Here is a 144,179-nt window from a genome sequence, read left to right as displayed (position 1 = left end):
TGGCCCACTCCAGCTACCACACAGTCCCCAGCTGCAAACCCTTACTAGCAAGCTGCAGAGTAAAACAGTACAGCAAAGCTAGCAAGCCAAAGGTAGGTAAGAAGGCACTCTTGCTAGCAGGTAACAGCAAATGAGGCAGAGGGCTTGGTGTATCTTGTGGCCCTGTCAGCCCCTCTCTGCCTTGTTAATACTGCGAACACTCAAAATAAGGCAGTTCTATATTAATACTAATCCATGGCACACTATTAAGGATGGTGAAAAGGAATATAAAACATTGCAAGGAGATATTTCAGGGTGTGACTTTCACACAAGCATTTATTTGTTGTTGTTGTTCAGTCGTTCAGTCGTGTCTGACTCTTCATGACCCCATGGACTATAGCATGCCAGGCCTTCCTGTCCTGCGCTCTCTCCCGGAGCGTGCTCAAGTCCATATTCATTGCATCAGTGATGCTATCTAGCCATCTCATCCTCTGCCATCCCCTTCTCCTTTTGCCTTCAGTCTTTCCCAGCATCAGGGTCTTTTCCAGCGAGTTTTCTCTTCACATTAGGTGGCCAAAATATTTGAGCTTCAGCTTCAGTACCTGTCCTTCCAATGAGCACTCAGGGTTGATTTCCTTTAGTATGGACTGATTTGACCTCCTTCCATACTAAAGGAAATCAACCCTGAGTGCTCATTGGAAGGACAGATACTGAAGCTGAAGCTCAAATATTTTGGCCACCTAATGCGAAGAGAAAACTCTCTGGAAAAGACCCTGATGCTGGGAAAGACTGAAGGCAAAAGGAGAAGGGGACGGCAGAGGATGAGATGGCTAGATAGCATCACTGATGCAATGAATATGGACTTGAGCACACTCCGGGAGAGAGTGCAGGACAGGAAGGCCTGGCGTGCTATAGTCCATGGGGTCACAAAGAGTCAGACACAACTGAATGACTGAACAACAACAACAACAACAACAACAACAACAACAACAACAAATAAATGCTTGTGTGAAAGTCACACCCTGAAATATCTCCTTGCAATGTTTTATATTCCTTTTCACCATCCTTAATAGTGTGCCATGGATTGGTATTAATATAGAACTAAGGTTCACTAAAAGGAAATTACTTGAAGTTCCCCTGCCCTGCCACCATCCAGTCCACCAGGATGGTCCACCTGTCTCTGGTGATGCCACCAGGCTGAATCTCCATATAGTCTGAGAGCAAGAATTTCTCTTCACGTTCCCGCATGTAGGTAAAAATATCCTTGGCATATTTGGCATTTGAGTAAGGCCTGTCTAGCTGGCCCTTGCCACATGATCTAGTATAATAGGTTGGGTTCAAAGATTTACTTCCTCCAATGAATGGAGTCCTTTGGCTGGAGGAAGGACACCTTTCATCACAGGTAGACCTTTTCTGTCAGAGGAAGCAAACCTTTGGATCCAACCAAATACATACAATATAATAACATATACCTATTCGTTAAATGTCTGGGAACGTGGCTTAGTGGTTAAGACGCTGAACTGCAGACTGGAAGGTCGGCAGGACAGCAGTTCGAGACCCGAGTGCCGCGTGACGGAGTGAGCTCCCGTCTTCAGTCCCAGCTCCTGCCAACCTAGCAGCTCGAAAGCAAGAAATTGCAAGTAGATAAATAGGTACCGCCTCAGCGGGAAACGTAACAGCGTTCCGTGCACCTCGGTGTTCAGTCATGCCGGCCACATGACCACGGAAGCGTCTTCGGACAGTGCTGGCTCTTCGGCTTAGAAATGGAGATGAGCACCACACCCTAGAGTCGGACACGACTGGTTGGGGACACCTTTACCTTTTTATTCGTTAAACATCCACCCTTTCTCTTCAGAAAACAAGAATGTATTCGACTTGTATTTCCTCATAAGAGGTCTACCAGATATTTTGCAATTGCTTTTCCAAAACTCTGGACAAAAGGTTTTAGCTCATATTTGAGATTGGGGATGATGGTGTCAAAGAACCTAATCATATTACCATGGCAGTAGAGTTGCCATCAGAATTTCCCCTAAAATGAAATTGGAAGTGATTAGAACTTTCCTCCTCAGGGCTCAGGCAAAGCATCTGAGATAAGCCAAAAGAGTTTTGATTAGACCAGTGAAAGTTCTAGAGGATGTAAAAGGAGGTCATGTAATTGTAGGTTGTCACCAGATTTCATCTAAAGCAGAATTTGAAGTAACTCAGTGTAGGTCTTCAGTCAGAGGCTGGATTTATGCTTTGCATTCCAGCTTTGTCTATGCTTCTGCTCTTCTGAATTTCAGTTTCTTGGACGACCTTAAAGAAAGAAGGCAGACCATGCTGTGTTGAGTTATTGGCATGAGCTCTAAGGTGCAATAAAGGCAAAAATCATATACATGTTTAGATATTAGGCGGGGGACATTAGGGGGCATCCAGATATCACTCTGAGAAACAATGGTAGATAGCACAAAACAGAAACATGTGGCAGGCAGTTCCTGTGCAAGGATCCTCTAGTCCCATTGGTAGACCCTGTGGACTGACTGCTAGGGATCTGCATGGGGATTGGCAGTCTGAAATTGTAGATTGCATTCTGCTCTGGTCCAGAATGCTGACCCCACATGCTAAACATTATGGCTTGATCCTAACTTCCTGTGAGTGGAATTACACACTGGCAGAAGGGAGGGGAGGCAGTTTTTGCTGATTCTCCTTTCCCCCTGCAGCCTCCCACTGCCACTTCTGCAAGTGGGAGCCTCTGTTGGATCAGAATCTGGGATTTTTCTGGCAAATTATCTCCTATTCACAAATGTGGATTACCTTTTGCTCCAGTATATTCATGTTCATCAAAACCACTCACATTGTCAATGAAAGCTTCCCAAGGCAATATTGAGTGTTGTGGATGTTTGTATCATGGAAGCTTTTGTGCATGAATAACCTTTGAACTGCAGGACGTCTACTGTAGTAATAGCATGATTATTAAATGATGGATTTTCTAGGAGGCTACTAAAGGGGCAAAAATGAAAAGTGACCCCCAGGGAAAAGATGAGACAAAGAGCTACAGCATCTGTCATTGTGCTATCAACTTAGTTTTGCATTAATAGAGATGGACAGGAACCTTTCCACCTCTGAATTATTAAAGGGGGAAAAACCAAGGCATACATCAGTGCTTCAGCTGTGGAACAAATGTGAAATCAGATTGTTTTCAGTAACTGAGTGATTGCCCTATTTTTTCTCTCTTCATGTTGTTAGAGAAAGATCAACTGCAGGTTATTGCTTCCTGGAAAGCTTTGTCAACCAAACTTAAATTTTTCTAATAATTGAAGTGTGTGTGTGTGTATAATATACAGTGGTGAGAAAAAGTTTGTGAACCCTAATGTTAATAACAGGAATTCCATAGTTTTACCATGATAGTCTTCATGAATCAAAACCAGTCCTTTTCTAAATATCTGATAGAGTTTATACTAAGAAATTCCGTGTCTTGTGAAATAAAACAATGTATAAAATAGGCAAACCATGAGTACTTAAGAGTCAGGGTATGCACAAAAGTAAGTGAAACCCTGGTTTCATTGGCTCAATTAAAGGGAATAATTAGAATCAGGTGTTTAAGTAATTAGGTACATCTTGAGGGGTGAGTTTGGGAGGCCCCACCGTATAAAAGGATCAGAAACCTTGTGCGTTTGATTTTTACCATATGGTTGTGTGGAAACCATCAAAAGACATCTTGGTAGACCTCAGAAAAGCAGTTATTGCTGCTCATCAGTCTAGAAAAGGTTACAAAATCATTTCTAAGGCTTTGGGGCTCCACTAATCTACTTCTACAAATGCAGAAGGTTCAAGACCACAGTCACTCTACCCAGGAGCAGTTGTCCTACCAACATCTCTCCAAGAACAAATAGATGCATCATCCAGGAAGTCAAAAAGAACCTCAGAGTAACATCCAAAGATCTGCAGGCCACTCTTGCCTTGGCTAATGTGAGTGTTCATGACTCAATGATCAGAAAAAGACTGAAGAAGAATGGTGTTCATGGAGGATAGCCAGGAGGAAACCACTGCTCTCTACAAAGACCATTGCTGCCTGTCTGAAGTTTGCCAAAGATCAGATAGATGACCCCCAAGACTTCTGGAACAGCTTGTCATCATTGACACAACCATTGATTCCGTAGTATCAGAAGATTCTAGAGGAGAATGTCAGGCCATCTGTCTGAGAGCTGAAGCTAAACCAAAAGTGGGTCATGCAACAAAACAATTATCTTAAACATACAAGCAGATCTATAAAAGAACGACTGCGGAAGAAGAAATTCCATTTTTAGAATGGCCTAGTCCAAGTCTGGACCTAAACCTAGGGAAGGGCGAACTTACCGCAGTCCAGGTCATGTGCCACTTGCTGGACCCCAGACTGGTTGCTTGCCTGCCCCTGCTCGCCACGCATGCTGAGTTATCGGGCAGTCCACAAGTACCCAGCAAGAGGTGCACAGCAGCCCAATCCCCTGCCAAGCCACCATTTTGTGTGAAAATGGTGGCTCGGCCTTTTTCATAAAGGTTGATTTTATGCCTGTAATCTTGCATAAATTGTCACTTTATCGCCACCATTTGTGTAAAATCAGCCTTTATGCAAAAGGTTGGGCCACCATTTTGTGGCTCGCTGAGAGATTGGGGAACCCCAGGCTTGCCCTACTCGAACACGCCAAGTCTGGCAAGCATGGGGATCCATGGTCTGTCCCTCCCCAGAATTCTGGCAAAGACTACAATGTGCTAGATATGCCTTGAATAGACTACATTCATCTAAAGCAGAATTTGCATTTAGTTGTCTGCATCAGAGGTAGGGATGTGCGAACCCCATGACGTCTGGTCCAGTGGGGGTCTGCCATGGGGAAAACTGGGCTGCTTGGAAGATACTGGACTTTTGCCTTGGTGCTTCTGCCCTGGTGCATCTGCTGGATTTTGTGGGGCATCTTTCTGGCTTTATAAAAGGCAAGATATGCTAATGGTGGCTGCCATTAGCCCATGGTATGAAAATTATGGCTGTAATTTGTGTATTTTATGCCATTTGCAGCCATAAAGCACTTTCCCCTATGTAAATTGCATCTGTAAAGCTGGAGGATGCACAGATAAGGGGGCGGGGTGGTCCTCTGCTTGTATTCTTGGGAATCTGGCCTCACTGGAGCCCACATGGCACATAGAGAAAGACCTGGCAAGATCCTAGCAAACAACAAAAAAGATGGAATTATATTCCATTGATCAATGATAATTGTAATAATATATATACAGCCTCAAAGGATACAAATTTAGAGTCTGAATTTTTTAATTCTGAGTTACATAAGGAAGACAGGGAGCCTACAAAGCAGGAATTTGAACATTTATTTTTGGAGTTGTCCTTCCACAACTGGGTTCGCAGCTAAAGGAGCTGCTTACAGAGCCTTTGCAGAGGGAAGTGGTTAAGGGTGCAATCCTATGAATGTTTAGACAGCAAAAAGTCCTATAGCTCCCAGCATGCCTAGGCCAGCTATGCTGGGGCATGCAACCAGCCATGCTGGCTGTAGCATGTTGGGAGTTGTAGGAATTTTTCCTGTCTAAACATGCATAGGATTGCACCCTAAGTGTGTAATTGAGAGTATGAGGAATGGGGAAGCTCTGGAGCCCAATGGTTTTCCGATAGAATAGTACAAGGCACAGTTAAATTTCTTGACTCCTAAACTTTTCTGTCTTTATCATAAGGCTTTTGAATCAGGAACTTTACCCATTTCTTTATGTGATACTTATATATCAGTTATCCCTAAACAAGGCAAAGACTTGTTGTGCAAATTATAGGCCAATTTCCTTAATTAATGTGGATGTTAAAATCTTAAAAGTAATTTTGGCTAATAAACTTCAGCAGTTGATACACACATTAGTCCATTAGTCAGGTGGGATTTATTCACCAGAGCCAGGGAACAGGTAATTTAAGGCATGTGGTAAATCTGATTGCTTTGCATTATATGGATTCAGGTGTGATTACTTCATTTAACACTGAGAAAGCATTTGACAGATAATATTGGCAATTTATATTTGTGACCCTGGAAAAATGTGGGTTTCCAGAGGTATTTTTAAAATGGATCAGAATTTCACATCTTTTTCCTGTGTCACAAGTGTTGACAAATGGAATTCTTGCAAGTTGTTTTTAGTTTGGAGTGGGGTACAAAACAGGGCTGTCCTCTGTCTCCTTTGATATTTGATTTGTGCTTGAAGCCCCTGGTGTGTGCAGTTAGGCAGAATAGAGATATTTTTGGCTTTGTGCATGAATAAAGCCATTTGCATATAAAATGGCTTTAAATGCAGATGATTGTTGTTATTTATTAGTAGGTTAGAGTCTTCTATACTGTAAGTAATAATATTAATGGATACCTTTGGTACAGTTTCAGGTTATACTATTAATTGGTCAAAATCTGAATGAATGCCTGTAGGTAGTAGGGCTGTGCACCGCTTCAGTCCGAAGCCTGAATAATGAGCTGAAGCGCGTTGCTTCAGAGGTGCTTCAGCATGATACAGGGTGGAGCAGAACAGCAACAAGGCACCCCTAAGCGAAGCAGCTTGTATACGAGGCTCCTCGTCCGACTTGGTGATTTGTTCTGAGCAGCCCAGACAGCCTGGCACCAAAAGTATTAACCTGGGAAAGTGCAGCGAAGGGTTGAGGAGGAGGGAGCGGGAAAGGGAGGAGGAGGAGGGAGAGATCTTTGGTGAATGGAAACTCTAGTTGCCCAATCAGGGCTGAATGTAACCCAGCAATCTCCAATCAGTGACAGTGGTGGTGGTGGGGGGGGGGGAGACCGAATAACTGGAAAAAAAGTATGTGTTTCAGAAATCTGGTGTTTCACCAGATAATTCTGGTGGTGTTAATTAGGGATGTGAGAACCCACCCCCTTCTGGGTTCTCTGGATGCCCACCCAGCCAGCCTCTGCTCTGCACAACGGGCCCTCTGCCTCTGCCTCAATCGCCGTGTTAAAAAACATGGTGATTGGAAGTCTGTGTGCACATAGACATATGCAAAAAGTGCCATGAATCTTGAGTATATGGGCAATTCACAGCACTTTTTGCGTATAAGTTATGTGTGCACATAGACTTATATGCAAAAAGCGCTGCGAATAGAGATGCACGGACTGTGTAAAATCCGCTCCATCTGTGTTTCATGGATTGTCAGGTGCCTTTTGTTCCATCATCCACCCACAGATGGATGCAAATATTTTTTTCATCATGCAGAAAAATACAGAAATAATTACGTAAATATTGACATAGGTATTTATGTAAGTATTTATATAATATACTTCAGTACATAACGTATTGTCCCCCGTTCCATTCAATGTTTTCTTAGCAGAAACATACATATTTTTCTACGGATTTATATGCGTACATTTTGAGAAAGTAAAAAAAATCGTCTGGAAGTCCACGGACTCCGCATGGCCTGAGGGGGGCGCTCTGCAGTAGATTCCTCAGGTTGGATTCTTAGAAATCTGAGCTCCTTTTAATCCATCTCAGATTTCTCCAGCATCCCTAGCCATCTCCTCCTCAGGAGCAGGAGATGGCTAGCAGTCCTTGACAGCTGAACAGGCAGGAGGCGGTGGTGGCACGGGGCTGAGAGGTGTAGCTCTTTGCTTTGAGAGTTTTTGTGGAAAAAAGATCAAAGTTCAGCTGTACCTAGCACAAAATGTACTGAGCCAAACTATCTGAAATATGGCAGGCGGGATCCCCTCCATGGCAGCAGAGAAGACCCCAGGTTTCATGTATTTATTATGAAAACTGGAAAAGTTATGGTCATTTGTGTTTTCCCATGCAAGTCAATAGTAGGAACACACCCAAACCGTGTTATCCAGATACCCAAATCTCGCTTTGGATCCGGATCTGAGTCAAAGCAGAAGGGATCCAAATTGGTCTGAGTCGAAGCAGGGCTGATTCAGAGGGTCTGAAGTGGCATCTGAAGTGTAGCGGGGGTGGGGGTTGGGGGCTCCATACCCAGTAGTATCAGTAGTAGGTAGTATCAAGATACCCAAATTAGTTGTTGTTGTTCAGTTGTTAAGTCGTGTCCGACTCCTCGTGACCCCATGGACCATAGCACTCCAGGCCTTCCTGTCCTGCGCTCTCTCCCGGAGTGTGCTCAAGTTCATATTCATTGCATCGGTGATGCTATCTAGCCATCTCATCCTCTGCTGTCCCCTTCTCCTTTTGCCTTCAATCTTTCCCAGCATCAGGGTCTTTCCCAGTGACTTTTCTCTTCACATTAGGTGGCCAAAATATTTGAGCTTGAGCTTCAGTATCTGTCCTTCCAATGAGCAGACAGGGTTGATTTCCTTTAGAATTGACTGATTTGACCTCCCTGCAGTCCAGGGGACTCGTCATAAGAGTCGACCAGCACCAGAGTTTGAAATAGGGATGTACGAAAGTCACTTACCTTTTAACAAAATTGATTCGCAGTGGGGGGGAGGCACTCCGTCCCTCCCCCCCCCGAATCCTGGCCAGCCGGGTCCGCAAATGGCGGTGGCCGTAGCCGCCGCCGTTTGCGTCCCTGCAGTCAGCCGTGATAGGCTACGTAAGTGTTTACGTAGCCTATCACGGCTGATTTAAAAGAAAAAACAACAACGTGCGTACGCAAATGGCGGCGCCCATGGGCGCCGCCATTTGCGTTCCTTATTTTGACACATCGTAGAGTACGTAAACATGTACGTAGACTAAGACGGCGAAAATAAGTGGAACGCAAATAGCGTAGACACGCGTGTTTTTTTTTCTTTTAAATCAGCTGTGATAGGCTACGTAAACATTTACGTAGCCTATTTACGTAGCCTATCACGGTATTTTTTAAAAATCTAGCCATGATAGGCTACGTAAATCTTTACGTAGCCTATCATGTTTTTTGGGTTTTTTTACTGGAAATGGCGGCGGCGGCAGCTGGTCGGAAGACCGGCTGCCGCCGAACCGCCGCCGAACCGCCGCCGAACCGCCGCCGAACCGCCGCCGGATCCGCCGGCGCCAGGAGGATTCACCCAAGGTAACTCCCGTCCCGGGGGTGGGGCGGGGGGATGGCAGACCGTTTCGCCACTGATTTCGGGGGGCCGAATGCGCTGGCATTCTGCCTCCCCGAGATTCGTGGCGAAATTCTCTGACATCCCTAGTTTGAAAGCATCAGTTCTTCGGCGCTCAGCCTTCCTTATAGTCCAGCTCTCACAGCCATACATTACTACTGGGAAAACCATAGCTTTGATTAGACGGACCTTTGTTGGCAAGGTGATATCTCTGCTTCTTACTATGCTGTCTAGGTGTGCCATAGCTTTCCTCCCAAGGAGCAAGCATCTTTTAATTTCATGGCTACAGTCACTGTCTGCGGTGATCTTGGAGCCCAAGAAAGTAAAATCTGTCACTGCTTCCATTTCTTCCCCTTCTATATGCCAGGAAGTGATGGGGCCAGATGCCATGATCTTAGTTTTTTTAATGTTGAGTTTCAAACCACCTTTTGCACTCTCCACTTTCACTCTCAACAAGAGGCTCTTTAGATCCTCTTCGCTTTCTGCCATTAGGGTGGTATCATCTGTGTATCTGAGGTTGTTGATAATTCTCCCAGCAATCTTAATTCCGACCTGTGATTCATCCAACCTGGCATTTCTCATGATGTACTCTGCATATAAGTTAAATAAGCAGGGCAACAATATGCAGCCTTGTCATACTCTTTTCCCAATTTTGAACCACTCGGTTGTTCCATGTCTGGTTCTTACTGTTGCTTCTTGACCCTCATCCTCATACCTCAGGAGACAGGTAAGGTGGTCTGGTACTCCCATCTCTTTCAGAATTTGCCAGAGTTTGTTGTCTGTCAACAAACAACAATCAAAGGCTTTAGTGTAGTCAATGAAGCAGAAATAGACGTTTTTCTGGAATTCTCTTGTTTCTCCATGATCCAGCGAATGTTGGCGATTTGATCTCTAGTTCCTCTGCCTCTTTGGAACCCAGCTTGTGCTTCTGGTAGTTTCTCGGTTCACATACTGCTGAAGCCTAGCTTGTAGGATTTTGAGCATAACCTTGCTGGCATGTGAAACAGTGAAATGAGCACAATTGTACGGTAGTTTGAACACTCTTTGGCATTGCCCTTCTTTGGAATTGGAAAGTAAACTGACCTTTTCCAATCTTGTGGCCACTGTTGAGTGTTCCAAATGTGTTGGCATATTGAGTGCAGCACTTTAACAGCATCATCTTTTAGGATTTTAAATAGCTCAGCTGGAAGACTGTCATCTCCGCTAGCTTTGTTGTTACTAATGCTTCCTAAGGCCCACTTGACTTCACTCTCTTGGATGTCCGGCTCAAGTTCCATGACTGCACTATCATGGCTATCAGGGACATTCAGATCTTTCCTGTATAGTTCTTCTGTGTATTCTTTCCACCTCTTCTTTATCTCATCTGCTTCTGTTAGGTCCCTGCCTTCTTTGTCCTTTATCATGCCCGGCTTTGCACAAAATGTTCCCTTGATATCTCCGATTTTCTTGAAAAGATCTCTAGTCTTTCCCATTCTATTGTTTTCCTCGATTTCTTTGCATTGTTCATTTAAAAAGGCCTTCTTGTCTCTCCTTGCTATTCTCTGGAACTCTGCATTCAGTTGTCTATATCTTCCCCTTTCTCCCTTGCTTTTCACTTCCCTTCTTTCCTCAGCTACTTGTAAAGCCTCATCAGACAGCCACTTGGCTTTCTTGCTTTTCTTTTTCTTTGGGATGGATTGAGTTGCTGCCTCCTGAACAATGTTACGGACCTCTGCCCATAGTTCCTCAGGCACTCTGTCTATCAGGTCCCTAAAATCTATTCCTCACCTCCACTGTATATTCATAAGGGATATGATGTAGGTCATACCAGAATGGTTTAGTGGTTTTCCCTACATTCTTCACCTTAAGCCAAAATTTTGCAACAAGCAGCTCATGATCTGAGCCACAGTCAGCTCCAGGTCTTGTTTTGACTGACTGTATAGAGCTTCTCCATCTTTGGCTGCAAACTACATAATCAATCTGATTTCGATACTGACCATCTGGTGATGTCCATGTGTAGAGTCGCCTCTTGTGCTGTTGGAAAAGCGTGTTTGCTATGATCAGTGTGTTCTCTTTGCAAAACTCTATTAGCCTTTGTCCTGCTTCATTTTGTACACCAAGGCCATGCTTGCCTGTTATCCCGGTGATTTCTTGACTTCCTACTTTAGCATTCCAATCCCCTATGATGAAGAGGACATCTTTTTTTGGTGTTAGTTCTAGAAGGTGTTGTAGGTCTTCATAGAACCGATCAACCTCAGCTTCTTCGGCCTCAGTGGTTGGGGCATAGCCTTGAATTACTGTGATGTTGAATGGTTTGCCTTGGATTCATACTGAGATCATTCTATCATTTTTAAGATTGTACCCCAGTACTGCTTTTCCCACCCTTTTATGGAATATGAGTGCTACTCCATTTCTTCTAAGGGATTCTTGCCCACAGTAGTAGATATAATGGTCACCTGAATTAAATTCGCCCATGCTTGTCCATTTTAGTTCACTGCTTCCGAAGATGTTGATGTTCAATCTTGCCATCTCATGTTTGACTACCTCTAGCTTACCTTGATTCATTGATCTGACATTCCAGGTTCCTAATCAATATTGTTCTTTACAGCATCGGATTTTCTTTTCACCACCAGACGCATCCACAGCTGGGTGTCCTTTCGGCTTTGGCCCAGCCACTTCACTCTTTCTGGTGCTACTTGGAAATACCCTCTGCTCTTCCTCAGTAGTATATTGGACACCTTCCGACCTGAGGGGCTCACCTTCCAGCGTCATCTCTTTTAGCCTTGTGATACATTCCATGGGATTTTCTTGGCAAGAATACTGGAGTGGGTTGCCATTTCCTTCTCCAGTGGACCACATTTTGTCAGAACTCTCCGCCATGACCTGTCCGTCTTGGGTGGCCCTGCATGGCATAGCTTATGGCTTCACTGAGTTATGCAAGCCCCTTCACTTCACCCTTCAATTACTTGATCTAATTGGCAATTTTGCTCGTGCCTAGAAGTGATAAAGTATCTTGGTACATTGGTGTCTAGAGATATTTTGCAAATGGTTAAACAGAATATAAGTGCATTACTGGTGGAAATATCTCTTCGCTTGGAAAGATAGGGATCACTTAATTTAAGTACTTGGGATAAGGTTAACATATTTAAGATGAATGTATTGTCATGGGTAATTTATGTATCATGTAGTATTTCTTTATATATTCCCCAAACATATTTTCAAAAACTTCAGGCAGCATTTTGAAAGTTTTGTTTAGGGGTGTGTGTGTCTCTTCCCTGTTTTTCATCGAAGAAGATGCAGTTGTCAATTAAAGAGGACAGATTTAATTTTCCAGATCTTAGCTTATATCATAACGCTTATTTGTTAACCCACACTAATGAGTGGAAAACAACTTTTCCTTTTAATACTCCTCCATGGGTTATTTTGGAGTCAGGCTTTTTGATACCCCTTTCTGGAATGGCTTCACTAACAATTTTAGCAACAAGAGAGACATTGAATGCAATGGCTTGTCAGCTGCAGTTTGATCCATATTTTCATGCTAAATTAACTTTATGGGAGAATCCAGTTTTGGAAATACAGAGATGTCCTTTCATGTGGAGAAGTTGGGCTGATAATGGAATTTATATTTTAGATCAGTTAATAGGTTTGGATAATGATTTTTAAACCATTTTCAGTATTAGAGATTAGATATTATTTACCATCTAGTGTTAGTTGGCAGAACTAGTTGGCTTCAGCATTTAGTTGGAGTCTATATATGGGCCATCAGTGATGAGTGCTTCAGTGCTTTCTGCACTGTTGGAGAAATTCATTGGTTCCTTACAGGGAGCTAAACCTATGATATCTGTTTATAAAAGTCTTTTGGAATGTAATAAAGTAGATGGTCAGAAGGTAAAAAATGAATGGAATAAGGCATTGGAATGCTCTATACAGTCAAATCGATGGAAGGCTGCTTAAGCTTCCATATGTACTATTCCTGTAGATTTAAAACTGAGACCGATTCAACATAAAATTACGTTTCGTGTATATTGGACGCCATGGAGGCTTGTTAAGAAGAAGCTGACTAGCTCAGCTAGATGCTGACGATGTTATAATGATAATGCCTCATTGAGGCAAATGATGAACGAGCAAAGGGCTGGATGCACCCAATCTCATCTGATCTTGGAAACTAAGTAGGGTCAGCCAGCCCTGGTTAGTACTTGGATGGGAGACCGCCTGGGAATCAGGCTTCCTGCATTGTGCAGGGGGTTGGACTGGATGGCCTTGGCTTCTTTTTTGTTGGAAGTTATTGCTTGTATAAATTTTGTTCTTGAAAAATCTGTGATAATAGTGGATGTACATGTGCTTTTAAATTACATCCCTGTGATGTGGGATTAATAGATGGACAGCAAAAATGGATACTCGGAGCACTTACAGTTGCAAAGAGACTTATATTTCAAGCTTGAAAAGAAAAAAACCAACCACCAACACTCAATGCACTAAATACCTCACTGCTCTTGCTACATTTGAGGATATCTCCTACAACTGCCAAAGCTGTATGGATGCTTATTTAGATATATGGACTACTTATATTAATGTATATATTTGAAATGGAAGTGTTCAATCCTTGTCCTCTCCTCTTTGTGTTCTATTCCCCCACCCCCCTGCCACCATATCAAAGGAGATGTTAATGATTACTGTGTTTTGGTATGTTTTATGATATTAATTAAAAAGATTAAATAAAACATAAAAATACAAAAATTGTAATAGCAGCAAGATTTCATATCTTGGCTAGTGTACCAATGGTATCTTGTCAAAAAATAGTCCATTGAACACCTCTTTCTTAAGTTTGTATATATTATAGCTGCTATGTAATTTATCAAACTACTTTTTCTCCACATAGGAATGATTAGCTCATTTGTACTCTGCAGGGGATGGAGTTCCAACAGTGACCAAGTCAACTGAGACATTAAAGACATGGGGAGTTCTGCACATCTACATGGTATTTTAATTGACAAAATAGAACCATTCTCAGTTGAAAATGAGGACCAATTAAGAGAATTAAGACATTGTTACCACAGGCACCATGGCAGTAGGGGCATAAAGCTTATAATGTTGACCAGCTTTATTAAAGAAATGGGTAATTTATACTTGCTCTTTGCAAAACATAATACTAATAGTAACATAATAATAATAACAACAACAATATACATTTGAGCCCTTAATCTTGCCAGAGTTTTCTTGGGCTGAGGGCAGATTCACACTCTTCACCTCCTTTTTTCTTGGGTCGTGCATATGCCAAACATGTGGGAAAACATGAGTGTAAAGATGATGAAGAAGTTCTTGTCATAAGTTGGAAATACATAAAGATGGAGAAAGTATGCTTAAAATTTTTTGTTCTCTATATCAAGCATGAAAAAAAAATCTCTTAAATCTTCTGCCTTCTATGAGCTAAATCTACTTTGATTTTATGTTTCTTTAGATTTTGTACACAAGGACTGTTTTCTTTTAAGCTTAACATTTTGTGTGTGCGCTTTGAATGCTGCATGGCGTCTGAAATAAGTAATATCCCCAGAGTCCTAATGCCACCAGTGGTTTTTGTATTCCTATGAAAGACCTCTAAATGGATTGCCCCTTTTGCTTCTTTCAGCTCCATGATTTTGTGATTTTATGATATGTCCTATAGTATAATATTATTCTCAAAGTATTGTTTATTACCAGTTATTGATAGAGTTTTATGGGTGTTTTCTCCATGCCTGCTCTGTTCATTTTGGAGGAGGTCTTGTGGAGACACAGGCTATAGCGAATGGGAATTCCGTCTGTCTGTCTGTCTGTCTATCTAGTCATCCATCTAAAAGTATTTCTAGGCCACCTTTAAGGGTGGAACCCTCTCAAGGTGGCATATGAGATAAAAACTACATGAAGTGGATAAAAACATATTTGATAAAATTAATAAAACCAGGGACTGCCAATTGAAATCAACAAAAACAACATTTACCGATAAAAAGCAACAGCCCAGACGGAAGGGAAGGCCAGGGAAAACAGGTGGGTCTTCAGAGCTTTCGTGAAGTACTACAAAGGACTTGATGGACTCCTGATGGAAGTTGATTCTAGTAGGGATGTACGAAAGTGACTTACCTTTCCGCGGATTATGTTGATGGTGGGGGGAGGCATTCCATCCCTCCCCCCGGAATCCTGGCCGGGGGGGGGAGGCGCTCTGTTCCTCCCCTCGGAATCCTTGAATGGCCGGCTGTGCTCCGCAGCAGCTCCACGGAGCAGCCGGCCAGGCCCGGCCTGGCCAGGCAAGAGCCATCCGCAGCCGGATTTCCAGCCACGGAGGGCTCTGGGTAAAAACAAAAAACAAAAAACAACCAACCGCGTACGCAAATGGCGGCGGCTACGGCCACCGCCATTAGCGTTCCTTCTTTTTACCATCTTAATCTACGTAAATATTTACGTAGACTATGACGGCGAAAAGACAGGGGAAAACAAATAGCGTAGTGGGCACTATTTGCGTCCCTTTTGCATTCACCGTTTAAGCCTACGTAAATCTTTTTACGTAAAGATTTACGTAGGCTAAAACGGTGAATGAAAAAGGGACGCAAATAGTGCCCACTACGCTATTTGTGTTCCCCTTTCTTTTCGCCATCATAGTCTACGTAAATATTTACATAGATTAAGACGGTAAAAAGAAGGAACGCAAATGGCGGTGGCCGTAGCTGTTGCCATTTGTGTATGAGGTTTTTTTTTAAACCCACCCAACCATGATAGGCTACATAAATCTTTACATAGCCTATCACGTCTTTTTTTTTTTTTTATACACAAGCCTGGAAATGGTGGTGGCGGCAGCTGGTCAGAAGACCGGCTGCTGCTGGAGCCGCTGCCGGAGCCGCTGCCGCCCGGAAGATCTGCCCCAGGTAAGTCTCGTCCTGGGGGGGATCCGCGGGGGGGTGGCAGGCCGTTCTGCCACAGAGTTCAGGGGGCTGAATGCACTGGCATTTGGCCTCACCGAGATCTGTGGCCCGGTTCTCTGACATCCCTAGATTCTAGAGGTGCAGGGCCACCAGTGAAAAAGCTCTCTCTCTTGTATTCACCAGCCTAACCACTCTTGGGGGCAGGCAGGTAAGAAGGGCCTCTGTCAGGAGTGGACCTAATTGTGGAGCTAGGGGTGTGCCACCGTGCCCCCACAACCCTGACCTCGTGCCTGCATTATTTTTTTTAGAAATTGCCATACTACAGGCACCTTCCTATTGCACCATGGGCTGTTGCTGCTGCTGCACTTCCATACTGGGTCCAAGAACTCTTGGCACTGTCTTTTGCAGGATTGTACACTGACAGACATGCATGGAGCCTTTCCACACAGGGGACAGGCTTCTCAAAGCTGCCTGGGGGCGGGGCATGCACCACTGCCTCAGGGCAACTTTAAAGAAATGTAGGACATTCACTCAGCTTAGGCTAAGAGTCTGAGCTAGCCAATCAGAGAAGACCCCTGCCCTCCACAAGGGAGGGTGTCTTTTATGTGACCGAGTGGTCTCCCATTGCTGGCTGGTTCATTGGCTGAGCCAAGCTAGCCAATTTAATTTGGGAAAAAAGAGGTGGAAAAGAAGGAGGGAGAGAGAGAGAGAGAGAGAGAGAGTCCATCTACACAACAATGGAAGGATGCATTTTTAGGAAATTAGCTTAGGTTCATCAGGGTCACACGAAGCAAGAATGGCAGAACATACCATACCTAACCCTACTTTTCACCAGACAAACAGTGCTTGAAATCAACACACTTCCAGGTTGGGTGGGCGGAATAGAACTGAACGTCATCAACCCAGCAGAGGCTGCTCAACCAATGACAGAGGCTTGTTTCCCCCCACTGTCCAGGCTCCCCCCGATACAATATTGTGCTACTGCATTGTTATGAATGGGAAGTAACTAATTCACAATTCTGAAGGCTAGAAATAGCACTGTAGTGCTTTTATGAATGACAAAAGGCAGGCTAGATACTCGCTCCCCATGAGAGCCCCCCAGCAGCGTAAATAAGCCCCATTCCAGCAAACAGTCAGGGAGTTATACCTCTACCCCTCCTTCTCCTTCTCTGGCCACTTCTCCCTGCTCACAATGACAGGCTCCTCTGCTGTTGTGATCCTGATACCATGATAGATCACTACTTTGATAAAGCATCAATGTGTACTTGTTTAATGCCAAAAGAAAAAGTATAAGCTTCACTGCAATGTTGCCCCATTCCAGCAAACTGTCATGGAGTAATAGCTCCCACCCCCTTTCTCCCATCCTGCACACTTTTTCCATGAAGAAGCAAAAACCTCAAATCCAGTACCCCATCTGAAGGCTCCCCATGAGCACACCCCAGCACTCCAATCTCACCCCATCCCAGCAAACTATCACAGAGTTAGAGCTTCCAACCCATTTTTACTGCAAGCATCAGAGAAGAAAAGTAACACAACATCAGAGAAGCACATAATCAAGGCTGTCAATGGGGAAATGGAGGCTAGTTACTCCCACCGGCGAAAAGGAAGCATAGCGCCATTCTGAAGGCTTGAAAGAGCACAATAGTGCTTTGATGAGTCAGAAAGGCAGGGTAGCTTATAATTGTTTTGTGAGACTGCAAAAATAATAAATTGGCTTTTAGTTCATGTGTGAGTGGAGAAATAAAAAAAAACTAGCTTATAGTTCATTTATGAGTCTGGAGAAATCACAAATTGGTGTATAATGCTGTTGTCAGGTTGGAGAAATCACAGGCTGGTTTGTAATGCTTTTGTCAGATTGGAGAAATCAAAAACTGGCTTATAATGGATTTATACAGTGTTATGTTTTAAAAACCCCTGTGCTGGATAGATGGATGGCCAACTTTATTTTTAAAAGCTCCTCTGCACAACGATGGCTCTGCCTACAGTGAAACTTTGGCTCCATCTCTGCTGTCCTGCTTTCTGTCCCACCAGTCAGACTGGCCATAAGCCACCACTGGCCTCTGTTGATGACATCAGAGTGTGGGCAGACTGGCGTGGGTTTCTCAGCTGACACTTACCTGGAGCACAACCAGAAGCCTGCCAGCCTGACTAATGCCTTGACCTTGTAGGGCACATGGCCTTGTCCTTCCCTGCCTGCACCTGGCATAGAAATACAAGCTGAGATAGCCAGTGGAAGGGACACTGTGGTTGTTGTGTCCTGTAACTACACTGAACATTTTGGGGCTCACTAGGGATGTTATGGGTGTCCGGTTGGGGCTGGAAGCGCAGCAATTTCTTGCCAGCTTGGCCCCCCAGACACCAGTCCTCAGATCCCCATGTTTGCCTGACTTGGTGCATGCGGCGATCCCTGATCCCTTGCCAAGCCACCATTTTGCATAAAAATGGCAGCTTGGCCTTTTACGGAAAGGCTAATTTTGTGCAAATGGTGGCCATAAAGAGCCCATGTATGCAAAATTACATGTCTGTGGTCTATTCTTTACAATGTTCCTAACATATCATAGGGTTGCACCTTATCCTATACAATAGTATTCCAAAATATACCAAAAACTTTTCAACAAATCTTTTGTTTCCCTGTCTACCCTCTCTGACTGTAAGAATAGTAGGTTTCAGCATAAATATTAGCTCCCACACCCTCATCATCCATTATCTTATTGACAGGATAGCTATTTGCTTCCATTTATAATTGATTGCAATTCTAGCAGCTGTTAGTAAATTAATTATCATTTCCCATATCTAGCTCCTGCTCTGTGGCTGGCCACAAGTTCCCAGGAAGACCACATGCTGGGCATGAAGCCCTTCTCCACTGTTTGCCTCCAATGTCTGGTGTACAGATTGATGTATATTCCCTCTAAACCCATATGTTCCATTTATCTATCATGACTAGAGCTGTGCACAAATGACCTCTCAAAATTCTCCAGCCTGTCTGTGGGCAGAGAAATGGGGGTGGGGGGGGGACAATTTCACTGAATTTCTCCTAGTGGAGGAGAAATTCTCCAATAGTTTCTCACAGATAGGGCTCCCTATTGGCAGGGGTTGCAGCACAGCTTCTTCCTTTTTTTCCTAAGGGTTTTTGGTTTATTGCACTGCTTCTGTAGGTGGCAACAGCATCAACTGTATTGAGGCTTCCACTCTTCTGAGGCAGAATTCTGGATTTATTTTGGTGATATTTTCGAGCTTGCCTAATCACTGTGAAGTGGCTGAGGGTGCTGTGTGTGCTTTCCCTCTCTATAACACATCTTTCCATTGCTCTGCAGCCTCCCAGGCCACCTGTACTTTTTAAACTGAAAAAGCTCCATGAAAGGAATTCCCTCATGATGTCTTCCTCATGATGACTTTAACTGAAGTGCGGGAAGCCAAGGAGGCTACAGGCTGCCACAGAGATTACTGTACTGTTCTATTTTCTATCAAACTGAATGAGAATGGTCAAAAAAAATGTGGGAGAAATTTTTGGCACAGCACTAATCATGACCTGTTCTCCATGAATTTGCCTAACCCCTTTAAAATATCTAAGCCAGTAGTCAGTATCATATGTTGTGGCAGGAAACTGTCCACATTATGTCTTGTGTGAAGAATGACTTTCTTTTGATTGTACTGAACCTATTGAAAATCCGCTTCTTTGGGTGACCCCAAATTCTAATACTATGCTTGTCTATCCATAGCAAAAACCTTTCAGGTGCTTTTAAAAACACTTCTGGATTAAGCCACATATTCTAATATGCCTGTTAAGAGCAGCCTTCACCAACCTGCTGCTGCCCTCCAAATGTTTTGAATTTCATTACCAGCATATTGTATCTTAAAGCAGTTTCTGCAAGTAACTAAGCCTTAGAAGAGGCATTTCAACCTTTTAGAGTGGGGGAAAACTACACAAAAGCCAGGAAACCACCAAACGATTGGTGGTTGGGGAAAAGGGGGTGAGGCCAGCCGAAGGGGAGTGTCCATCTGGTGAACCCTGGGCCTGAAGTTTGACTGGAGGTGTGTGTGTGTATACACATATACTATGCAAGGTATAGTGTTGTGGTTTTTTTTTTTTTTTAAAGAATAAAATTGGAGTGTTATTAACAATTTAAATCAAATTGATTAGTGTTGGGATGTATAATCAGTTACAAATCTGAAGTCTTCCCTAATCAGGTAATGATTTCATTATCACTGGCTACATGCCACACCAACCCTTTGGTGTACAGTTATTTTTTTCAACCCTTGGCTTAATTATTCAGATGATAGCAATTAAAATATTCAAGTTGCAGGCTCAATTCATTTGAAAAACAAAATAATTATGCATGCTCGCCACAGGTCTATGGCTCTATAAATAGGAGCCAGTGTCTGTTCTGCATAGCTAATGGAATGTGTCTTAATTGCTCTGTGACGTTAGCCAGGTAGGCTAAGCACAGTGTTCTGCATGCCAAAGAGGCATCCTAAATAGGCTTATGGGAACCTGCATGCAAAACAGGCATCATAAATAGACTTATGGGAATCACCTTTTTATCATTAGAAAGACTAGCTTCAGAAGTGTGACTGTCTCCATATTCGCAATGGTTCTTTTAAAAACCTGAACAGAGCCTTAGGAAGAATTCACTGCACCCATTTGCCTTTGAAAGTCTATTTACTTCCCATTGCCCTGACTTGAGAAAAGTAAAAGAAAAGGAAAAAAACTGCGAGGAAGATGTATCTCTTGGAATCTTTTCACACTGTGGCAGTTCCAAGAAAAATAACTGAAGGGTACCTCTGCATTGTCACTGGGAGAGACCATTAGTTAGGCAGCCTGTTTGATTGAAGTTCATGTAGTACTGATGCCACCTGGGAGCTGAGGTGCAGCAATATCCTAAAGCTTAACATTTCCATCTAGAATAATGGACAAATGGAATAGGTTGTGCTCTTGCATTTCCCCCCTGTGTGATGGAGTAATTCTTATCTGCATCTCAAGAACAGCTGAATGAAGGTGTGGGGGAATGTTTCCAAATGCCATGGTTCTTTTTATTATTACTGCCTTGTTCCAGAAAGACAATAACAGTACTTCTATTAGGCCTCCTTTTCACTTATTCTGCTAATGTATTGCCTGGACCACGATACACTCAGGAGGGAAAGCCTCAGTGAATGACAATTCAAGAGCAGAGAGACGGCTTGGTATTACAAATATTATGATTACAAGAGAGCCAAATCCCACACTGTTTTTCTTGGAGTTAGTTTGTGGAAGACTTCTTTGCAAGTGTACTGTTTAGATAGAAAGCAAACAGGGCATGTACCTAAAAAGGTACTATGAATGCTTTTGGGGGAAGTGGACTCACCCCTTGATCTGGAAGCCCCAAATCCTTGGTGTTTGGGAGACTCCTGTAGTCACTCAGTGCTGAGAGAAGAGCATCCTACAGCTTCTCAGGGGCGTCTTCATTTATTCTGATATGATCTTGTTATATAAGAATATGGTAGTGTAAGGCTTATTACTCAAGATCTACCAGACCAATTTTGCTCATTTTTTATTTAAACTGAAGCTTCAGCAGTGTAAATATGCAGACAATTTTGAAACGTCAAAGAAGTTCAAAGCCCAAGCTTTGGGCAGCTCAGGAAGGGAGAAGGGAGAGGGATGAGGCAACTTTTTTTGTTGTTGTTTTCACCTTTGCTGGTTTATTTGTAGTACATTTATTTTAAAAGTGTAACGTTGTTCCAATTGAAAGGGAAATGGGGAAACATATTTTAATTCAATCATTCTCCAATTTCTAGCCCCTGTGGCAACACGGGATTTGCACTGGTAATAAAAGAGGATGTGTATCTGTCCGTCAGTGCCATAGTGCCAAGACCATGAAACCTAGACACCTGAAACTTGACATGTGTACAAGGGGACCCTAGGGCTGTGCACCTCTGGGTTATTTTGTTTTTAAAATACATAATTAATCTAAAAGTGTTAATGTGGTTGAAGCATGCAGTAACATCTTCAGCTACTAGGGGCAGACTTCCCCAACAGCACACAGCTTTGCAGTTCATGCAGTTTGAAGCCAAGAAAGATTAGTAGGCTGAGGCTCAGAGTTATATGCCTTCCCCCTCCCCTCTATGGAGGCACAGCCCCCCACTCAGTGGTATGGAGTGGACAGACCCCCCCTCAGGGGGCTATAGGGTGCATCATGGCAGGGGCCATGCCTAGCGGTGCCAACAGGCATGGTTTTACTGTGATGGGGCAGGCACAATGTGTCCAACTCTGATAGCTGTGTACGTTTGCTTGAAGGTTTCACTGTATCAGCTAAGGGCCATTCCAATCCTTGCAAAGCCGGGTCCATTCGCTAGTACATCACATGTTCCAAGGGTGAGCATGAAAAATAGAGACTAGTTCTGAACACTGGCACAAATTAAGCCCTACCCCCTTTTCTAGCAGGATTCTTAACACCCACACCAAACTACAATTTCCAGGATTCTTTGGGTGGGGGAGGTAAACCTATGACATTTTGAAGTGGTAGAAAACAGATGTAAGGGTTTTTGTATGTGTGGATAGATATCCCTTGGGTAAGCCCCAAGATAAATGACTGTGTAGAGAAAACTGGTAAAACAGCTCATAGATTAAAATCATGCACAAAACATAAGGGCAAGAGTTTTCTTGTATGTTCTTTCACTAGTATGAGCATAGTGGCAACCTGACATTGTGAATCGCTACCAAACATGTTAGTCGTTCCCATGAAGCTTTGTCAATGATATGAGAGATTCCATTTCCTTCCTTCCTTAAATTGGAGAGGAGGAGGAGGCTGTAGACATTTGGATTCTCTCCTATACATCACTTGTCATTGCACATTATCTCCCAGTAACAGTTGGTGACAGAGACATTTTGCCTCTAGGAAAGTTCTTTCTCCCTTCTTTCATCTGTTTCAGTTCATTTACCTCCAAGGTGAAAGACTGCTTTGGTTGCTCTGTTTGCAACATCTTCTCCAGATCATAATTTTAATCCATTCTGCTGTGGATACAGATCATACCTCCACTCTCCTATTTCTCTCCCTCTTTTTAAAAAAACAAAACAAAAACTCCTTTAAAAGCAGCTGATAATGATGGACCCTCACTATAACCACACTGCCCTTGATTGCTGCAGAAAGACTCCCAGTATACCTTTATCAGGGGAAGGCGACCTGGTGCCTTCTAGATGTGTTAGACTACAGTTCCCATAATCCCTGACCATTGGTCATGCAGGTTGGGGCTTATGGGAGCTACAGTCCCCAAAAATGGAGGGACTAGGTTGCCTACCTCTGATCTATAGATATTAAAATTTTGAAAAGCTGTGCTATCCTTTGATAGCATAATTTGGTCTGATTTTAAAATTGGGATTTTAAAAATAAGAATTGTATTTTATTTTTGCCTGGCTCTTTAATTTTGATGCTATGCCCTTTGCTAAACCTATCTGCCTAGCTATACAGCAAATATGACTTTTTAAATAAATCCTCATAGAACATTTGAAAGATTATCCATTCCTAATAAGACTAGTATAAAGCTCATGATGCCATGGGCACTAGTAGTCCTGCCCCTTTCCTGCATTTTTGCCCTTCAGTCCCCTCACCACAGAGGGGCTCATGAATAATACAAATGTGGCTCATGCATAGTGAGCCCTCCCCCAAATTTGCATGCAGTGAGCCCTCCCCACCAGCTTCCTCATGCACCCCAATTGGCTGCCTCCATCCCCTTCCCTCTCTCCACTGGTGATGACTGCCTAATTGCATGGCTGTGCCCATGGCCTACCTTCATGCCATACTGATAGGCCAAGCAGGGCTGCCCATCATCCCACTGGTGGAGGGGCTGTCCTGCCTGTTTGGCACAAAAAAAATTATTTGCTATTAAAGCTCAAGCTTTGCACATTTTTGAACACTCAACATTTTCTGCATGTCTGCACTGCTCAAGCTTCAGTGTAAAACAAAAATAAGCAAAATTGGTCTGGTAGATCTCAAGTTATAAGCCTTACACTGTCGTATTCATGTATAGATCATTGGATAGTATCACTAAAAAAATCATGAATTATTTAAAGTAAATAAATATTTTACATACTCTTCCTATTCCCCATTTTTATTCATCGGGCTGTCCAGATTTGGGCTGCATTCCTGATCCCAGTGATACATATGCATACTCGTTTGAAGTTGAAAGGACTAGGGAACTTTTAACATAGCACGATAACACCCTTTAGGGTGCAATCCTATACATGTTTAGACAGAAATAAATCCTACAACTCCCAGCATGCCCCAGCCAGCATAACTGGCTAGGGCATGCTGGGAGTTGTAGGACTTATTTCTGTCTAAGTGTGCATAGGACTGTGGCCTTACTTGCAATGTTTTAGCTATTAGCAAAGGTTCTCATTAACATAAAAGACTGAACTTTCTGATCATCTTGTATGTCCTCTCAATTCAAACACTATGCTTATTTGGCTGAATTCAACACATTCAGCTTTCAATAATGAAACAGGCAGTTCAAGTTGTGTTTTTGTTCAAGTTGTATTTTCAATAAAGTTGAAGATAGATATACATGAAAATGTGGTTTGAATGTGTGTTTAACTGTCTGGATAGATGCACAGCCCAATGTGTGTTGAAGCCAGAACAGATGAGCTGGCACATGCAAACAGTTTGCATGTGCCAGCTCATATCAGTCCTTTTTCTCATCTGACACTTTTGCTGACACTGACTTTTAGGATATACCACAGGATATGTCCTGTAACCTACCTGATTCAGTTCTTAGTATTAGAAGTAGGAACATGAGAAATTTTATATCAAACTGAAAGAGCACTGGAGAGCTCCATACTGACATGACCGATTGAATGAATGAACTATTATTTATATCCCATCTTTCCTTCAAGGAGCTCCAGGTTCTGTACATGGTTCCCCCCCCCCAATTTTATCTTCACAACATTCCTGTGAGGTAGGCTAAGATGAATGGGGATCTGAACCTGGGCCTTCCTAGTACTGCTCTAACCATTTAGAGTGCCATCCAATGCATGTTCAGATGGGAAAAAAAGTCCTACAACTCCCAGCATTCCCCAGCCAGCCATGAAGACAGTTGAGGGATCAGTACAGGTGCATAGTGGATGCACGTTTTTGGATGCCCATCCAACTCTCAACAATTTGGCACCTTTAGATACAACCACCAAGAGTTTAAAACTTCATATTTTGCAAGACAATATAACTCCTGACATTTTCTAACAGTGTGATCCTATGCCTGTGTACTAGAAAGTAAGTGAGTTCAGTGGGAGTTACTCCCAGTAGGTGTTAATAAGATGGCAGCTTATACTGTATCTGTTACAGGATTGCTTGAACAACATAGGAGCATAAAATCAATACTTATGGAGACATTGAAGACTTTTGGAAGGGGATTTATCTGAGTGACTGTGGTCTATGGGCAGGATACAAAATGTTGTGCATGGTGTTTTGTGTACACACCAGAGCTTTTTTGGCCCACCCATCCCATTGCAGTCCTGTGTCGCCCCTGAAAAGATGCTCCTGAACCCCAGATTGGGAGCCAATGTAGCACAAAGGGCTGAAGTGAGAAAGTAAAATCAGTTAGCTTTCCTCCTATGAGAAGAATTGCTTTCCAATTGTACAAAAGGCTGTTTTGATTCTGGCTTCTGTTTTCCTTTCTCAGTTACTTACACAGCTAAATGTACCTATAGCTTCTGCCTTTTAGAAGGAGAGAAAGAGAAAAACCTCTCCCTATCGATTTTCTCCACACCATGCATAATTTTATACAACTCTATCGTTGTCTCCTCACTGCCATTTTTCTAAGTTAAAGAGCCCCAAACATTGAAATCTTTCCTCATAGGCGAGTTGCTCCATCCCATTCATCTTTTTGGTTGCCCTTTTTTGCACCTTTTCCAGCTCTACAGGTGTGGTGACCAGAACTGTATACAGTATTCCAAGTATGGCCACACCACAGGTTTGTATAATGGCATTATGACACTGGCAGCTTTATTTTCAGTCCCCTTACTAATTATCCTCAACATGGAATTTGCCCTTTTCACAGCCACTACACCTTGGGTTGATGTTTTCATTTAGCTGTTCACCACAACTCCAAGTTCCCTTTCTCTCCTGGTCATTCATTGCCAGCTCAGACCCCAGCAGTTAGCATTTTTTGCCCCAATATGCATCACTTTACCCTTGCTTACATGGAACCGCATTTGTCATTTTGTTGTGCAGTTACTCCATTTCAAGAGGTCCTTGTGGAGCTCTTCACTGCCCCTTTTTGTTTTAAATTATCCTAAATAATTTGGTGTCATCAACCGATTTGACCACCTCATTGAATTCTAGTTTCTTTGTTAGAGACCACATTGAAACAGAACAGTGTTTTTATTTATTATTTATTATTACATGTATATCCCACCTTTCTTCCATTGTGGAACTCAAGGGATTCCACTCCCCTCCAAGCACTGACCAGACCCAGGCCTGTTTAGCTTCAGCAAGGTGGCTGCCTCATGTGCCTTTAGACCATGCTCTGGGGAGAAAGAGGAAGAAGAAAGAGCATGGCAGAGAATCCAGTCATTTGGAACTAACATCAGAGAAAACAGAGGTATAGTACCAGCGAAGGAAGTTAATAGGATGTAAATTGTATGTAGTACAGCGAAGGGAGGGTTGCAGGGTGACCAGGTGTCCTTTTTGTTGTTGTTACAGAGGACAGTCCTCTCTTTGAAAGGTTGCCCTGTCCAATTCCAGCTTTAAAGATAATGAACCATAAGGACTGATACCCATCACTAGTTAGCACCTGGAGGGCAGACAGAACGGGCAGGCTCACAGTCTTCTGCATTAGGGTGAGATTTGCTGTATTTCTATTTAAATTATAATAATTATTTCTAAATTTGCATCTATACGTATAAGTCAGCATGTGCAAATTTTATGCAAATTCATACCCTCCTTTGTCCTCTTTCTTAGGTGGCTACCCTAGAGGGCTGACAAGATGTAAAGGAGTAAAACGTTCACATGAGAATAAAGGATTAGTGGGCCTTGGTGTGATTCGAACACATTGATTTTAATGCAGGTGGCATGGGTCTTTTTCAAAGAAGCCTTTTAGAATAACTGGTAAGGATGGATTGTATTCAAACAAGCCTTTGGAATGGCTGGTTAGGGCAATATGAAAGGCAGAGATAGAGGAAATGTAATTAAAAAGCCCCTATGATGCTCTAGGGCCTAATCTTTTTGGAAGGGTGTAAATGGAGAATACATTACAGTGAAAACAAAGAGAAAAACAAAAAAAACAGAAGGATTCGGGTGTGTGTGTGTGAGGGGGAGAATGAGCAAACTGTAATCAACTATGGGCCTGTGCCTTTTGCCAGACTTAACACACTCAAGCTTTTTCTGATGCTATGTACTGCCAGTGGTTATAGCAGATCTTCAATTTTCCAGTGCACTTCCTTTTTATGACAGATCTCTACTCTCCAGTGTGCAGTATTTTCTGCATGATGATCCCCCTTTATAGACAAATCAGGAGCTGAATAGAAAAACACACTCCTTCTTTAACGACATGAACAAAACTGCTACCACTAATATATGCCTTTGTTCCTGAAACAGCACTATAATTGTTTCATATGTCACTCTTATAAGGAGTCGGCATTTAGTGGCATATAGAAATGGCCCAGCATGAAACAAACGTTTCTAATAACATTATAGATTCCATATGAATGGATGATACAATAGTAAAATATTGATTTCAAAAATGAGAAGTGCTAGTATAGCTGGCAAAAGTGGTTTATTGATCACTAACAGCCAGGGGAGCATAAGTTGTGATGAAATTTACACATGAAACTGTCCGGATAAGTACCGGTGGAATACTCCAAGAATACTGGGTTTGACCACCAAGACAAAGGTGTGTCAGGCTGCAGTCCTGTCCTCACTTATCTGAACTCAGTGGGGATGACTTCTGGGTAGGCATGCACAGGGTCGCACTGCAAAAAGAGCTGAGGATTGTCTTGGCTGTGATTTGTACCTGTAATAGGGGCGTGGGGGTCATTTATAGAAAAACAGCCTCCCTCAGCAAGTTCATCCAAAGGAAAGCAGTAATATAATTGGCCGAAATGTGCAACAGCTCATGCAGAATTGCCATTTAAATTATACCAGGCTAGTCCACAGCCAAAGAGCAAATGGATCCCTTTTGACACTTTGATTACCAGAATTTTGAAAGGGTGCTGCTGGTTGCATTAATAAATAGGCCCCCTTTGTTGACATCTGTCTCCCTAGCTTTGTCACAGACATGTGAAGTGCATTATTTTTTGCAAAGAGAACTTCCCGTATGAGAGCAGGCGAGTTCTGTCCAGGCAGGGTTCTGGCCGAGGTCTTCCCCATCACTCGCTATCTCATCCTTTCAGGTGAAGGTGCTGAGGATTGTACCAGGGACCTTCTGGATGCCAAGCATGTGCTCCGCCCCTGAGCTAGGATCTCTCTCTGATTCAGAAACTTTCTTCCGGAGGAAGGTTCTGGTTTTCCATAGGAAAACGAAGGAAGAAAAGGACTAAAATCTGGAAACAACTGGTGGGTTTCGAACTGTACCTTGGTCCTCTCTGCTTTTCTAATCTGAATAGTGTTCTGAAAATGAACTGATCAGATGTGATACAGTCCTATCAATGAAGCTAAGCAGGTCTGGACCTGTTAGTTGCCTGGGTGGGAGGTCACTGGGGAGCCATATGTAAGTTTCCAGTTTGCACGTAATGAGAAGCCACCATGGGTGAATTTCCCCACGGGGCTTCTCCTTGTGGTGCCGGCGCCGGCCAGCAATTTGAAAATCCAAGCTGTGGCAGGGAGTGCTCCATGGCTTCTCCTTACTTATGAACCTGGCAAGGGTGAGTTGAAGGGGTGGTTAACAAGCCACTCACATCCCTAAAACAGACCATAGGTTCTGGGTGGCTTGTTAATCACTCCAGCAACCTACCCCTGCTGGATCTGCATGTCATGAGAAGCAGCCCCCCTCCCTCCGCTGTGGCGCGAATTTTCAAAATGCAAAACGGCAAGCCCTGATGGGAAATTCATGCACAGTGGCTTGCTGTTAGGTGTGAACCAGGTCACTTGAGTTACTGAGAGCTATCACGCTATGCAACTGTAGTCAACCTGGGGATCAAACAGAGGTGTGGGTACACTGTCAGAAATCTCAGCACTGCCTCTGTCTAGGTAGGTTAGAAAAATGTTCTTGTATCTCTCCCTTCTACCCCTCTATGTATTCTCGGTGTATTCTGGGCAGCAGAAAGACAAATCCAAAAAAGGCTGAACTCTTGAGTTTCTGGGCAAACCAAAATGCTTTATCAAAACTGACTTAATTAGAAAATAGTTCACCGCACACAAATCACTCATGCCTAGAAAGAAACAGAAGATACATGCACTTGCTCAGTCACGCCTAGCTTCGTGTTAGTTGCTGAGAGTTGGCAGAAGATGCTCGCTTAGAATTTAATTATAAATAGTAATCAGGTAGAACATATACTTATGAAATCACAAGTCAACTTTTATCCCAAGGTCAGATACTCCAATGCTACAAATGTATGCATGCTAACCTGGGAGTAAGTCCCATTGAACTCAGTGAGACTTATTTCTCAGTAGAGATGGATATGATTGTGCTGTAAGGAAAACTTCCTTTAAAAAAAGAAAGAAAAGAAGCATATGCATTGGGATGTGCTATTTACATTATCACATCAGGATCCATAAGATGTCAGGTAGAAAATGATTTTAGCTTTTCTTTTGGGTCATTGAGTTAAACAACACTTCTTAGGGCACAATTCTAGGCATCTTTAGACAGAAGAAAGCCCTACAACTCCTGGCATTCCCCAGCCAGCCATGCTGGCTGGGGAATGCTGGAAGTTGTAGAACTTTTTACTGTCTAAATGAGCATAGGATTGCATCCTTAGTTAATTTTCCTTGATTGAAATATAGTTTGCTACTTGCTATACCAGCAATATTGTTTGTCAGTATCTATCTATCCATCCACTCACCCAACCAACTATAGCAATATAGTTTGCTAATGCTTATATTAGTTACAGAATTTGAACTCAGTGGTTTTAATATTTAATGACAGAAGTGCCTCTTGGGAGTCAAAGTGGTACATGAAAAAGGATTCTTTTGCTGTGCTGGGGTTTGTTTGTTGGAAGCACTGCAGCCAGTGACTGAATGTGAAGTCGCCCTTGGGTCTTTGAGGAACCAAAAGGAAGTTATTTTTGTGGTAAATCTAGCTTCTGCTAGAGAAGGAAAGAGATGAATGGGACAGGGGTGGGGGTGGGGAATCTAGGTGGCTTAACAGCAGTCTGGTTTATGTTTTGGAGACATTGTATTATAGACTATGTCATGGGGGCATATTCTCCCAAATTGGTATAATTATGAACCTTGAGTGCCTATAGTTCATATATGCTCTATGGATGGAAACAGAATTGAACATTAAAGTGGCATCATGGGCATAAAGTGGCACCTTTAGTTAAGGTGGGCCACAAAGAAAGGTTCCGCCATTATAAGCTTTTCAAAAATGACACCTGTTGTACAAACGGCATGAAATGTGGGCATGCTGCATGCATGACTGCCATTTGCATAATTTCCCACACTGCAGGGTTGGCATGTCATCTGAACCCAGCACATGGTGTGGCATAGGTGGCTTTGTACCCACCGTACAACTTCTACAGCACATTGTGGGTTGTACAGTGGGTACAAAGCCAGCTCTTCTGTGCCACACATCAGGTTGGGACAAGAAGCCAACCTGTGCTGCAGCATGGGGAATTATGCAAATGGCGGTCACATGCATGGGGGCAGGGGGAGAAGCCCTGATGGTATCTTTCCCTTTCACGATTGTCTGAACCCAGACATTGTCTGAGCAGGGGTAGGCAACCTGGTGCCCTATTCAAGACTACAACACCCATATTTGCTTACCATTGGTCATGCTGACCGAGGTGATGGGAGTTGGAGTCTAAAACATCTGGAGATTGCCTACCCGTGGCCTAGGGAGTTCCTGCAGCAGCAAGGCAAGGAGTCAATTGGGTGGGTGAAATGATGTTCTTCTCTAGCACAGATTAAAATCTAAAGCACAGAAGAATTTATTTGAGGATTGTGAGACTCGCCTCAGATTTGCGCTGAGTGTGATGGTTTATTGACATTTGTATTCTGGGCCAAGGACTTACAAAGTTCAGCAACATGTCTACCTCAAGTCTGACATTGCTGCAAGCCTGCCTGTCCTCCCTGCTTCCTCACCACCTGTCTTCTCCGAAACCTACCTTGCACTAGGCTGTAACAAGTGGTGGCAGCAAGTTCTCTTTGCTTCTCTTTCTCCCTCCAGTACATCCACCAAAGCATCACCTCAGGCACCCAGAACATGGAGAACTACATTTCCCAGGGCTTCTTGCACCTGGGACAATGCTACTGCAGCATACCAGGTGTTAGAAATAGGGAGGGGAGGTGGGCCCTTTCCTCCCCACCAGAGAAGGGGAGGAAGGGGCATGGAGGCAATAGGTAACCTTCTTGCCCCTGCCACCCCCTCCCCACACCAAATAAATGTGGGGGAGATAAGGTGATGGAGGGGTCCTAGAGTTAAGGGGGCGGGTTGCAGGATGGAATGAGGGAGAGGGATTGCCTAATCTGCTTGCTTTTTGTGACCCCTCGTGAGCACTTGAAATAGTTTTTCCCCTAAGTGCTTCCAAAGAAAGACTGAAAAAAGTGAGTGGAAAATCCAGGCAAGCCATGGGGAGTTCACCCATCATCACTAATATTTATGTTTAAATGAGATTTCATACATTGTCAGAGGAAACAAGAGAGTGAAGGGGGAGGCAGTTGTACTGAATTTACAACCAGACGCTTGTGTTTACAGCCCTCGTTATTTTCTCTGCAACGTTGCCTAATTAAGGACAACAAAATATGGTTTATGATGGTGATGAGGCATAGGTATTCAAATCTGCTCAACAAAACATAATATGTGTTTGCTGAAAATGGAGATGAGGCATTGAATCACAAATGGTCTGATGTAATACATGCATCTGAATGAATTAGAAGTAAATACGGGCATATCCCCACCCCTGCCCAGCTTCTGATGAAGCTTTATGCTTGGGATGATACCATGTTGCTCCCAAATGTGAACGCACAAGAAGATGGTTACATTGGTTTTTTTATGCAGAATGAACCATTTGTTTCAAAGAGTGGTGCAGTTAGGTAATTTTAAACCCTGGACTTAATGGTCTTATGGGAACTCCCTCTTTAAATGGTAATGTGTATTTGCTCACTTACTTTACAATACGGGAAGCCAGCCCTGTTGCATTTGGGGCCCCTCCCATTCATTCTGTTGAATGACTGTTGGGGCTCAGACCCACAGTCTTGTCCTAACGGCACCATGGGTTTCAAAATGTGTTGAAAAGCAGCATACTTATATGAAAAGCTTTACAACTTGATTCTGCTAAATGTTCAAACTGGGTCCTAGTTAGACTGGCAAAGGTTGTTAAATCCTTAGGTCAGTCCCAGGAATTAAGCCATTTCACATATTGGCGGGGTTCACACAATACACTAACCCATACTCAGTGGCTGAGTGCGGATTGTTGTTGAACTGTGAGTTATCATGTTGTCTGAATGCAGTGCGTTTTCCACAGGGTGGCTTGTTAACCATGCAGTGCAGCTTATTTTTCTTGAACAAGCCACTTTGAGAACCCACGGTTTGTTGTTGGGTTGTTCAGGGTGGTTAACAAGCCACTTTGTGGAAAACTCACTGCGTTCAGACAACAAGTCATGGTTCAATGACAACCCACACTCAGTGGTTGAGTGTTGGTTAGCGCATTGTGTGAACCCAGCCACTGGCCTTGTTTGCACGATCACAGAGGGAAATAAGTCATGGGGATTAAGCATAATCACCCCTGGGACTGTGGCTTGTCATGCCATGTGAACCCAGACAGAGTGGCTTGTTGCTGTGGTTAACAAGCCACCCCGCCAGAACCTTAGAGCAGGTGGCTTATTTCTCCTCAGTGATCATGTGGACCCAGCTGTTATGTGGTGTCAAACCTGAGTTTACAACCCATGTACACTCAACAGTACAACCAGTCAGGGCTCCTTGATAAATGTACCTTTAGAACACATACGTTTTGCAACCATGACACATGGTGGGAAATTTTCCATTGCTATATTTTCCCATAGAAAATTTTCAATATCTGAAAATGCATTGTTTCATAAAACTAATTAGGAACACAGTGAATAAATGAAATAGCAGTCAAACTGTGCAGCTTCCAAGGTGTAAACAACTTTTTTCAGGTGACTATACCTAGGAAATACTCATGCACCTAATGCACAGCTCTGTGGGTATGCTAAAATTAGTATATTAACAGTTTTCAGTACCTTCATTTTTTGTGTGCGTGCTATTGATTTGTCCTGTCTTAAAAATACTTACAAGTATTGCAGTAAAAATAATTTCCAAGTAAAGTCTGGATTTGTTTCAATATAGACTTTAAGAAAGCAACCCTATGGCCACAAGACACTGTCTAGAGGGCCACAGGAGTTTTCGGTTTATGGGAACCAAGGTTGGAGCCAGGGCTCTGAACACATTTCCCAGAAACCATGCTCTCTTCTCCCTCCCCTGTCACCTCATAGTCGGTTCTGCAGGATAGGTAAGGGTTCCTCAGAGTTCCACAGCTTGCCATCTCATGTGAATCTGGTGAGGGTGGCTGCTTGCCATGTGTAATAAGCCACACAGAGCCCATAGGTTGTTTTAGGGCTCTGAGGTGGTTTGTTAACCATGGCAACAAGCCACCTGGTCCAGCGGAGATAATTATGCCAATTTCCCTGGCATGTGACCGGCATACGTGGTGGGGAAAGTAAGCCACCATGGCTTATTTTTCCCTCCACAATTGTATGAAAAGGTCCAGTGGGTGTGTCAAATGTTGCTACTTCATTCATTGTCCCAAAACACTGAAAGGTGGTAGCAGACTAGTTTCTCACAAAATGAATGGCCAGAATAGTGGCTGTGCATTTTGCCTCAACCCTTGGGTTCTACAAGGGCTAGAGACTTGCTTTTTTTTGTCACCCGCCCCCTTGCCCCTTCTTATGGACACCTGTGCAGAAAGGCCCATGCAGTTCCTTTTTTCACAGAAGCTTTTAATAAAAACAGCTATAACATTTACCTTTTTAGAAAACACTTAGCCTCACCTCAAGTCAACTTTGATTATACAGGAAATAGGGCCTTGTCTTCATGACTTGAACTTCAGCATCCCGTAAGTCTTTTCTGATAGGCTTGTGCTATCTTGTGCTAGAACGGACTGAGGCAATCCAAGTCACAAAGCACTGGCCTTTACTATCAAGTACAATATGCATGTATGGCAAAGGGATATAAATCCAGATCCATACTCAATCTCTTCTGCTGTGGAATTTATAACATAAGAAGTTGCCCTCCAATAAGGCAAAAATATACAAGCCAGAAGCTATGGACAGAAAATGGAAATCCTCTAATAATGTTCCATTTGTAGGAGTCTGTCCTTCTGTCTATCTGTCCTCCTCCTCCACCACTGCTCGCTGGCACATCGGAAGAGGTACCATCTAAAAGAGGGACAGGGCTTTGCAGTGGATGAATTTCCTCCAGTTCAATGTGCAAATTGAGCTTTTTAAAAACAAAATACAACTCCTAAACAAAATTTAAAAAGAAAATAACTAGGTTTTCCAAGCTCAAATTTGAATCCCATTATACTCTTCATGTGTGCAATGATGAGATAACCCCCAAACCACACCAGCAAACCCACCAACCTGCTGAACACTCTAGTTCCTCATGAGACCCCTTTTCTTCCCATCCCTTACCTTGCAGATGTACTGAGTACTTATTTTTTTATTCTCATTCTTTCACAGTTTAATATATTTAAATGCAAGCTGAAGGATCCTCCTGTGGGGTAGAAGAACATCTTCTCCTTTGTGCTGATGTTTGCATATGTTCCACTCATAATTCCGTATGACTCTTGAATTTCGTCAGCAGCTGTTTTACAGCTGGAGCTGCCTATGTGTGAGGTTTTTCTGAAAAAGAAAAGAAAAAAGCATGACCTGCCAATGTGGATTTTAATGCATCTCCAAAAACCTCTAAGCAGCTACCAGTATTTTTTTTCTTGAAAATAACTGTCACACACAAATGCCTAAGTATGCAATTCCTCCTTGAATTATTCATTGAGCAGACACAATTTAAATAATTTATTTATGTTTTTTTTTTCATAAATTGTAAGGATCATCTTTAACGTACATCATGTCAGGCGTATCTCATTTCCTGACTGTATTCAAAGAATTATTATTAATATTTCAGAACATTGAAGCATTAAACTGCTAGACCGTGGAACTTCAAAACAGTATGCAGGATATGGAGTATGTAATCAGCAAAGACACTTTCCTCACCATGTTAGATGACTAATGTACAAGGGCTGAGGTGAATTAGGGGGCACATTTTGCAAAAAATGTCACCTTACACATGCCCCCCCCCCATTTGGTGAGTTTTCATGGGGGGCCTCCAAGATGGATTTCTGGTGAGGACAGGACATTGGCCTTACTCTGATTTTGGATTCATGATATTGCAATGCATCCAAATATGATTGGCTACGTGATGCTGTGACATCACCCACATGATTCCTGATTTTCTGGCTCATATAGCAAGCAAGAAGAACCACACTGTTCCATTAAAAATATTACTCTGTTATCATTATATGACACAAAAGCAGCTTCTGAGAGGGGCAGAGACCAAGTGCAAACTGTCCCAAAGAAGATATGTTCTGGGGAATCTCTCAGATAACCTTTTTTGGACTCTTTTAAGCTCCTTTTTCATGCAGAAAAGATTTATTCATGAGAATTTGGTACATCCGTATTACTCATTTAAATTGTCTAATCAGAAGCATGTAGAAGTGGCTGAAGGGGCTTACTTTTTTAATAAAAGAAACAAGCAAGAGAATAAAAGCCAATACTGCCCAAGAAAGGAAGACAAAAGTTGACATTTACTCTGTAAACCAGTGATTACCAAACTATGGAGATAAAGCCAGGAGATAATTTATTTCTCAGGGCCTTCTAGCAGTAATTCCAAAATTAAAGTCTCCTTAAATTAATGTTGAGAAATAAAATATCCTGTGAGCAACCACAGCATTTTTGCCTGCTTCTCTACTCTGGTGCAGCCTTGCCAGGGCTGACCCTACATTAGGCGGGTGTGGAAGACACCTCAGGCAGCTAATTCTCCATGTTATGCAAGGAAAGCAAATTGTTAGTTATTGAAATTATTATTCCTGTATTTTCACTGCCAGGCAGAGGAAGAGGTGCTTGTGGGATCACTTCCAGTGCTGCAGTGAGCTGAATTAGCTGCCCTCATAGCAGCTAAGCCCAGGATAGGGACACACACAGAAACATGATGGAGTGAAGGACTCCTTTGAGGATGGAAAGTCTTAAAAAAAATTACACTTTTGAGGTGTAAACAGTGAAATGTGCTGCAGTTTGAATTGAGAAAAAAAAAGTGTCTTGGCTGTCAGAAGTTTCACAAACTGTGTTGTACAAAGTATGACAAAAAGGTATCAAAATCTCCTCAGCGCTTCAATTGGGGAACCTGCTCCTTTGTGGCCAGACATTCCCCGGCCATGAAAAGCCTGGATGGAGCAAAGCGGAGACTCACCAGCTTCATTCCACCCTCACATTCCCCGTGTGGGGACTGCAGAGGAGGAATGAATTCCAATCCAGCTCAGTCCCCTTTGCTCCTCCACTCACTCACTCTCCCACCTGCTCTCCCTTCTGAGGGGGAAAGGGGCTTCGGGGAAGGGGAGGGGTCTCACCTCTGAGGCCGTGCAAGCCATAGGCTCCCCATCCCTGTTATAAAGAACTGTAAATGCTAGGAAGCCGAATGGTCACTCATGGAGCAGCTGGTAGGTTGCAAGTTATATCCAGCTGCTTACAAAACCTGATGAGAGGGGGAAGGAATTTTCCTGACCTGTGGAGAGAGTTGTAACACAACTGCATTGAAGTGTTTCCTGCAAAGAAGTGCCCGTGGAAGAGGTCTCTCAGAGGAGAGTGGACAAACCCAGAGAGAGTGAGGAAGCAACCACAGTAATGGCATCGCACCTTGTTTTCGCTCTCTGCTGCAGCTTTGGAAACACCACTAGGGTAAACATCATACAAGATGCCACAGCCCTGCTCCTCATGCCACTGAATGTGAGAAGGCCTGGCCAGCTGACCAGACAGACTCAGATGCATACGGTTGCTCTGACAGTTGGGACTTGAGACATAATTCAAAGTAGAGATGTAAGACTTGGGAATGGGGATGGGGAAACCAGCAGGAAAAAATGGGAAAAAACCCAGTGAATTTCAGAAGAAATCTCCCTCCCCCCATATTTTCCAAAATCCCTTTGAAAAAAAGGGGGACTTCTTTGTTTTATTTCTCTCTCTCTCCCACTCCCATTTTTTTCTGCCCCGCCCTGGCCTTCACATCTCTAATTCAGACCCAGCATCCCTACACAGCATCCTGGGGCAGCCCCAATACCTGCCCTGGGCCTCCCTTCGATTTTTTTTTCTTCCTGACATTTTGCACCAGGCAAACTGCCACCATTATAATTTCCTACAATGGTAGCCGATCAGCATGAATCAGAGGAACACTGGCATAGGCCCATCTATAGTAAGCGGCCCCTCAAGTCTGGAGCTGGCCATTCTAAGTATCTACACTAATCCAAAGCAACTTAAGGGACCAACCACAGCTCCCTTAGTACGGAGTTCCAAAGAGGACATGACCACGACTACAACTGTTAAAGCCCTCATAGTTCTTGGTTTAGTGTAAGGCAGAATGAAAACACAGGAACATTGATCACAAGGGATTAGGAGCACATATATGGAAGAAGATAGGCCTGTCATGTACCTTCGTAACTTGTAACTGACAGCTCTGACCATGGGATTTTTTAGGCACGAGGACAGTTGCTCAGTGCCTTGATATACATTGTTGCATTATGGAATGCCAATTGTGTACGTTGGACCAGATAACAGATGTGCCTTCATCTGGTATACTCCTATAGATTTTGTCAGATCACCACTACCAATCAAATCCTTACAGGACATGAAATATAATCACCCCCACACCAGGAAACCTCTCTTCCACAGCCAACTAGCCCATCGTAATAAAATGAAAAACAATTCTTAAGTTAATAAAGATAATTTGGTACCATTTCATCACCCACAGTAAGGTAGCTAAAGAAAGACGGGCAGCCAAAAGCACGTAGGTTCAAAGACAACAACTTAAATATTCATAGCATCGTCACTGCTTAAATCTTCTAGTTGTTATTCACTTCCAACTAAAATACATCCTGAGCCCTTTTTCAAGCAAGAGAACATAAATACAGATACATTAATATTGTTTCCTGATGAAAATGGATAATGACTTGTGTGTGACGCATTCTTTGAGAATTAGGGCAATTTGAATTAGCTACAGACAGTTCATTTCCACTCCAAAAAAAAAAAAAAAAAGGAGAGGAGAGGAGAGGGAAAAAATAGCTTGTCTTCCCATCTCATTTTCTATTCTCACTTCAGTTGGAATGAAATAAAGAATTTACTTTTTCCAGGTTTGGGGACTGACAAGCTGTGTACATTGGAATGTAAGAAATTCAGTTCATTAGCATAGATGTTTACTTTCTGATGTTTGTGTGAGAGAGAGCTGTCAAAAACCCCAATCCCTGTTTTTTTTAAAGATGCACTCATATTTTCAAATATTTACAACAATTCACTCAAAGCACCGTGAAAATAAATTGTATACTTTTAATTCCAATTACCTAACATCCCAGTTGTATAAGCCATTGTGTAAGCATACGGATGAGACATAATGGCTATTGCGAGGGGCATGTGCTAGTGTGGCAAGTCATCTTCAAACTCTGCACCACCCACATCCACCTCTGGTGGCCACAACAGCAATTACTGTCAGATGCAGCGTAGCAGTGGTATCTAAAGCAGAGAGGTGTGTATGATTGGAGGTGGGTAGGATGGTGACACTACTGGGGACAAGTGGTCACACATCCTCAGACATGGATAGCTCAAAACATTTTGGTTTGTTTTAGATGTTCAGTAAATAACTTGTATCCAAGACTGAACATTACCCACCCCCACCCGCAAACGGAATGCTTTTATACTTCAAGCACAAGGGACCACTCAATATTTTAACATTATTTAGGCAGGCAGGCACCAACGTTTCTTTGTTTTTGGAGTCTGCGAAATACATTTTGTATTTAAACAAGCTTTTCCGAAATGACCAGCTCTGGTTTTATTTGAATAAGTTGCTTTTAAAAGTTTTTATTGTTTTGTATTTTGATTCCCCCCCCCCCCCGCATTTACTATTCACCGCTTGGGAATCTTGTTTAGATGTAGTGTGGTTTATACATTTTGCAAATTAAAAAAGATACAGTTAAAATATGGGGATTTGTAACAAAACAGCACACACGCTCCCACTTTCACTGCCTTCATAAATCATCAGGAACTGCCACAACCTCCTTTTATTCTCCTTTGCTCTCCAAGCAGAAGGGATTTGAGAGTTACATGTATTAATCTAAGCAGAGGGAAGTACTTTGAGTAAGCCCTTTGTTCTCTGTTCTTTCCCTCTTACCTCTCTTAAAAACTTGGAGCATGGATGAATGGTTAGGCAGGGACAAAGATGATGAGAAGGCCTGGAAAAAAACTGGAAAAATTCAGAAAAAAATGTGTTTTTTTCTGTTTTTTTTCCAAGGAGGGTTTTTGTTTTTTTTCTAAAAAATTGGAAAGATTGAGTAGCATTGGATTATGAAACATTTTCTTTTCGAATGTAAGACAAGATGTTTATATATTGTTACCCAGCGTTTACACCCCTCAAATCATTTCTAAAAACTATGTAATAAGAAGACTTTTGTAGAAAGACTAGAGATGTAAAATGTATGGAAATAAGGAAGCCATGGGGAAAAATGTTTTTTAATCTCTGTAAGATTCTCAGCATGGTGATGTCTTCCATTTCCTTTTAAAATTATTGATCCAATGTGTCTTTAATGATAGACATTTTGGGATGCTCGAAGTCATGCTCAGTTTCCCAACATGTGAACAGAGTAACCATATCATAATATGGAAGAAAATGTACTTTCTTGACAGCTTGGGTTTTGTTCTAAAGAGTCCTGTGTTTCTCGACTTGTCTTCCTCTGCGTCCAGTTCTTCCTGCTTCCTCTGGCTTCTAGGATGATTCAGATATTTCAGGGACTACTTGCTGAAGTTTCCTCTGGTCAGATGTAAACTAGGACTCTAAAATATGTTATGTAAAACTTGGTTTGCTCATAAAATTAATCATGCTTGGTATATTAAGTGTTAAAAGTATAGTTTATTCAGACAATAATTACAAATTTACTGAGTTCACGTTTTAAAGTTTTCAAATATAACGATAATTTTACGAGCAAACCATGTTATACGTAAAATAACTTTAGGAACATAAAGGTTGCTTTACATTCCTAAAGCAGCCTTCCTCAACCTGGTCCCCCCCCCCCCGATATTTTGGACTACAATGCCCAGCATTCCTGACCATTGGCCATTCTGCCTGAGGCTGATAGGAGCTGAAGTCCAAAATATCTGGAGGGCACCAGGCTAGGGAAAGCTGTCCTAAAGCAACAAAGTGGCTTTAGTTTGGTAAAGAGTACTAAAAAATAAGTATTGCTTATTTTTCCATTTTTCTCAAAATGTGAGTTTTTTTTCTGAAAAAACCGGAAAATAATGGTTTTTTCCCTATGGCTTCCAAATTTCCAGAAATTTTACATCTCTAGGCAGTGGGTGTGACAGATCTTGAATTAGCAAACTTCTTAGTCACCCTCAGAGTTCTAGTGCAGCCTTTGATTAATGCAGGGGTGGGAAATTTGGGGGATCCAGGGCCTACTATTCTCAATCTAAATTTGACATTTACAGTTTGCCATCGAAATGCCACCATTTTTTTTTTTTTTTTGCTGCCACTGTGGATTTCTGGGGTGTGTTGTGTGTGTGTGGGGAGCTGGGGCTGAATGTATGTATTTTTGTGCACATTTTTAAAAGTATGCATCTCCCCGCCCCCCAGTACTTTACATTGCTGAAATGCACTTTTGCATGCACTTCTCTCAAATATATGCATTTTGTGCACACTTTCCCCTAATGTGTACATTTTTGTGTGTTTTCCACCTCTACACAAGCTGCATCAGGAAGTTCACAAAAATGTGGATTTCAGAACACAACTCTGTCTCAGCTTGCAGAAAGGCTTGGGAGGAGTGAAATAGGTAAATCCATTTAAAAAAACCATTGATGGAGCAAATTTCTCACCCATCCTTAACATGTAAGTATGTATGTGTGATGATCATCAGCATAATGGCCGGTGGCCTTTATGCACACAGGACTCAGGTAACAACTGACCATGAAACCACACCACCAATAGTTAATTTATAAATCACCTCAGTAGCTACCATTCAAAATCCAAAGCAGGGAAGTGATATGCCGAATGTATCCTTGGTGTGCTAAGAAAAATCATGGTATAAAATCACAATGTATACAGCTTGAGATCTAGAACAGTGTAATACAGTGATGCTTTAAAATGTCACATTATTGTGTAGGAAAGAAAGGGTACCTTCCTCACCAGGCTTGGTTTATTATTTAAGCAAAGAGGGAGGTTTTCTCTAACACGTGATTTCTGCACCACAAATGTAACCCAAAGCTGGGCAAAGAGGACTCTGAGCCTTACCAGAACGAGAAAGTGGGCAATGTTTACATGCCTAACCAGAAGCACGTCCCACTAAGTTCAATAGGGCTTCCTCCTTGGTATATGGGTATAGGATTGCAGCCTAAAGGAACGTTATTTTTGCTCCAAGGCTAAGCACATTGGGGTGGGGCATTGTTTAGTTTTTAAGTGGAAATGGTTCTAGCCATTTGGCTCGACACATTCATAAAAAATACAGAGAAATCATCTACTGATATATTGGCACAGTTGATTTGTGCAAGGGATTGTGCTGAATTAGAAGATAGCCTAATACTTCCTTTCTCCAGTCCAGAGTCTGGTGGGGGAATAGCTCCACATGGAAACAGGCTTCTGGATGCACATTCCATTGTTGGATCTGGAGCCACCTGTGCAGATCGAATGTGCATTCACAATGCAATACACACCTGGTATGAATTATCCACTGAGATCCCCATCTGCATTGCAGGGTGTGGGTGGGATCTATGTTCCTGGCCATTTTGCAACATGGATGTGAATGTTTTGTTGTTTTATTGCTTTTGTGCAATATTGATTTTTAAAACCCCGTGCAAACGGCTAACATCTTATATGAACAGTGCTCTAAAAATCTTTTAAATAAATATAGAAATGCACATCCCCATGTCTTGGGTATAGTACAGCAATTGTGCATGACCATCTCTGGATTGTGTTATTTGTAAAAACTCACAGTAGCAGTGATTAGAACTGGCGTCCCAAGTGTGGAAGCAAAGACCACTTGCTGAGTTTACATTTATAAGGTCATAAATGAGATTTATTTCATTCAATATTGGAATTCTGATACAATTCCTTTGAAGATGTCAATGAATATATTTTATCATATGTAAGATAAATAAGATTTTTAAAAAGTTATTTAGCACAATTTGTTACATATTTATATACAAAAAATGTAATCCACAAAGAATTTGGATTAGGTTGAAGGTGTTCTTTTTTTTATTATTCATTTCCAATAGCTAGTTAAGATGGAAATAGAGATTTAGAGACACAGAGTGGGAGGTGAGGGACCGATGCAGAAGACTGAGCTCAGGCCCCAGCACCTCCAGTTAAATGATCTCAGAGAGCGGCTCAGATCAAGACTTCTTCCTAAGACTTTGGGCCTCCAACATGATGCCTGGAGGCAGTGGTATCTTCATCGACACGTACCTTGGTGCACACCAGACTCCTTGGCGCTCTCGAGTTGTATTTTTATTTAGCTTTTTTTTTTTAACAACAGCAAGGAGGTGAGCAAGTTGTATAACGAAGTGCTGGCTTCAAGCATCATTTTGTATTCCCAAGAACAGCTCCTGTGGGCTCCAGAGTCATTTTCTGAAAACAAAAATTGGTGGGTAGCTGCAATCCAGCATACTCCGCTGCCCAGAAAAAAAGGTACATTGAGAAGTGGTAGGGGGTATCCAGGGTGTGTCTCTCTGTGTTTTGTGTGTGTGTGTTTTGCCTTTGTGTGTATAGTGTGTGTTGGCTTGGTTGTTTGTTTTTTGGTGTGGATGGGTGTGGTTCTCTAAGAGGTCCCAGAAGGTTTGGGCAAAGAGTCCAAAAGCGAGACAGTTGAAGGAATGCACAAACTCTGCATTATCTTAAAGACCAAGCTGTATCTTGTTTTTTTCCTTACTCAAGGGGATATGCAAGGGATGAATCTGGATCCTTGAAACAAATGGATTCTTTTTTGGCAATGCAAATTGCCAAACATAGGGTTCCCCGATCTGGATCTGGACCATAGCAGGGGGCAAAGTCCCCCACCCACCATGCTATAGTCCAGATCTGGATCATGTCCCTCATGCTAACTTTTGAGTATGATGGGAGGAGGAGTCATAGCTGCTCACTATGTCTTTAACATATAGTGTGACCCTAAGAAACAGAAACCGGAGGAAAGAGCAGGAGGAAGAGAAAGAGCCTGGAAGAAAAGAGCAGAGAAGGCAGGGAAAGAAATTTCACATGTAGGCTTGAACTAACCAGGCAGCTGCGTGACCGCACAACTTCTAAAACTGTGGTAAGTAGAATTCTTACCTCTGTAGCTTTGGAACAGTGGAGTGCAGTTAAAACCAAAATGTTAGTTGTAATTGAAAATGAGTTACTAAGAATATCACTTTGCTCTTGGTCGAAATTTTGAAAATATAGTTCTGTCTTCTTAATCCCATCACTTTCTTGATTGAAGTGCTTTTTCCAGGAAATAAATTATGACTGATTTAAATACAAGGGCTCTTAATTAAATTAAAAGTGCTCTTAATTAATGATATAATTTCTTCCCACTGTGGAGGGCTAATTTGTTTCTAATATGTCTGTCACTCCCATTTTCTCTGGAAACAGGGGAAAGGAAATGCCTGTAAAATCCAGGCTGCTGTCAGGCTTGTAAGGCAAAAGTGGCAGAGCCAATGGCAAAAGGATCACAGCCCCAAATGCCAGCATATCACAGCTTAAGGCTCTTCTTCTCAGTAACTAGCAGCCTTTTCAATCTTTTAGAATGGGATGGGGGCTGAAACTGCACAAAAGGATGAGAAGCCACCCAAAGCTGGTGCTTGGGGGAAAGGGGGTGGGGTCAGGGGGAAAGGGCGTGGCCATCTGAGGAACCCAGGAGGGCCACATTCAGACCCCAGGTGGGCCAAATGCATCCCCCAGGCCTGAAGATTCCCTCCCCTGCAGCAGAGCAAACCTTTGTTTTCTCCCCTATTTATGTATTCTTTTTTTTAAAAAAAGTAAGTTGGGTAATATAGCAGCCAGAGCTGTGCACAAATGACCTCTCAAAATTCTCCAGCCTATTTGTAGGCAGAGAAATTGGGGGGACAATTTCACTGAATTTCTCCTAGGGGAGGAGAAATTCTCCAACAGTTTCTCACAGATACGGCTCCCTATTGGCAGGGGTTGTACCACAGCTTCTTCCTTTTTTTCCCTAAGGGTTTTTGGTTTATTGCACTGCTTCTGCAGGTGGCAACAGCATCAACTGTGTTGAGGCTTCCACTCTTCTGAGGCAGAATTTTGAATTTCTTTTGGTGGTATTCTTGAGCTTACCTAATCACTGTGAAGTGGCCAAGGGTGCTGTATGTTCTCTCTCTCTCTCTCTCTCTCTCTCTCTCTCTCTCTCTCTCTCACACACACACATCTTTCCACTGCCCTGCAGCCTCCCAGACCACCTGCACTTCCTGAACTGAAAAAGCCCCATGGGAGGAATTGCCTCACGATGTCTTCCTCATGATGGCCTTGACTGAAGTGCGGGAAGCTGAGGAGGCTACAGGCTGCCACAGTGATTACTGTACAATGACAGACAGGACACTCATGAGCACTCTTCAGTCACCTCATAAGTAAGGTAAGCAAAAGAATGCCAACGTTCTCCACAATTTCTCCTTCTTTGAATTTCTTTTTGGAAGCAATTTATTTTCTATCAAATTGACTGAGAATAATTGGGGAAAAAATGTGGGGGAAATTTTCTGCACAGCACTAATAGCAACTTTCAAACATCCCCCCACCCCCACAATTTGCCGTGCATCTTGACAGTTATGTTTTCCAATCTGATCAAATCTCACAGTTGCTCAAACCTCTCCCAACATGAATTAAAAGACTCACCATCTGCTACATCTTGTTCAAATCCATGGGTAGTGAAGCTGCTCAGCCGTGTGATGCGTCCTGCCCATTTCTCTACAACAAGTGCATTGAGTCAATAGAATCAGAAATTCCTCCCCATTTGCTGAGAAACTGAAGCCCTTTCTGTTTATAAGCCCTCCTTTGCTGATAGGCACTACTCTTGGTCCATTTAATCATGACCTAAATCTTTTTAGTGTCTTAGCTCTGGTTTTTGAGAGCGAATTTGCATTACCAAGGAGAAACAGGAAAGAAGAGAAATGGAGGCAGGGATGGTTTTAAAAAATGTATATGATGGAATTAGAGAGCTATTTCCTGATGCAAATGAAACTAGTGAATATATCTTCAGTGTTTCTTCCTTTCCTTTCTATTCTTTCTGTTCATTCTGCATGAATATTGTAAGTGGTGGTTGTGAAGGGGATTTGGGGGAAAAGCCCTGCCTCACAGTCAATCTCAGCTCTTTGTTCCATAAGTGATTCTTTTAAAGGTGATGAAAGTTCTGGTTCAGGAGATTAGATTGATTTAAATGGTGTTTTCTTAAACAGAATCCTGAAAAAAAGGGCAACAGAATGCCTTCAAGCAACACACAGAATCCATCATCCAGTTTCAATTCTAGCACCATTTGTTTGCAAACAAGAGGTTATTTGTTTTTCTTATGGCCACCATTGTTTTATGTGAAAGCTGATTTCTTGGCCATTTACTTTGGGCTGGATTAGCCATTACTCCAAGTAGGATATAGACTAGGAGTCAAACTAAACATTATATTTAATATGTAGCATGCAGTTACGTCTGTTCTTTTTTCTTACTCAAAAGTAAACAAGGGGGTAAGGGGGCTTTAACCCTTTGGCCCCTGCTGTGGTCCTGATCCAGAGCACAGGGGGCTGTACCTGCATAGGAAAAAGGCTGCCTTTGATGCAAATGTGGCAATATATGGTAATTTAAGATTTACAGCACAATACTATACATGTCTTAGCAGACATAAGTCCCATTGGGCTCAATGTGGGCATAAAATTGCAGCCTTACTCACCCATGCTCTGAATATTTTCTGCAATTGAGGGCTAGTAGTCCAGCAGATCTGGCTCCCTGTTATGTGTTCATCCTCTAGGAGTTTCACCGTATCAAAATAAGTGTCTCACTTGCTCCTCTTGAAGTTCCTTGTGAACTCACAACATTTTCCTAGTTCCTGAGACAGGGTAGCAGTAGCATTTTTTTTAAACTGGGGAAAGATAGACGAGGGTATCATGTGGCAGATGTATGTGATGCAACTTTTCCTAAATGTGCAGGAGGGGTATCACTTGAGTGAAGAAGGAGGATGGGGGGAGGAGGAGGAGGAGATGGAGATGACAACAACTCCCGGCACATAGAGAACTATCAGGTCAGAAAGAAAAGGAAGTCTAACCTTCTTCCTGATGTTGTATATATTTGTGTATTGAAGTCAATGTCACCTGTTTCTGAAACAGCCTGACCCCATGCGAGTTTCAGCAAATCTAATATCCAGTCTCAAAAAGCAAAACATAAAATCCAAGGGTAGTATCCAATTTTAGTCCTATGTAGAGTAGGCCCATTGAAATGGATAGAACTTAAGTAAGCTGAGACTAACCTACGCCTCATTCATTTCCATGGGTCTACTCTACATAGGACTAATATTGAATACTAGTCCAATGCAGCCAACACAGTAACAAAATGTTACTGGAACAATCCAATACAACATCAGCACCACTAAAACCTCATTGAATTCGCGTCAAATGCTTTCTGAGGTAAACAGCAATAACAACAAGTGTTGGTTAGTTATCTGAAACAAGGGAAGTAGGAAACCATCAATCCTTCCTGAAGGAGGGATTCTATAACCATGGCCCTTTCCAGCCTTACCTGAGATGGTGGTGACATCCAGGGGAGAGCCTCCCTTGAAGATCTAAGATCTAACGCATATGCTGTCAGAACATGCCCGTATGACCAGGAGGGCTCTGTGTCAGGGGTGAGCAACTTGTGGTCCTCTAGCTCCCAGGATCCCTCACCTTTGGCCATGCTGCCTAAGGCTGATGGGAGTTGTAGGCCAAAACGTCTGGAGGGCCACTGGTTGCTCATCCCTTGTCTATGTGTTCTTCAAGTGGCATTCAAGTATAAGTCCCCAAATCCACAATCTGGAAGTGCTCCATTCAAATCTCACCTCTCCCATGAACTGACAAGGGGTCATGCCAATCTAATATTGATTTAGCTTTTAATCACAGTCTCCAATCTTGTCTCCAGTCTCCCACAGACCCTGCACCTCCTTTCTCTTCTTGGGTGCAAATGGTCTCTTTAGTTGTGGTTTCAAATCCTGGTTAGCCTGAATCATTGTCAACATCAGGACCAATATATTATTTAACCACAGGTTTTTGAATGGCAAGTTGAGTGATTTACCTGGACAACTGGCCCCATGCAGGGTACACCATTGTTATGTCAGCACCGGCTCTAGGTGGCCTTCAGTAAGCCACATTGTTTCCAGCCTCAGCCCTGCATCTGAAGACTGTACTACTGATCCACCTCACAGGGTTGTTGGTTCTTAAAACATTCTAAAATGCTATGAAAATAAATATTATTGTTGTCGTCAGCCATGAATATTTGCATTAATTCATCCTGCTATCTTGTTTTTGATCATTAGTGGGGTCATCCACTAGAAAGCAATTCTGTGGCTGTTTCACCTGGATAAATAAATTAACAAATGTGTAAAATCAATCTGCATTACAATCCTGCCAAACAGAGTTATACATAACTGGTTCATGGAGTAGTATATCATTCACTATATTTTGCTGATGGATTACAGTTCTTATCTCCTTTACCTGGTGTGCAGTAATTTTCCGCTATCTCTCTCCACCCCACCCCCCATTACTAACTATGAACTTTGCTGCCATTAACATCTGTTGGAAGCTTTCATGAATTGCTGCTTGTTTTCCCCTTTATCAGAACTTTGAATCTGTTATCACATGTTGGGGTTTGGCAAATGGCCTTCCATCGGCATCTCTTCTAAGTCCTGAGCCCCTGGACGTTTTGTCTTCATTATATACGATTCTGCATTCTGGGTCTCTCTCCTGTATCATTGTTAGTTGAAACTCATTGCATCTCCTGGCTGTCATAAGCACAAAGTTATTTATCATGTTCATTTTCCATGAATACTAGCATCTTGGCTCATTTACCTAAGAAAATAAGTTTGCTTCCAAACTCTTTTTAGAGGGCTATTGTCATCTTGGTCCCAGACAGTGAGAGAAACTGCAACCTTTAAGTAATTTTAAGTAGGCAAATCTATTATTTGCTTGGACTGTACTGGAGAGTTGCATGCAATCCTATCCCTACCCAGCCAGCCTAACTCTGGCTCAGGATCGCACTGTGAGAGAGCTATTTTGCATAACACAGCATTCTGTAGCAATACAGACAACCCCCCCGTTATCTGTACCCCAATAAGCTTCTGAGATTATCCAGATAATGGAGTTGTACACCTAGTTGTATACCACATTTAAGCGGTGTGCTAATAAAATGGGTGTCTTCATCAGGGCCTTTTTGCTCAAGCAACTGATCTCCAGAACTTGCTTGTTCAAATCTTTGGAGAGTCCATGACAAATTGACCAATAGCTGGGATGTTGAGGTATCATATCTCTCTGAGCTTTTTAAAAACCATGTTCTGGGGATCCATTCTTCAGACACGTCTTGGGAGGTACTCAAGAAGATCAGGAATGGAGGAAAGCCGCTACTTAGCTTCCCCTGAAATATGCATCTGCAGAAAAGTGGTGGGTATGAGAGAAGTTTCAGTTCACATGGTGCGAACCAAAAATAAGCCCCAGAATCCTTTGCAATGCATACATACGGCTTCCATAGCAGGCGATGCATAATTATCCTGACCTGCAAATTCCTTCTGATTTTATTAAGGTTCTTTATGCTGCGCCAAGTGCAGAAGTAAATGAAACTGAAATGCACTTTTACACATCCTTTCAATAACTCATGAACTTTATGAGCCTGAGTTATGTGCAGGCAAGGCTATTTGCTATCAGCAGCAAATTGCTCTCACCCACCTGAGTGGCATAAAAGCAGGATGCTTTCCAAATTGTTTATTATTTTGTCCTGTGTTCTTATAAGTGAATGTGACTGTTAACCCTGTTGTTCATTTACAGATTTTCTGCTCAGTTGTTATGATGTATTGTCTCTATCTCACAGCAAGGAAAATACAAGGACAAGAGTCCTAACTATCGTTCTTTTATCATCTGTGTCAACAGAAGGTGAAGATTTTCTAGTGGCTGTGACAGATGCCATTATACAGCCTTGCAAATAAGTCCACAAAAGTTACTGGCCCATAAAAATGTTTACTAGCCCTGTTTCCTGTCCAGATCTGTTAGTCGTTTGTTGCATATCAGTAACAAGAAAGGGCTTGAGGAGGGTCAACTGGTTTCCAGTTTGTCAAAGCTTTTCCTCCTCATCACCTGATGGAGGTGATTTATGCTCTCTGTAGGTGAGCAGGTGAGTGGCTAGTTATAAGCCTGCCATAATACAAAGGACACAATCTATCCAAAGTCAAGCATTTTTAAATTCTATTGATTTCCAGGGGAGAAGTAAGTATCTGCTTAATTTTGTCTGGATCATGTTCAAAATTAATTTTACAATTGCTCTCTATTGATGATGCAGTGTTCTCAAAGTGTCTTTAATAAACTGACTGAAGTTTTCACCTTAATGTAGTTTTTCAAGGAAAGATGAATGCAGACTACATGGATTCCCACACGCCTCACACTAGGGATTTTTCCCTATTATGCTGAGTTTTTCTTAATTGATCTTAACTCAGATTTGTGTAATAACATAATGAGCCTGGGGATTCATGTATTGGATACATGTCTACTTCCAGCCTAATTGAGACCCAGAAAACCTCTAGTGCTCTTCATCTTACCTTGGATCTAAGTGGAAAATGAACAATTAAAATGAATATCTGCAGATGGATTTTTCTGTGTGGCCCATAAAGTTTATAGAATCTCTACTATTAGAAGTTCAGCAAATCACAGTTAGCATATTATAGAAAGAGGAACACTTCAGCTGAAATATCTACAAATGAAGATTGAATTTCTTAGCAATTGGCCACAAGGCAAGGCCATGAAGGAATACCAAAGGTAATATCAATCAGCGCTATAGAGTTTTCATAGTCCCATGTGGAAAGTTTTCTTTGGACAGTTCTGAGTACACAGAAGTTTATCACAAATGAATAAGCTCTTAAAATGATGACTGCTGTGCATGAGGAAACTGACTGCTGATTTGTGGAATTGCATCCATCGACTTACAGATTCTGTTTACCTTCAGCAGAGGTTACTTTTCTCTATTTTTGTTCTGTTGCTTCTGCTGGTTTATTTTTTGATGACAAATACTCAACCAGATGGCTACTAGTTCATCAATATGGATGGAATCTACTTCTGACTGATGTCAGTGGCAACATCCCCACTGAATTTGATGGTGCAGCATTGACTCCAATGCCCACATACGGAAGAGGCATGCATAGAACAGGGAGCTCTTCACATGTATTGCTTTATGTGCTTGGAATCTGCCCTTCTCTCAAAGTGAATGGGAAGCCCTTGTCAGATCAGTTATAATCCTAATACATTTGTATAGCACTTTCATGTGTTCAAAGCACACTGCGTGCATTATCTAGTTGTAAGCCTTTACAACAACAGTGTAAGGTAAGTCAGTATTACTAACACTGACATTGCAGTGGGCGGGGAGAGAACCAATGCTGGGGGGTGGGGTGGCCAAGGCTCCCTAGTGAGGTCATGGCAGAAGCATAGAAGACATAGCTCAGTCTCTAAGCCATCAAACTACACCAAAGATCTCCACTATTTTTCAAGCAGGAGCCACTTTAGCTCGAGGCACTGCCAGCAAGACCACTTGAAGGGTTTTCCTAAGCAATGGGGTGCCCCTCCTCTTCCATCCCTGGTCAAGCAACAATGCTGTACACTGGATTCAGTGGGGCAGGACCTCAGTCACCAAATTGCCAGCCAGGCAAACTCCAACAGGCTCATTTCGTCATTGGATTGCGATGGATCATTTTATCCTCACTGAGAGAATGCTGTGCTCTACCCCCTGCTGCAAAATCTTCCAGTGCAGGCCCACATTCCTCTTTCTCTCTCTCCCCCTCTCCCACACACATTCAATTTCCCTTCCACCTCTAGTGCCTGTGCAGCCAGCCAGTCATGCTGCTCTTTGCCTCTTGGGCTCTTCCTCCCACCCTGCACAGATAATTGGCTGATTGTTCCTGTGTTCTCTTCTTCCCCCAACCCTCCATGCTACCTTACTGGTGAGGAGCAGCAGGTCTCCTGAGTCCCCAGCCCCGAGGCCTCCTCCACTAGCCCAGATCACAGCAGCTGGCCCACTGCTAACGCAAAGAACAAGACAAAGCCTGCTGACAGCGATCAGCTATTGCAAAAAAGAGACAGAGAGTGAATGAATGAGAGGGGGGCAACAAGCCACACTTCAGATGATTGGGAGCTGCCAGCGGCCTTAGGACTTTGCAGTGAAGAACATAGCACTACACCATCTGTGTGTGTGTGTGTGTGGGGGGGGCTTCCATGGACTTTGCTGACATATCCTCTGGAAAGGGGAGATCAAAGATCTAGTCTGGGGTGGACAATTTGTGGCCCTTTAGATGTTTTGGCCTACAACTCCCATGATCCCTCACCATTGGCTATGCTGGCTAGGGCTGATGGGAGTTGTCCAAATCATCTGGAGGTCTACTACCCCTGATATAGTTGATCAGTAAAAAACTGGGAAAGATAACAAAGGAGGGTGGTCAGAAGAGAAATAGTAGCAAATGGAAGAAGAAAACTCCCAGCATTTCTTCACTAGCCATTTGAACATCCAGAGATTAATGTTTGGCAAAGTAAGCCCCCTTTGCATGTACCTGGAGTGGCATCAATGCCTCTGTTTCCACAGTCATCATCTCATTGTCCCAGCAATGTTTTAAAATGTCAGTTTACATGGTTCAGCTTTACAGTGTTGGAGGTGGATCACTTATATGTTATGCTGAGAGGCTGAACCACGGGAGGGTAAGTTCTTTACACATACCTGGAGGTAGCAAGTATGGAAGTTGTGGCAACCATCTCACTCTAGGCATAGATAAAGGTGGCCTAAGAGGCTAGAGACATTTGCATTCTCCCTTTTTGTGAGCACTATTTATGTACTGAGCTGAGAGGGGCACAAGACCATAGGAACTGGCTTACTGGCTCATTCTGTTTCCAGAAGCAACCAGCCAATTATCTGGATTCTCTCAAGTCCCCATCAGCATGATGGCTTGCCTCTGTTTATCCTCAGCATCTGCTATTCAGAGGCTTCATCCTGTTCTCATGGAGAATAGACTTATCACCCATGGATTTGTATGTTCCATTTTTGAAACTGCGCGCTAGTGGTTAACTTAACTATCATCACCACAAGTTGTGGCGTGGAAGTTCACTGGTGAATTATATGTGCTGTGAAGAAATGCTTCCAGTCATCACTCCTGAGCCAGTCCATTTCACGGGGTGACTCGCAAGTCCTGTCTGTCTCCCAATAGGAGGTCCCAGGGCAAAGCCTGAAGGCAACTGAAGCAGCCACCTTGCTGAAGTTCAGCAGGTCTGGGTCTGGTCAGTCTTTGGAGGGGAGACCACCTGGGAACCACATGTTGTCCCCTTGAGTTCCGTGATGGAAGAAAGGTGGGATATAAATGTAATAAATCAATAATAATAAATAAACATGGCCCAAAGAATAAAACCAGGCAATGCTGTTGCCAGCCAATTAGAATGGTTGCGACCATGCACAGCTGCGACTGTGTTTATGAGCAAGATAAGGTTCCCTGGGTACAGTGACAGAGACCAGAGGAGAGAACTGGGAAATGGACATTTGAGACCCAAGCCATGTGACATTTCTACTTCCCATATAGGCATCCCCTTTCCTCCCAGCCACCCCTTCTGCCTTTGATCCTCAGAATAAGGGAAAAGCACACAGTGATGATTTCAGCAACTACACACCATGTTGGTTTGCAGCGTCTTGGTTTCTAATTCGCTAGTCGTCCCTTTGTAGCTCCCACCATAAAGGACTAGTACAGTAGAATATTCTTGTCAACTGACATCTCTTGGTTGATGAAGTGTTTGTACAGCATTATATTATGATAGATAGATAGATAGATAGATAGATAGATAGATAGTCCACTGATCTCTATTTTCCCAGTATCATCCACGTGAGAGCAAAAACACATTAACAGACAAGTGTTAGATAATCCTTTCATGGATTCATGGACTCAGGTACCTTATGATGTCTCCAGTGATGACTGAGATGCAGCTCCCAAAATCTGGATGCATGCAGCAGCTGGGGCATAGCTCAGCTGGGATCCTCTGGAAAGTGCTGATTGACAGGGAGACAGGAAGAGGATTTCCCCACCCCTCCTTCCCATGGCAGCCCCTCCAGCCCCCTGGAAATACTACACAGAGGGTCAGGGGACCCTGCTGAATGGAGTGAGTTGTGGTGCTGGAGAGAGTGGGGATTTTGGAAAAATGACCAGAGGCACCTTTCATGGGAGCCCTTCCATTCCATTATGAAGGCAGATTCTGGATCCTACCCCATGTTACTTTTGCATGTGTTCACTCACAAGTCCATTCCATCCCATATTTAAAAGATCTAACAGGCTACACACAACCTCAGCTGATGTACTGGACTGATGGCAGCACACATACAAATGGCAGCAGCCATTCACATGTGTGGTTCCACATACAGCTACCAATACATGCAGGGAAGTCTCTTCTCCTTGCATGAATAGCCCTACCATGAACCCAGCATGTATATAATATTTCACCCTTTTAAAACCCAGGCTATACATTTGTCTTTAATTTAGCTACATCCACTTACAGCACACCCTTAGGGTCCCTGAAAGAGGGTCCAAGGCATCACTGGATTTTGCAGTCTTTCCTTGCTGCAGGAAGAGGAGGAGGTCTACTGTGGAAGGAGGAGGTCCCCTGCTGGGGGCCTCCTCACTGTGGCAGTGGAAACCACCACCACCATCAAACCTCCACCATTGGAGTGATAAGAGCATGTAAAGGGCATATGGCTGGAGGCCTTGGATCTGCAGGATCCAGAAGTCCCCTTTTTCTCACCCCCCAAATGGGAAAGAAACCTAGGGATGTATGGGCATTTCATTTTTGCTCACAAAACATGTGAGCATGACTCATTTGAAGCTATGAGTGTGACCACATGTCCGCCAAAAATATTTGCAAATTGTTGAAGATGTACTTGCGTTCATCTCCTTCCTGATTCCCAGTTTGATCTGTGCAATTTTCCTAATTTGCAGAAATTTCCCCTATAGACTGAATGAGCCCTACTTTAGCCTATGGAGGAAAATTGCGCAAATTTGAGGAGATCTGCACACATCTCCTGTTCAAGCGCTGCTCGATTTGCACAATTTTCCCATTCGCACAAAGTGAGCGGTGATTGAGACTGTGAATGGGAATCAGGCCCAAGATGAGTGGCAGCAGGACAATGTTTGGAGACACCTGGCAATCTTGAACATTGTTCATTTGCCCATCCCTAAAGAAAGTATGCCAGCCCTGGAACTCTTCCCACCCAACTTCCATAGGATTGCTCTGTGAATATACCTAATTCAGTCCCCCGCCTTCAGCAGTTATACTTCATAGAAATGGCCCAAGGAATTCATTAATGTAGATGTTCCCTGTCTATTTGCATGGTGTCTCCCCCCTGCCCAGAATTAATTTCTCCATGTTCCCTGCTGTGTAAAACATTTTCACTTTAAATTAGTTTATTTATTTTATCGTAAGAAAACTAATTGTGTCCTCCCTATGACCTAACGTAGACAACTTTTATTAATCATTTCAAAATGAAATTATTAAATTAATCACCTTCAATAATTGATATGAAGGAGCAAATCATCCAAAATAGTTTCTCGCACGTTGCTGACTGCTGTGAAGAATTTTTTTTTAAATAATGACAATCAGTTGAAAACATCATTCATATCTAACTTTCAGAAATAGTTTTTACAGCCAGGTTCTTCAATTTTGTTCCAGGTTCCATTTCAAAACTGCAACTTTTTTTTTTTTAAAGGACACCTGGATGTAATGAGAGATATTACTTGCTAAAACAAGCTGTGTTGTGATTTTACAGCGAAATTGCAGGAAGAGCCAAATGAGGTCTTGTTCTTGATCTATTCAAAAAGATTAGCAATGGTGTCAAGGTTAGTAGCTGAGTAGCTGGATTTGCAATGGTCAACTCACCTCCCAAACCTATTACAAATTGAACCCAAGCCCCACCAAGGTTCAGACCTGATCTATCATGGGCCAGCCCTGGGGTCTCCCATGTGGTGTCTGTGGGCAGCAAGATGCCTGCAGGGACCTCTTTCGGTGCCCACCAGGCTCTGTACCCCTCCTGCTTTTATTTTAAGATTTTTTTTAAGTATTCTTTTTAAACTGGAAGTCTGGCATACTTCAAAGCAAAGTGCTGCCCTCCAGTGCTATCTGAGCTGTGGTTTAAAAGAAGGATTTTGTGTTTTGGAACTCAGCTCCCCCCCTCCCCGCCTCTGCCCTGTAGTTAGGTTCTTGAAGAAGTTACATTTTTTTAGTGTTACCAGTTTGCCTTCTGGGAAATAAGTGTTTTCTAACCAGCCATGCCCACCATCAAAGCCAATTTATGAATGGGAAATCACTCCCTCCATGGCAACCATTTTGTGAGAGCACCCTTGACACGCTCTCAAAATTCCAAATGTGCCCACTGACCCAGAAAGATTGGGGACCACAATGTTAGCCCCTGTGCCAACCATCCCCATTATCACCGCAGCAGCATCCTTTCTTTTCCTTAAAGTATACATGGTGGTGGTGGCACTCACAGGATGCTTGTGAAAGTTCCCTTAGTATCAGGAAAGCACCTTTCCTAGAGTTTCTGGCACCCAGGTAGGGTAGCCACTTAAACATCACCAAAAACGAGGAAATGCATCACCAAAAAAGAGGATGCCACTTTGCACAGCATGTACATTTGCACATTTTTAGGTATAGATGCAAATTTTGAAATAATAATTATAATTTAAATAGAAATACAATATATCTCACCATAGTAGAGAAGCATGGCCAGGTGACCTGTTAGCCTGCTCAGTCTGCTGTCCAGGACAGTACTAAGTGTTGATGGGCAACTATAAGGACACTGCTCTCCTCCTTTTGCTTCAAATAGAGGACAGCCCTCTGCTACCTCTCCAAAACAGAAGACTGTATGCTGTGAAGTAGGATACCTGGCCACCCTACAACATGGGACACTGTCTAAACAGTTCTGAGGGCCTTATAGAGGTTCTGCTGAAAGGCCTTCCTGTTGCTACCATCACCCATTTTGGAGAAAGGGAAACAGGTTGTGTGTGTGTGGGGGGGGGGGTTCAAGGGGGGGAGTCTTCCCACTGACATCATTGGAAGTGCAATGGAACCTGAACATCAGAATGGGCTTCAGGGGAAAAATGATTCTGGTTCGCAGCCTGAGGATTGTACTGGCTTATCACCACCACCCTTAGAACTATTCTTGTCAGAAATTCCAGAAACTTTAGGTGTGCTAATTTAGATGGTTCTGTCAAGGCTACTCTGTTTCTTTGAGGTTATTTTTCCAGTTGGCTAACCTTTCACTACACGGTATATTTGGCAGCAGCAGGAACTTAGGAAGTTGTCCGCAGTGGCCGTGTTGGGAAGAGTGTGGCTTGATGCTTAAGGCTCTCTTCTTGGGCAACAACATGAAGATGCCACTAGGGAAACACTTCACACAGAATCCTCCGCTGAAGACAAAGCAGAATTAGCTCCAAGGCCAGATTCCACCCCATTACTACACCAGAAATTTCTCCCTTTCATTGACTGACTGTGTCGAGTGGGTCACAGAATTCTACAATCACTGCTGTGCCCAGACCCAGCAATGGACACTTCAGGAGACCTGATGTCATCAGCATAGTGCCCAGCTCAGGCAGGGCTAGAGTGTGACCACTTTAACTGTGTACAGATTAGAGGTCAAACTACATGTTATGTTAACTGTGTAGCACAGAGGTGGGCAACTGTAGGCACTCTGGGGGCCATCTATTTGAAGCCAAAGCAGACTCTGTAGCTGTGGTTTTCAACTGCAACTGATTCATCGCTTCTATTCTGTACACAGTGAAGCACACACATTTGAAGCAGATGTTTTTGTACCCAACTATGAAATAAACTACTCAGATTAAAATATGTATCTGCTGGAAGTCGTCTTCAGGACAGTTTTATGCACATCAGAAATTCTAACCCACAAATCTATGTTGATATTGCAGCACAAAAGCATTCAATTCTAAACATTTCTCTTATTGTTGCCAGAGACTCTGGAAGTGCTAAAGCTCTGAAGGCAAAATATGCCAGTTTTTAAAAACACAGGGAACAATTTTCCATTGTTCTATTCTGTCATCACAATGAGCTTTGCAATAATTCTACGGAATTTGGATCTCTGCTTTACTAAGGTGGAGGAGGAGAAAAAGGAGGAGGAGGAGGTGAGCAGCATATGGAAGTGACTGTTATGCTGACAGATAATCCACACTGGATCATCACAATGTTGTTTACCAGCTGTCTGCACATTCTGCAGGCCCTGGCTCAGTTTGCTGTTTTGTTGTCCATTTAGTTTCCTAATCTGGAGCTGTGTGATAATAGCAGTGCCTGGAAAATGGACGTGATGCACTGTTTAATAGCTGGCTCAGTGTTATAGCTACATGGCCAATGGCCCATCTTGTCCGTTCTGTCACCAGATGCTTTGCAGAGCCAGTGGTTAGAATATCTGTTGGACTAGGATTAGGGAGATCTACATTCAAATCCCCACTCAGCCATGGTAACTTTGGGCCAAGAGAGGGGCATGTCCTTGGAGGCTCAGGAGGGAATGGCTTGGTGGCCTGCTGCTGGTCCCTCCCCCCTGCCCTCAACATCTCTGCTCCTTGAGGCAGCTGCTCCACTGTGCCCAATGGTAGGGCTGACCCTGATCAGCCCTACCATTGTATTTGAACATGAAATGAAGGAGCTGAGAGGAAGAAGTTCTGAATAATGTGTGTGCGGGGGGTGACCAGTGATTCCTTGAAACTGATGTAGACCTTCCCCAACCTGGGTCCCTCCAGATGTTTTGGACTACAATGCCCAACAGTCTCAGCCAGCATCGCCAATGGCCAGGGATGGTGGGAGTTGTAGTCCAAAACACTTGGAGGGCCCTGGTTTGAAGAGGGCTGGTGTTGAGCATTATTTCCTTCATTCATCTGTTCCTATGGCACATTTCAGGAAGCATAATGGGGAGGAAAAGAGGGGGAGAGAGGATGGTAAATTTGTTAGGGTGCTTTTTGCCAAGCACATTAAACTACGCACAGTAGCTGTGCTTGTCTGCCTGGCATAGAGCATTATGCAGATAATTATTGTGCCCAAACATGCACGCAAGAAGTCATCTGAGTGAATTTTGACCTACTTTGTACACTGTACATCCTTAAAGATCACAGAAGCAAAGGGCCCATTCACACATTACCTTCTTTTAAATGCACCTCTAGGATGCTTTAAGTGTACATTTGAAAATGTAAGGTGTACAATAAGTGCTGGTTTGGGTGGAAAGCACAGTGATACAATAAAGAGGGTAGAGGAAAGAAATAGCACAACAAGAGATAAAAGAACAGAGATCCCATAAGAGTTACAATCAGCATACAGGTTTACAGAATGTGCATTCTGTGACTTTCCAATGTAAAACTGACAGTATCAAATTCAAGAAGATGAAAGAAGGGGGGGGGAGTTCTATGTCTCTCATCCCCTAAGAGAACTGATCTAAGAAATGATTTATTTCCATATGTGGTTTTTCAACACACTGTCAGTTTTCTTTTCCTTCGGGTTTGTGCAGGGATCTTTATTTATAGGATTTTTACCCCGATCTTCAGGCAAGAAATGACTCCTAGACCGGCTTACAAAGGTTATTAATAAGACAGTCCCTTCCCTCAAGATTACAATCCAAAAGTCATGACACAATGGAAAAGGGATTGGGAGGGAGGAGGAAAATAAAAGCAAAACTTGGGCACTAGTTCTTCATTTCAAGTGTTCTGTCTGGAAGGGAAGAGAAGAGCAGAACTAGCTGCCTGCAGCTGTTCCTTCTTTGACATATAGACCAAGACAAGAGAGTCTGATGACCGTTGGGGTGCCTATAAGACCTACGCCAAAAACATGCTGGAAATAAGTGGCCAAGTAGAGCGGTTATGTCCAACACACGCTCCTTGCATTAACATTTTTTAGGCATACACGTAAGGGACAAACCACACACTACAGAATTGCATAGCATGTAACTGAGCCTATTCTTTTTCTTTCTTTTTTTACTTAAGAGTAAATGTGCATGGTCCTGATCCAGATCTGGGACCAACATGCACCAGGAGGGGAGGATTAAACATTTCCCCACCCACCCATTTGCTTCCTGAAATTCCACACCCACCCCTGGGGATTTAAAAAAGACAAAGACAAAGTTCCATCAATTCCAGCGGAGGCTTTTTTCTTATTTTTACTCCCCATGTTTGTGTGTGTGCATGTGTGTCAGGGTAGGGGTGGTGATTCAGGAAGAAAATGGGAGGGGGATGTTTAATTCTCCCTTCCCAGTGTGCTCTGGTCCCAATCTGAATCAGGGCCACACACAGTTTCTCTTGAGCAAGTTGAATTACCAAAAAGTCTCAGATACATGCTGTGCAAGTAATGTAACATGTAGTTTGACCTGAAGACATCCTGGGTCCACATCTAAATAATGTAATGTATAGAGTAGCCCTTAGGTAGCAAGGAAAGGCCACTGAGAGCTATTGTCAATAAACACTGCAGTGCTGACTCAGTCAGTATAAAGGTGAAACTACACATTACGGCAGACATGGTGCAGCCCAAAGTGGCATGTTGCATTCTACCCTCTCTCCCTATATCGTTTGGTTTCATTACCCTCTGAGGTGACATCACTATGTTATGTGCAGGGATGTCATGGGAGTCCGACAGGGGGGTGGAGTCCGGCAGCTCCCCCCCCGCTCAGCCTCTTGGACCCTAGTCCGGAGACCACCGCACTTACTGGACCCCATTTGCCAAGCCGCTGCATGGTCTGTGAGCACCTGGCAGCCGCCCGTTCCCTCAGTGAGCTGCCATTTTGCAAAATGGCATAAATGACCCCTTTACAGCCACCATTTACCTAACATTACATTTATGGGGGGGGGGGAACCTGAGCCACCATTTTGCAAAAAAAAATGGCAGCTTGTTTTTTTCCATAAATGTAATGTTGCGTCAATGGTGGCTATAAAGGGGTCATTTATGCAATATGACAGATGTAAATGTTCCATTTGCACCTATAATGTTGTGTAAATGGCCCTTTACAACTGCCATTTATACAACCTTACATTTATGGAAAAACCCGCACCACCATTTTTTCACAGAATGGTGGCTTGCTCAGGGATCAGGCACTCAGCAGCCACCTGCGGACCATGCGGCAGCTCGCTCAAGGAGCTGAACAGGGTGGATGGACAGTGGGGGTTCAGTGAGCACCCGGTGGCCAGGGATGGCAGAGAATTTCTCTACGAATCTTCGGGAGGCCGAGTGCTGACGCATTCACCCCCCCAAAAGTTTTGGGGAAATTCTCCGCCGGCCCCCTGCCCCCCCGCGGGATGGGACTTACCTTCGGCGAATGTCCCTCTTGGCGGTGGGTCCCGGCGGCATTTCGGCAGCATTTCGGCGGGGGCGGGGGCGGCGGCCGGTCTCCCGACTGGCTGCCGCCGCCGCCATTACAAAAAAAAAAAGTACAGTAAAAAAAACACACACACACCCATGATAGGCTACGTGACGACGATTTATGTAGCCTATCATGGCTAGATTTCCAAAGTCAGCCATGATAGGCATAGGCTACGTAAATCGCCACGTAGCCTATCATGGGTGACTTTGGGAAAAAAAAAAAGTGCGTACGCAAATGGCGGCGCCCCATGGGTGCCGCCATTTGCGTTCCTTATTTGGACAGGGGTGGTCTATGTAAAGATTTACGTAGACTACGGCGAAAATAAGGGAACGTAGACTTTCTTTAGAAGGGAAAATAAGGGAATGTAGAATGTAGAAAATCTTTACATAGACTAGACGTGCCAAAATAAGGAATGCAAATGGCGGTGCCCATGGGGCGCCACCATTTGCGTACGTGCTTTCCCCCCCCCCCAAAGTCACCCGTGATAGGCTACGTGACGATTTACGTAGCCTATCACGGCTGACTTTGGAAATCTAGCCGTGATAGGCTATGCAAATCGTTACGTAGCCTATCACGGGTGTGTGTTGTTGTTGTTTTTTACGTTTGTTTTCGCAGCCGGGGAGACGGGGTGGTCCTCCCTGGCCTGAATTTCGCCGGGGAGGGATGGGGCGCCTCCCCCCCGGCCTGAATTTCGGCCGGGCGAGGCAGGGTGCCTCCCCCCCTCACCTGAACTTCGGGGGGAGAACCGAAGCGCCTCCCCCCCACCGCGAAGCAAGCTGCAGGACAAGGTAAGTCCCTTTCGTCCATCCCTACCGGTGGCACAGATGGAGGTGAGTCCATCCATCCCTACTTAGTTGTTTCCCTGTCCCTTAATCTCCATCAGCCTTCTCCTGTCTGGTGCCCTCCAGATGTGTTGTACTACAACTCTTATCAGAATGCCTCCTTCTGCTGGGGAATATGGGAATCATAGTCCAACATACCTGGAGGACGCCAGAGTGGGAAAGGCTGTTCTACATCTTTGACTACTCCCCAGTGAGAGGCAGCAGGGAAACACATGATGTGGCAGTGTGCCAGCACTGTTTAAGGGAAACTACATATTTAAGGAGAGTGGAAAGTACCCGCCATGGGCCTACCATTTTCAACCAGTGCCCTGTATCCACTGTAATGTGCACATTCACCCTGAGGCAACTCTTTGTGTCGTGATCATTTGTAAAAAGACAATGCCCAGAGCTTAAACTTATCAAAAATTCTCACTTGCCCCACGGTTCCTTTTCCCAGATTTTTAGTGTGTCTCTGTGTGGATTATGGTAGCTGTTGGCAAAATAGCCTTTGTTGGATCTGTTCAATAATGGATATTGACGGCCATTGCTCTTGACAGAGACAGCTCTCTGCAAAACAACCACTAAGGAAAAGGCAACAAATATGCCCCATTAATAAATAAACAATACTAATAAATCAGAAGTGCAGTCGGTGTTAGAGTAAGTTTTTCTGCAGATTGCTCTAGATATGTTAACCTATCCAGTAGTAACATCTTGATAACTGTCTGCCTGTCTCCACCATACTTAAGAGTCACTCAGGCATTAGAATGTTTTGCAAAAACATGACTACAATATGCTCTTTTACCACCACCACAGATCTTTAAGCAGACATGTCTCTGGACAATTTGCATATGGCCCAGGATTTATAACAGATGCTTCAAAAATAGTTGATTGATTTTCTACTGTTGACATATTTCACTTTCATTTCGAGCATTACTTGTTGTCTTGGGTTGACTAGCAATGGTGATCTGATCTCTTATTATGGAAAAAGGGTGAAGGAATCCATATAATGGCTTTTTAAAGGATTAATTAAGTGCTTTTTGTAGAGCAACATATAGGCTTTTTAAAACCATACTTGCTTGCTCTGTTCTGCTTAATGCTGAACACAAAACATGCAATACCTTTTCAAAAACCAACAAGCAATGGTTTTTATTAATGTTTTTCAAAACTTCAAATTTCTGGAAGCTATTGCATGGGTTTAAGTCTCTGCGAAACCAGACCTCCACCGGGTAACACAGTTTATTTTGATCTCAGTTGAAAATGCCAGGAGGGATAATAAGAATAGCTGGAATGCACAAACTGTTCCTAGAGTTTGGTCAGACAACTGGTGTGACGTGCCATTCTCTGTGTGGACAAAGAGATTAAACCAAAACAATGCAACATCCATGCATATTTGTGTTTGCTAAAATAAAGTTTGGGGCTCTCTAAAATGACTACAGCCATGCTAAACAAGCTACGATCATTATATGTGCTCCCACCTAGTTCTGACATCAGTCTGAGGTGCTTCCCAGAACACCTCATGAAATAACACAAGAAGAAATGGACAAGGTTGTACAAATATACACACAACAAATCAGGAAAAGCAATTATACTTCTACATAACATTACTCAGATAACCAAACTGAAACCCTCCATAACATGTAGCAAAACACTGTATCAGGACATTGTCACATGGTGCGATTTTCCACTAATGGCAGTCCATTTCAGTGGAATAGAGCTGAGGAAATGTGCAACATGATGAGGTGAGGACGTAAAGGGTTAATACACATTACAGAAGGGAGAACTTAACACATGGATGTCATTTTCAGCAGTAGCCCTGTGTTTCTTGTAGTGTGTAGTACTGCCTAGGGCTGTGCACGGACACCCCGCTCTGCTTCAGATGCTGCTTCAGATCTTCTGAAGTGGCCCCACGCCACCTCGGACTGATTTGGACCCCATCCGCTTTGACTCAGATCCAGATCTGAAGCAAGATTCAGACATCCAAATCACTCATTTTTGACATTTTCCTATTGACTTGCATGGGAAAACACAAATAGCCATAAATTTATGATACATTAATGAAATTTGGAGTAGGGATGGACGAAAGTCCCTTACCTGATCCCGAAGCTTGCTTCGCGGTGGGGGGGAGGCGCTCCATCCCTCCCCCCGAAATTCTGGCTGGGGGGGAGGCGCCCCGTCCTCCCCGTCGAAATTCTGGCCGGGGGGGAGGCGCCCCGTCCCTCCGGCCGTGAAACCTCGTCTCCTGCCGGGACGCAAATGGCGGCGGCCGTAGCCGCCGCCATTTGCGTCCCTGAGGTCAGCCATGATAGGCTACGTAAATGTTTACGTAGCCTATCACGGCTGACTTTGGGAAAAAAAAAAAGCACGTACGCATTTGCATTCCTTATTTTGGCATGTGTAGTCTACGTAAACATTTACTTAGACTACGGAGAAAATAAGGGCAACGCTACGGACTTATTTTCTCCGTAGTCTACGTAAATGTTTACGTAGACTACACGTGCCAAAATAAGGAACACAAATGGTGGCGTCCATGGGCGCCGCCATTTGCGTACGTGCTTTTTCCCCCCCCAAAGTCAGCCGTGATAGGCTACATAAACATTTATGTAGCCTGTCACGGTGTTTTTTAAAAATCTAGCCATGATAGGCTACGTAAATCTTTACGTAGCCTATCACGTTTGTTTGTTTGTTTGTTTTACTTAGAAATGGCGGCGGCGGCAGCCGGTCGGAAGACCGACCGCCGCCACCGAACTGCCGCCGAACCGCCGCCGAACTGCCGCCGGAGCCGCCGCCGCCAGGGACATTCGAGCAAGGTAAGTCCCGTCCTGGGGAGGGGGCGGGGGCGGCAGACCGTTTCTCCATCAATTTCGGGGGGCCGAATGCGCTGGCATTCGGCCTCCCCGTGATTCGTGGAGAAATTCTCTGACATCCCTAATTTGGAGACCTCTCCTGGATAGGACTCCACCTGCCAAATTTCAGACAGTTTGGCCCAGTGGCTTTTGTGCTAGGCTCAAGTAAAATTTGATTTTTCCCCACAAAAACCCTCAAAGCAAAGAGCTATAACAGTTAAGTTTCCACAGAAGTGCTTGAAATGAAATCTGGGCCTCTCCCAGCCCCCGGATGGCATCCCCACTGCCAAAGTTCAGACAGTTTGGCCCACTAGGTTTTGTGCTAGGTGCAGGTAAAAAAACTCTCAAAGCAAAGAGCTATAACTTTTCACTGCTTCCACAGAAATGCTTGAAATCTGGGCCCCTCTCAGCCCCCCTGGAGGGCATCCCAGCTGCCAAATCTCAGACAGTTTGGGCCACATGTTTTTGTGCAAGGCGCAGGTAAAATGTGCTGTTCTCAGAAACTCAAACCAAAGTTCATAAAGGGATAATCAAGTTAGGTGTTGAAGCAGTGAGGAGGTCACTATCCCTAAACTCTGCTGCAAGTTTCTTTGAAGTGTAAATTGTACTACTTTCCCATTCATGGCCAATAACCTCAGGGTCTCTTTGGCTGAATTGCCTGGGAAAACACTGGCTGGTAGGCAGGAAGAAAACAAAGACAGCAACCCTGCCAGGTGGGCACACTGACTTGAACAAAGAGCAGCGAGGGTTGTCTGCTGGACTGGCAGAGGCAAGAAGCAACACAGCAACCCTGCCAGGAGGGCACAACAGCACCTCACGTCCCTGCAGTCAGCCGTGATAGGCTACGTAAATGTTTACGTAGCCTATCATGGCTGACTTTGAAAAAAAAAATAAGATGCCTCATATTGGGCTTGCTGGCTTTGCAACACACAGTGTAGTATTATATTTAAATAATAGCTGTCAGTGTGTAGTCCTTTGCCCACTGTTTTTTGGAAAAGTGGAATGTGGGTACTCCTTTGACACACACTGTTTGCTTGTCCACACAACACAGACAGCACACACACACGAGCAAAAGAAAAGCAAACACTAAACTACAAGCAAAGGAGGGGGCGGGCGAACTATAATACCAACAGAAGAGAAAGGGTTTTTTAATTTGCAGGCAGGGGAGAGATCAAACATGGGAAGGGAAGGAATAGAGCAATTGAGAAGGTGAGGTGGAGGGGAGCCAAGAACAAAGGAAATATAGATATAGATATAGATATAGATATAGATATAGATATAGATATAGGTATAGGTATAGATATAGATATATAGACACACACACACAGAATCAAAGTAAGGGCAAACTAATGGTTGAGGGAGAATTGAAAAGGTGTGTGTGTGTGTGGCGATAAGTGTGTGTGTTGTTGATAAGCAACAACAGTGAAATTTTCTGGATTTTTAAATGAATAAACAAAAATGATCAGTAAACAGAAGGGTGGGGTGGGGACACACTAACATAATTGTCATCACACGCACTTTCTTCGCAGCTTTGTTCTGCCAAAGGAGAGTGGGAGGAGTTAAGGCTTCCTCTGCCATGCCTGGCAGAGGCTGGCACAGTTGCTCCCAGTGGCCACAGCAGAGGCAAGATAGGACGGGAGCCAAGAGAGAAATGCCACAGAGCTTCCCTCTCGGCTCCCGTCCCATCCTGCTGCCTCTGCTGCCTCCATCATTGTACACAATGGCAGCTCCTCAGGGCAGCAGGAGGCTGCTTGATTACCATTGGGTGGCTCGTGCAGCTCAACGAATCATCTTGCTTCTCTCCCTCCAGGGTGCGTGCACCCTACTTTGGAGAATACTGCTCTAGCCAAATAACATTCAGACAGTCCTCTTCTCTCCAGTAACACCACTTCTCTCACAATGAGCAAACAGAGGCTGACTCACAGCAAAGCTCCCTCCCTCCCCCTCCTCCTCCTCCTCCCTCTGCTCTCCCCTTCCCTCGCCGCTCCTATTGTCCGGATCTCTCTCAAATTGATACATTTGGTGCCTCCGAGTCCTCTTGCCTTCTCCCTCCCTCCTCCTCCTGCCTCTCCGCATGATCTTTCAGAAGTTGATAGGGATGTTCGAATCCCACTCACCCGTCCATTCGCATTGGTGGGGGGAGGAAGTCGCTCCGTCCCTCCCCCCGGAATCCTCCCCGGCTGGCTTTGCTCCATGGTGGCTTCGCAGAGCCACCGGCCAGGGCCGGCCACCACAGCCGGAATTCCAGCTGCTGCTGGGCTGCTGAGGCCGCAAATGGCGGCTGCTATGCCAGCCGCCATTTGTGTGGCTGCCAAGCCGTGATAGGCTACGTAAGTATTTATGTAGCCTATCATGGCAAAAGGAAGCCATGCAAATGACAGCCGCTACGACAGCCGCCATTTGCTGCCTCAGCAACCCGGCAGCGGCTGGGAGACCAGCCGGAGCTGCCGCTGATGCATCCACCACCGCCAGAGCCTCCGCCGACGCCACATCCACCACCAGGTAAGCTCCGTTCCAGGGGGATTCCATGGGGTGGAGGGTGGGAGGCCATTCCCCCACAGATTCGGGGGGGGGCAGATTCTAAAGAATCCGGCCTCACTGGAGTCCGTGGCGGAATTCTCTGATATCCCTAGAAGCTGATACATTTTGGAGACAGCCTGTCTGGTCTGGTCAGAAGACATAAGAAGAGCTCCAAATATACGAGGCAGACAAGGCGCCTCATAGCTGACACGCTTCGGTTCGGGGCACCTCAGTGCTGTTCTGATCTGCTTTGCAGCAAGATGAGGCACCTCTGAATCAGCCTGCTTCACCTTGTTATTCGGGCTTCAGACCAAAGCGGTGCACAGCCCTAGTACTGCCCTTACACAGATTTCCACCATTCTTTGTGTTAGAAAGGCAGATCCATCCCCATAGTGGAGTTGCTAGACTTCTTAATTTCTTCTTTCATTAATCCCAAAAGAAGACACGTGGGGGCGGAGAGGGGAAAATGCTATTCATTAATCAATCTATCTACCCATCTTGCAATTGTCCTTCTGTATACTGAAAACTAGAGACCAAGGTAGGCTTACATCACACAGTTCTTCAAGCTTTACCTATGACTGCTGAAAAAGTGTCTTTACTCAGGCTACAGAATGTGAGACTCAGCAACACAGGAAATCAGAAAGTATTTCCAATCAGACACTTAAGGGCATGGGGAAAATTGGTGTTTTGCTTTTCAAGGCAAAATAAGTAATTTCAAGATATCATGAAACCTAAGGTCAAAGTCATCAAGGCTCTCGACCATCTCTGATTACTAATGAGGCATGTTTAAATGAAAATGGTTATAATGCAGTTCACAACCCCTACATTGGCACAAGACTAAATAAATTATTAGAGAATTATCTCCTGAATTGGCCCACAGAGAAAGATGTTGAAATGTCCCCATTAAATATTTGCCAAAATAATCAAATGAAAGGAGACTGAAGGGGCAATGGTGGCCCAGCCTCTCTAAAGCATTAGAAGTATAATGGAGGAGAGAAAACAGATTTGCAAGAGAAGACACAGGGAATCTTGAGTAGATAAGGAGAACTTGGTTTTTTTTCTAGTGCCTTGGTACACAACTATGCAACTATCCCAAGTCTTGTGGGAAGCTTGCTAGGAGGACAGGCAGATGGCAGTGCAACTCTGGGATCCTTGTTTTATGTAGCAGAAGTGCTGGGACCTATTGTCCATCAGTGGGTGGGGCAGTGTCTATTTGGCAAGTGTGCTGTTTGCAAGTGGAGTAGGGCCCAACAGGACAACATGCTTGGTTTTAATGGGCTCCTCTTGTTTTCAAGTTCCTCATGGTAATCAGTATGTGTATATTGTGAATGAGCATAGACCTAGGGCATATGAAACCACTGCCAGTCAAGGACGACACTTATGTTTGTCTGAGTCCTAGATCATGCACTTACTTGTAGGCACCAATCCTCCTTGCATATATATATATGTCTCTCTTTCAACCCTGAATGTAAAATGCCTATTGGCCACCAAGCCATGTTCAAGGGTATGTAATTGTCATACAAAGCCCTAAACAACTTGGGACCAGGATATCTAGCAGACCATTTTCCCTTATATACATCCAGCTGACCTTTAAGATTGTCAAAGGAGGCCTTGCTGTAGGGATGTTGGAGAAATCCATTTGGGGGGTGGAGTTTGATGAGTTTTCCTAGGCTTAGCCCACTGGACTTTGTTTCAGTTCCCGCTATGGCATCTGACTTGATCTGCAGCGAGTCAGGCCAGTTTGCAGATTTCCCAGGAATTCTGCACAATTTGGGGGGAAGGTGCACAATTTTCTGAGCAATCGACACAAATTACAGCCGAATTTGCACAAATTACACACATTGCCCCTGAATTTGTGTAATTTGTGAAAATTACACCTGAATTTGCATAACTTGTGCAAATTTGGCCATAATTTGCAAAAATTGCAGAACTTCACCCCCACCCCACCCCCTGCACAAAAACATTTCTGGAGTTTGGGGAACAGCCTGCAGCTTGGCTCATAGATATAAATCAAGTTATACACGCCATGGAACTCCATCAAGCCAAAAAGAATCAGATTTCCCAGCAACAGACATCCCTCCTTGCTGGTCATCCAAAAATCAACAAAATGTTGCCACGTAATACCTCGATGGCAGGCCTTCTTGGCAGTGACACCCACCCATTGGAAAACCTGCCCCCATGCAGTTCTGGAGCCAGAAAATGTGGTGTGTTTCAAATTTCACTGGGACCTGTGAAAACCAGAGATATGCACCCATCAACTCCCATCCTTTCCTCACATCAGGAAAGAAAGAGAATCCCATTGTCTTCTTTCTTCCCTTAATGTCTGACACCTAAAAATCCATTTTCCAACATCCATGAGTAATCTTGGGGAAAAAAAGACTTGTTTTGTTTTAGGGTTACTACATACCACTACTACATTACTACATCCTGAGAGAAAAAAGGGTAAAAACAGCAACCCAAATTCATAGAACAAGCAGTGAGGAAGGAAAGAGGATTCATTCCATCCTTTCTGCTCTGAAGAGCAATCCCTCTTCCCCTTTTCCTCCCTTCTTTCTCCCCTTCTTTCTCAGAGAAGGAACTCAACAGAGCTTCCCATCACTTCACAAGTCAGCAGATAAGGAGAGGTAAATCTTTGCATCATCTTCTATTTCCTTCTCTCTTTTCCTCTGTTGTCCTAATATTCCACCCAATACCAAATTCCAAAACCCCTAGGCTTTAGCTATTTCTCCATCTACTTTCTCCCCAAACTGTGCATTTGCTCTAAAACCCTCTCACAATCCCGCCAAAAAGTATTGTTACTCCCCCAGTAAAAATATCAAGCTGAAAGTTCCTTCTCCTCCACACACACTTTCTCTCCTTTCTCCATGATCAGCTACACACACACACACACACACACACACACACATGATTTTCTATGCATCCCAGTGTACTTCACTATTGACGTTAAATGCTTGTCTCTAACCTTCTGAGTGTTAATGTATAATTCAAATTCCCCAAATGTATGTATAGTTCTAATTCCCCTGATGTGTAATTTTAATTCATTTTAAATTCCTCTTTAATAAATCAAAGAATTGCTTTCAAAGACCTTGTTTCTGGTCTTTGACTCCCTCAGCTTTTGGGGGTACCAGGTTTTCCTAAGCACCCAGAGTTCAACCCCAAAAGATCCCTGGTTTAGATGTATGTGATATGTACGTCCATGTAAATTAAAGCACACTTCGTAACAAGCCCTATTGAAAATGCTCGTGTTCACCCAGGCTTTTGCTGGCTTGTAATTAACTGAATCATGCTGCTCTGTCTTACTGCATCTTCCATTCCTCTGCACTACTATTGTAATTGTTTTTAATATTATATTTTTAATATTGTATTTTAGATCTGATTTTAATATTTATATGTGAACCACTTAGGGATGATATTATATTTAGTGGTATGTAAGTATCACAAACAAACAAACAAACAAACAAACAGGGCAGGGGATTACAGGGAGGTCCAAGGGAAGTTGTGCCACCTCCCTTCCTTTCTGAGGAGTAAGGTGATCCTCCACACTTACATGCCTCTGCCTCCCCTTAACTTGTAATTAAACTGGATGCTAGGACATAAATGCTTACCTAATCCTGAAGGTTTTCTGAACTGAGCCCCCAGGTTCACTACTGTAATGATCCCCTAGGTAAGGAAAGCCAGCGTGGTGTAGTGGCTAAAATGTTAGACTAGGACTGGGGAGACCGAGATTCAAATCCCCACCCAGATGCGACGCTCATGGGGTGACCTTGGGCCAATCACCATCTCTCTGCCTGACAGCGTTGTTGTGATGATAACATTGTGCGGAGACAGAAACCATGTATGCTGACTTGAGCTCCTTGGAGGAAAGGTTGGACATAGAAATAAAGAATGTGATATTTAACTAAATAGGGGTGTTGAACTTCAGGCCCACAGGCCAAATCCAGGCAACTATGGGTCTCAATCCAGCTCTCTGGGGTTCACCAGATGGCCACGCCCCCTTTCCCTGACTGCTAATCCCTCAGTGGTTTCCTGACTTTCGCATGTCCCCCCCCCCCCGCCATTCTAAAAGGTTGACGTGCCTCTCCTGAGGCTGAGTTATTGGCCGGGAGAGGTTCAAGCTTCAATAGGTTGGTATTTTTGGCACCACCCCTTTTGCCCTCAGCCCCGCCCCCCACTGAAAAGCAGCCCCTGAGAGCATCTCCAAAGTGTAATTCAGCCCTCAGGCAGAAAGAAGTTCCACATCTCTGAATTAAAACAAAACAAAACAGAACTTCCAGAAAATAAATACTCTGTACTGTAGTCAGGCAAAATTCTGGAGCTTCCCAGTAATTGCTGGCAACAACTTAAATAACAGTAGGTGAAGTTTAATGGGAAATAAAACCAGAGTCTAGAGAACCAAGTATGACATGGCACACAATAGCAGTGACCCACCGCATTAAAGACAGATTTTTTTTTTTTAAATCAACCTTAATAGCATAAAGTGTTTTCAGTATCAACGCATTTAAAAGGTCATTTAACATAACACTGCACAGCAATTTCATCCAAAATGCTTTCATAAACACAAATTAATACTCCAGAGGACATATATTAATCAAAGGTGAAAGCTCTGACAACCCGACAAGTTCAAAATTTTGAGATGAATTGAAGAGACATACTTAGTTTGTTGATGCTTTTTCACTGAACTGGCTTCCGTTAGATGATAAATGGGTCTTACGGAAGAAATGTGTGAAAAGCGCATTGGCACCTTCAGAAAGATTTTCTTGGTAATACATTTAGTGATGTCAAAGTATCGACTTGGCTCAAGCTAGATGGATTGTGGAGGGGGGGGCAAACAACAGGGAAGACTCTTGCCTTTACATCCTGCTTCTTGTGTGCTAAGGATCTGGCGGGCCACTGTGAGAAGCAAGGCTAGATGGACTCAAGGCTCTCCTGTAATAAGAGCATGTGTGTTTTCCATAAATAGACATTAAGGATGTACATAACCTATCCCTTTATTTTCAGAGTTTTCTGCTCTGCCTCCCCAGTTTCTCAGATTATTTATTAATGAATTACTTATTTTGTACATTTATAGACTGCCGGGCGGTTTACAGGTGAATTGAAAAGATAAAACAGAAAACAACAGACAGTGATTCAAAAAACAAGAACTGCATGTAATAAAAACAAGATAAGGCCAGGAAAAAAAATAGGGATGTCAGAGAATTCCGCGACGGATCTCGGTGAGGCCCAATGCCAGTGCATTGACGGCAAAAAATAAGGAACGCAAATGGCGGTGGCCGTAGCCGCCGCCATTTGTGTATGCTTTTGTTGTTGTTGTTGTTACCCAGAGCCCTGTGTGGCCGGAAATCCGGCTGCAGACAGCCCTGGCCTGGGCCTGGCCGGCTGCTCCGCAGAGCCGCCATGGAGCACATCCGGCCATTGAGGATTCTGGGGGGAGGGACAGAACGCCTCCCCCCCATGAACAGAATCCGCGAAAAGGTAAGTAACTTTCGTACATCCCTAGAAAACACACACACACACACACCCCCACACACACACACACACTGTTCTTAAAATGCCAGGGAGAATAAAAAGGTCTTCACCTGGTGGTGCTGAAAAGACCACAGTGCAGGCACTAGGTGAGCCTTTCTGGGGAGGACATTCCACAGATGGGGTGCCACCCAATGAAAAGGCCTGGTGTCTTGTAGCCATCTGCCTTGCATCATTTGGCAGGGCTACCTGGAAGAGGGCCTCAGACTATGAGCTTGCATATCCTTGGAAAGTCTGCAGAGAGTCCTGGATATCCTCTGAGCATGTGGGATTTTTGTTTCTTCCATGAAAAAGCAGTTGTGCATGCTGATGTGCATTGCACAGTGAGCTGACACATGGATGTTAACTAGTTGTGGCTGGGATGTGTAGTGAGAGTAATGCTGAGCTGACAGGCATACACAGTTAGAAGTGCATTGCCATAGACATTTAGGGTGCAATCTTATCCAGATAGGCAGCTGCCTCCGAACTCGGAGGCAACCGCCCAGCCAATGCAGGGCAGGAGAAGCACGGAGGGAATTGTTCTCTCCACGCTCCTCCTGCCCTGCATTTTTGGCTAGACAGCCGATTGCGGCTGTCTAGCCGCGGGAGCACCGAGTGGGGAAGGAGGCTGCTGTACGACACATTGGATGTGTCGTACAGGCATTTCCGCCCTCCCCACCCCAGAACGCCCCCCAGAATGCCCCCCAGAATGCCCCTTTTCAGCTGCTCCACAATCCTCTTGTGAGCGCAGAGGACGGGGCTGTTCTGAAGTGGGGGGAGGTCGGTTATCCAGGACCCGACCTCGGAGTGCAGGCTCCGAGGTTGGTTCCTGGAAAACCAGATGTCCTATGGCCGTCCAGCCACTGTCTAGCAGCCATAAGATTGCTCCCTTGGCTTGTTTTTTTCCTTCTCTGCCTAGCTTGTGCAAGAGTTCATGTATGAAGCGAACACTTCCCCTCACACTCAACCCACAAACAAAATGTAAATTAGATAGCTTCAGAAGGGTTTGGAATACTTGTTTGCCCTAGTAGCGGAACAATATTCTATGTTGGCAATAGACACTGATGGATTACCACAGTGTCCCTGCATAAACTCATAAGACTATTATTCCCTGGGCTTTTGGCTCAATATTTTTTGCAGAATGGGGAGTTGGTATTCGCTGTTTTTTGCTGTGTCTGTGAAACAAATATGACAGTGCACACAAACTTTCTTCTCCACCCCCTAAATCTAAAGGATAGACTGAAAGTAGGGTGTTGATGCTTTTGTCAGACTTCAAAGATTCTCAAAAAGATAAAGGCTTCAGTGACATTAATGAGTTTAGCATTTCCCAAACCCAACAGCTGAAAAACATCAACTAAAATATACATGAATAAACATTTAGAGCAGTTCCTTTCTTGTTTTTTGCATGCATGCTTGCTTTTAAATATATTAAAATAGGAACGTACATATTTAAAGTGCTTCACAGAATGAGGGCTTCTGTTGGCACCTCTATTTACTTACAGTTTGATTATGAATTCAACCTCTTGGACTCCTGAAAATGGCTCTCTCTGCAGGCTAAGGTGAATGCGAAGGCACGCATCTTTTTTTCCGAGGGGAAAAATACAAATATAAAATTGGATTTTAATGAGCATCGTGTCATGAATTTATTTAGTCTCTTTTATACATGTGCATTACTTCCTAAATCCAATCTAGAGTGTGTGTGTGTGCACACACACAAACACACACACACAAAGGTGAGAAAATGTAGCACTCCCAAAGCCTGCAGCGTAAAGATAAAAGAAAGAGGATGAGAAGTTGAAGCCCTCTATTTATCCCAAGGTAGTGATTTCCAGGTAATGACAGCAAATATATCCAAACCATCTGCAGATCGTGGTGACTGTTTTTAACAGATTAGGCATACACTCCAAATGGCAAGTTTCTTCTACAGATAAGGGGAAGTTACTGTGACTGCACTGCATATTTAATCGAGACGGATGGGATACTGAATGTTCAGAGGTGAACAAGGGTACAGAGAGCAGCCCATACTCAACGTGGGCTCCAGCGGTTAGCCCCTTTCATATTTCTCCCTGAAGTGCCATTTGCAGGTGGAAGAGGTGGACTGACCAGCGATGTTTTAAAATTAAATGTCGAGGAAGCTCCTTCCTTGCCTTCTCATAAATATTTCAATGAATATTTAAAGCTATGGAAGTGAACCCCTCGCTGTTTTTCTCTGCTCCTCAGTTCCAGATAGTTGCTGCAACAATTCCATTTATTGGAAACCATTAAGGATGGCTTGCACAGAAAAATAATTTTTCCTCTGTGTGTGCATGTGTGTACATGTCTATCATACCTGAGTACTCTGCTGAATGACAAACGACCTACAAGTTTCAAAAATGGTTCATATTTTTACACCACCTTGGAATAATGGAGTAATGGTAATGGAGCATAGGCTGAAAAGAACCAGGCTGAAGCAGTAACAGTAACCTATCAGTGGAATTCATTCCAACATTGCTTATGGTGTCCATACAATGAAGGTGAAATTAGATGCTCAGCAACAAACAAGGGTAGGACTGGCAGTCACGTCTCTGCTCCGCGGCAAAGGGCGGTGAAAATTTGCAGGGAGAAGCTGAAACACAATCCTTTCATGCCCTGCGACTTTCCCCCGAAACTGATTTTCTCCATTGCTTTCCCCAACTGGACTGTGTCTGTAGGCATTTTTGCATGAAAGGTGGTTGGGGGAGTTCAGGGGAAAAGCAGTTGGCAGGAAAAGGGGAAAATATCCTCCACTCACTGCTTGTGCTCTGCAAACCCCCCCCCCCCGCTACTTTGCAGCAGAGAAGCAAGCAGATGCTGGGTACAAGAGGAAAGACCTGTATTCCCGCCAAACTTCTAGTTTACTTTCCTGCAGAACTGCAGAGGGGGTTCAATTGCAGAAGCAGAAAATTCAGCAGTTCTGAAACCTACCTACCTATCTGCACTTACGTTTTTGAACTGGATTGATGCATGCACCCCAGGTCTGTTTTTCTGATGATATAACTCTTGATCAAGACAAAATCCCTTTTTCTTGGCGGAAGCAGGGGGGAATGGAAGAAGATGATATTGGCATTAGTGCCAATAAAGCACTTTGATATTTTCAGATTTAAAATGTGGTAGGAAAACTAAGTAGCTTTGCATAGCACAAGCATGCTATACAAAGGAGGGATTAATGGGTTTCTTACTAGCACAAAGAAATTGGTCTCTAATACCACAGAAATGGCAAAATCGGGGCCTTTTGCAGACAAGGCATATTGATCTAGTTGATAATCAGAATGTGACTAGTGAATTGAACACCTTGCTTACATAACACTGTACATAAGTAGGTAATATGAGTCAGTAATGTAGGAAGTTGATAGATGGATAGAGACAGACAGACACAGACAGATAGATTTCAAAACATAGCCAGACAACAGACAACACCTGTTCATTATCTGATAGATACACTTGCCACTCTAAGCTTTCTTTATGCCATCAACTCAGTATTGATCATAGTTGATTTAAAATGACATTTGCTATTACAAACTGTTCTCTAACTGCTATCTGCCCTGATAACAATAGACAGTATGGCACACATACTTCTAATGTGTGTACCAACTAGGAAATGCAATATTTATAATTTTGCAGCATGCAAAACAGAGGAAGTGATCCTCTTCACTAATTGCACCAATCTCCCCATGTTTCTGACCACATATAATTAATCTTCAGGAGTATCTGTATATAAGTTTTGAAAGTTTTTGCAATTTCATCTTGATGATAGCCAAGAGTCAGTCCTTAAACTGTTCTGGGAACTCTCCTAGACATTGAAATCTCTCCTCTCCTCATTGCCCCCGGAGACCCTGAATGGAACCAGCACATCATTTCTCAACTTGGCATGTAGACGGCCATATAATAAATAATGAGGAAGATCATCTGTTGGACTAACATCCATTTGACCTGATCCACAAAGACTAGAGATGGGATTCATGGCTAATTCATGGTTATCTCCCTTCCAAATGAACCCATAAAGCTGCAAAGGCTTTATTAGACTATAGCTGACATTACATGGACAGAAAGTTTTCAAAGTCTGGGGTACATTTTGTATGCAGTAAAAAACCAACAAGCCACAAATTCAAATTCTGTGATATGGTAACCCAAAAGGCTGAATTCTGTAACCTGAACAACAATGCCATTAATGCCATTTAAAATGGCAGGGCTTTGCTTATCTTGTGTAAGTTATACTGGATTGGATCTGGACTTATTCATACTTAGGATGGATCCTGAGTATGACTAAGGGCGCAATCCTATGGCCACTAGACAGTGGCTAGATGGCCATAGGATTGGTTGGTTTCCAGGAACCAACCTTGGAGCCTGGGCTCCAAGGTCAGTTCCTGAAGATCCGCCTCCCCTCCCTCTCCCCCACTGCCACATAGGCAATGTGGATTGTACCTGGGCTCCGGGCTCATAAGAGCAGTGCAGAGCAAGGCAAAAGGGGTGGCGAGGGGCAGGGAATGCGGAAGTGCCAGTATTATGCTTCCTAAGCATTGTCTGGCCTCCCTACCTGGCACTCAGATGTCCCATGGCTAGACAGCTGAAATCAGCTGTGGCCGCTGGGCACATTAGCTTGGGGCACATTCTTTAAAAATGTGAGGTGGAGGGGACCGATGTCACTTTGGCAGCTTCCCACGGGTCTCCGTGGGAGCTTTCTCAAACAGCTTTTTAAAAGGTTGAGAAACCTTTTCATCTCCCCCCTGGAATTGAAAGGGGAGGGGACAAGGCAGTAGCCCTGGACAACATCTTGGAGAAAAGTAACCCCCACGAGATAGTGGGGGGGCTGGATTCCAGGATTATCTTCCCAGAGCTTTACCAATGCAAAAAGCTGTACTGAGACTCCTATTTCATAGGAGAAAACAGGGCTGACATGTTCCATAATAATATATGCTTTAAGAAATATCAACAACCTCTGAGGGATGTTTTAAGAAATGTTAACAATATTTGAGAACATCTAAGGACCTGTAAGATCTGTTTGAGAGAAACATGTCTGCGCCGAGGAGAAGAAAGGAGCTGGCATCTACTCCACTGCATCCTGTGTCAAAAGTGTCGGAAACAGAAGATATAGGGAAATTATTTATGCTGATAAAGACTTTATCTTCGCAATTTATGGAACAAGTCAAAGGGTTGGATTTAACCCAAAAATCCATCACCGCCCTGCAAGGAGCTGTAGATTTAATTAATGCATCATGGCAAAAAATGGAGATGAAAATTAATGAGCTTGAAAACCAAGTGGCAGGAAATGAAACTACAACACAAATTTGTTTTAAAAATATCTCTGATAGAATCTCTCAACTGGAGGCCTTCATGAAAAGATCCAATGTACGTATTATTGGGATTAAAAATCTGCCTAATGATGTAAAACTGCCTATTTTTGTGGATAAGCTTTTGCATGAGATACTCCCTATTCCATCTGATTATTTACTTGATATTGAGCAGACATTTCATGTGCCAAATGCTAAAGGGACTGATTACACGATCATAGCTCAATTTGCAAAAGTCTCCACAAAGAATTACATCCTGCATTTGGCAAGGGAGGCTGGAAGCCTTTCCTGGAAACAAGATAAAGTTTTGTTATTTCCAGACTACATCAAAGAGGTGGCGAATAAAAGAAGGCAATTTATCAAAGCAAAGAATATGGCAAAACAAATGAACTTACAATATTACTTAAAATATCCTGCTACACTTTGTATTGTGTCTGAAGGTCGGATGAAGAAGTTTCTAAATCATGAAATGGCAGAGGCATGGCTTAACGTAAAAATGCGTGAGAATTCTGTTACAACCCCATGAACTGGAATCTTTAAACAAGCTTTGTTAACTGTTTGTGTTTAGTCTACATGATCCAGGCTAATTCAGAAGATAAATGATTATATTTATATTGGTTTACTCTCTTTCATCTTTTATTTTCTCTTGCTTTTCTTTATATTTTTTATTTTAAAATAGATAATATATCTAGTATAAAATATATTACTGATGGTTTAATATAAAACTTATCTTAAGTTTTATTATTATATAATTATATCTATCTATCTATCTATCTATCTATCTATCTATAATTATTAATATAGGCTTTTGGGAATGAATTGTAGACCTGTTTCTTTGATATAAGATTTATGATATGATATAGAAATGTAAGGTTGTTTATTAAACTGTAAGATTGTTAAGGTTATAGATATAGTTTTTAAAATAGAATGGCATCGGAGGCCGGGTGATATTGGAGTTTAAACTCAATTCTTTAAGGGGGAGGGAGAAGGAGAGGGGGAGGAAGGGGAGGGAATTTTTATTTTTTCTTCACTTTCTTTCCTCCTCCCTCCTTCCTCATCCCTTTCCCCTTTTTTTTCTTTCTTTTCTCCTCTCTTTGTTATTGTGGTGTCCTCATCAGAATATTGTACTGTTGGGAAATTGAAGTATTGATTAGGTTGTTGGCAATTTTGGTACTGTTTATTTCATTTATAAAAATAAAATAAATAAAAAATGTGAGGTGGAGATGATTTGTCTGAACTCTTCCCCTGACTGGACTTGTTCAGCTTTTACTGACTGGACTTCTTGTGCACCATTTCTTGATGTGCTTTAAATTGACTGTTTTTAATCTCTCTGTATATCAAAGCACCTTTGCCTCGCATCTTTAATTAGTCTCAGCATGGGACTTTTCTGAGTACAAACTGTTGAAACTATGCCATATTTTATGTATCACTTGCCATATTTTTTCCCCTGACAAATTCCATTGTTGAGCTAACTGCCTACTTACGAATGGTGTCTCTTGAAGCCATTCAAATTTCACCTTGGCCTCAACCTCCCTAGGTTGCCTGAGGCAAGCCACTGTTCTCTCAGCTCAGCCACAGCTAGGGATGTCAGAGAATTTCGCCATGAATCTCAGGGAGGCTGAATGCCAGCGCATTCGGCCCCCCAAAATCGGTGGTGAAACAGTCTGCCCCCCCGCCCCCCCTGCCCCCCCTGGGACGGGACTTACCTTGGGCGAATCTCCCTGGTGGCGGCAGCGGCGGCGGCTTCGGCGGCGGTGCGGCGGCGGCGGCTGCGCCAGCTGGTCTTCTGACCGGCTGCCGCCGCCACCATTTCCAAGTTTAAAAAAAACAAACAAACACGTGATAGGCCACGTAAAGATTTTAAAAAATACCGTAAAGATTTTTACGTAAAGATTTTAAAAAATACTGTGATAGGCTACGTAAATGTTTACGTAGCCTATCACAGCTGAGTTAAAACAAAAAACAAAAAACAAAAACCTGTGCATACGCAAATGGCGGCGCCCATGGGCACCGCCATTTGCGTATGCGCGGTTTTTTGGTTTTTTTTAACTCAGCCGTGATAGGCTACGTAAACATTTACGTAGCCTATCATGGCTGACTGCAGGGACGCAAACGGCGGCGGCTACGGCCACCGCCATTTGCAGACCCGGCCGGCAGGATTCACGGCCGGAGGGACGGGGCGCATCCCCCCCAGCCAGAATTTTGGGGGGTAGGGACGGAGCGCCTCCCCCCCGGCCAGAATTTCGGGGGGGAGGGATGGGACGCCTCCCCCCCCGGCCAGAATTTTGGGGCGAGGGACGGAGCGCCTCCCCCCCACCGCGAATCAAATTTCGTAAAAGTTAAGTGACTTTCGTACATCCCTAGCACAGCCCTTATCTATACTCTAGGGACTAAAACATTGGCCTACCCTACAGGGATGTTGTAAAATACCCAGATAATGTGTGTGAAGTGTGGCACCCAGCCCCAGAGTAGGGATGTACGAAAGTCACTTACCTTCTTGAAGGGTGACATTCACGGTGGGGGGGGGAGGCGCTCGGTCCCTCCCCCCAAAATTCTCCCTGGCCAGCTCCACTCCGCAGCAACTCCACGGAGCCACCGGCCGGAGACATCCGGCCGCTGGGCAGCCTGCAGGGACGCAAATGGCAGCTGCCGTAGCCGCCGCCATTTGCATCCCTGTATTTTGCTGTGATAGGCGTCGTAAATATTTTCGTAGCCTATCACGGCAAGCAAAAAAACAAACAAACAGCGGACGCAAATGGCGGTGGCTACAGCGGCCACCATTTGCGTTCCCTTTTTTTTGCCGTTTTGGCCTACGTAAATATTTACGTAGGCTATTACGGCGAAAAAAAAAGGAACGCAAATAGCACCCACCATGCCATTTGCGTTCCCCCTTTTTTTTCGCCGAATAAAATGGCGAAAAAAGGGAACGCAAATGGCGGCCGCCGTAGCCGCTGCCATTTGCGTCCGCTGTTTGTTTGTTTTTTGCTTGCCGTGATAGGCTACGTAAACGTAGCCTATCACAGCCTCCGCAGGGACACAAATGGCGTCCCTGTGTTAGCCGTGATAGGCTACGTAATTATTTATGCAGACGCGGCCGCCATTCGCAAGTCAGCACGGACGGCAACAGGTAAGTGCTCCATTTTGCGCACCTTTCATGGGGGGGGGGCTTCGTTCCACCATGGATTTCAGGGGGCCGAATGCACTGGTGGAATTCTGTGGCGGAATTCTCTGACATCCCTACCCCAGAGATTCAGGCCACCACAGGAAAGATCCAGGGCCCAAACCCTAGTGGGCCTCTGTTCTCAATGGCAACTGCTTTGCACCTCTCACTCAATGTACATGTGGCCTTTGGCTAGGGATGTCCATTGCCAGGAAATGCATCCCTTTGGGGGCTTGCCAGACTTCCATGGCATGCCCAACTCACCTTGCTTTTGCAACAGAGATTTGCACAAAGTACAGCTGCAAATTCAGCAAATTTGCAGAACTTGTGCAAATTTCAGCCGTAAATTGCACAAACTTGCATAATTTGTGCAGATGTTGCTTTAATTTGTGAAAATTATGGAAATTTGTGCAATTTGCAGCCATAATTTGTGCACATGCTTTTTATGCAAAAAGAAATATTGACGGAAATTGTGCGAGCTGGCCAGCTTCATTGCACACTGAGTCAGGCCAGCTGGCAGAAGACACAATGGAGTCTAGGGGGCTGAGCTGATGACAGCTCAAGCTCCACCCCCCAGCCAGATTCCTCTGACATCCCTACCATCGGTTCACATTTCTCTCTTTACTGTGCTGCTTGGGGGACCCTAAGTGAAGACAATACTTGGAAGAGTGACATAAATTATAAGGCTTTTTTTCTTTTATTTGTTTTGATTCACTTTTTTATTTTTACGAATGATAAGACTTATTATTACAATTTCTTCAATGTGTGAAGTCCACACTCACTGCAAAATGTAGCCTGAGGTTCTGCTAAATGATACCCACTACTACAATCTGCATTCACTTCAGCTAATTAAACCGGCTATTTAAAAATGGAATCGTCCTTATTTAAGGGCTATTTAAATATTGAATATTATCTAATCATTTTAAATAGGCATTCATGAAATTAATTTACCACTATAATATGGCTCAATCATTTCATCAGGGCGCCGGTTCTTGAAATGAAAGAATCAGCATGTAGGCGTGTGCGTGCGTGTGCGTGTGCGTGTGCATGTGCGGAAACCAAGCGAAAGTCTTATATGCCCAGGTTGGGATCTTTCAGAAAACACTCCACTGACCTAAGTTGATGTGCACAGCTACCACACTGTGTGCAAGACCTCTGCCATCTAAATAATACCATTCACAAATGATATCATAGCCAGAAAGCAGGAGAGATTACCGACGTGTAATCTTCACTCAAGAAAGTGGTCTGTGTTGATGATGCCACTTGATACATCAGGAACAATACGGCTGAGACTAGTCCCAAGGACAAACAGTAAATTAACTTAGAGCAAACCCACCCACCACTGGAATGTGGCCCCCAAGAGCTTCTCAAAAATGGCATTTGGCCCTCAGCCTGAAAGAGTTTTGCCATCTCGATATAGACCAGACATGCTCTTTGCAGATTGGGAACACTCCATCAGCAGTCCAGTCAGTGACGCTGTGTCATAGAACTCATATAGAAGCTCCTTCATTTGCTGTTCATCCCAGCAGATAGCAGCAACAGCAGCCCAGATACAACTTCAGAGGAAACATTCAGCGACAGAAAGAGGACATGGCGTAACACACTTAGGAAGCAACCCTGTGGTCCCTAGACAGCATCTGAGGGGCCATATGATGTTTCGGATTCCCTGATCTGAGACAGTGCTCCAACCTTAGAGGGAGGAATCAGAGCTCCTCCACCCCACAGCCAGTGTGGAAAGATCTGTGCAAGCTCCTCTCTGAGGTCCAGAACATGACCTTGGAGGATGAGGAAAGAGAGCATTTGGGGGGGGGGGGGTGGAAGGAGACTCCAGAAGCCAGAATGTGAGTTATTCTGAGGCCTCCCCACCCTCCATCCCTCCCCCTCTGAAACGCCCCAGATAGATGGGCAAAAAGCCTATCTAGCAACAAATGCAGGGTGTGAGGACAGGGAGGTGAAGATTGCCAACGCTGCTCCTCCTGTCCTACACAGGACTTGGGGACTTACAATCTGGAAAGTGGGAACCGCACCTCATGCAAGTTCCTCCCCCCACCACAAACTCAGAGAAGCTTGTAAGTCCCAGTCGCTTATCTGTGGCACCCAGCCCCAGAGAACTATGGCACCACAGGAAAGATCTAGAGCCAAAACCCTAGTGGGCCTCCTTTTTCAGTAGCCACTGCTTTGCATCTCTCACTCAATGTACATGTGGCCTTTGGCTAGGGATGTCTGTTGCCAGGAAATCCATCCCTTTTGGGGCTCGCCAGACTTCCGTGGCATGCCCCACTTGGCTTGCTATTATAATAGAGATTTTCACAAATTACAGCTGCAAATTTGCATAATTTGTGCAAATTTCAGCCGTAAATTGCACAAACTTGCATAATTTGGCAAGTTTCGCTATTTACTGTGGTGCTTGGTGGTGGTGGTGGTGGGGACCCTAACTGAAGACTCTTTTGAATTCAATCCCTAGTCATAAATATTTCCTATAGGGATTAGGTGCATTTTCATATCACACCAGCAATGACAGTTATATACTATCTAGACATCACATTTTCCCGTACTGTGATTGGGCATTAATGGATAAACTCTTAAACCATGTATGTCACGTATCATTAGTGGAGCCATCTAACTTGGAAGAGCAACTTTGTTGCAGCGTCAACCCCAAGAGAAAAGGTACGAAGTAGTTTTCCATTTACAAGGCAATGTCGTGAGCTAGAATTCAGATCTAGCTTTATCCCATTGCATGAATTGACACTATTTTAGTAATTAAAATACTTGTTGAGAGGGTGAGGGTTGGAGTGAAGACACCTGGAGGACTGCCACCTGAAAACCTGCTTGTGTTTGCCCTCCCACACTCTAGGTACTTAACTGGGAGCTGTTAGGGATGTACGAAAGTCACTTACCTGTTCGCGGATTATGCTGATGCTGGGGGGGGAGGTGCTCCGTCCCTCCCCCCCCGAATCCTGGCCGGCCGGCTCCACTCCGCAGGAATTCTGCGGAGCTGCCGGCCAGCTCCGCCAGCAGCCGGACATCCGGCCGCTGGCCAGCAGGGACGCAAATGGCGGCGGCCGTAGCCACCGCCATTTGCGTCCCTGCAGTCAGCCGTGATAGGCTACGTAAATGTTTACGTAGCCTATCACAGTTGATTAAAAACAAACAAACGCGCATATGCAAATGGCGGCGCCCATGGGTGCCGCCATTTGCGTTCCTTATTTTGGCACGTCTTAGTCTATGTAAACATTTACGTAGACTATGGCGAAAATAAGGGGAACGCAAAAAACGTAGTGTCTACGCTATTTGCATTCCCCTTATTTTTGCCGTAGTCTACGTAAATGTTTACGTAGACTAAGACATGCCAAAATAAGGAACGCAAATGGCGGCGCCCATGGGCACCACCATTTACGTACGTGCGTTTTTTGTTTTTTTTTAATCAGCCATGATAGGCTACGTAAACATTTACATAGCCTATCACGGTGTTTTTTAAGATTTAGCCGTGATAGGCTATGTAAATCTTTATGTAGCCTATCACGTTTTTTTGTTTTTGTTTTAAACTTGGAAATAGCGGTGGCGGCAGCTGGTCGGAAGACCGTCCGCCGCCGCTGCACCGCCGCCGGAGCCACCACCGGAGCCGCCGCCGCCTCCAGGAAGATCTGCCCCAGGTAAGTCCCATCCCGGGGGGGGGGTGCGGGGGGCTGTTCTGCCACTGATTTTGGGGGGCCAAATGCGCTGGCATTCGGCCTTCCCGAGATCCATGGAGGAACTTTCGTACATCCCTAGCAGCTGCTTGTACTGAGGCCTGAGCTGAAGGGCCAGAGAACAAGGGCTCTTGTAGTAGATAAGAAAAGTAAAATTTGCCACTGCCATCCAGGAATTCTACTTGTACTTTGCTGGATGCTTTTAGTGGAAGGCAAGAAGCCAGCAGAGTGGAGGGAAGATTTCAATAAGGAAAAATGAGAGATGCATTTTGAAGAGTGTGATCCAGTTCAAGTTTTGGACTGATTGTGCTTTAATTGTTGCTGTTACTGTTTAATTGATTCAACTCCTGAATCAGCAAAGGAAAATGGTTCTCACTAGGCGAGGATATCAGAATATGGGATTGTTTCCATCTGTCATAGAAGTGCCTCCTGAGAGGCAGAAACAAAGACAGAAACAGGAATGGCAGACAAAAATCTCACAGTTCTTTTCCCCTGAAAAGGAAGATGGAGTAGTGAATGCTGGAGAAGAGACTGCAAGAACTGGGCGTGTTTAGCCTTGAGAAGAGAAGACTGGTAGTGAATGCTGGAGGAGAGACTGCAAGAACTGGGCATGTTTAGCCTTGAGAAGAGAAGAGAAGACTGAAGGAAGATACGATAGCGCTCTTCAAGTACCTGAAAGGTTGTCACAGAGAGGAAGGTCAGGATCTCTTCTTGATCATCCCAGAGTGCAGGACACGGAATAATGGGCTCAAGTTACTGGAAGCCAGATTCCAGCTGAACATCAGGAAAAACTTCCTGACTGTTAGAGAAAGACGACAATGGAACCGATTACCTAGGGAGGTGGTGGGCTCTCCCACACTGGAGGCATTCAAGATGAAGCTGGACAGCCATCTGTCAGGGATACTTTGACTTGGATTCCTGCACTGAGCAGGGGGCTGGACTCAATGGTCTTATAGGCTCCTTCCAACCCTACTATTCTATGATTCTATGACTAGACCAGACTTTGGATCACATACGTGCCATAAATGGTGATACTGTAGGGGATGGGGCTATGGATTTGGCATCAGATCATATATGTGCTCAATCCCTACAAGTTATCTGGCACTGATGATGACAAGTAGTTACACTTGTCTTTGGCTGAAGAAGTTCAGTCGTAAAGCAAATCAGATTGGATTGCTATTAATCGAGTTAACCATATGATTTTATAGAGACTAAGTGACAAATTGTGGAGAAAGGAGAGGTGTCCCAGGACATTATCTGTGCCATGGGCGATCTCCTTGGACACCTCTCCTCTGGAGCAGCCACCCATCTTCTGTTAGCTCTGAACAGGCAGCTGATCTTTAGGAGAGATGTCCCTGGAGATCACCTGAGGCACATTTCTCACCCATCCCTAGTTTTAGGGTGGAATTACATATGACACCGATTGATCAAAACTGGGAAAGGAGTACGACAAGGCTGCATATTGTCATCCTGCTTATTCAACTTATATGCAGAGTACATCATGAGAAACGCCGGGTTGGATGAATCACAGGTTGGAATTAGGATTGCCGGGAGAATTATCAACAACCTCCGATACGCAGACGATACCACCCTAATGGCAGAAAGCGAAGAGGATCTAAAGAGCCTCTTGTTGAGGGTGAAAGAGGAGAGTGCAAAAGCTGGTTTGAAACTCAACATTAAAAAAAATGAAGATCATGGCATCTGGCCCCATGGGGACGGCAGAGGATGAGATGGCTAGATAGCATCACCGATGCAATGAATATGAACTTGAGCACACTCCGGGAGAGAGTGCAGGACAGGAAGGCCTGGCATGCTATGGTCCATGGGGTCATGAAGAGTCGGACATGACTGAACGACTGAACAACAACAACATATGACACCACCATCCCATGTCAGGTTCCCCCTACTCCCTTGCATGATGGATTTTGGGAAAGCATGATGTCACATCACTGCATTGTACCTAGGCCCCTCTCCAACAGCAGCCAATAATGACCCCAAAACAACCTATCTGTCCTACTACTTTGCCTAGTTCTGTGTCAACCCTGGTGCATGAGGATTTGAATGTAACTACCCTGTGTAGCTCCTTCCCATTGTGAATATCTCCCATTTGATGTTTTCCATTGAGAACATGGGAATACCTTGTCTCTACAACTCTCAAAATGTTTACCTTAAATAGTAAAACCATTAATTATATCAATTAGTAAGGGTTTGTGTCACTATAAAGCTTGCATAATATCAGTAAACTATTGAATGGCCCCTAAAGGATATAATCTCATAGTCTAGGCTTTGGGTTCAGTAGGACCAATACATCCACCAATATTTAAACTTCTTTGTGATGTATGGGAGTCTTTTATAATTGCTGCTTTGGCTTTTAATGATGGATGAACACTTTGCAAGCTTGCTTATTTTGACATTCTTCTTTTCAAACAGATCAATTTAGGAGTGGATCCTGCACCCCATTTACCCCCGGCAAATACTACTGATTTCAGTGGATGGGTTCTTTCTTTCTTTCTTTCTTTCTTTCTTTCTTTCTTTCTTTCCAGCCCAATAGCTGAAGCTCTCTGTATGTATGTAAAGATCTTCAGCTACATACTGGAGAGTCAAATCCTTCATCTGCCGTTCATCCACATCTGGTCTGTTATCAACACTATTCTCTTTTCCATTAAGTCATAGGAATTTGCATATCAAAACTAGCAACAGGGGCTTCTTAATGTTTGCTGAATTGGCAGAAAACATAATGGCAGAGAAAAAAAAATATTTTAAGAGGATTCTTTTTAAAAAAATTAATAAATATAAAGCCCACAGAGCCCACAACAATGATTTTCCTCTAGTTAATGTCAAGATAAAAAGGACATGCCACCACCTCAAATCTAATACTGGGCTTTGCTTATTGCACACAACTGGAGCTCTATACTACTGATCCAATAAATTAAACCATTTATTTGTCCTTTCAGCTCTTATTAAGTAGCCATGGGGGCAAGGGTTTTACTACAGCCACTTTCACATGTTATTTTGGTACATCAAGAAGTAGATTGGAACACTCTGGGTACATTTTGCTTGTAGCAAAGTGGCTATCTAAGTTAGGGATCAGAAATTGACAGCTCCTACTAAGGGCACTATCCTATGCATGTTTAGACAGAAAAAAGTCCTACAATTCCCAGCATGCCCCAGCCAGCATGGCTGCCCCTGGCATGCTGGGAGTTGTAGGACTTTTTCTGTCTAAACATACATAGGATTGCATCCTAAATCTGGTTCCCTGACAGGTACCATCAAAAGAAAAAGGTGTGCAGAGGAAGTGGGGGGTGGACACTTTGGATGGTGAAACTCATGCAATTGAGTTTTACTTCCAGCAAATGAATGGTACTCCAGATGCTACTGTTTTCTTATCCAGCTTGTGTCAGATCCTTGTGTCCAAAATCCTGTGTGCTTTTTTCCTCTCATTCTTCCTGCTCACAATGAGAACACAATTTTCCTTAAGGCTCTCTGAACCCAGTGGCTAATGATAACATGTGAATGCTACTGATGCACACTCACACACAGTATATTTTCATGCAGAACAAGGACACCAGACTGCCTGAAAGGCTGAAGAATAGAAATGAGCCATGGTGAGCCTTTGTGTGGTTTCTGCTTCCTGAGGGGATCTTTCTAGGAGCACATATACTCCTCAGCTCCTCCCCATGCCGCTGATGTCATCCCGTCAGAGTGTGTCATGTCTGTGAAGGCCTTGCTACAAAGTGATCCAGCTTTATCACAGAGACTGATCATCTTGGAAGAGATCAGACTGCCCTGTTCCCCACACTAGCATCTGGAGAATACAGTGGCCCTTCAGAAACTGGTCACCCCTGAACTAATTTAATTTAAGCGCCTAAAATAAGTTGGGAACATTCAATTAAATGCCCTTTGCCCTTTGTATATTTTACATTAGCACAGACTTCACAACCACTAGTTACTTCTGTCCTCTGCCTTCTTTTCTGGAAGCTCACAAGAGAATGAGAGAAGACCATAGGTGGTTAGTGAGGTGGTAGAAATGAATATTCCAAATCGGTGTCACATCGCATTCTATGTTACTTTCCTCTGCCAGTCTGAGAGCACAATCCTATGCATGTTTACTCAGATGTATGTCCTGCTTTGGGCAATAGGGTTTACTCCCAGCTAAGTATGGATAGGATTGCACTCTGAGCAAAGGAACTGGGGGCGGGGTGAGGCTGCTTAACCCTGTCCTCTCTCCTCATTTTGCAGGTCAAAACAAACTTGCTCAAGTTGCCTTTCGGGAGATGATACAGTCAATGGAGCCTACTGGCTCCGATTACACTGGGGCTGTGAATCAATTCTAGGTTTCAGAACTCTAAAGGAATGAGAGAGAGAGAGATAGAGAGAGAGAGAGAGCTTAACAACAACGACAGAGGTTTGGCAGTCTCTCCGTGGCCACCCACCTTAAACTCAGATGTGCAGCCTGCTAGGGCTGCTTTTCCTTTAAGAAAGCAATACCAAACTCCAGTGTAAAATATCAGGGCATATTTTCTTGGGATGGCGTTAGACCAGACCTCAGGTAGGCTCTGGGAACCTGGAGTCCACAGAGCAAATTCCTACTATCCAGGACCTGTACAATAGTCATGCCCAACTTGATTATCTCCAGATGTTTTGGACTTCAACTCCCATTAGTCCCTGCCATCATGGCTGATGGTCAGGAATGCTGGGAGTTGAAGTGTGAAACATCTGGAAGATACAAGGTACTGTACAAGCTTCCGGGTGTCTGAGGACTTCTACACCACGTGCCCACTGATTCTTCCTTTGCATTTCAAAGAGATACATCACCCAAGACTATGGGGGATGGGAGCTGATCTGATTATCAACCCATTTACCCCAGAGTAGTCTCACTAATGTCACCGAGAGCAGCCCCCAGAATAAGCATCTGGAGTGTCTCTTCTTTGCAAGTATTCATGACATCAAATGAACTACATCCAACAGTTAAGCTTAGGAGTGCAGCACCTTATGTTGACATTCCAATCTTTAAATTGTTTGAAACTCCCTTTGAAGCCTCCTTACTGTTTCTGCTGATGCCATTCACCTGGTCTGAGTCACTTATGTTTGATCTCCTGGTTGCCTCCTTCATTAATCATTATCCAGTTCTAGAAAGCTTTCATGGGCTCCATTTCAGGCGTCCACCGGAGCCACCAAAATCCTTTCATGTCATGTCTATTGTGTTTCCCAAGGTAGGAAAATGTGATTTGGCTACCTCTCAAGATCACTGAAGGGAGAAAGAAATGACCCACATCAGTCCTGCCTGTGGTCCTCCTAAACTTTTGAAAACCAAGACATGTTGTGGAGGCTCTTGTTTGGCACAACAAGCACTGTGTTTCGCTTTAGATTATTATTACAACTCTTGAAAGAAAGAACAAGACAAACTAAACAGCTCCCATAACTCTCAAAGGAAGAACAGAATTTGCACATCCCACAATTTTTCAAGGACTCACAAGCATTTTTTTTTTTGCTACAGCCAGAATGTGCCATTATGTCAAACATTGTGTGCGTGCACGTGCACATGCACGTGCACACACACACACACACACACACAGGCTCAGCTTGGGCACACAACGGACTGCAGTGGCATGGCACTGGAATTTTGGGATAGTAGGAGGAGTCTTCCTGACAAGTGGCCACCAAATATTTCCAGACTCAGAAGTGCCGGCATCAACTTTATAAGCTCCATTGGACAGAAATGTACACAGGGAAATGTAGTGTTTCTCTTATAGTTAGTGGCTTTTCGACTCAGACCCCAGTATCTACACTTCATAGGACCTACACTGCTTTTACTGTCTGCGGCATCTTCCCACAAAGATTCCTGGTAACTGTAGTTTGGTGACATGTTGAGAAATCTCATTCTGCGTAATGATAGAGCCAGGTTTTTCCTGTGCAGTTGCAATTCGGGGTGGGGCTGGAGGTGGAGAACAGAGGTAAGATTGGCGGCTGCTTTGTTTCCTGGGTGGTGAGGGCGATTCTGCTTGGGGAGCCACTTTCTTTTCTTGGTGATGTGCAACAGCATTGCTGACAGAGGAGGCTCTAACTTCTCCCCCATCCCAGCACTGCTACTCAGTGTGTGTATGCCTGGAGGGCGAGGGGAGACCTGACAGAGGTGTACAAAATTATGCATGGTGTGGAGAATGTGGATAGGCAGACATTTTTCTCCCTCTCCCAAATACGAGAACCCGAGGTCATCCCTTGAAGCTGATCGGTGGGAGATTCAGGACAGGTAAAAGGAAGCACTTCTTCACACAGAGCATAGCTAAACTATGGAATTCGCTACCACAGGAAGTAGTGATGGCCACCAACTGGGATGGCTTTAAAAGGGGGTTGGACAAATTCCTGGAGGAGAAGGCTGGGGAACATGGGTGGGAGGGTGCTGTTGCACTCAGGCCCTGCTTGTGGGTTCCCAGTTGACAGCTGGTTGGCCACTGCGTGAACAGAGTGCTGGACTAGATGGACCCTTGGTCCGATCCAGCAGGGCTCTGCTTATGTTCTTACATTCTTATGTAGTATCACTAGGATGGGTGTAAGGTTAAAGCCTCACCCCCACAGCAGTGCTGCTCAAACTCTGCAGCAGGATTGTGTGTGTGTGTATTTTGTGTGTATATAAGCCTTGAGTATGTCTCTGTGTGTGTACTTTGTGTGTGTGCCATGTGTTTGTATGTGTGTGTATGCCTTGAGTGTGTGTGTGTACGTGTGTGCCGTGTGTGTACTTTGTGTATATATGTATGCCTTGTTTTTCTGTGTGTGCCTCATGCGTTTGTGTGCGTGTATGCCTTGAATATGTGTGTGTATGCCTTAAGTGTGTCTATGTATGACTTGAGTGTGTGTGTGTCTGCAATGTGTATGTTCTTTGTGTGTATGTATGCCTTGTGCTTGTGTGCGTGCATGCCTTGAGTGTGTGTGTATGCTATGTGTGTTTGTGTATATGCCTTCTGTTTGTGTGTGTATAGACCATGAGTGTGTGTACATGTATGCCTTGAGCATCTCTCTCTCTTTCTGTGTATGCCTTGAGTGTATGTGTGTATGATCTAAGTGTGTGTGTACGCCATCCATGTGTGTACTTTGTGTGTGTATGTATGCCTTGTGTTTGTGAGAGTGTATGGCGTGCATGTGTCTGTGTGCGTGTGTATGCCTTGAGTGTATGTGTGAGCCGCCTGTGTGTACTTCATGTGTGTGCGTATACATTATGTTTGTGTGTGTATATGCTTTTAGTGTGTGTGTGTGTGTGTGTGTGTGTATGCCTTGAGTATATGTGTGTGTGTGTGTGTGTGTGCGCCTTGGGTTTGTGTGTGTATATGCCTTGAGTGTGTGCATGTGTGCCTTCTGCGTGACTGTGTGTGTATTTGTGTGTGTATGTATGCGTTGTGTTTGTGAATTTGTACGCCTTGAGCGTGTGTGTGGCTGCATGTGTGTGTGTGTGTGTGTGTGTATGCCTTGTGTCTGTGAGTGTGTATGCCTGGAGTGTGCGTGTGCATGCCACGTGTGTGTATTTTGTGTGTATGCCTTGTGTGTGTATATGCCTTGTGTGTGTGTCATGTGTGTGCAGTTTGTATGTGTGTGCATATGCCGTGTGTGTATGCTATGCCTGTGTGCTTTATATGTGTGCACATATGCCTTGAGTGTGCGTGAGTACGTGCGTGAGAGAGAGAGAGAGAGAGAGCCCCAGCTGCCAAACCACCTGTGTCCCTCGGGACCATCCAAGTTGCCTACCCCTGGTACAGAGTAAGGGTGAGTTTCAAGGAATGCAGGGAGATAACCACACTCACTGATGGAGCACTGCTTTCTGGGTTTGCTGCAACCATTCCCACTGCTGGAGAGACAGACAAGCTGGTGTTTTGTTTCAAAGAGCCTTTAGCGGTAGTGCCGGATGGGAGCAAGCGAATTGCCCGTTACACGCAGGCTTCTGCCTTGTGAGAGCAAGAGCATGCCTTTTCTCTGGATTCCAGCTGCAGGCTAAGTACTTTATTCATCGTTTATATGGCTTTGCTCACTGAAAGTGGTGTGACTTAAGTGTAATAATTCATCACACTTTCTCTTTGAGTAGACTAAATTGAAGAGATGTGCTTATACTGTACAGAAGAGATCATGGCCTTGTAGTTCAGTTTTTTCCTCCATGCTACAGAATTGATCCCATATTTTGAAAAATCTATAATTTTCCTTCCATTACTATTTTTTCCTATAGAGTTAATAGCATTATTACCTATGCTAAATCTTGCAGCTAAAATCCTGCAGTAATGTAGATTACATTCATCAAATTACTGCCCCTGTTCCTGCTCAAATCCTTCAATAATCTCTGCTGTTTTGTTAATAAAACCTATTACTACATAAATGAAAGCAATTCATTTCAATTCTTTTATGTTTCCATGAAAAAAGTGATTAATTGTTATTAAGCACAATGCATCAGCATTATTTGACATAATCTAACATTTTCTTGGCATTTCACATTAAGTAATTTTCTCTTCACTACTACATATTTTGACTTCTTTAGGGATTTGTTCTGTCATTAATTTGCATGCACATAAAAACATAGGGATATAACTCCCTATAATGTTAATAGTGTCTATAGCAGTCATATATTTATAACCAACCAGTCTCTTTATGTAGTGGTGATTCATATTTTCTATGCAAGTGCTAAAATATCAACAGTTTTTGTAATAATTGCAGTACTACTTCTGTTGGGTACAGAATTCAGAACATTTTCCTGAGCAAAATGGGAAGATGTATTTAATGCTTGTTGTTGTTGTTGTTGTTGTTCAGTCGTTCAGTCATGTCTGACTCTTCGTGACCCCATGGACCATAGCACGCCAGGCCTTCCTGTCCTGCGCTCTCTCCCGGAGTGTGCTCAAGTTCATATTCATTGCATCCGTGATGCTATCTAGCCATCTCATCCTCTGCCGTCCCCTTCTCCTTTTGCCTTCAGTCTTTCCCAGCATCAGGGTCTTTTCCAGAGAGTTTTCTCTTCGCATTAGGTGGCCAAAATATTTGAGCTTCAGCTTCAGTATCTGTCCTTCCAATGAGCACTCAGGGTTGATTTCCTTTAGGATGGACTGATTTGACCTCCTTGCAGTCCAGGGCACGCGTAAGAGTCTTCTCCAGCACCACAGTTTGAAAGCATCAATTCTTTGGCGCTCAGCCTTCCTTATAGTCCAGCTCTCACAGCCATACATTACTACTGGGAAAACCATAGCTTTGATTAGATGGACCTTTGTCAGCAAGGTGATGTCTCTGCTTCTTACTATGCTGTCTAGGTTTGCCATAGCTTTCCTCCCAAGGAGCAAGCGTCTTTTAATTTCATGGCTACAGTCACCGTCTGCAGTGATCTTGGAGCCCAAGAAAGTAAAATCTGTCACTGCTTCCATTTCTTCCCCTTCTATATGCCAGGAAGTGATGGAGCCAGATGCCATGATCTTCGTTTTTTTTAATGTTGAGTTTCAAACCAGCTTTTGCACTCTCCTCTTTCACCCTCAACAAGAGGCTCTTTAGATCCTCTTTGCTTTCTGCCATTAGGGTGGTATCGTCTGCATATCGGAGGTTGTTGATAATTCTCCCAGCAATCTTAATTCCGACCTCTGATTCATCCAACCTGGCATTTCTCATGATGTACTCTGCATATAAGTTAAATAAGCAGGGTGACAATATGCAGCCTTGTCGTAGTCCTTTCCCAATTTTGAACCACTCAGTTGTTCCATGTCTGGTTCTTACTGTTGCTTCTTGACCCTCGTACAGGTTTCTCAGGAGACAGGTAAGGTGGTCTGGTACTCCCATCACTTTAAGAATTTGCCACAGTTTGTTGTGATCCACACAATCAAAGGCTTGAGTGTAGTCAATGAAGCAGAAATAGACGTTTTTCTGGAATTCTCTTGCTTTCTCCATGATCCAGCGAATGTTGGCGATTTGATCTCTAGTTCCTCTGCCTCTTCGAAACCCAGCTTGTACTTCCGCTAGTTCTCATTTCGCATACTGCTGAAGCCTAGCTTGTAGGATTTTGAGCATCACCTTGCTGGCATGTGAAATGAGCGCAATTGTGCGGTAGTTTGAACACTCTTTGGCGTTGCCCTTCTTTGGAATTGGAATGTAAACTGACCTTTTCCAGTCTTGCGGCTATTGTTGAGTGTTCCAAATTTGTTGGCATATTGAATGCAGCACTTTAACAGCATCATCTTTTAGGATTTTAAATAGCTCAGCTGGAATACTGTCATCTCCACTAGCTTTGTTGTTAGTAATGCTTCCTAAGGCCCACTTGACTTCACTCTCGAGGATGTCCGGCTCAAGTTCAGTGACCACACTATCATGGCTATCAGGGACATTCAGATCTTTCCTGTATAGTTCTTCTGTGTATTCTTTCCACCTCTTCTTAATCTCATCTGCTTCTGTTAGGTCCCTGCCTTCATTGTCCTTTATCATGCCCGTCTTTGCACAAAACGTTCCCTTGAGATCTCCAATTTTCTTGAAGAGATCTCTAGTCTTTCCCATTCTGTTGTTTTCCTCGATTTCTTTGCATTGTTCATTTAAGAAGGCCTTCTTGTCTCTCCTTGCTATTCTCTGGAACTCTGCATTCAGTTGGATATATCTTCCCCTTTCTCCCTTGCTTTTCACTTCCCTTCTTTCCTCAGCTACTTGTAAAGCCTCATCAGACAGCCACTTGGCTTTCTTGCATTTCTTTTTCTTTGGGATGGATTGAGTTGCTGCCTCCTAAACAATGTTATGGACCTCCGTCCATAGTTCCTCAGGCACTCTGTCTATCAGGTCTAATCCCTGAAATCTATTCCTCACCTCCACTGTATATTCATAAGGGATATGATTTAGGTCATACTGGAATGGTTTAGTGGTTTTCCCTACGTTCTTCAATTTAAGCCGAAATTTTGCAACCAGAAGCTCATCATCTGAGCCACAGTCAGCTCCAGGTCTTGTTTTGACTGACTGTATAGAGCTTCTCCATCTTTGGCTGCAAAGGACATAATCAATCTGATTTCGATATTGACCATCTGGGGATGTCCATGTGTAGAGTCGCCTCTTGTGCTGTTGGAAAAGAGTGTTTGCTATGATCAGCGTGTTCTCTTGGCAAAACTCTATTAGCCTTTGTCCTGCTTCATTTTGTACACCAAGGCCATGCCTGCCTGTTATTCCGGTGATTTCTTGACTTCCTACTTTAGCATTCCAATCCCCTATGATGAAGAGGACATCTTTTTTTGGTGTTAGTTCTAGAAGGTGTTGTAGGTTTTCATAGAACCGATCAACCTCAGCTTCTTCGGCCTCAGTGGTTGGGGCATAGACTTGAATTACTGTGATGTTGAATGGTTTGCCTTGGATTCGTACTGAGATCATTCTATCGTTTTTGAGATTGTACCCCAGTACTGCTTTTCCCACCCTTTTGTTGACTATGAGTGCTACTCCATTTCTTCTAAGGGATTCTTGCCCACAGTAGTAGATATGATGGTCACCTGAATTAAATTCGCCCATGCCTGTCCATTTTAGTTCGCTGATTCCCAAGATGTCGATGTTCAATCTTGCCATCTCATGTTTGACCACCTCCAGCTTACCTTGATTCATTGATCTGACATTCCAGGTTCCTAAACAATATTGTTCTTTACAGCATCAGATTCTCTTTTCACCACCAGACACATCCACAGCTGAGTGTTCTTTCGGCTTTGGCCCAGCCGCTTCACTCTTTCTGGCGCTACTTGGAAATACCCTCTGCTCTTCCCCAGTAGTATATTGGACACCTTCTGACCTGAGGGGCTCATCTTCCGGCGTCATCTCTTTTAGCCTTGTGATATGTTCCATGGGGTTTTCTTGGCAAGAATACTGGAGTGGGTTGCCATTTCCTTCTCCAGTGGACTACATTTTGTCAGAACTCTCTGCCATGACCTGTCCGTCTTGGGTGGCCCTGCATGGCATAGCTTATGGCTTCACTGAGGTATGCAAGCCCCTTCGCTACAACAAGGCAGTGATCCATGAAGGGATCAAATTTAATTTAATTTACTTAAATTAAAGTAATTTAATGCTTACGTTGTTATATAGCCTAAGATATCACACTTTTCGCTTACGTGGTATTTTCCTCTTCCCACAGCATGATTAAGGAGTAAATCCAATATTCAAGCAAGGTCAAAGTGAGGAAAAGAGACATTAGATGTTGGGCTTTCCTCCACATGTCTCATTAACATGCTGACTGAGTAACCAATGCCATTTTGTATTCCCCAGAGTCAATTAAAAAAAAGCCCATCATACATCAGCAATTTCAGACCCCTCAGCCAAATTCCATCCTACTGCCATCCAAGAGGCAAAAGAGATATGATGAGACCTCATAACAGATCAATTTAGAGAGCTCAGCTTGCTGCACTAGTACATTACTGAGTCCTCACATTCTTCTGAAGATAGCCCTCCAGGAAGGCCATCTTCATACCAGGCATGTATATGATTGAATCTCACGTCCCTTCTTGCAATTCTAGGCCTCCTAGAAGGGCAGTAGCAAGTTCCAGATGAATACTTCCCCACTCTCCCTTGCCCTCTCCTTTCTATTCCTCTGTATGACTGTTGGGAATGGGGCAGGAGCATGGAACCGTAGAGTGTAGTGGCTGGCTAACTACATCAAATATCAGCTGGAGCTCCCTTCCAAGGGGGGCCCATCTCACATTAATAACCTTTTGGAAGGTGGTAAAGACCTTCCTTTTTAGGAAGGGTATGGAATATCTAACTTACATTTTTGGATATCTGGTCTGCTTTTACTGAAGTTTGTACATCATCTATTCTTTTTTTCTCCTCCCACCCCCCTGAACGTTGCAACATTTGCAACTGAGGACTTTCAAGTATGTTGTTATATTTCAAATTTTTTGTTTTGTTGTGTTGTGTTATGTTATGTTATGTTTGTTTTGCTTTGTTTTGTTGAAACTCACAATAAAAAGTTGATTAATTTAAACTTGCTTTTTATAATCTGTCTCTTTTCTGTTTTGATATTTTAATTACTGTTGCACTGTTATTTTCTGCTGCTGTTTTTAAGGTTTAATGTTTATGTTGTAAATTGAAAGGCTTTTAAAATTGTTAATTAGTTAATTATTTTCTATTTATAAACCACCTTGTACTCCTAAAGGAGAAAAGGCATTTGTCTAAATAGGTATATTGTTCCTCAGTCAGGAACTCAATAGGTGGCCTGAGGCAAGCAACTATCTCTCTGCCTCAACACTGTATTCTACAATATGGGTTTCATTCGGGCCCAGCATACAGAATTGTTATATGGATTACTGAGATGGGGAACTACTGCTTGGCCCATGGCATTTATGTTATGGGGCCTTGCAGGGTTCTGTTGTCCCACATGCTTTTTAACACGGACATCATCCTTCCCTAACTTGGTAGCCTCCAGACGTGTTGGATTGCAACTCCCATAAATCCCAGCAAGCATGGCCATTTTATGCATGCTTATTCAGAAGTGAGCACCACCGTATTCAATAAGACCTAAACTGATATAAGTATGTCTATAGGACTGCTGCATGAGGCATGATTGGCTCACTTACTGAAATTCCTTTATTTTGGACACATAGGTCCACAAAACTAACTCTTGTTGTGTGGAACATACTTTTTAATATTGATCATGCAACCTTGTTTAGAGTGACATCGAATGAAACAGTATATCCCCTCATTATAAATATTTATTATATTTATTTATTATTACATTTCTATACTGCCCCATAGCTGGAGCTCTCTGGGTGATGATTCACAGAAATTATAACTGTTATTACAACAAGCCAACCGTGAGGGCCCCATCATCCTAAGTATCATATAGGTGTCATAGGCTAGGACCTCAACCCCTCATCTACAGAGGGCTCTGCTAGAGAAGGATGACATAGGTTCCCACCTCCTAATTCTCCAGAAAGGCCCCAAGAACTAGCTCCCCTGTGTCCAGAGGTTGAGGCTGCTGGATGACTAGAGCCCTTTGAGGAAGAAGGTCTCAATCAATAAGAGGGTGGCAGGGGGCTAGCCAGCCTAAAGTAAATCAAAAACCATACTTAAAGTTCAGTTGCAACCTGCTGCTTGTTGGAGCAATGTACAGGCAAGCTTGTCTGGCTTTCAATCCCAGCATCACTCTGAGCTTTCAGTCCTTGTCTATCTGGGAAACCTTACTCCAGCTTGGTTGGAATCCACTGAACCCAGCTTGCCCCAAGTCCTTGGTGTGCACCAGACCTTATAGTGCCCAATGGGGCTTGCTGGCTGAAACAGAACAATAGGTGAGTACAAAACAGATAATCTCACTTGCTGAAAATTCACTTTTTAGGTGTTCTGTTACCCCTGGTCTTTTTCTCATGGTCTTTCTGCGAGTGGTTTTTCTCTCCTAACAAGCATTCTAATAGAACTAAAACATAACTTTAATATCATTTGTGAGAATGGAATGATATTCCAAAACATTTCATAAGCTCTCCGGAAGGCAGTATCCTCTGTGTTTCATGACAGTAAGCATGACGCTTCATAAAAGGCATATAACATTTTCTCCTATCAGGCCCCCAAAAGCAAATAAACCTCTTTTGACACTAAATAATAGTGTTTAACAGCCAGAATGAAAACAAAACCCCAGGACCCAGAGCACTCTGGAAGCCATGGATAGCTAACCAGATGGTAAACGACAATGTGTGTTTTATCAGCAACCTGCCATTCATTAACTGGAGGCCAATAAAATGTACTTGGAGTATCCTAGGTGAAATGGGAAAAGAAAGGCATCATGCCAGGGGAAAGAGGCCAAGGTAAGAATCATCACAGCTGGCTAAGTGGTAAGAGAAAAACACAAGAAACCAGACACAGCAGCGAAGTGATTGGCTGCTCAACTGGACTATTTTCTGTGACATATTTTGTACGTTAAGCTTTTAGGGTAGCAGCTCATGCAGACTGGCTGAACATGAAGGTTTCTGTGTAACCACTGTTGTGCTTTTAGTACATTGTTGTTTCTAAAAGGAGGTGCCAAATTCTAAGGGTGGGATCCAGACCAGACAGCCATTTGTAAGAGTGAAAGCCCCTTCTGCTTGCACAAGGGAGATCTCCAATTTCCTCTAATTCCTCCTAGCTACATAACCTGTGCCACAGTCTGGAGGGTCGTCCAACATTCAAGGGTGGCTTAGAGCAGGGGAACAGACACAAGCGGCTGCCACAGGAAGGAGTAGGTAGGAAAGCCCTGTTCTGGAAGCAAAATTCCACATTCAGTTCGAAAGATCCTGCCAAAAGGGATGGCCAAACCTATCAGTTTTGCTTTCACCTGCTTTCAAAAGTTTTAAGTCTCAAGTTCCTTCCATCCCAAATATTTGTGAATTTTGGTAAATGCTAGGGGTGGACGAAAGTCCCTTACCTGTCGTCGAAGGACGTTCGCGGTGGGGGGGAGGCGCTTCGCTGCTCCCCCCACGAAGTTCAGGCCAGGGGGGGAGGCTTCCTGCCTCGCCCCGGCCGAAATTCAGGCTGGGGGGGCGGCTTCCCGCCTCGTCCCGGCCGAAATTCAGGCCGGGGAGGAAGCTTCCCGCCTCGCCCGGCCGCGAACGCGAAAGTTTTTTTTTTTTAAAAAAACGCCCCCTGATAGGCTACGTGACGATTCACGTAGCCTATCCCGGCTAGATCTGCAAAGTCAGCCATGATAGGCTACGTCAATCGTCACGTAGCCTATCACGGGTGACTTTAAAAAAAAAAAAAGCGCGTACGCTAATGGCGGCCCCCATAGGGAGCCGCCATTCGCGTTCCTTATTTAGTCGCTGTAGTCTACATAAATGTTTACGTAAACTACGGCGAAAATAAGGGCAATGCAAATAGCGTTGCCCTTATTTTCGCCGTAGTCTATGTAAACATTTACGTAGACTACAGCGACCAAATAAGGAACGGGAATGGCGGCTCCCTATGGGGGCCGCCATTATCCGTACGCGCTTTTTTTTTTTTAAGTCACCCGTGATAGGCTACGTGACGATTGACGTAGCCTATCATGGCTGACTTTGCAAATCTAGCCGTGATAGGCTATGTGAATCGTCACGTAGCCTATCAGGGGGCATTTTTTTTTTCTTTGATTGCAATGGCGGCGGCGGCAGCCAGTTAAAAGACCGGCTGCCGCTCCCGCCCCGCTCGAACACCCGCCGAACCGCCGGCCGGACCCGCCACCGGGAGGGACATTCGGTGAAGGTAAGTCCCGTCCCGGGGGGTGTGCGGGGTGTGGGGGGGGGTTCGGAGGATTTCTCCCCGAAACTTGTTTGGGGGGCCGAACACGTTGGCGCTCGGCCCCCCGAAGTTTCAGGGAGAAATTCTCCGCCATTGCTTATCAAAAACAAACTGAAACTAAATTCTCACCCATTTGCATGCAATAGGTAGGCTGGATCTACACTTATCGCCTTTTTTCGCTTCCAATGAGGTTTCACTGCCCGCCTTTCACACTATGCAGTAGCCACCTCGAATTGGAACCAGAATTTCCCATTTCCGTGCTCCCGCTTTCAATACCCTAATATCCCGGTATTTCCCCTTAATTTGCTCTGATTTTCCAACTTCGCTACCATATCCAGTTGTAGTCCCCTCCCCCACCTGTCCATATGCAGCGGTGTTTGTATTTCCCTCCTGTCCAATCACAGCTCTCGACGGCCCTGTGTCTTCTTCCGGCTACTGATCGCATAGCTTCCTCAGCAGCCCCAGTCTCCTTAGCAATAAGCAAAGGTCTGGATGTGTGTGCACTTGTCTGATCTCAGAAGCTAAGCGGGGTCGGCCCTGGTTAGTAGTTGGATGGGCGACCGCCTGGGAATCAGGCTTTCTGCACTGAGCAGGGGGTTGCTGTATCCCTTCAAATGAGATTAAGTTTTACCCCCTCCTATCCCCTGCTCTGGATGTATTTTTTTAAAATTCAGGCGTTATCCTCGCAGAATCGGGGCTTCTCCACGATGTTTTTTTTCTAATTCAGGCATGAAACCTCACAACTTCGAAGATCATGCCTGAATTAGAAAAAAAAAACCATCGTGGAGAAGCCCCGATTCTGCGAGGATAATGCCTGAATTAAAAAAACACACATCCAGAGCGGGAGATAGGAGGGGGTAAAACTTAATCTAATTTGAAGGGATACAACAACCCCCTGCTCAGTGCAGGAAGCCTGATTCCCAGGAGGTTGCCCATCCAACTACTGACCGGGCCGACCCCGCTTAGCATCCAAGATCAGACAAGCACGCGCAGAAAAACAGCAGGAAAACAGCACAGCGCTCTAGTGTGAACCGAGCTTGTGCATTTGATGAAGCACTGCAATGGGGAAAATGGGTGAGTGTGAATAATCACGTTTTAATGTGAGAGTGTTTAACTCGACGGGACACCGAATTCATTGTGATGGCAGGCGCAATGTAGCTCGGCCTGTAGAGTTAGCCCCAGCATGGAGACAATCATGATGTACCTTCCTGCCATATAGCTGTTAATGATAAACCGCCTGCCAGAAGAAAAGAGGTGGCTACTCTAATTCAGCATCAGGAACTGGTTGAGCACACAAAGGCTGAAACCCAGCCTGTGTCTGGATGGTTGAATCTGTCAGTTTGGGGGTTTCCCACATTCAATTTTTTAAGTCTCAAGTTTTTTTTGTTCTGAATACAGAGAACTTGGTGGGTTTTGGTAAGTTCTTATAAAAACAAACCTGAAACAAAATTCTCACCCATTCATATGTAGAGTCCACTGGGATTATTTTACCAATATAGGTGTGTGAATTCGCAGCATCTGAGTAAAATACCATTTACTTCACTTTAGATTCAAATGTACTTCAAACGCATTATCTCAATCTTCTTTACAATAACTCTGTCTTACTATAACTGACTATGTACATTTTTTCTCCCAGCAACCTGCTGTTGATTGACCTGATGGTATTTTTTACTACATTATTACAGATGGCACACAGAGACTGAAAGAGAACGGCTTCCCGAGTCCACTTGCATCCGGAGCACTTATTGGGTGGCCGTCCAGGAAGGTCTACCAATAACCACACAGGGACAATATTGGGTTATAAACTGGCTGTCAAGAATGATGGCCTGTATTTCATCCTGAGATTAGGCCGTGTTGTCCCGACTAATGCAACCACCTGGAATTGAACGTTATCTAGAGGCTCCTTGGCCCTTTGCTCAAGGCCAGGTGCAGTCCCTGCTAATTGGGAAGTACTAACAGATGGAGTTGGTGGGGAGTTCCAGCGTCTTGGAGTCAAGGGTGGTCCACCCAGGGCTGAGCCAGTGATCGGCTGAAGGAGAATCTGCCCTGGGTTGCCAGGGCTGGACTTTAAAAGAAGGCTGAGGTCAAGGCATGGTGTCTCCCTTTGTCCTGGTAGTTCTGGACCTACTGATGGCTGGTTGCTATCTGGGGAGACCCATGCTTAGGTATGTTAAGGATAGACCAGGTAGCTTTATTATTTTGCTTGGGGGTGGGTGTGCTTATAAAGCTCTCTGTGTATGTTTAAGTAATTTGGCTTTGTACTCTTTTGCCTAATTTGCTACTTCCATTCTTCCCTTTACCTCTACCCCTTTATTTTTATCTTGAGAAACCTTTAACCAACCTTTATTTATTTTATTTATTTATTTGAAAGATTTCTATCACACCCTATATCATTAAGATCTCAGGGTGGTGTACAGGTAAAATCAATTTAAACAGTATAAAACAATAAATAATTTAAACACCTAAAAACATATTAAACAATTAAACAAGCTAATACCACTTAAAACAATGTGCAAAGGAATGCATTTACCCCTCAAAGCCTTTTTGTTTGTAAAAAATGTTTTTACTTGGCGCCAAAATGAGACCAGTCTGCGCCAATCAGGGGAGGACTTTCCACAACTGGGGTGCCACAACAGAGAAGGCCCTCTCCCACATCCCACCATACTGTATGTCTCGTACTGATAGGACACAGAGGAGGGCCCCTCCAACAGATCTCAGTTCTCAGGCAGGCATATATAGAGAGAGGCGCTCTCTCAAATATCAAGGTCCCAAGCTGCTTAGAGCTTTAAATGTCATCACCAAAACCTTGAATTCCAACCAGAAGCGTATTGGCAGCCAGTGCAATTCCTTTAAAACTGGTGTTATATGATCTTTATGAGCTGTTCCGGTCAGCATTCTAGCTGCTGCATTTTGCACTAGCTGCAACTTCTGCGTTGTCTTCAAGAGCAGCCCCATGTAAAGTGCATTGCAGTAGTCTAATCAGGAAGTTACTAGTGCATGTACTTCTGTGGCTAAGTTATCCATGTCCAGGAAAGGCCATAGCTGGTGGATCAGCCAAAGCTGGCCCCAAGTACTCTGGGCCATGGAGTCCACCTGGGGCTCCAGTGACAGGGATGGATCTAGGATACTCCCAAGCTATGCATCTGCTCCTTCAAGGGGAGTGCAACCCATCCAGGACAGGTTGCTTACCCAGTTCTTGGACTCAGGAACCACCAGTCCACAGAACTTCTGTCTTGTCAGTTTATTGGCCCTCATCCAGCCCATTATACCCTCCAGGCACTGGTCCACCACCTTCACCACCTCAGCCAACTCCGACAACAAGGAGAAATAGAGCTGAGTATCATCAGCATATAGATGTTGAACAACATGGGAGATGGAATAGAACCCTGTGCCACCCCACAGCTTAATAACCATGGGGTAGAAAAGGAATACCCCTTCATGGATCACTGCCTTGTTGTGGCGAAGGGGCTTGCGTAACTCAGTGAAGCCATAAGCTATGCCGTGCAGGGCTGCCCAAGACGGACAGGTCATGGTGGAGAGTTCTGACAAAATGTGGTCCACTGGAGAAGGAAATGGCAACCCACTCCAGTGCCAAGAAAACCCCATGGAACATATCACAAGGCTAAACTCTGGGAGAGAGTGGAGGACAGGAAGGCCTGGCGTGCTATGGTCCATGGGGTCATGAAGAGTTGGACACGACTTAATGACTGAACAACAAGAAAAGGAATCCCCCAATACTGATTCTCTGGAATCACTCAGCCCCACAGGTAGGAGTGGAATCACTGCAGCACAGTGTCCCCAACTCCCATCCTGCAGAGCCAATCCAGTAAGACACCATGATCAATGGTGTCAAAAGCCACTGAGAGATCCAGGAATATCAACAGGGTAGCACTCCCCCTGTCTTTCACCCAGAGTAGGTCTTTAGTCAGAGCAGCCAAGGCCATTTCAGTGCTGTACCCTGGCCTGAAACCAGACTGAAATGAGTCCAGATAATCAGTTTCCTCCAAGAATGTCTGAAGCTGCCCAGCCACCACACGCTCAAGCATCTTGCCCAGAAAGGGGATATTGGCAAAGGAGTGATAGTTCTCAGACATCTCTGGGTCCAGAGAGGGCCTCTTCAGGAGAGGGTGCACTACAAACTCTTTCAAGGCAGCAGGAACTACCCCCTGACAGAGCAAAGTATTTACCACTCCCTGGACCCACCCAGCCAATCCATCCCTGCTAGATTGTATAAGCCAAGATGGGCAAGGGTCAAGCTTACATGTGGTGGGCCGGACTGACTCAAGTGTCTTGTCCTCATCATCAGGAAGCAACAACTGAAATTGATCCCAGGAAACACAATCAGACAGAACACTGGACACCTCCCCAGACTCTGTGATAACTGTGGTGTCAAGTTCTGAGTGAATATGAGTGACTTTCTCCTCGAAGTGTCTAGCAAATCTATTACAGCAAATGACAAGGGTATTTTTTTTTTTGCCATCCTCACTGCTGCATAATAGGCACAACGAAGAGTCATAATAGGCACAACGAAGAGTCTAATCGTCGGTCATACTTGCTCTGAGACCTGCACCACCTGCACTCTAGCCATTGTCCAGCCTGTTTCATTGCCTGTAGATTTTCTGTAAACCAAGGTGAATTACGGGCTCCACAGCACTGGAGTGGGTGCTTGGGAGTGATTGTATCAATGGCCCTTCCCATCTCACCATTCCATAGTGAGACCAAAGCCTCAACCGAATTGCCAGCCCTATCAGCCGGAAAATCCCCCAGAGCATTCCATCAGATTCCATAAGTCTCTGAGGGCAGACCATCTTAATTGGTCCCCCACCCCTGCAGGGAGGATCTGCTACCGGACCCCAATGAGGCTGGATTCTAAAGAATCCGGGCCCCCGGAGTCCGTGGCAGAAGGGCACCATCAAGAGGACCCATCCGGAGCAGGATCTTCCTCACAGCAATCTTGTGGAGCTGCCGGCTGGCTCCAGAGCACCAGCAATAGGGCCGCCATTGCTGTATTGCTGGCTGAGAGGGATTGACCGCGGACGCAAATGACGTCCAGTATGCCATTTGCGGCCGTAAAGATCTTAGATTAAGGTAAATGCAGCTGTAAATGGCTGCATTTAGCTTAAACTAAGACCTTTACGGCCGCAAAAGGTGTCTGCTATGCCATCTGCGTCCCTGTTTTTTTCATGCGATAGGCTACGCAAATATCTACGTAAATACAAATGCGTAGCCTATTGCATGAAAAAATAGGGATGCAAATGGCATAGCAGATGCCATTTGTGTCCGGATCCCTTCCTGCAGTGAGTGCTTAGCAATACAGCACGGCAATGGCAGCCGCATTGCTTGCTGTACGGAGCCGGCCGGCAGCTCCACAGAGAAGCCACGGAACGGAACCAGCCAGCGAGGATTCCAGGGGGAGGAACAGATCGCCTCCCCCCCCCTGCGGACACCCCCTGGACTGGCAGATAGGGATGGGGGAGAATTTCTCCCTGAAACTTCGGGGGGCCGAGTGCCAACGCATTCGGTCCTCCGAAGGTTTGGGGAGAAATAGCGTTGCCCTTATTTTTGCCGTAGACTACAGGGACCAAATAAGGAACGCAAATGGCAGCTCCCTATGGGGGCCGCCATTTGCGTACGCGCTTTTTTTTTTTTTTTTAAGTCACCCGTGATAGGCTATGTGACGATTAACGTAGCCTATCACGGCTGACTTTGCAGATCTAGCCATGATAGGCTACGTAAATCGTTACGTAGCCTATCACGGGGCTTTTTTTTTTTTTGAAGTTCGCGGCCGGGGAGACGGGGCGCTTCTCCCCGGCTTGAATTTCAGCCGGGCGAGGCGGGAAGCCTCCCCCCCGGCCTGAATTTCGGCCAGGCGAGACGGGAAGCCTCCCCCCCGGCCTGAATTTCGGGGGGAGAAGCAAAGCGCCTCCCCCCCACCGCGAAGCAAGCTGCGAGACCAGGTAAGTGACTTTCGTACATCCCTACTGGCAGATAGGGGATTCATACATCCCTAACCATGACAATGGGGTTGTTGACCCCCCCAACCCCCCCAGATTATCCCTCACCCACCCAACAGCAAAAACCAGGTCCAGGGTATGTCCTGCCACATGTGTCGGGCCAGTGATGTAATGAGACAGCCCCATGGTTGTCATGGTTGCCATGAAGTCCTGAGTAGGCCCTGTCAGAATAGCCTTGGTGTGGATATTGAAGTTCCCCAAAATCACTGCCCTAGGGTTCTCCAACGTCACCTCTGAGACCATCTCAGACAGCTCAGGCAGGGAGACTACTGGGCAGCAGGGTGGGTATACCAGCAGCATACCTGTTCTGTCTCTTTGGCCCAACACAAGGTACAGACCCTCAAAACTGGTGCTAGGATGGATGGGTTTCCTCATGAGGGAGATGGAATCCTTATGGACAGCAGCTCCTCCCCCTGCCCCTCCAATCTAGGTTGGTGCTGCACTGAGTACCCAGGTGGGCAAAGCTGAGAAATATCCACCCCGCCCAGCTCATCCACCCAGGTCTCAGTAATGCACACCAGGTCAGCCCTTTCATCCACAATCAAGTCATGGATAGTAATTGTTTTATTTTGGACTGACCTGGCATTCAAAAGCAGCACCAACAGATCAGAGTGTGGGCTGATAGGGCAACCTAGATTTTGATAGGGATGTCAGAGAATTCCGCCACGGATCTCGGTGAGGCCAAATGGCAGTGCATTCGGCCCCCCGAAATCTGTGATGGAACGGCCTGCCCCCCCGCCCCCCTGCGGATCCCCCCCGGGACGAGACTTACCTGGGGCGGATCTTCCAGGCGGCAGCAGTTCTGGTGGCGGTGGTGGCGGTGGTGGCTGCAGTGGCTGGTCTTCTGACGGGCTGCTGCCGCCGCCATTTGCAGTCGTTGTTTTTTTACAAGATGTGATAGGCTATGTAAAGATTTATGTAGCCTATCATGGATGGGTTAAAAAAAAAAATACGCATACGCAAATGGCGGTGGCTACGGTCGCTGCCATTAGCGTTCCTTATTTTTGGTTGTCTTAGTCTATGTAAATATTTACGTAGACTAAGACAGCAAAAATAAGGGAAACGCAAATAGTGTAGCGGGCACTATTTGTGTCCCTTTTTGTTTCACCGTTTTAGCCTACGTAAATATTTACGTAGACTAAGACGGCCAAAAATAAGGAACGCAAATGGCGGTGGCTGTAGCCGCCATTATTTGCTTATGTGTTTTGGTTTTTTTTACCCAGAGCCCTCCGCGGCCAGAAATCTGGCTGCGGATGGCTCTGGCCTGGGCCTGGCCGGCTGCTCCATGGAGCTGCCACGGAGCACAGCCAGCCATGGAGGATTCCGGGGGGGAGGACCAGATCGCCTCCCCCCCATCTAGGATTCCAGGGGAGGGACGGAATGCCTCCCCCCCCCACCATCAACATAATCCGCGGAAAGGTAAGTGACTTTCGTACATCTCTAGCTTTTGAGGTATGGAGGAAGATCCAAAAGGTGGGACAGATTTCAAATATCTGTCCCACCTTTCCCTTACCTGACATGTCCAACCCCCAACACCAAACTTCCTTCTGCCCAAGATTACTCCAAAAGGGGCACCCCATTCCTTCCCCCTCCCCTGGGTTTCACCTATGCACAGGTACAACTCTAAAATGATATAAAACTAATAACAAAAGGCCAGGACAGCCAGATAACAAACCAGGCCAATAAAAACTGTAGCATCAACCTAAAATTAAAATAGGTCTACTCCAGTACGCTCACATAAGGCTGTCATCCAGGCTATGGCTAGCCTCTCACCCTAGCCAATTGCCCCCACCCCTCAGCTCTCACCTTAGGAATGGCTGGACCTCAGCCTCCCCAGCTATCCCACGCTCCACACTGGGATAGATCACTCACCCAAAACATGCACACACACACACACACATACACACACACAGTTGCTCGAGAAGGGGGCAACCTCGACCTCATCACTCCCCGAAGGAGTTGGTGTGATTTCTCTGCATAACCTCAGTGCTAATTTCAGTGCCTCTTGGCTTAGGAGGGTGGCTACTGGGGATTTGGGGGACTGGAGGGCTAGGTTTGGCCAGGTTTGGAGAGCTGAAATCAATTCCAGAGTGGTCCCACCTTGCAGGAAGGTTGGAGCTGATTCCAGCGATCCTTCACACTGGCCAAAACTTCATTGGTTACAGCATAGAGTTTGACATGGTATGGGGCTAGATCTGATTATTGGCCAGCCCGCCTGCTGACCAATTCACATCCTAGCCCGAGTACGGGTTGGCCCTAAAGGGGAGAGTTTGGCCAGAGCATGGTGTTGACCATGCGACGGCATGGGCCATTCTCGTGTTCCCCCCTCCCTGGGAGTGGCATCGGCATGCCAGCCCCCAAGCTGGGCTGGAGTCCTGTGGCCCACCCCCAGGGACCCCTCTTCCACTGGGGAGTGGGTTGTGTACCCCCTTTTCCCTTGACTTGGATTCAGCCCAATGCCATCTGCACTAAAGTTGTGACAATGATGCTTAAGAATTGACCTTTAAACCGACCTACATTGCTATGAGGAAGGTGAAAACCCTGTGAAATGAGCCAATTCGTCCCCAACTTGACCCTAAGTAAAATTTCTGCCCAGCCCTGTCAACAGCAGTCCATAGCAAATTCAATAAGCAACCTTACTGAGGGCAGGGTGGGTTGGGCAAATCTGAGGCAGCAGAGTGGGGCGGAGGCCCGAGCCACAGCCTCTTGAAGTAACTTGTCCCTCCAGTCGCCCCTTCAGCCCTCCCCCCAAGCCCAGCCAGTGCTTCTGATTGGGCTGCAGGAGGCACGGCCTTAAGAGCTGGCTGCAGCCCTGGACTCCCTTTTTCAGAGCCTTCCTGGCTTACCACGCATGCCGCAGCGCAAACCGGGACCCCTGGTGAGTAGGGGACCCAGGCTTAGGCTGCAATCCTATTTGCACTTACCTGAGTGCAAGCCCCATTGAACTCCATGGGACTTACTTCCAAGTAGACATGTATAGGCTGCACTCAGGGCTGGCTCCAGCTTTGAGGGAATCCTTGCCAAAGTAGCCCCCCGGCACCATGGAGGCCACAGGTTCCAACAGAAACACCATTTTCATTTCCCACAAAGCAGCTGACGTAGCATCAGTCCGAAGCATTTATGGGACATTTATGTGATGGCTCCCTGATCCAGCCGCCCACAGCTCATCAGACTGATGTGCCATTAACGAGAGGGCAAGGCAGGTATCAGTGGTCAGCCCTGCGGGGGCGCTGGGTCCCTGGCAGCTACTCAAGGATGCCGCACGCCAACTCCAGCCCCATCAAGTGATTTCAGAGCAAAGGCAAAATGGAACCAGTGATGTTGTGGTTCCCACCTCTGTCTGTTAGCCCCTGAACATTGCTAACCATGAAGTTGCTAACCCTGAAGTGAAGAAGGGGAGGGAGCGGGGAGAGATCTTGCACAGAGAGGAAATCTGTACAATCATTTTGTAAATTAGTCTTCACATCTATACCTGCCACGAAAGGACCAAGTTAGTATAAACAGAAGCCTGATGCAAAAGCCCAGAAAAGCCACCTGTGAGCCTCCCCTAATAACTCTAATGACTTTGTTATTAAAATGACTCCATTCAAAAGCCACTGTTTCAATTTTACAGAGGTCCTGTCTCATGCAATTCTTGTTAGGAGCAAAGAGCAACCGTGAGGAATTCATAATGCAAGAGTGACACTCTTTTGAAACTGTACTGCTTTGACAACAAGGAGTCTTGTGGCACTTTAAAGACTAACAAATTGATCATGGCATAAGCTTTGTGAACTACAGTGTTACCTGTATGAAGTGCTACTCTGAGACTGAAAGATATTCTGAATATTCATGCAGGGGGTGGGTGGGTTGTAAACAGTGAGGTCCATGGGAAATGAAATGCAGAAAGTGCAGACAGTGATAATTTTATGTTAATAACCATGGATATTCAGCCATGGTTTAAAAAAATGAAATAAAAAGCTTGAGCTAAGACGTAGATAAACCAACAAGTAAAGAATTACATGCACCAGATAAGATAGAACTAAAGAATATACAAGAATGAACTGAATCAGCAAAAAGAAAAGGACGCATTCTAGAAAGATTTTGAAAAAGGTTAGTGTCATGTTTTAGCAAAAGAAGAAATATGAGAAGAAAAGACATTCATTTAGGCATTAAATGAAATGCTTAAATTCCAAACAGAAGAAGAAGAAATATCTGCAACAGAGACACAATTGGAGGAGATCAACCAGAACAAGGAGGAGAAATAAGAAAATTGATTTTAGCTAAATTAAGCTTATCAAAATGAGTCAACAACCATGAAGAACTACACAAAAAGCAAGCAGAAAGATTAGAAAATGAAGAAAAAAATATCAGAAACAAAGATACAATTGAGTATCATCCACACAAAAATGGAAATCAATACCAAAGAAAAGGATGAGAATTATGGAAATGAAAATTCAAAATACACGTGAAGAGACTAAGAAACAAACTCCGAAGGACTTCTGAAAGCTGATCATTAATATCTGAATCTTTTGGAGCAGGGAAGGGAAGTAGTGTGGTTGGGACTCAGAAATGGAAAGTTTGGAAACTCCTTTCCAGGGTGACACAATTTGGTCTTGTTGTTCAGTCGTTCAGTCGTGTCCGACTCTTCGTGACCCCATGGACCATAGCACGCCAGGCCTTCCTGTCCTGCACTCTCTCCCGGAGCGTGCTCAAGTTCATATTCATTGTATCGGTGATGCTATCTAGCCATCTCATCCTCTGCCGTCCCCTTCTCCTTTTGCCTTCAGTCTTTCCCAGCATCAGGGTCTTTTCCAGAGAGTTTTCTCTTCGCATTAGGTGGCCAAAATATTTGAGCTTCAGCTTCAGTATCTGTTCTTCCAATGAGCACTCAGGGTTGATTTCCTTTAGGATGGACTGATTTGACCTCCTTGCAGTCCAGGGGACTCATAAGAGTCTTCTCCAGCACCACAGTTCGAAAGCATCAATTCTTCGGTGCTCAGCCTTCCTTATAGTCCAGCTCTCACAGCCATACATTACTACTGGGAAAACCATAGCTTTGATTAGACGGACCTTTGTCGGCAAGGTGATGTCTCTGCTTCTTACTATGCTGTCTAGGTTGGCCATAGCTTTCCTCCCAAGGAGCAAGAGTCTTTTAATTTCATGGCTACAGTCACCGTCTGCGCTGATCTTGGAGCCCAAGAAAGTAAAATCTGTCACTGCTTCCATTTCTTCCCCTTCTATATGCCAGGAAGTGATAGGGCCAGATGCCATGATCTTCGTTTTTTTAATGTTGAGTTTCAAACCAGCTTTTGCACTCTCCCCTTTCACCCTCAACAAGAGGCTCTTGAGATCCTCTTTGCTTTCTGCCATTAGGGTGGTATCATCTGCATATCGGAGGTTGTTGATAATTCCCCCAGCAATCTTAATTCCGACCTGTGATTCATCGAACCCGGCATTTCGCATGATGTACTCTGCATATAAGTTAAATAAGCAGGGTGACAATATGCAGCCTTGTCGTACTCCTTTCCCAATTTTGAACCACTCAGTTGTTCCATGTCTAGTTCTTACTGTTGCTTCTTGACCCTCGTACAGGTTTCTCAGGAGACAGGTAAGGTGGTCTGGTACTCCCATCACTTTAAGAATTTGCCACGGTTTGTTGTGATCCACACAATCAAAGGCTTGAGCATAGTCAATGAAGCAGAAACAGACGTTTTTCTGGAATTCTCTTGCTTTCTCCATGATCCAGTGAATGTTGGCGATTTGATCTCTAGTTCCTCTGCCTCTTCGAAACCCAGCTTGTACTTCCGGTAGTTCTCGGTTCGCATACTACTGAAGCCTAGCTTGTAGGATTTTGAGCATGACCTTGCTGGCATGTGAAATGAGCGCAATTGTGCGGTAGTTTGAACACTGTTTGGCGTTGCCCTTCTTTGGAATTGGAATGTAAACTGACCTTTTCCAGTCTTGCGGCCATTGTTGAGTGTTCCAAATTTGTTGGCATATTGAATGCAGCACTTTAACAGCATCATTTTTTAGGATTTTAAATAGCTCAGCTGGAAGACTGTCATCTCCGCTAGCTTTGTTGTTAGTAAGGCTTCCTAAGGCCCACTTGACTTCACTCTCCAGGATGTCCGGCTCAAGTTCAGTGACCACACTATCATGGCTATCAGGGACATTCAGATCTTTCCTGTATAGTTCTTCTGTGTATTCTTTCCACCTCTTCTTAATCTCATCTGCATCTGTTAGGTCCCTGCCTTCATTGTCCTTTATCATGCCCGTCTTTGCACAAAACGTTCCCTTGAGATCTCCGATTTTCTTGAAGAGATCTCTAGTCTTTCCCATTCTGTTGTTTTCCTCGATTTCTTTGCATTGTTCATTTAAGAAGGCCTTCTTGTCTCTCCTTGCTATTCTCTGGAACTCTGCATTCAGTTGGATATATCTTCCCCTTTCTCCCTTGCTTTTCGCTTCCCTTCTTTCCTCAGCTACTTGTAAAGCCTCATCAGACAGCCACTTGGCTTTCTTGCATTTCTTTTTCTTTGGGATGGATTGAGTTGCTGCCTCCTGAACAATGTTACGGACCTCCGTCCACAGTTCCTCAGGCACTCTGTCTATCAGATCTAATCCCTGAAATCTATTCCTCACCTCCACTGTATATTCATAAGGGATATGATTTAGGTCATACCGGAATGGTTTAGTGGTTTTCCCTACATTCTTCAATTTAAGCCGAAATTTTGCAAGAAGCAGCTCATGATCTGAGCCACAGTCAGCTCCAGGTCTTGTTTTGACTGACTGTATAGAGCTTCTCCATCTTTGGCTGCAAAGGACATAATCAATCTGATTTCGATATTGACCATCTGGTGATGTCCATGTGTAGAGTCGCCTCTTGTGCTGTTGGAAAAGAGTGTTTGCTATGATCAGCGTGTTCTCTTGGCAAAACTCTATTAGTCTTTGTCCTGCTTCATTTTGTACACCAAGGCCATGCCTGCCTGTTATCCCGGTGATTTCTTGACTTCCTACTTTAGCATTCCAATCCCCTATGATGAAGAGGACGTTTTTTTTTGGTGTTAGTTCTAGAAGGTGTTGTAGGTCTTCATAGAACCGATCAACCTCAGCTTCTTCGGCCTCAGTGGTTGGGGCATAGACTTGAATTACTGTGATGTTGAATGGTTTGCCTTGGATTCGTACTGAGATCATTCTATCATTTTTAAGATTGTACCCCAGTACTGCTTTTCCCACCCTTTTGTTGACTATGAGTGCTACTCCATTTCTTCTAAGGGATTCTTGCCCACAGTAGTAGATATGATGGTCACCTGAATTAAATTCGCCCATGCCTGTCCATTTTAATTCACTGATTCCCAAGATGTCGATGTTCAATCTTGCCATCTCATGTTTGACCACCTCCAGCTTACCTTGTTTCATTGATCTGACATTCCAGGTTCCTAAACAATTGTAATTGTTCTTTACAGCATCGGATTTTCTTTTCACCACCAGACACATCCACAGCTGAGTGTTCTTTTGGCTTTGGCCCAGCCACTTCACTCTTTCTGGTGCTACTTGGAAATACCCTCTGCTCTTCCCCAGTAGTATATTGGATACCTTCCGACCTGAGGGGCTCATCTTCCAGCGTCATCTCTTTTAGCCTTGTGATATGTTCCATGGGGTTTTCTTGGCAAGAATACTGGAGTGGGTTGCCATTTCCTTCTCCAATGGACCACATTTTGTCAGAACTCTCTGCCATGACCTGTCCGTCTTGGGTGGCCCTGCACGGCATAGCTTATGGCTTCACTGAGTTACGCAAGTAGGGGTGGACGAAAGTCAGTTACCTGTCCTTGTAGCTCGTTCGCGGTGGGGGGGAGGCGCTTCGCTGCTCCCCCCGCGAAGTTCAGCCCAGGGGGGAGGCTTCCCGCCTTGCCCGGCCGAAATTCAGGCCAGGGAGGAGGCGCCTCGCCTCACCCGGCCGCGAACTCAAAAGTTTTTTTTTTTTTTAAACGCCCCCGTGATAGGCTACGTGACGATTAACGTAGCCTATCATGGCTAGATCTGCAAAGTCAGCCGTGACAGGCTACGTTAATCGTCACGTAGCCTATGACGGGTGACTTAAAAAAAAAAAAAGTGCGTACGCAAATGGCGGCCCCCATAAGGAGCCGTCATTCGCGTTCCTTATTTGGTCGCTGTAGTCTACGTAAAGATTTACGTAGACTACGGCGAAAATAAGGGCAACGCAAATAGCGAAGACTACAGCGACCAAATAAGGAACAGGAATGGCGGCTCCCTATGGGGGCCGCCATTATCTGTATGCGCTTTTTTTTTTTTTTTTAAGTCACCCGTGATAGCCTACGTGACGATTTATGTAGCCTATCACGGCTGACTTTGCAAATCTAGCCGTGATAGGCTACGTTAATCATCACGTAGCCTGTCACGGGGGCGTTTTTTTTTTCTTTGATTGGAATGGCGGCGGCGGCAGCCGGTCGAAAGACCGGCTGCCGCTCCCGCCCCGGACGAAGACCCGCCGAACCGCCGGCCGGACCCGCCGCCGGGAGGGACATTCGCCAAAGGTAAGTCCCGTCCCGGGGGGGTGCGGGGGGCGGGGGGGCGGAGAATTTCTCCCCGAAACTTATTCGGGGGGCTGAACACATTGGCGCTCGGCCCCCCGAAGTTTCGGGGAGAAATTCTCCGCCATCCCTATATGCAAGCCCCTTCGCCACAACAAGGCAGTGATCCACGAAGGGGTAATTTGGTCTAGGCAATCCATAAAGTCAACTTCAGCTGCTGTGAGGGAATCCTTGTTAAAGTTAGAAGTGATTCACAGATGGCACCTCACGCTGGTAAAGCTCCATAGCATCAACAACAGGTTATCTCCTACGGGAGCCTTCCCTGACCTGGTCCCCTCTGACGACGACTGGGAAGGCTGCCGTAGGTGTTAGAAAGAGAGTTGTGGATTTGTGATGTAACACTGTATTATAGCAGAAGTGAAGAGGGAAGAAGCACCGTGGATTAATGACAAAGAAGGTGGAGGCAAGCTCCAGTGCTCGAAAAAGCAACATGTATTGTGCTCAACAAGTTTCGGAACGTCTCCTTCTTCAGGAGCTATTTAAAGCCATTCAGTCTCTTGTTCTAAAATGAACATTCTCTGGATGCTTGTACATGCTACTCCTAAAGCCTATGTGAGAGCAAGACGCTTTGGGAGTAGTGTGTACAAGCCTCCAGAGAAAAGAATTACTGTTCATTTTAGAACAAGGGCTCCTTCACACTGGGCTTTGATCTGTGACTGAGATTGTTCCTTCATGGAAGCTTGCGGGCTCTTTACATGATGCAGTGATCATCCCAGGCGTCTCCTGCACTAAATGCTCTTTGTTCTGTTTTTAAATAGATCACAGATAATGAGCTGTCAAATTACCCCGCTGTGTTCCGCTTCAGTTCCCTATGTCAAAAGAGTAAAAGCATCAAGAAGAGGAGAGAGATCAATGTAAGATAATGGAAGACTCAGATACGGGGAAGAAGGAGGGGGAAGAGGGTGGGGGGAAAGGGAACATGTGAAAAAGGGAGTCGTTGTGATCCTGCATTTAAAACGAAAGCAGAAAGCCCCGTTTTAAATGCACGATTTTAGGCTGGTGTAGAGATGCCCCAAGAGACTGAATGGCTTTAAACAGCTCCTGAAGAAGAAGACATTCCAAAATATGTAGAGCACAATAAATTTTGCGTCTGGGAGCACTGGAGCCTGCCTCCCCCTTCTTTGTTGACACTGTATTATAGTCAAAGCAGGAGCAGGAGAGACCCTTTTGAGGGTGCCATTATTCACAGACACAGACATTTGTCAGGTGCATTCTCCTGTACTGCCCCCAAACTATGGATTGGAATCCTTCAAGAACCATCATTGCCCCCCCCCCCGGCCCTTAGAAAGAGTACAAAGATGTATCTCTTCAAGTTAGTCTTTTTAAAAAATGTAGTTTTAAGATTTTAATACTTTTACTGTTTCTCATGTTCTTGTTTTTATTATTTTGAAGTTTCATTGGCTTAAAATGTTGTATGCAGCTTTCATTGCTTTTTAGCAGATGAGGCGATGTTGTTGTTGTTATTGTTATTTTACAAGTTGTTTGTGACTGTTCATCTTGACCCAGAGCTAGTCCTGCATTGTATTTTCAAAAAATGTGAAGATCCTTTCTTGCAACAAAGAACTATTTATATTTTTTTCCTAGCCAAGGTCAAACAGAAGATATAATTTTCCTGAACAATTAAAACCAAAGAAAAATAAGAAATCAGGGAAGAACTGCAACTTTTACAGAGGAGATCAGTACTATATATATCATTAAAGTAATTTATAAAACAATACTTAAAACTTCAGAAGAAAATGTACAAACATAAGTAAATTGGTAAACAAAGCAATTTTCAAATTCACAGCGATGAATGCAATTTTCAAATTCACAGCGATGATAATCACAAAATGAAGTCAGATAAAACATTTCATAACCCTGTTATACATTTTCAATCTCAGATTACAAGGGTAATTGACTAAAGTTAATATTATTGTTTACCAAACACATTTCAACTGGATAGTCTTCTTCAGTAGCAAATTTAAAAACTTTGAATGACTGGTTTAGCATGGATCCAGAGAACCCAGTATCCAAATAAGTACTACTCAGAATAGATGCAGGAGGACAGGTGAACTGATAGTGGAGATAATTTCCTGAAAGTGTATGGAAATCTAAGTGAAGCTTCCTGCTTCAATATTTGAATGTAACATTTTCACTCAGACCCTACAGGTCTGAGCAGAGGAATATCTGTATTTCACAGTATTCACTCTAACTATAAGCAACTATCCTGAGTGTAATCTGAGATGGAAAATTTGTAACAGGATGACCTTCACCAATATCAGCCTGCCTGCACTTTAAGAGAGGCCCTTCTCATTTGCACACCCGTGAGAGCAGTCAGGTGGGTGATCACACGAGAGGACCTTCTCTGCAGTGGCCCCACACCTTTTGAACAAGTTGCCATCAGAGGTCCGCCATGCTGTCATTGAAGGCTTTTAAGAAGACCTTGAAAGTAGGGATGTATGAAGTCACTTACCTTTCCGAGGATTATGTTCATGGTGGGAGGGAGGTGTTCCATCCCTCCCCCTGGAATCCTCGACGGGGGGGGGAGGCGATCCGGTCCTCCCCCCCGGAATCCTCGATGGCCGGCTGTGCTCCTTGGCAGCGGAGCAGCCGGCCAGGCCCAGGCCAGAGCCATCCGCAGCTGGATTTCCGGCTGCAGAGGGCTCTGGGTAAAAAAAGGCACCCCCCCACACACGTATGCAAATGGCGGCAGCTACGTCTGCCGCCATTTGCGTTCCTTATTTTTCACCGTCTTAGTCTACGTAAATGTTTACGTAGACTATTACGGTGAAAATAAAGGGGAACGCAAATAGCGTAGTGGGCGCTATTTGCGTCCCTTTTTGATTCGCCGTTTTAGCCTACGTAAATATTTACGTAGGCTAAAACGGGGTATCAAAAAGGGATGCAAATAGCGCCCACTACACTATTTGCGTTCCCCTTTATTTTCACCGTAATAGTCTATGTAAATATTTACGTAGACTAAGACGGCGAAGAATAAGGAACACAAATGGCGGTGGCCGTAGCCGCCGCCATTTGCGTACGGGGTTTTTTTTTTTAAACTGGGATGTGATAGGCTATGTAAGTCTTTACGTAGCCTATCACGTCTCTGTAACCCCCCCCCGACAAGACTGCAAATGGCGGCGGTGGCAGCTGGTCGGAAGACCAGCTGCTGCAGCCGCTGCAGCCGCCACCGCCACCACCGCTGCCGGAGCCACCGCCGCCCGGAACATCCGTCCCAGGTAAGTCTCATCCCAGGGGGGATCTGTGGGGGAGTGGGGGGGCAAGCCGTTCTGCCACAGATTTCGGGGGGCCGAATGCACTGGCATTCAGCCTCACTGAGATCCATGGTGGAATTCTCTGACATCCCTACTTGAAAGCATATTATTTTACCATGGCTTTCTCTTGATATGACTGCTATTGTTGCTGTTACTGCCATGCTGGTTTTATTGTTGGCTTTTGTTGTTGTTTTTATTTTTTTATCGCTTTTAACATTTCAACTGTTTTTTATGTATTTTATTGCTGTAAGCTGCCTTGGGAAGGCTTCTGCCCTGGAAGGTGGCCAGAACATGTTTTAAACAAACAAATATTATTTATCTGACTTCAACACATTTTGTGTATCACTGTGGATTTTAACATTGGGTTGCTGTTATTTTGTATATCTATATTTGTATCTTTTGTTGGGCAGTTTTAACTATGTTTTTATAAATTATTTTAATGGCATTGTACTGATCTCCTGTGTAAAATTTACAGTCCCGATTTCTCTCTTTTTTTCTTTACATTTTTACTAGCAGCAGCTAGAATGGTGATCACCAAGGACTGGAAAGCTGCTTCTGGTGTCACAGTACAATGACTGCCATTTTTCTGGAAGAAAGGTGGGACGAAAGATAAATACATACATACATAAATCATGTTGGATATGAATTTGGCAAATTGCTCTAGTTGAGAAGTTAATGCATCAAAGTAGATTGGCGAGGGGGGCAGCTGAACAGGACCACTTCTTGGAAACATAGTTTCTCTTAGAGTGCAATCCTATGCATGTTTAGATGGAAAAAAGTTCTACAACTCCCAGCATGCCCCAGCCAGCCATGCTGGTTGGGGCATGCTGGGAGTCATAGGACTTTTTCTGTTTAAACATGCATAGGATTGCGCCCTTAATCTCATACAGAAGTAAGGGGACAGCAGAACAGTTTCCCCTGCCCAGTCTTCTCATATGTTGTTCTGGAAGGACTCTATATTTTGACAAGACTAATGTGAGTACTAATTGAATTTAAAGTGTACAGAGCTCACAATTCACAAAAAATCAACACTCTGAACATGGTTTATTATTTATTTATTTATTTTATAGTTTTGTTTAGTTTCTAACTTTTAAATGAGAAGATCAATAAAAAATATTTTTAAAAGGAAATAAAGGAACGAAAAATGATTGACACACAAAAGTCCCATCCAGAAAGATGAGAAGAAACCTAGAAAAGAATGGGGAGAGGGGCAGAAGCAGGATTAGACAGAGAGAAAAGAAGAAGAGAATGATCAACAGTGTTGATTAAGAAGGTTGAGAAAAACAATGGGAAAATGACATTTTTAAAAAGCAAAAGAAAGTTAACAAGAGAAAGGAAAGCAGTTTCAATTGTATGTGAAGGATGAAAACCAAAATGAAAAGGAGCTGAAAGAGAGTTACTAAGGTACTCAAGACATGGATGATAACTAGACAAAGGAAAAGAAGACAAACAAGACATTTTTTGGAAGACAAGAAATCACAGCAGACTTACACTCGGTAGGAAATATCCCAGTAGAAAGAGAAAGATTGAAAATATAGAAAGGAGAAGCATAGAGGAGCAAAAGGGCAATCTGCTTTTAAAAACAGATAAACGAAACAGATCAAATGAATAAGTACTAGATTTGGAAGAATTCAGAAAAGAAGAAAGGCCATCAAGAGAAACTGGAGAAAACAAAGAAAAAGATGAAGAAACCTGAGCAGGAGCTAATCGTGCTGTGGCACATGATGACTTAGAGGAAAACTGTTCAGAAAGAATTATTGAACAGAGGTTGCTTTGTCAAAAAAATATAGTGTAAAATCTTCAGAAGAGAGTGTTAACTATTGGGTACAAACAACAAGGGATAAGAAGAAACTCACTGAATAAAATAAGATTTCTTAGCCAAAGACAGAGCAGAGGAGAAAGAGGAAAGCATAAGCTTTATCATGAAGAGAATCAGAGGTCTGAGAAAACACATTCCTTTAAAGAGGAGAACTAGGCTCCTCTGTAAAGGAACTAACCAGGTATAATTGACAAGTAAGCCAAAACAGGAGGGGGACAATAATCTCCTCAGAAAAAGAGGAGAAAAAGAAGCAACAGTAGATGATAAATCAGAATTAAAGGAGGAAACAGTGACATCAACAGTAGAAAAAAGGTCATGAATGGAAAAAGCCTATAGTTGCAAAGGCTAGACATCAAGAAATGGCTTAGAAACAGTAGGAGGGGAGAAGATCAAGCAAAGAGTAACGGAAATTAAATGTCTCAAATATGGTATAAGGCATATTAGAAAACTCAAATGAGAGCACAAACAGATAACAATTAAATTAAGGGTTTGACCAGCTGAGTGAGTACCACCAGAAGGAAAATGAGAGGCAAGCAAAGTAAAAAAAAGAAAAAAGAAAAAAAGGAAGGTCCCAGGATCAGGTGTTTGATCAATAGATAAATGAAATTCACCAACTAATAAGCTAGCAGAAGGTGCCAAGACAGATGAAAGCCAGGGCTCGAAGTGAGAAAAGGACATAGATCAGAACAATGATAAAGAACAAAAAGGACCATTAGCAGGAAAAAAGTAATAAAAATAGCATTAAATTCAAAAGAAGAAGAGACGCACGAATAAGAAATTATAGTAGAAATACAATGGCAGCATGATGACAAAAAAGAAAATCCAACCACCTGCCTCACTACTAGAGGAATAATAAACCAAAAGACAATGCAGCAGATGAAACCATATCAGAAGCAGAGTTTAAAGACTCAGTCAGTTCAAGATGAATAAAACAAAAGGAAAGAAATAAGATATGAACAACAGGGAACTTATTCATGAGAGAATGGCAAGTCAGTATTGCACATGAAAAGAAAAATAATTAAATTAAACAAGATTAAAGGGATTAAATTGAAGCACAGTGAAATCAGGAAGTTACTGGGCCCAGGTTACAAGTTAAGAGCAAATGTTTAATCAAAAACCAACAAATCCCATCAATTTGTCCTGCCAAAGGTGGTAAAGCCCTAGGCAAGCAACAATGGATGGGCTTCCTCACTCCCCCATGCCTGTGACAAGTGGAACAAAATCTGGTGGTCAAAATGGTAAGTAAGATGTCCAGTGGGCAAGTTTTTGAAAAGGAAAAATTGATACTACTGAGAAGCTAGTAAACAAATGCACAACTGTCTGATTATGGAGTAGACTGAACAGCCACAAATCAACAACTGGATGATCTTAACCTCCTATACACCTTCTCAGCCAAGGTATAAAGGCAGGCCCCACCACCGGTCCTCTTCTCCATCTCACAAGATAAAACTACCTTTGGCTATCACATCGTTATGCCATAACTAGATTTAATTTATGTATTTGGATTTGATTTTATTCTGCTCCATCTCAGAGGCTCTGGTCCATTTACAAAACAATCCAAGATATACAACAGCCACAATAAAACATTTAAAAAGCTGAGCCTCTAGATTGACAGCTCAACTCCATCTGAGCCCTCCATCTCAATCCCTGTAACTTGTCGTTATAAATTAAGTACATTTGATTGGAGGCAAAATTATGTAAAAGCCATTAGAGGTCCAAACTGTGAACCCTGGCAATGGAGTCATCTGTTACCTTCACTCATTATTAGAAATGTTGTCAGAAATTGTGAAAAAGGAGGAAGAGTAAGAAAGGATGAACATTCACTCAGAGGCTAGTTTTATGCATCTATTATTTTTGTACATTTTGTAGTTACAAAACTAATTTTCTTTTCCTCTTGGATAATCTTGGCTTTTCTCAGAACCATGACACTTTATAAGACTTGTTCATATATGTGTGGCCCACTCAAAGCATTCTGCCTGTATTTTCCAAAGTCGAGTAAAAAAGTAAGGGGCTTTGCTGTTTCCTATCAGGCCTGAATATAATCCTGTCATAAATGCAGGTGATAGTTTAATTATTTGTGGTTCAAAAAGCTTTTCCTCTTGCGACAAGGAAGAGAGAGACTAAATATACATTTGTGAGCTTCAGTGAAGCCAGTAATAAAGACTAATACCAAAAACAGTATTGGACTAGCCTAGGTAAATTAAATATGCAATGTTAAGATCGATTTGGGAAGAAATGAAAGAGTTGCTTGACACAGAATGTGCTAAATGGAATTAGTGGAATGAAAGAACAGTCTTCCCTAGGTATGGTTCAAAACAAAGGCCTGCTAGCTCATCTCTTAGTGCTTAGTCACAGACACACACACACACACACACACACACAACTGCTGATTTCTCTACACTTTATTATGGAAGACTGAATGACTGGCAGCTGAGAGTTGGTCTAGACATTACATTCGCCATGGGGATGATTTCCCATCTTCCATGGCATATAATCTATTAGCACACGCCACATGAGCTGGGGCCATCCATAGGGAGTTCCCCCCGCTACACACATCAGTGATGATTTCTGGAAGGGGAGGGAGGGAGATCTAATGGAAAATATGCCCAAGGGGAAGGAATTAGTTCTCCGTGGCAAATATAAATGTGAGACATACTCAGGAGAGAACTGCCTCCATTGAAAAGTACTGTATTGACAGTGAAATGAGGTGGAATAAAAATCCTCTCTGTGTTGTTCCTGTCTCAGATACCACACTCACCCATGCAAGTCATCACTGCAAAGCTCAGTGAGTACCTTCCGACTTCCTTAAAACATCATCAAACCAAATGACCCATTCTTATACAGCAGGGATGGGCAACTTGTGGCCCTCCAAGTATTTTGGCCTACAGCTCCCATCAGCCCTGGCCAGCATAGCCAGTGCTGAGGCATCATGGGAGTTGTGGGCCAAAACATCTGGAGGGCACAAGTTGCTCACCCCTTTTGTACATTGTCCCATGTTTATTGATGGGACTGTATAGATAACAAATAATAAGAATAATCCCTGGTGCATCTCTTTTGCTTTAAAAGAACTATATCATAAAAGGAATAGGCTATTACTCTTTGAAGATGCGCATTACTTCCTGTTACCAAACTTGGGAAGGTGAATTCTGTTGGAGGGATTGGGGCCATGAGTCACTTAACCTCAACTTGAAGGGTTAATATGTACCTGAGTCAGGTGGGAGTGGTCTCTGGGAGATCGTATTGCCCTCTTCCTTGTCTCCTCCCTCTACTCTCCTGCTGTTCTTCCCACTTCCTCCTGCAAGGGATTATGACCATGAGGTAGGGATGTCAGAGAATTCTGCGATGGATCTTGGTGAGGCCGAATGCCAGTGCATTTGGCCCCCCGAAATCCATCATGGAATGAAGCCCCCGCCACCCCCACCCCACGAAAGGCGCGCGAAATGGAGCACTTACCTGCTCCCATCCATGCTGCTTTGCGAATGGCGGCCATCCTGTGGCCACCATTTGCTTCCTCCTCTTCATACCCATGATAAGCTATATAAATACTTATGTAGCCTATCACGGCTAATGCAGGGATGCCATTTGCGTCCCTGCGGAGGCCGTGATAGGCTACATAATTATTTACATAGCCTATCATGGCAGGGGTGGGGAAAAACCCAGCATACGCAAATGGAACCAGCTACCGCCATTTGCGTACACTGTTTTTTTCCCCCTCTGCCGTGATAGGCTACATAACTATTTACATAGCCTATCACGGCAGGGGAAAAAAAAAACCCAGCGTATGCAAATGGCGGTGGCTACCGCCATTTGCGTACACTGGGGTTTTTCCCCCTGCCGTGATAGGCTACGTAAATATTTATGTAGCCTATCATGGCTCAATACAGGGATACAAATGGCGGCGGCTATGACAGCCGCCATTTGCATCCCTACAGGGCTGCCCAGCGGCTGGATGTCCGGCTGCGGGCGGCCAGAGCTGGCCGGCGGCTCTACGGCTTGGGGCAGGATTCCGAGGGAAGGGACGGAGCGCCTCCCCCCCATCGAGGATTCCGGGGGGAGGGACGGAGTGCCTCCCCCCCACTGCAGATTGCCCGGCGTGGAGCCAGGTAGGTGTTTCATACATCCCTACCATGAGGCTGACCTCAGCCAACTTACCTCGAGATGTAAGCTTTTTATATCTCAACTAAGTCTGTTCTTAACGCACCACTTGAGTGTGTTTTGTCTACATCCGTGGCTACTGATGGGGGGCTGATTTGGACTTCAAATTGTGCCATGCTAACCTGAACAACAGGGGAAAATTCAGGAGGAGCAATAGCACTAGGGCTGAGATGAAAACAGTCCTCCCCAGTCAATCTCCCCAGCAGATGGGACTCCTGAACATCTTCAAACCATTCAGCTATTTAAGACCCAGCAGCCCCATCAGACCAGAGTTTGGCCTACTGAGAAGCCACAGTCCTAAGCTTCCTACCTTAGGCAGAAATTCACTTCTGGTAAGGCAGTCACCATCTGTTCCGAGGAATCCAAGACTGTAGATTAGAAGTACTCTGAGGCTTCTAAGAAGAGAAAGTTGTCTCCTGTGCTTTGTCGTGGTTTCAAGGAACTATGACTCAGACCATTTTTTTTTTTAGTCTTGAGGATAAAGACTTTGTTATATCTCTGGCATTTTCTTGGCTGCTATTAACACTGCCTTTGTTACTTAGTCTTCACTTGGCACTGTGCCTAGCAACAAAGCCTAATTTTCTTTGAACTAGCATGGAGGGAACCCAGCTGTGGCCCTGCCAGATGACATGAAATAAAGAAAGAAAACAAAGCATTTACTTGCAAGTCCAGTTCTGTCTGTGGACAGGCCTTTCCATTATTAGCCTAGAGCGCTAACAAGCTAAATACTACTACTAGCCGGTAACAGATATATATTCTACATTCTGCTTCAATAATACACTCCTCCTCTCTCCTCCACAAATGAAAAGCTTCAGCATGATGGATGGATGACAGCATGCTCATGTGAATAGCCTGGGAGGTAGCTGGCCTAGATCAACCTCTAAATCTTTCTGGGAATTTAAGCTGATTCCCTCGTCTTATGTATATCCTTCTTTCAGGGAACTCAGCTTTCTTTAGGCTGGCAATCAGGCTTTTGGCTGGTTCAATATTTCATACTGTTCAAGGAAAATTAACTTAAAAGCAAAGTCTGACTACCCAACTTGCTGAGTATCAGCAAAGCAAATGAGCTCATGTATCTGAAGTCAAACTATTGCCTACCGTTCCTTGCCCACCAACCATCTAGCCGCAACTGCCATGACCTTCTTTTGTTCCTCCTTTTGTGCAACCCCCACCCTCCAAAACAGGATGTCATTTCTTGCAAAGCATGAAGTGTGACAACTTTGAAAACCTCAGCCTTCAAAGCTCTGCAGAATTAATGAATTAATTAAAATGTAGTTCATTTTCATAATGGGCTGGGCAATGGAGGCCTTTGACTTAACTTGCCAGTTTGCCTTTCTCTGTTTCTGGTATCTGCTGCGATCATATGAGAATGAAAGCTGATATGTATTTCAAGAGACCATTCTACCTTTCAAGTTCAGATACCATCTTGACCTCCACAGCCATTTTCAAGGGGATGGGTGGGAGAATAAGCAAAATATATTTTAATGCAGGGGTGGGCAACTTTAGGTGGTCCAGGGACCAACCCCCCCCACTCTGGTGCTGGCCACACTCTTGCCACAGTGACCAAAAATGGCTTGAAAATAAATTAAAGTTGTCCTTAGTAAGCCCCTGTAGTGGGTTGTCTCTGAATTTTGGCAGCAAACCACCATTTCTTTTCTTTTTCCCCACAATCTTTTGGGGGCAATGGGAGCATCAGGGGCCACATGGGGGGTACATGAGTGCCACAGGCCACATGTTGCCCACCCATTGTAAAACAATACCCCTTGTGAGCATTGAGAGATCACAATGTACATTTACAGCGTAACTGTTGAATTTGAATACCTGCACCCATTTTCAAGGAATTCATAGTGTATTGTAATATATCTGCCTTAAAGATTGAGATTTCAAGTTGAACCCCAGCGTAACCCTGGAATCCATTATCAAGGAGGACAAAAAAGCTAAAACAACAACAACAGTGCAATGCCCTGTCTTGTTCGGGCATCGAGATATTGCATTGACATTTCCTATGTACTACAGATGGGGGAGAATTCATTCAGTTTGCATGTTGGCAAGAACTTCCCAAATACGAACTTCCCAAATGTGAACCAAAATGTAGTTCTTCTTTGGCATTCACATTTCTCAGAATTTTGCAATGCATTACTCTGAATGAAAAATGTATGCAAAAATGTGTATATTAGGGGGAAATATGCACAAAAATGAGTATATTAGGCAAAAATATGCACAAAAATGCAGAAGTATTTGGAAATGATGTGGAAATGGGATGGAATGACCTAAGGATTGGAAAAATGAGAAACTGAGAGAAACTGAAATTGAGAGATTCATCCATCCCTACTGTGTACTTCCATAGCATGATTTTTTGTTTGAAATTTGAATGCCTCTGCACATAATGTAAAGATGCACAACACGTTGTGAAGTGATATCTGAAGTGAGTAGAAATGTGCTTCGCATATCCCTTTATTTCCATGAGGGAGGTTCACATGAACTCCTCCATGTATTCAATGAGTGCACACAGTGGGGGTGGAGGTCACATGTGTTAGCCCCACCCACTGCTGGAGCTGCACACTGTCTCCATCTTCTCCTGATGTACGTCCATTAGACATTTGTGAGAAAGAGTTCTCCATGCATATGAATGTGCATATGGAGAGCTCCTATACTATAGGAGAGGTCCTAACTGGGTAGCATCCCTCCTTGAATGTAGGAGTTCTATGCACATAGTACTTTTTCTCATGCATGTACAACCCATGCTCATCAGAGGAGGAGGAGATGGCATGTGGTGGGCAGGACTAGCCCGTGTGGCCCCCAAACACCTTCACACATTCGTTGAATGTGCTGAGGGATTTGTGTGGACCCCCCATAGAGTTTCTGCTTTGTCCCCCAGCCTCTTGAATAGCCATAGAAAGTCTACAGAATGACTTACACATCCTCACTTTCCCAAACAATTTTTCCACATGCTGGGTTATTGATTCTACACACACACACACACACACACACACACCACCACCACCACCAGCAGCCTTGAAAAAAGCACTGGTGTACACTGCAGTGATGGTCCAGCATGTGCATATTAGAGACTAGTTGTGCTACTTGTGGGTTGGGATATGGATTCAAGTGCACATCAGAATGGGCATCCCATTGAGAGTGATGTATTGCCGACAGACTCCTTCATTCAGAGGTGAATTCCAATGCATGGACATTCAGCTTGTTTTGATTCCAAGGAGCTTGCACAAGAGCTTGCTCTACCAACTGCTGCCCCCATCAGAGTCTTCATATCTGATTGGATAGGAATAACTGCCTGCATCAGTGGGACAACAATACTGGTGTTGGGAAACTGAACCTAGATTCCTAGGGTGGCCTCTCATTAAGTCTTCCCACTGACAGAACTGCTTCTCTCAGCAGAATGGTTGGGTTACTGCACTGTGTTGGATGTAGGGATGTCGGAGAATTTCTCCATGAATCTCTGGGAGGCCGAATGCCAACGCATTCGGCCCCCCGAAATTGGTGGAGAAACGGTCCGGCCCCCCCCGGAATGGGACTTACCTTTGCCTAATGTCCCTGGCGCTCCTGGCTCCCGGCGGCGGTTTGGCGGCGGTTCAGCGGCCGGTCTTCCGACCGGCTGCCGCCGCCGCCATTTCCAGGTAAAAAAACCCAAACAAACACAAGCAAACGTGATAGGCTACGTAAAGATTTACGTAGCCTATCATGGCTAGATTTTAAAAAAACACCGTGATAGGCTACGTAAATCTTTACGTAGCCTATCACAGCTGACTTTGGGGAAAAAAAATGCGTACGCAAACGCATACGCGTACGCCCCATGGGCGCCGCCCTTATTTTCACTGTAGTCTACGTAAATGTTTACGTAGACTACACATGCCCAAATAAGGAATGCAAATGGCAGCGCCCATGGGCGCCGCCATTTGTGTATGCGCTTTTTTTTTCCCCCAAAGTCAGCCGTGATAGGCTACGTAAGGATTTACGTAGCCTATCTTGGCTGACTGCAGGGATGCAAACTGCGGCGGCTAAGGCCGCCACCATTTGCGTCCTGGCCAGCCAGGAAAATTCACGGCCGGAGGGACAGGGCGCCTCCCCCCCGGCCAGAATTTCGGCTGGAGGGACGGGGCGCCTCCCCCCCGGCCAGAATTTCGGCGGGGAGGAACGGAGCACCTCCCCCCCACCGCGAAGCAAGCTGCGGGACCAGGTAAGTGACTTTCGTCCATCCCTAGCTGGATGCGTGGCTACATCTGGTTTAGAAGCTGAGCTGCTAGGTTACTAACTGGGACTGGCTGATACGATCATGTGATGCCAATGCTTTGTCATCTGCACTGATTTCCAGTCTGTTTCCAAGCCCAATTCAAAGTGCTGGTGTTGACCTTTAAAGCCCTAAATGGCTTGAGGCCAGAGCATCTAAAGGAAATCTCATCCCCTATATACCTGCTCTGACCCTTAGGTCATCTTTGGAGGCCCTCGTCTGGGTGCCTCTGCCAAATGAAGCTAGCAGGTGGCTACAAGAGAGAGGGCCTTTTCAGTTGTGGCACCCCACTTGTGGAATGCCCTCCATAAAGAGGTTCACCTATTGCCTAGAACATTATCTTTTCAGGGCGAGGCAAAGACCTTTCTTTTCTCCCAGGAATTTTAGAGACCTAGTTTTAGACTGTAATGGCTGTTCTTATATATCTTTATTCCTGTGCTGTTTGTTGTTTTGTGTTGTATTTAATTCTTTCAAATATTTGCTTCATTTTTTATATTTTTTAACTGTGTTGCATTTTAGTCTTATAACTGCTGTAATCCACCCAGAGAACATTTGTGATTGGGTGGATTAAAAAATAATAATAGATAGATAGAGGGAGGAGGGAGGTTCCTCCCCCTGCCTGGCACTCTCCAAATCTGATCTAGAGGAATGGATAACCCTCCAGAGCAGATTTGGGGCAGGGGGCAGGGGAGCTGCAGGAGGGAGGAAAGGAGGAGAAAGTCTTGTTACGTCAGTGGACTTCTGCTTGCACAATGATGGCTTTAACCCCCTAGAACTGAGGTAGCTTGACCACTGTGATTTATTAGTATACTCTGATAGCAGAATTGGTGTTTCCTTAGCACAGAATGTTTGTGGGTCCAAAGAACATAACATTGCCATGTTCCTTAATCATTGGATGAGGTTCTTTCCACGCACTGAAGCTTCCCAATAGTCCTTCAGTCTGCATGATATGTAATTCACTCGTATACCAAAAGGATCATAACCCTTCACCATACTTGGTTTCATCTAAATCTGGTACAGCAAAACATTTATCAGCAAAAAAAAAAAAATTACCTTTGGTGTAAATTGCAAATAATTAATTGAATCCCTAGGGAACCTGTTTTGCTTTGACATTGCAATGAAACTTCATTGCTTAGGATTCAAACTTAATGTAGAATTTTACCTTCGCTGAAGTTCAGGCATGAATTTATATGTGCAACTGACTTTTAATTCTTTTTGCCAAGTTTTGGGGTAGTTGATCGATATACTTGTCACAATGGCAATGTTACACAACCCATAATAGATGCCTCCACAGAGCCAAACAGGCTCTGCAAAATATTCTGCTTTAATGCTTTCTGTGTTGTATCTTCAGTAAGCCCAAGTATTTATAATTCAGAAGCTGACTCATAGGGCCTTATTATTAATTTAGATAGCAGGAAAAGAACAGTGATGGTGTCAATTTCTTCTTAACAATTTTTAGGTTTTTCCTGCTTCCCACTGTAGGAAGGTGTCGACCAACATTAGAGCTCCCTACATGTAAAACAAACATTGCAGAGCCTCTATTGCAGACAGTGACTATGCACTGGAGCAGTTAGAACATAAGAACATTAGAAGAGGCCTGCTGGATCAGACCAAGGGTCCATCTAGTCCAGGATTCTGTTCACAGAGTGGCCAGCCAGCTGTCGACCAGGAAGCCACAAGCAGGGCATGAGCGCAACAGCACTCTCCCACCCATGTTCCCCAGCAACTGGGGTATATAGGCTCATTGCCTCTGCCATTGGAGGTAGCACAGAGTCATCAAGACTAGTAGCCACTGATAGCCTTCTCCTCCAGGAATTTGTCTAACCCCCTTTTAAAGCCATCCAGACTGGTGGCCATCACTACTTCCTGAGGTAGCCAATTCCATAGTTTAACTATGCGCTGTGTGAAGAAGTCTTTTATCTGCCTTGAATCTCCCACCAATCAGCTTTGTGAGATGACCTTGGGTTCTAGTATTTTGAGAGAGGGAGAAAAATGTCTCCCTATTCACATTCTCCACACCATGCATAATTTTGTACACCTCTATCATGGCTCCCCTACCCTCTTTTTTCCAAGCTAAACAATCCCAGCTGTTGTAACCTTCTCTCATAGGGGAGATGCTCCAGCCCCTTGATCATTGTAGTTGCCCTTTTCTGCACTTTTTCAGCTCTACAATATCTTTTTTTAGGTGTGGTGACCAGAACTGTACACAGTATTCCAAGTGTGGTCGCACCATAGATTTGTATAGGGGCAGTATGATGTTGGCAGTTTTATTCTCAAGCCCTTTTCTAATTATGCCTCTCATGGAGTTTGCCTTTTTTACAGCGGCTGCACACTGGGTTGACATCTTCATTGAGATGTCCACCACAACCCCAAGATCTCTTTCCTGGTCAGTCACTGCTAGCTCAGATCCCATCAGGCTACATACTTGAAGCTGGGATTTTTTGCCCCAACGTGCATCACTTTACACTTGCTTACATTGAACTGCATTTGCCATTTAGATGCCCATTCTCTCAGTTTGGAGAGATCCTTTTGGAGCTCTTCACAATCCCTTTTTGTTTTAACTACCCTAAATAATTTGGTGTCTTCCGCAACTTGACCACTTCACTGCTCATTCCTAATTCCAGATCATTTATGAACAGGTTGAAAAGCATTGGTCCTAATACAGATCCCTGTGGGACCCCACTATTTACTTCCCTCCATTGGGAGAATTTGCTGTTTATTCCTACTCTCTGCTTTCTGTTCTTTAACCAATTACTGATCCATAAGAGGACCTCTCCTCTTATTCCATGACTGCTAAGTTTTCTCAGGAGTCTTTTGTGAGGAGCTTTGTCAAAAGCCTTTTGGATGTCCAGGTGAACAATGTCTACCAGTTTTTCTTGCTTCACGTTGTGGGATGGTCTGATAAAAAAAGGCGATTAAAAAAAAAGGCGATCAAGAAGGCTAGCAATAATAAAATACAGATTGAACACAAAACCTTAGTTAAAGCATAACATAAACACAGATCTATATAAAAACACAATTAAAAACATAATAATAAAAGAAATCGGCAGCATCCAATGAAGTAAACCCCTTCAGCAAAAAGCCAGTTTACATGCCAAAGGCCTGCCAGAATAAAAAATGTCTTTGCTTACCAGAAGAAGGATAACAGAAAGGGGACCAGCCTAGCCTCTCTTAGCATAGAGTTACAGAGTCAGGGATCACCCACTGAGAAATCCTACACTTTTGTCCACACCAGACTTGCCTTTGGTGGCAGGAAGACCAAGAGAAGGGTCTTCCTCAAAGATCTTAAAATCCAGGCAGGCCTGTATGGGAGAAAGTGGTCTTTCAGGTCGCCTGGTCCCAAGCTGTATAGGGCTTTATAGATTGTAACCAGCACTTCGAATTATGTGCAGAAACAGAACAGTAGCCAGTCAAGCTGTTGTAAGAAAGGAGTCAGGTGCTCCCTGTAATGTGTAACCGCCCCATTAACAGTCTGGTCACAGCATGCTGGACCAACTGATGTTTCTGGCCATGTTTCAAAGACAATGCCAAGTAGAGCATGTTACCATAGCCCACATGTATGTAAGGCATGTATAATGATGGCCAGATGAGACTTCTCTAGGAATGGGCACAGTTAGTGTGCTAGCCTCAGCTGTGCAAATGCATTCCTAGCAGCTGCAAAATTCTGGGCATCCATGCTCAAGCTAGAATCCAGGGGTACACCCAATCTGTGAACCCGAGTAGTGTAACCCATATGTGCAGCCCTTGATGCCTTAGGATTAGAGATGGCATGGGTGTCCAGTTGGGGCTTGAAGCTCAGTGATCTCTCAGCTGCTTGGCCCCCCTGGAGGCCAGTCTGCAGATCCCTGTGCTTGCCTGACTCAGTGCCCCCCAAGTTGGGCAAGTGCATGGCCCCTGTGAAGGCAACATCTTGTGTAAAAATGGCAGGTCAGCCTTTTTCATAAATAGCCATTTACGCAAATGGTGGCCATAAAGGGGCCATTTAGGCAACATTACAGGCATAAATAAACCATTTACACCTGTAATGTTTCCTAAATGGCCCCTTCATGGCCACTATTTGCATAAATGGTTATTTACAAAAAAGGCCAAGCCACCATCTTTATACAAAAGGCTGTCCCAGCAAGGGAGCGGGTGGCCGCATGCTGGGCACGTGCAGACCACCTAGTGGTTCACCATGTGCAAAGAACAGGGTCAGGTGGTTGGTGGGGGTCTGGCAAGTGGCACAGGATGGGGTGAGTTCATCCATCCCTAATTAGGATGGCTTTGCTTCTCCTACCGAGCCAGTCAGCAGACTGAACAACAGCACAGCAGAGCGTAAACCTGAGTTTACAGTCACCAGAGGCATGGACTCTCTCTGTCTTGGCCAGGTGAGCCATAAACTGATGTTATAAGAAACCATGAAACAGACTGATCCATTCATCCCTCGTACCTCACCAATCTGCCTTAAAAAAGGCAGCCAAAGCAATTAACAAACCATTAACAAAATAATCACAACTTATTAAAAAATATACAAGTCAGATCCAACATAATCAAATAAAACATAAAAGCCTGACTGGTGGGAGAATCAGGACAGATAAAAGGAAGGACTTCTTCACACAGTGCATAGTTAAACTCTGTAATTCACTTCTACAAGATGTAGTGATGGCCACCAGTCTGGATGGCTTTAAAAGGAGGCTAGACAAATTCATGGAGGAAAAGGCTATCAATGGCTACTAGTCTTGATGGCTATGTGCTACCTCCAGTATCAGAGGCAGTGAGCCTATGTACACCAGTTGCTGGGAACATGGGTGGGAGGGTGCTGCTGTGCTCATGCCCTGCTTATGGGTTTCCCAAGGGCAGCTGGTTGGCCACTGTGTGAACAGAATGCTGGACTAAATGGACCCTTGGTCTAATCCAGCATGACTCTTCTTATGTTCTTATGAAACAATCATTCAGCAGCAGAAGCAAATGAAGCAATGCCAATATACAATACCTACCTTCTCTGTGCCCCAGTTAGCCAAACCACAGCTATTTTTATCTATCTGCTGGAAAAAAGGACAGAGAGGGGATCAGAGAGGGTTTCTTGTGTGGCTGAATGTGTTAACTGACTCCATTAAAAAGCCTTGTGTAGGAGGTGATACAAAAGATTGATCTGTGGCGTTTCATCGGGGGTGGCCTGTTCACACATGTGAATCATCACCAGTCGTAAGGTGATGAACATGGTGCATGAACCAGGCCCATCTCTGTCTCAGTTCAAAGGAACTAGAAAATATGTGTGATATATATGTGCCCTGGATTGCAGCCATAATTTGTATGACAGTGGGTGTCAGACTGTCAAAATCTCTAAAGAGACACTGAAACCAAAGGATTTGTTAATGCACAATTAAATCAATCCTATTTTGCTCTTTTAACTAGGGATGTCAGAGAATTCCGCCACGGATCTCGGTGAGGCCGAATGCCAGTGCATTCGGCCCCCCGAAATCTGTGGCGGAACAGCCTGCCCCCCTGCCCCCCCATGGATCCCCCCCAGGACGAGACTTACTTGGGACGGATCTTCCGGGCGCTGGTGACTCCGGCGGCGGCTCCAGCGGCAGCTGCGGTGGTGGCGGCGGGCGGTCTTCTGACCGGCTGCTGCCGCCGCCATTTCCAGGCTTGGGGGGGGGGGGAGACGTGATAGGCTACGTAAAGATTTACGTAGCCTATCATGGCTAGGTTTTAAAAAAAAGACGTGATAGGCTATGTAAAACTTTACGTAGCCTATCATGGTTGGGGGTGGGTTTAAAAAAAAAAACATGTAAGCAAATGGCAGCGGCTATGGCCGCTGCCATTTGCGTTCCTTCTTTTTACTGTCTTAATCTACATAAATACGTAGACTATGACGGTGAAAATCAAGGGGAACGCAAATAGCGTAGCGGGTGCTATTTGCGTCCCTTTTGATTCGCTATTTTAGCCAATGTAAAGATTTACGTAGGCTAAAATGGTGAATGAAAAAGGGACGCAAATAGCGCCCGCTACGCTATTTGTGTTCCCCGTTATTATTGCCGTCATAGTCTACGTAAATATTTACATAGATTAAGATGGCCAAAAAGAAGGAACGCAAATGGCGGCGGCCATAGCCGCCGCCATTTGCGTACGCGGTTGTTGTTGTTTTTTACCCAGAGCTCTCTGCAGCCAGAAATCCAGCTGCGGACGGCTCTGGTCTGGCCAGGGCAGGCCTGACCGGCTGCTCTGCAGAGCTGCTGCAGAGCACAGCTGGCTGTTCAAGGATTCCGGGGGGAGGAACAGAGTGCCTCCCCCCCTGGCCAGGATTCCGGGGGGAGGGACGGAACGCCTCCCCCCCACCATCAACATAATCCGCGAAAGGTAAGTCATTTTCGTACATCCCTACTTTTAACTAGGGATGCATGAAAGTCACTTACCTGGTCTCGCAGCTTGCTTGGTGGTGGGGGGGAGGCGCTTCGCTGCTCCCCCCGAAGTTCAGGCCGGGGGGGAGGCTTCCTGCCTCGCCCGGCCGAAATTCAGGCCGGGGAGAAGCGCCCCATCTCCCCGGCCGCGAACTTCAAAAGAAAAAAAAACACGCCCCTGTGATAGGCTACGTAACGATTAACGTAGCCTATCACGGCTAGATCTGCAAAGTCTTTGCAAATCTAGCCGTGATAGGCTACATCAATCGTTACGTAGCCTATCACAGGGGCGTTTTTTTTTTTTAACTTTTCTTGTAATGGCGGTGGCGGCAGCTGGTCGAAAGACCGGCTGCCACCCCCGTCCCTGACGAAGACCTGCCGAACCGCCGCCGGGAGGGACATTCGTGAAAGGTAAGTCCCATCCCGGGGGGGGCGGGGGGCGGAAAATTTCTCCCCAAACAACCTTCGGAGGACCGAATGCGTTGGCACTCGGCCCCCCGAAGTTTCGGGGAGAAATTCTCCCCCATCCCTACTTAACTTGCCTATTTGTTAGTTAGTTTGCTTTGCAATTATTGCCAGTCAGGTTGGATCCAGATTTAGACATGTGCAACCAGGCTGGTAGAAGTGAACTTACCTTCCCACTCCTCTCCATGGCAGTTGCTCCAGCCCCCCACTCCCCACCCCCACACAAATGCTACACAGAGAGTCAGGGACAAGGGCTGCTGAATGGGGAAGGCGGTGTGATGGAGTGGACGCAACCTCTGTGAGCAGAGCCGCTCTCATGGAAGGTACTTCTTCCTGCAAAACCCCATTTATCATTATTATTTTCTTTTTTAAAAAAGTCATTATAAGGTTAATTTCCCATCGTATTTTACCCCCTCACATTTGAAGCACATATATAGCTTTCAGGGAGACTACTGCTGGAGGTGTAAGAACCGGACATGGAACAACTGAGTGGTTCCAAATTGGGAAAGGAGTACGACAAGGATGCATATTGTCGCGCTGCTTATTTAACTTAAATGCAGAGTACATCATGAGAAATGCCAGGTTGGATGAATCACAGGTCAGAATTAAGATTGCCGGGAGAATTATCAACAACCTCAAATATGCAGATGATACCACCCTAATGGCAGAAAGTGAAGAGGATCTAAAGAGCCTCTTGTTGAGGGTGAAAGAGGAGAGTGCAAAAGCTGGTTTGAAACTCAACATTAAAAAAACGAAGATCATGGCATCTGGCCCCATCACTCCCTGGCATATAGAAGAGGAAGAAATGGAAGCAGTGACAGATTTTATTTTCTTGGGCTCCAAGATCACCGCAGACGGTGACTGTAGCCATGAAATTAAAAGATGCTTGCTCCTTGGGAGGAAAGCTATGGCACACCTAGACAGCATAGTAAGAAGCAGAGACATCACCTTGCCGACAAAGGTCCGTCTAATCAAAGCTATGGTTTTCCCAGTAGTAACGTATGGCTATGAGAGCTGGACTATAAGGAAGGCTGAGCGCCGAAGAATTGATGCTTTCGAACTGTGGTGCTGGAGAAGACTCTTACGAGTCCCCTGGACTGCAAGGAGGTCAAATCAGTCCATCCTAAAGGAAATCAACCCTGACTGCTCATTGGAAGGACAGATACTGAAGCTGAAGCTCAGATACTTTGGCCACCTAATGCGAAGAGAAAACTCCCTGGAAAAGACCCTGATGCTGGGAAAGACTGAAGGCAAAAGGAGAAGGGGACGGCAGAGGATGAGATGGCTAGATAGCATCACGGATGCAATGAATATGGACTTGAGCACGCTCCGGGAGAGAGCGCAGGACAGGAAGGCCTGGCGTGCTATGGTCCATGGGGTCACGAAGAGTCGGACACGACTGAACGACTGAACAACAACAACAACTGCTGGAGGTGTTGAAAATCAGGTGCAGATCTTCACATTTGGGGAAATTCTCGAATGCTTAAAACTTTTTGAAAAGAAACATTAGAAGAATAAGAAATATTTAAGGATATGACTGGGTTTGGCATCATGTCTTCTATTTCGAGTGTTCAGAGGTGTGTGCCAGTGCTTATGTAACCAAAACAGTGCCATCCACAAATGAGATGGAGGCATCAGCAGGCTCAGGGTAGGGATGTACAAATTGTGCTCATACTGTTCCGCTTGACTTCCACAGTTTGCGTCTTCTGTCCCGTTCCACTGGCCGCAAGTAGGGAAGGTGGAGAATTTCTCCCCGAAACTTCGGGGGGCCGAGCGCCAATGTGTTCAGCCCCCCGAACAAGTTTCGGGGAGAAATTCTCCGCACCCCCTCCCTGGGACAGGATTTACCTTTGGCGAATGTCCCTCCCGGCGGCGGGTCCGGCCGGCGGTTCGTCGGGTCTTCGTCTGGGGCAGGAGCAGCAGCCGGTCTTTCGACCGGCTGCCGCCGCCGCCATTCCAATAAAAGAAGAAAAAAAAAACGCCCCCATGATAGGCTACGTGACAATTAACGTAGCCTATCACGGCTAGATTTGCAAAGTCAGCCGTGATAGGCTACGTAAATCGTCACGTAGCCTATCACGGGTGACTTTAAAAAAAAAAAGTGTGTACGGATAATGGCGGCCCCCATAGGGAGCCGCCATTCCCGTTCTTTATTTGGTCGCTGTAGTCTACGTAAATCTTTACGTAGACTACGGCGAAAATAAGGGCAACGCTATTTTCTCAGCTCAGTCATCTCTTTGGCTAATTCTCCTTCCTGATCATTTATGTTTCCCTTCCCTAATACTGCAGGAAAGCTACCTAACCCTGCAATAGTTCTTTCCTTCAGCTGGAAGGGAGAACGAATTCTAGCTGTGGGATCACACCAGTGAGCAACTCCATCATAATCTTAATCTACAGTTTTTTGATGATTTTTTTATTTTACTCATCTGAAATTAAATTGGCAAGTCCATTTTGCAAGCAACATTGCAAAACACATCATGTTTGGACTTTGCACCTATCACTCTGTCATGTTGGCTGGATGCACAAGTTTTTCTGAAATACTTGACTCAGCTCAAGTGTGAAGAAGCATCTAATTCTTACTCGGGGTGTTGCTAACCACACGCCAGTGGGAATAAAAGTCAGGGCGTTTGGGGCACATTTCTTGTAAACCCGATGAGCAAATGAATCTGGCATCTTTCTAGACCTGTGTGCATTCTAAAGACAGCCATAGCTGAGTGCAACAGAAGGATGACAGTGAGGACAGCATCCGTGTTGACTGTCTGGAAGAAGGGAATGAGCTCAGAAATGTTTCTGTGAAATAAGATGTGTCAGCAGTAGGCCTGAGGGAGGAGGATGTTGTTGTCAGGAGTGACAAATGGGAGAATATAGATAGGATTTTGGAAGCAAGGCCAGACGGGTTCTTTGTGGGGCCAAGTTTCAACTGATGGTAAAGCTACCCATAGAGAGACATGCACAAATGATGCTGAGCTTAACAGGCATTATACAAGGTCATTAACATTTCATCAGATGTCTGAGCAATTCCTCTGTTGAACCTATTTCATCAGTCATACTTGGCCCTTTTTGTTTCCCGAGTAGCCCCTATGTGGTTTCTCTTCCCACTGAGTGCTCATCAGCTTGAATTAAGAAAGTGGACTGCTTTATCTTCCATGAACTTTGGCACAGACATGAATAACAGAAAGTGCGTATCTGTGCTTCAGTGGCTGCTTGCTAGCTGGGCCCCCATATTATGCTGACCCTAATCAAGAATGCAGTCTAATGGCTCTGTTGGCTCCAGGCCAAGAGAAGCCTCCTAAGAAATGTTGTACAGAACCCTCCAGAGAGATTCAGCTGGTCTTATTAAAACTCTCTTCTCTTTCCCTTAAATTCATCCAATGTTCACCTGAGTGGAAATTACGGATGTACAAAAGTCACTTACCTTTTCGAAGGGTACCTTTTCCGTCCCTCCCCCCGAAATTCTCTCTGGCTGGCTCCGCCACCCGGGGCTGCCCGCAGCTGGACATCTGGCCACTGGGCAGCCTGCAGGGACGCAAATGGCAGCTGCCGTAGCCACCACCATTTGAGTCCCTGTATTTTGCTGTGATATTTACGTAGCCTATCACAGCAAAAAAACCACAAACAGCGAATGCAAATGGCGGCGGCTATGGTGGCCGCCATTTGTGTTCCTTTTCCCCCCCACCATTTTAGCCTATGTAAATATTTATGTAGGCTAAAACGGCAAAAAAAAAAGGGAACACAAATGGCGGCTGCCGTAGCCACCTTCATTTGTGTTCCCTTAGTTTTGCCGTGATAGTCTACGTAAATAGTAATGCAAATGGTGCAAATGCAAATGGTGTTCCTGCATTAGCCGTGGTAGGCTACATAAGTATTTACGTAGCCTATCACGGCTACATGGAAGAAGGGAATGGCAGCTGCAGATGCAGCTGCAATTCGCAAGTGTCAACTTTACACATTGATGCAACTGGGGCCAAAGCGCTACTAACCGGCAAGTCAGCACGGATGGCAGCAGGTAGGTGCTCCGTTCCGGGCCCATTTTGCAGGGTGGGGGCAGGGGGGCTTTGTTCGGCCATGGATTTCAGGGGGCCGAATGCACTGGCATTCAGCCTCACCAAGATCCGTGGCGGAATTCTCTGACATCCCTAGTGGAAATATCCCAACATTATCTCAAAATTTATCTTTGGGTGAAATTCAGTGTCATCTCAGAGATGTGTGAAAACTCCCTGGGTCGAACCCAGACTATCTTAGTAGCACTTTGGCCCCAGTTACATCAATGTGTAAAGTTAGAATGACTTAAGTCCCATTGATTTTAATCAGAACTAACAGCAGTCTAAATGTTTACCCAGAAGTTAGACCAATTGTTTAATGAGGCTTACTCCCATGTAAATGGGTATAGGATTGCAGCCAAAATGTAACTATCTTAGTCTAGGTACAACCCCCTGATAAATGTGGATTGCCATATGTTAATAGGGATGTACGAAAGTCACTTACCTTTCTGCAGCTTTGATTTGCGGTGGGGGGAGGCGCTCCGTCCCTCCCCCCGGAATCCTCCCTGGCTGGCTCTGCGCTGCGACAGCTCCGCAGAGCCACCAGTCAGGGCTGTCCGCAGCTGGAGTTCCAGCCACAGCCCGCTGCTGCGGACGCAAATGGCGGCCACTGTAGCGTCTGCCATTTGCATCCCGCCAGGCTGCCGTGATAGGCTACGTAACTATTTACGTAGCCTACCACGGCAAAGAGCAGGGGCGCAAATGGCGGCTGCTACGCTGTTTGCACCGCTGCTCCTTCCGTGATAGGCTACGTAAGTATTTATGTAGCCTATCACAGTAAAGGCAGCTACGCAAATGGCGTAGTGACCGCCATTTGCTTGGCTGCCTTTACCGTGATCAGCTACGTAAATACTTACATAGCCTATCACGGAAAGAGCAGCGGCTCAAACGGCGTAGCGGCCGCCATTTGCGCCCCTGCTCTTTGCCGTGGTAGGCTACGTAAATACTTAAATGCAAATGGCAGCTGCAGCAGCCGGTCGAGAGACCAGCTGCCACCGCTGCCACTGGAGCCGCCGCCACCGGAACATCCGCCCCAGGTAAGCTTCGTCCCGGGGGAATTCCGCGGGGTGGCAGGGGGTGGGAGGCCATTCTGCCACGGGTTTCGGGGGGCCGAATGCCAGTGCATTCGGCCTCACTGAAATCCGTGGTGGAATTCTTTGGCATCCCTACATATGTAACATCTTTTTTTCCCCTGTTCTTTTCTTGAAATCTCTGTGATGTTTCACTTGTGGAGTCACTGTGTTTAATGGGGCTTACTCCCAGGTAAGTGGTGCCCTCCAGATGCATCAGACTACAACTCCCAGGCTGGCTGGGGATGATTTGAGTTATAGTCTGGCATATCTGAAGGGTGCAAGTTTGGGGAAGGCTGCTCTAGAGCAACTACTTTAAAAACTGAAGGGACTCAGATAACTTTGATCAAATTCAGGGACATTACTTCAGCCATGTATTAGTCCTCAGAATTCGGGCTGTGCACTGCTTCTGTACAAAGCCCGAATAACGTCGCAAAGTGGACTGATTCGGAGGTGCCTTGTTGTGATACGAAGCAGATCAGACCAGCACCGAGGCTCCCCAAAGTGAAGTGGCTCCTCCATGAAGTGCCTTGTCTGCCACATATATTCGGAGCTCTTCTTATGCCTTTTGAGCAGCCCAGACAGGCTGTCTCCAAAATGTATCAACTAACTTCTGAAAGACCATGCGGAGGGGCAGGAGGAGGAGGGAGGGGGACGGCAAGAGGACTCGGAAGCACCAAATGTATCAATTTGAGAGAGATCCGGACACTGGGAGAGGCAAGTGAAGGGGAGAGGAGAGAGAGGAGGAGGAAGTGGGAGTGAGCTTTGCTGTGAGTCAGCCTCCGTTTGCTCATTGTGGGAGAGGTGGTGTTACTGGAGAGGAGAGGACTGTCTGAACATTATTTGGCTAGAGCACTGTTCTCCAAAGTGGGGTGCATGCACCCGGGGGGGGGACACGACAATCCATTGGGGTGTGTGAACCGCCTGATAATTGAGCAGCCTCCCACTGACTGCCCTGGCGAGCTGCCATGGAAGGGAGAGAGTGCAGTCTGAAGGCAATTCCTGCCTCCACCGCCTGACTCAAGCTTTCACAGGCTACTCGCAAGCAAGGAACCCGTGCAGGCTTGAGCAGAGGCAGGAGTCAGCCTCCAACCAGGTGCCCTCCCCTCCTTCCAAGGAAGGGAGAGAGTGCAGTTGGAGAGTGACCCCTGCCCTCAGGCCTGTAGGCAGGTGGCGGGCTGCAATCAGCAGCAGTTTCCCTGGCAGCAGCTCCATGGGTGGCACCAGCAGCAGTGGTGGCTCCCCTGGTGGCGGCTCCCCCCCGCCCATGGAACAAGAGCCCAGGTCAGGAGCTGCGGTCCAGGCAGTGTGTTGGTGTCAGGGTTGGATCGGAGCCCAGAGAGCCCCAAAGCAGTTCTGATTTTGAGGAAGAGATAGATAGGGTTGGCGGAGAATTTCTCCCCGAAACTTTGGGGGGCCGAGCGCCAACGTGTTCGGCCCCCCGAACACGTTTCGGGGAGAAATTCTCCGCACTCCCCCGCCCCCCGCACCCCCCCCCCGGGACAGGACTTGCCTTTGGCGAATGTCCCTCCTGGCGGCAGGTCCGGCTGGCGGTTTGGCGGGTCTTCGTCCAGGCCGGGAGCGGCAGCCGGTCTTTTGACCGGCTGCCGCCGCCGCCATTCCAATAAAAGAAAAAAACAAACAAACGCCCCCGTGATAGGCTACGTGACGATTAACGTAGCCTATCATGGCTAGATTTGCAAAGTCAGCCGTGATAGGCTACGTAAATCGTCACGTAGCCTATCACGGGTGACTTTAAAGAAAAAAAAAAGCGCGTACGGATAATGGCGGCCCCCATAGGGAGCCGCCATTCCCGTTCCTTATTTGGTCGCTGTAGTCTACGTAAATCTTTACGTAGACTACGGTGAAAATAAGGGCAACGCTATTTGCGTTGCCCTTATTTTCGCTGTAGTCTACGTAAAGATTTATGTAGACTACAGGGACCAAATAAGGAACGCAAATGGCGGCTCCCTATGGGGGCCGCCATTTGCGTACGCGCTTTTTTTTTTTCAAAGTCACCCGTGATAGGCTACATGACGATTAACGTAGCCTATCATGGCTGACTTTGCAAATCTAGCCATGATAGGCTAAGTTAATCGTTACGTAGCCTATCACGGGGGTGGTTTTGTTTTTTTTCGTGGCCGGGTAGACGGGGCGCTTCTACCCAGCCTGACTTTCGCCGGCGAGGGATGGGGCGCCTCCCGCCCGGCCTGAATTTCGGCCGGGCGAGGCGGGAAGCCTCCCCCCCCTCGCATGAACTTCGGGGGGAGAAGCGAAGTGCCTCCCCCCCACCGTGAAAAAAGCTGCGGGACAAGGTAAGTCCCTTTCGTACATCCCTAGTTAATAGCCCAAGGATGCCTTGCACAAGGTAAATCCAGTTCAGCCCACAGTTTTAATGTCTAATTGGCATCTGTTCTCAAAAAGCCTCCAGCAGATTGCTCCGTTCTCCTCTCCAGCCACTAAGGCCTTTGTGCAGCTTCCCATCCATTGCCAAGGACAGATGAAATGGCTGCTTCCTATCAAAGAGAAGGGCCTGAGTGTCCCAAGCAGCATTATTATGTTAATGTGCACTGGCACAACTTCAGCGGCTCTGAGTCCAGGGGGTGAAATGACTCAATAAATGCTCAGCAAACCCATTGTGAATAGCTGTGGAGGAAAAACGCTTTGATTTATCAGTCATGACAGCAATCCCTTTTCAGCTACAGGTACTATAGCAGCCATTAAAGAGCAAAGGCACAAGACAATTGGTCATAAACTGCCCAAGCTACTGGCAATTAGAAGTGCTCAGCACCCCTGAAAGTTCCTTGGTACTTCTCTGCTGTAGCGCAACAGGCGTGATGTGTGGCTAATGCAAAATGCATGCACCTCATCAAAACGTATATCAGAGTACTTTGAGAAAGGGTGTTCTCTCCTTTTTACCAGAAGAGGCTACAATGAATCACATGGAAGCATAAAGTGTGAAAAAGAAACGTGGCTTTTAAACTAAATCGATTTACAAATCTAAAAGAGATATGTGCTTGCTGGGAGGTTCTTGTTTTGCTGGAAAAGAAAATGAAGACAGCTGAAGAACATAGGAAGAGCCATGCTGGATAAGACCGAAAGCCTATGAAGTCCAGCATGCTGTTCCCACAGCCGCCAACTCAAACACCTATGGGAAGTCCACATGAAGTGCTTCTTTTTATCTGTTCCAAATCTCCCATCATATAGCTCCACGGGGTGACCCCGCCATCATATTTTGAGAGAGGGTGAAA

General features: G+C 44.6%; 1 long non-coding RNA gene across 1 annotated transcript; it reads right to left on the bottom strand.

The window, feature by feature from the left end:
* Window positions 1–26,200: 26,200 nt before the first annotated feature.
* On the bottom strand, window positions 26,201–125,164 carry LOC146344196 (uncharacterized). Its single transcript, XR_014792592.1, has 4 exons — window positions 125,035–125,164; window positions 74,040–74,118; window positions 34,642–34,851; window positions 26,201–26,362 (listed from the first exon to the last, which is right to left on the bottom strand). It is a non-coding gene; the product is annotated as an uncharacterized LOC146344196 (long non-coding RNA).
* Window positions 125,165–144,179: the final 19,015 nt, after the last annotated feature.

Source organism: Heloderma suspectum, chromosome 5 (assembly GCF_057233095.1).
Source record: "Heloderma suspectum isolate Gila_16-S chromosome 5, 16-S_ref, whole genome shotgun sequence".
NCBI lineage: Eukaryota > Metazoa > Chordata > Lepidosauria > Squamata > Helodermatidae > Heloderma > Heloderma suspectum.
This window is presented reverse-complemented; position numbering and strand designations above follow the sequence as displayed.